The sequence below is a fragment of the Chiloscyllium punctatum genome, chromosome 21, assembly GCF_047496795.1.
Source record: "Chiloscyllium punctatum isolate Juve2018m chromosome 21, sChiPun1.3, whole genome shotgun sequence".
Classification (NCBI taxonomy): domain Eukaryota; kingdom Metazoa; phylum Chordata; class Chondrichthyes; order Orectolobiformes; family Hemiscylliidae; genus Chiloscyllium; species Chiloscyllium punctatum.
In genome coordinates, this window is record NC_092759.1 from 79,848,784 (window position 1) to 79,992,962 (window position 144,179).

The window sequence follows — 144,179 nt, forward strand, 5'->3', positions numbered from 1 at the left end:
CGAGAGAGAGAGAGACGGAGGGGGCGAGATGGGGCTCTCCCTCCCTTCCCTCTCTCTCTCGCCACAACCCTCTCTCTCTCGCCCCCCGCTCTCCCTCTCTCTCTCTCGCCTCCCGCCCTCTGTCACTCGCCCCCGCTCTCTCTCTCTCGCCCCCCGCCCACTCTCTCTCGCCTCCCTACTGCCCTCTCTCACCCCCTCCCTCTCTCGCTCTCACCCGCTTCCCTCTCTCCTTTGCCCACTTCCCTCTCTCCCTCGCCCGCTTCCCTCTCTCCCTCGCCCTCCCTCCCTCTCTCTCTCGCCCCTCCCTCTCTCTCGCCCCTCCCTCTCTCTCGCCCCCACCCCTCTCTCTCACGCCACCATCCCTCTCTCTCTCACCCCATCCCTCAACCTTTCGCCACTCCCTCTCTCTCTCGCCCGTGCCCTCCCTCTCTCTCGCCACCTCCCCTCTCTCTCTCTCGCCACAACCCTCTCTCTCTCGCCCCCCGCCCTCCCTCTCTCTCTCTCGCCCCCACCCCCTCTCACTCGCCCCCTGCCATCTCTCTCTCTCGACCCCCGCCCACTCTCTCTCGCCCCTCGCTCTCTTTTCTCTCCCGCCCTCTCTCGACCCCCTGCCCTCTCTCTCTCGACCGTCTCTCTCTCTCTCTCTCTCGACGCCTCCCTCTCTCTCTTGCTCCCCACCCTCTCTTTCGCCCCCTCCCTCTCTCTCTCTCTTTCTTGTCCCCTCCCTCCCTCTCTCGCCCCCTCATTCCCTCTCTCGCCCCTCCCTCTCTCCCTCGCCCGCCCTCCCTCTCTCTCTCGCCACCTACTTCTCTCTCTCGACCCCTACTTCTCTCTCTATTCCCATCCCTCTCTCTCTCTCTCTCCCCCCCACCCTCTCTCTCTCTCTCGCCCCCACCCTCTCTCTCTCTCTCTCTCCCCCTCTCTTTCCATCTCTCTCTTGCCCCCCTCCCTCTCTCGCCCCCTCCGTCTCTCTCTCTCTCCCGCCACCACTCTCTCTCTCGCGGCCCTCCTGCCCTCTCTCGCCCCCTCCCTCTCTCGCTCTCGCCCGCTTCCCTCTTTCTCTCGCCCGCTTCCCTCTCTCTCTCCACCCCATCCCTCTCTCGCCCCATCCCTCTCTCTATCACCTGTGCCTTCCTCTCCCTCTCCCTCTCATCCCCCTCCCTCTCTCTCTCGTCCCCTCCCTCTCTCTCGCTCCCCTCCCTCTCTCTCTCACCCCCTCACTCTCTCTCTCCCCGCCATCCCTCTCTCTCTCGCCCCTCCCTCCCTCTCTTGCCCCATGGCTCTCTCTCTCAAGCCCCTCCCTCTCCCTCTCGCCCACTCCCTCTCACTCTCTCGGCCCCTCTCTCTCGCCACCTCTCTCTCTCTTAACCCCTCCTTCTCTATCTCACCCCCTCCTCTCACACGCCCTCCTCTCACTCCTCCCCCCTCTCTCATCCCCTCCCCCTCTCTCTCTTGCCCCATCCCTCTCTCTCTCTCTCTCTCGCCCCATCCCCCCTCTCTCTCAGCCCTATCCCTCTCTCTCTTACCCCTTCCCTCTCTCTCTCGCCCCCATCCGTCTATCTCTCGCCCCGACCTCTCTCTCTCGCCCACCCGCCCTCTCTCTCTAGACCACCTCACTCTCTCTCTCGCTCCCGTCCCTCTCTCTCTCTCTCCCTCTCCCTCTCTCTCTTTCGCCCCCTCCCTCTCTCTCCCTAACGCCCCCTCCCTCTCTCTCTCGCCCCCTCCCTCTCTCTCACTCACCCCCGCCCTCTCTCTCTCACCACCTTCCCTATCTCTCTCTGTTGCTCCCCTCCCTCTCTCTTTCTCCCCATTCATCTCTCTCTCTGTCACTCCTCCCTCTTGCTCTCTCTCGCCCCTCCCTCTCTCACTCTCGCCCCCATCCCCCTCTCTCTCTCGCCCCCTCCCTCTCTCTCTCTCCCCCTCCCTCTCTCTCTCTCACCCCATCCCTCTCTCTCTCACCCCTTCTCTCTCTCTCTCTCTCTCTCGCCCCCTCCCTCTCTCTCTCGCCCCCTCCATCTCTCTCTAACCCCCCCGCCCTCTCTCTCTCGCCCCCCCGCCCTCTCTCTCTAGACCGGCTCCCCCTCTTTCTCTCTCGCTCCCCTCCCTCTCTCTCTCGCCCTCTCCCTCTCTCTCTCGCCCCCTCCCTCTCTCTCCCTCTCGCACATTCCCTCTCTCTCTATCTCGCCCCCCTCCCTCTCTCTCTCTCGCTCTCTCCCTCTCTCTCTCACCCCTCCCTCTCTCTCTCTCGCCCACCGCCCTCTCTCTCTCGAGACCACCGCCCTCTCTCTCTCTCGCTCCCCTCATTCCCTTTCTTGCCCTCTCCCTCTCTCACTCTCACCCCCCCATCACCCCCATCCCTCTCTCTATCTCCCCCCTCCCACTCTGTCTCTCTCGCCAACTCCCTCTCACTCTCACCCCATCCCTCTTCCTCTCGCCCCCTCACTCTCCCTCTCACTTGCTCCCTCTCTCTCTCGCCCCCTCTCTGTCACACCCTCTCTCTCTCTCTCGCCCCCTCCCTCTCTCTCTCTTTCCCCTCCCTCCCTCTCTCTCACCCCATTCCTCCCTCTCTCACCCCTTCTCTCTCTCTCTCTCTCGCCCCCTCCCTCTCTCACTCGCCCCCTCCCTCTCTCTCTCGCCCACCCGCCCTCTCTCTCTCGCCCCCCGCCCTCCTCTCTCTAGACCGCCTCCCCCTCTCTCTCTCTCGCTCCCCTCCCTCTCTCTCTCGCCCTCTCCCTCTCTCTCTCTCGCCTCCTCCCTCTCTCTCCCTGTCGCACGCTCCCTGTCTCTCTCTCGCCCCCTCCCTCTCTCTCTCTCGCTCCCTCCCTCTCTCTCTCACCCCTCCCTCTCTCTCTCTCGCCCACCGCCCTCTCTCTCTAGACCACCTCCCTCTCTCTCTCTCGCTCCCCTCATTCTCTTTCTTGCCCCCCCTCTCTCTCTCTCTCTCCCTCCCTCTCTCTATCACCCCCATCCCTCTCTCTCACCCCATCCCTCTCTCTCTTACCCCCATCCCTCTCTCTATCTCCCCCTCCCACTCTCTCTCTCTCGCCAACTCCCTCTCACTCTCACCCCATCCCTCTTCCTCTCGCCCCCTCACTCTCCCTCTCACTCGCTCCCTCTCTATCTCTCTCGCCCCCTCTTTGTCACACCCTCCCTCTCTCCATCTCGCCTCCCTCCCTCTCTTGCCCCCTTCATCTCCATCTCACTCCATCCCACTCTCTCTCGTCCCCTCCCTCTCGCTTTCCCTCCCTTGCCTCTCTCTCTCTTGCTCCCCTCCCTCTCTCTCTCTTCCCCTCCATCTCTCTCTCTCTCTCGCTCCCTCCCTCCCTGCCTCACTCTCTCGTCACCCCTCTCTCTCTCTCGAACCCCCTCCCTCGCCCACCATCCCTCTCTCTCTCGTCCGCTCCCCCCGCTCTCTCGCCCCCTCCCCATCTCTCTCGCCCCTGACCCCTCTCTCTCGCCCCTACAACTCTCTCTCTCTCGTCCCCGACCCTACTCTCTCTCGCCCCCGACCCCACTCTCTCTCGCCCCCTACCCCTCTCTCTCGCCCCTACCCCTCTCTCTCTCTCGCCCCCGACCCCACTCTCTCTCGCCCCCGACTCCACTCTCTCTCGCCCCCGACCCCTCTCTCTCTCGCCCCCGCGCCCTCTCTCTCTCGCCCCCACCCCCCCTCTCTCTCTCCCCTCACCCTCTTTATCTCGCCCCCTGCCCTCTCACTCTTGCCTCGCGCACTCTCTCTCTGGACCCCTCCCTCTCTCTCGACCCCGCCCTCTCTCTCGACCCCCGCCCTCTCTCTTTCGCCCCTTCGTCTCTCTCTCTCTCTCTCTCTCTCTCACCCCTCCATCTCTTTCTCTCTCTCGCCCCCTCCGTCTCTCTCTGTCGCCCCCTCCGTCTCTCTCTCTCTCTCTCTCCCCCTCTCGCCCCATCCCTCTCTCTCTCTCTCGTCCCCTCCGTCTCTCTCTCTCTCTCTCTCGCCCCCTCCCTCTCTCTCTCTCGCCCCCTCCGTCTCTCTCTCTCTCTCTCTTTCTCTCGCACCCTCCATCTCTCTCTCTCTCTCATCCCCTCCGTCTCTCTTTCGCCCCATCCGTCTCTCTTTCTATCTCTCTCTTACCTCCCTCCCTCTCTCGCCCCCTCCGTCTCTCTCTCTCGCCCCCCTCTCTCTCTCTGTCGCCCCCTCCCTCTCTCACTCGCCCCATCCCTCTCTCTCTCTCCCCTCCCTCTCTCTCCCCCTTCCCTCTCTCTCTAGCCGCCCTCCCTCTCTCTCTCGCCGCCCTCATGCTCTCTCTCAATCCCCCTCTCTCGCTCGCCCGCTTCCCTCTCTCTCTCGCCCGCTTCCCTCTCGCTCTCGCCCGCTTCCCTCTCTCTCTCTCCACCCCATCCTCTCTCTCTCGCCCCATCCCTCTGTCTCTCATCCTACTCCCACTCCCTCTCGCCCCCTCCGTCTCCCTCTCACTCCCTCCTTTTCTCTCTCTCTCGGCCCTTCTCTCTCTCTCGCCCCCCTCGCTCGGCCGCCTCTCTCTCGCCCTCCTCTCTCTCGCAATCACCTCACTCTCCCTCCCCTCGCTCGCACTCACCCGTCTCGCTCTCCCATCACTCGCCTTCCCCACTCTCGTCCTCCCCTGGGTCAATCCCTCCACTCTTGCCATCTCACTCCCTTTTGCCCTCCCCTCCTTCTCTCCCCTCTCTCGCCCTCCCCTCGGTGAATCTCACCTCTCTTGCCATCTCACTCCCAATCGCCCTCCCCTCCCTCTCTCCACTCTCTCTCTCCTCTCTCTTCTCACCCACTCATCCTACTCTCCCTCCCCTCTCTTGCCTTCCCCTCTCTCGCACTCCCCTCGCTCGCAGTCCCCTTGCTCACCAACCCCTCACTCGCCCTCCCCTCACTCGCCCTCCCCTCTCTCGCCCTCCCCTCTCTCGCCCTTCCCTCTCTCGCCCTCCCCTCTCTCGCCCTCCCCTCTCTCACCCTACACTCTCTCGCCCTCCATTCTCTCGCCCCCCTCACACTGCCCGCCTCTCTCTCGCCCTCCTCTCTCTCGCAATCACCTCGCTCTCCCTCCCCTCTCTCGCACTCACCTGTCTCACCCTCCCCTCACTCGCCTTCCCCACTCTCGCCCTCCCCTCGGTCAATCCCCCCACTCTTGCCATCTCACTCCCTTTCGCCCTCCCCTCCTTCTCTCCCCTCTATCGTGCTCTCCTCTCTCTCGCCCTCCCCTCTCTCACCCTACCATCTTTCGCATTCCTGTCTCTCTCCCTCCACTCTCTCGCTCTCCGCTCTCTCACACTCCTCTCTCTCACCTTCCCATCTCTTCCACTCACCCCTCTTGCCCTCCACTCGGTCGCTCTCCACTCTCTTGCCATCTCACACCCAATCGCCCTTCCCTCCCTCTCTCCCCTCTCTCGCGCTCTCACCTCTCTTGCCCTCCCCTCGCTCGCCCTCCCCTCTCTCGCCCTCCCCTCGCTCGCCCTCCCCTTGCTCGCCCTCCCCTCTACTACCCCTCCTCGCTCGCCCACCCCCCTCTCGACCTCCCTTCCCTCACACTCTGTCTCGCCCTCCCTTCTCTCCCACTCACCCCTCTCTCACACTCACCCCTCGCTCGCCCACCCCTCTCTCGTCCTCCCCTCTCTCACACTCACCCCTCTCTCGCCGTGCCCCGCCTCCTTTCTCTCACTCTCCTCTCTCGCCCTCCCCTCCCTCCCTCCCCCTCTCGCCCTCCCATCCTTCACTCCCCTCTCTCACACTCACTCCTCTCTCACCCTCAGTGCGTCTCCCTTCTCTCGCCATCCTCTCTCCCCCTCCCCTTCCTCCATTCCCCTCTCTCCCTCCCATCCCTCCTGCCCCCCTCACACTCAATCCTCTTCCCCTCCCCTCTCTCGCCCTGCCCTCTCTTGCCCTTCCCTCTCTCGTCCTCTGCCTCTTTTGCCCTCCCCTCCATGCCTCCACTCTCTCGACCTCCTCTCACGCCCTCCCCTCCCTGCCTCTTCACTCTCACCCTCCTCCCTCGCCCTCCTCTCTCTTGACCTCCCCATCTTTCGCCCTTCCCTCTCTTTCGCCTTCCCCTCTCTCCCGTCACCTATCTCTTGCCTTCCACTCTCTCGGCCTCCAGTCTCTCTCCCCCCTTTCGCCCTGCACTCCCTCCCTCCTCTGTCTCGCCCTCTCCTCTCCCGCCATTCCCTCCCTCCATTCCCTCTCTCGTCCTCCCCTCTCTCATCCTCCCCTCTCACCCTCACCCCTCTTCTGCAGTGCCATACCTCCCTCCCCACTCTCGCCGTCCCCTCCCGCCCTCTACTCACTTTCCCTCCTCTCTTGCCCTCCCTCCCTCCCTCCCTTCTCTCGCCTTGTCCCTCCCTCTCGCCCTCCCCTCCGTCCCTCCCCTCTTACGCCCTCCCCTCCCTCTTGCCCTCCTCCTCTCTCGCCCTCCCCTCTCTCGCCCTCTTCCTCACTCTCGCCTTCACCTCTCTCTCACTCCACACTCTCGCCCTCCCCTCTCTCGCTCCCACTCTTTCGCACGATCCATCCATCTCGCCCTCCCCTCCCTCCTTCCCCTCTCTCGCCCTTCCTCTCTAGCCCTCCCCTCTCTTGCGCTCTCCCTTCCTTTCGCCCACCCCTCCCTCCCTCCACTCTCTCACTCTCCCCTCCCTCTCTCCCTGCTCTCACCCTCCCCTCCCTCTCGTCCTCTACCACCCTATCCCCCTCCCCTCCCTCTTTACGCTCTCTCACTGTCTCCCCTCTCGTTCACTCCCCCCTCCATCCCCTCTCCCGCCCTCCCGTCTCCCGCCCTCCCCTCTCTCACACTCCCCTCTCTCTTGCCCTCCCCGATTTCTCGCACTCCCCTCTCTCTCGCCCTCCCCTCTCTCTCGCCCTCGCCTCTCTCACCCTCCACTCTCACACTCACCCCTCTCGCCCTCGACTCGCTCGCCCTCCCCTCTCTCACACTCCCCTCCCTGCCTCCATTCTCTCATCCTCCTCTCTCGCCCTCCCCTCCCTCCGCTCTCTCCCTCCAGTCCCACCCACCCTCTTACACCCTTCCCTCTCTCGCCCTCCCCTCCCTGCCTCCATTCTCTCGCCCACCTCTCTCCCCCTCCCCTCCCTCCCTCCCCTCTCTCCCTCCCACCCCTTCCTCCCTCTCACGCCCTCCGCTCTCTCGCCCTCCCCTCTCTCGCCCTCACCCTCTCTCGCCCTCCCCTCCCTGCCTCCCCTCTCTCGACCTCCTCTCTCGCCCTCCCCTCCCTACCTCCCCTTCTTCCTCCCCTCTCACGCCCTCCCCTCCCACACTCTCCCCTCTCTCGCCCTTCCCCCTCTATTGCCCTTCCCCCACTCTCACCCTCCCCTCTCTCACCCTCTCCCTCTCTCTCGCCCTCCCCCCTCTCGCGCTCCCATCTATCACTCTCACCCTCTCTCGCCCTTCCCCCTCTCTTGCCCTTCCCCCACTCTCACCCTCCCCTCTCTCACCCTCTCCCTCTCTCTCGCCCTCCCCCCTCTCGCGCTCCCATCTATCACTCTCACCCTCTCTCGCTCTCCCCTCCCTTCCTCCCCTCTCTCGTTCTCCCCTCATGTATCCTCCCACTCACCCTCATCCCTCTCACGCACTCCCATCCATCCCTCTTCTCTCTTGCCCTCCTCTCTCGCCCTGTTCCTCCCGCTTTCTCGCCTCTCTCCCTCCCGTCTCATGCCCTCTCTTCTCTCTTGCCCTCCCCACTCTCTCACCGTCCCCTCTCTCATCCTCTTCCTCCCTTTCTCCCTCACATCCCTCACTCCCCTCTCTCACCATCCCCTCTCTCACATTCTCCCCTCTCTCTCCCTCCCCTTCCTCCTTCCCCTCTCTCGCCCAACCCTCTCTCGCCCTCCCCTCCCTCCCCTGTCTCCCTCCCATCCCTCCCTCCCCTCTCATTCCCGCCCCTGTCTCGCCCTCCCTTCTCTCGCCCTCCTCTCTCACCCTACCTTCTGTCCCTCCCATCCTTCCATCCCCTCTCATGCCCTCCCCTCCCACGCCCTCCTCTCTCTCGCCCTTCCCACTCCCTCACACTCCCCTCACTCACACTCTCTCACACTCCCCTCTCTCTTGCCCTCCCCGCTCTCGCCGTCCCCTCTCTTGCACTCACCCCTCTCGTCCTCCTCTCACTCGCCCTCCCCTCTCTCTCGCCCTCCCTTCTCTCTCACTCACCCCTCTTGCCCTCCTCTCACTCGACCTCCACTCTCTCGCAATCCCACCTCTCTCAACCTCCACTCTCTCGTACTCCCCCTCTCAGACTCACCCACTCTCGCACAACCTTCCCTGCCTCCCAAGTCTCGGTCTCCTCTCTCGCCCTCCCCTCCCTCCCCTCTCTCCCTCCCATCCCTCTCGTCCCATCCCCTCTCTCGCCCTCCCACTCTCTCACCCACTCCTCTCTCACCCTCATCCCTCTCTTACTCTCCCCTCTCTCACCCTCACCCCTCCCTCACCCTCGTCTCTCACCCTCCACTTCCTTCCTCCCCTCTCTCGCCCTACCATTTCTTGCCCTCCCCTCCCTCGCCAACCCCTCTCTTACTCTACCGTCTTTCGCCCTCCCCTCTGCCACCCTCCACTCTCTCGCCCTCCACTCTCTCATACTCCCCTCTCTCTCGTCCTTCCCTCTCTCACCATCCCCACTCTCGCACTCACCCCTCTCACCCTCCCCTCGCTCATTTTCTCCTCTCTCGCACACCTCTCTCTCTGGCCCTCCCCTCTCTCAACCTCCCCAAACTCAAACTCACCCCTTTCACCCTCCCCTCTCTCATCCTCCCCTTCTCTTGTCCTCCCCTCTCTCACACTCACCCCTCTCTCGCCCACCCCTCCCTGCCTCCCCACTTTCACTCTCCTCTCTTGCCCTCCACTCCCACCCTCTCCCTCTCCCTCCCATCCCTCCCTCCCCTCACAGCCTCCCCTCTCTCGTCCTCCCCTCTCTCTCCCTCCTCTCTCTTGCCCTCCCCTCTCTCAAAATCACCCCTCTCGCCCTCCCGTCTCTCATCGTCCCCTTTCTTGTCCTCCCCTCTCTCACACTCACCCCTCTCTCCTCCACCCCTCCCTGCCTCCCCCTCTCCCTCTCTTCTTTTGCTCTCCACTCCCTCCCTCCCATCTCTCCCTCCCATCCCTCCCTCCCTCCTCCTCACAGCGACCCCTCTCTCACCCTCCCCTCTCTCGCACTCCCCTCCCTCCCTCCCCTCTCTTGTCCTCCCCCTCTCTCGCCCTCCCCTCTCTCTCACCCTCACCTCTCTTCTTTTGCTCTCCACTCCCTCCTCCTCACAGCGTCCCCTCTCTCACCCTCCCCTCTCTGGGCCTTACCTCTCTGGCCCTACCCATCTCTCGCCCTCCACTCCCTCCCTCCCCTCTCTTGCACTCTCTCTCCATCTCGCCCTTCCCTCACTCATTCCCCTCTCTCGCCCTCCAATTTCTCTCCCTCCCCTCACCACTCTCTCCCTCTCCTCTCTCTACCTCCCACTCTCACCCTCCTCTCTCTCTCCCTCCCCTCTCTCTCCCCCACACTCTCCCCTCACTCGCCCTCCACTCTCTCACACTCACCCCTCGCTCACCCACCCCTCCCTGCCTCCCCTCTCTCGCCCTCTCCTCGCTCGCCCTCTCCCTCCCTCTCACCCTCACCTGCCTTCCACCCCTCTCTAGCCATCCCCTCTCTCACCCTCCCCTCTCTCGCCCTCTACATCCTTCTCGCCCTCCCCTCACTCGCCTTCTTCCTTCCTCTCGCCCCCCACCCCCTCCCTCCCCTCTCATGCCCTCTGCTATCACGCCCTACCCTTTCACTTGCCTCCTCCTCTCTTGCCCTCCCCTCTCTCGCCCTCCCCTATCTCGCCCTCCACTCTCTCGCCCGGCCCCTTCCTCTCGCCCTCCCCTCCCTCCCTCCCCTGTCTCTCCCTCCCCTCCCTCCTCTATCTTGATCTCTCCCTTTCTCTCTCCCTCCCATCTGTCCCTATCCTCTCCCAACCTCCCCTCTCTCGCCCTCTCCCCCCCCTCGCACTCACCTCCCTCACCTCTCTCGCCCTTCCCTTTCTCACCCTCGCCCCTCACTCACCCTCCCCTCCCTCCTTCCCATCTCTCGCCTTCCGCTCCCTCCTCTCTCGCCCTCTCCCTTCCTCTCGGCCTCCCCTCCCCCTCTCCCCTCCCTGTCCAACACCGCCCCCTCCCCAACCCAGTCCGTCACCACCCCCCACCCCGTCCAACAGCTCCTCCTCTCCAACCCAGTCCAACCCCAACCCCTCTCCAGCCACGTCCAACAACACTCCCCTGCCCCAACCCTGTCCAACACCGGCCCCCAACCCCATCCATCACCGCCCCCTCCTCAGACCCCGTAGAACACCTCCCCTCTGCAACCCCTTTTTCACGAACCCTGTTTGGCCCCCCTCTCTCTGTCTGTCTCTCTGGACCTAGCCCCCCACTCTTGCTCACTCGCTCTCTCTCGAGTCACTGTCACGTCATCTCCCTCTCTCTTACCTCCCTCTCTCTCTCGTTCTCTCTCTCTCTCTCTCTCTATTGGCTCCATCTCCCTCCCTCTCTTGCCCGCCTCTCTCGACCCCATCCCTCTCTCTTCTCTCTCTTTCGCTCAGCTCCTCTCTTTCTCTCGCTCAGCCTCTCTCTCTCTCTTGCTCGCCCTCTGTCTCTCTCTCTCTCCTCGCCTGTCTCTCTCACTATCTCGCTCTCTCACCCCCTCTCTCTCGCCCACTCTTTCGCCCACTTGCTCTCAGCCTCTCTCTCTCCTTCCGTCCCCTTCGTCCTCTCTTTCTCTTACTGTCTCGCTCGACAACCCTCTCACGCACCCTTCTCTCCTTCTCACCCTTCCTCTCTCTCTTTCCTCTCCTCTTCACCATCTCTCCATCTCTCTCTCTCTCACTCGCCCTGCCTCTTTCCTTGTCTCTCTCTTTCACACACACGCGCCCCCCTCTCCCTCTCTCTCGGCCCTTTCTCTCGCCCCCCTCTCACTCTCTCACGCTCCTCCCTCTCTCGCCCCTCGCTCTCTCGTCTCTCTCTCCTGCCCCTCTCTCTCTCTCTTTTCCTGTCTCTCTCTCACCCTGTCTCTCTCTCTCTCGCCCATCTCTCTCTCCCTGCTCCTTCACTCTCCTTCCACATGCTGTCTCTCTCACCCATTCTCGCTCTGTCGCTCTCTCCCCACTATCTTGCCTCTCTGTATGTGTCTGTCTCTCCCTCTCTCTCTCTCGACCCAGCCCCCCCATCTTGCTCGCTCACTCTCTCTCGAATCACTGTCGTCTCAACCCCTCTATCTTTCCTCCCTCTCTCTTCCCTCCCCCTCTCGTTCTCGCCCCTCCCTCCCTCTCTTTTACCCTCTCTCGACCCCCTCCCCCCTCTCTGTTTTGCTCAGCTCCTCTCTTTCTCTCGCTCAGCCTCTCTCTCTCTTGCTCGCCCTCTGTCTCTCTCTCTCCTCGCCTGTCTCTCTCAATATCTCCCTCTCTCGCCCCTCTCTCTCGCCCCACTCTTTCGCTCCCTTGTTCTCATCCTCTCTCTCCAGCCTTCCCCTTCGTCCCCACTCTCTCTCTCTGTTCTGTCTCTCTCAACAACCCTCTCACGCACCCTTCTCTCCTTCTCACCCTGCCTCTCTCTCTTTCCTCTCTCTTTCACCATCTCTCCATCTCTCTCTCTCTCACTTGCCTTACCTCTCTCCTTGACTCTCTCTCTCTCACACACACACACGCGCACCTCCCTTTCTACATATCTTTCTCTCTGTCCATCTTGCTCTCGCCAAATCTCTCCTATCCCCTTATTCTCTCTCTCCCTCGTTTCCTTTCTCCCTCCCTCCCTATCACTTTCTCTCTGGTTTTCTCACTCTCTCTCTCTCTCTCTCTCGCCCTTTCTTGCCCCTGCGCTCTTGCTGTCACCCCCTCTCTCTCCTGCCCCTTCTCTATCAAACCCCCTCTCACGAAGCCCTCTCTCCTTCTTGCCCTTCTTCTCTCTCTCTCGTCTCTCTCACCTTCTGTCTCTCTCTCTCCGCCCATCACACTCTCTCTTTCATGCCCTCGCTCTCTCTCATCCCCTTTCTCTCTCCCTCGCCCTCTTTCTTTCGACCCCTCTGTCAAACCCTCTATCTCTCTTTTGCCTTCTGCTCTCTGTCGAACCCTTTTCTCTCTCTCTTGCTCCTTCTGTCTCTTTTGCTCCCTCTCCCTCTCACCCGTCCTCAATCTCTCTTGCCCATCTCTCTTTCTCACTCTTTGACCCCCCTCTCTCGCTTCTTCTGTCTCTCAACCCCCCTCTCCTTGCCCCTCTTTTTCACTCTCTTGCCCTCCTCTCTCACTGCCTCTCTCTCTCTCTCACACCCTCTTTCTCACTCGCCCTCTCACTCACTCTCTCACTCACTCTCACCCTCTCCCTTGCCCCCCTCTCTCTCTCTCTCTTTCTTTCATCCCTCCCTCTCTCTCTCTGTTTCATCCCTCTCTCTCGCACTTTCTCTCTCGACCCTCTCTCTCTTGACTTCTCTATCTCTCTCTTGCCATCCTGCTCTTATTTGCCACTCCCTCTATTTCTCACTCCTGTCTCTCTCGCCCCTTCACTCTTTCACCCCCTCATTCTCTCTCTCTCTGTTCCCTCTCTCCTCTTCTCTCTCTCTCGCCTCCCCATCTCTCTTGTTCCCTTTCTCCTTGCCCCTGTCTCTCTCTCAGATTTGCCCCTTTTCTCTCTCGCCCCCTCCCTCGCATCTCTCATGTCTCTGTCTCTCATTGTCTCTCTCCTTCCCTACCCTGACTCTCTCTTGTTCCCCTCTTTCTCTCCCCGCTCCTTCTCTCTCTCCACCTTCTCTCACTCTCGTGCCCTCTCCCTCGGTATCTCTCTCTCTCTCTCTCCCCACCTACCTCCGCTTCTCTTTGACTGAATACCTCTCCCTCCTCTACCACCCTCAATCACTCTCTTACAATATGTCTCCCTGGTCCTTCCCCCTCCCTCTGACCCAGATACTGGGGTGGGTGGTGGTGTGGCTGCATGTGGGGATGTGGTGGGGGTGAGAAGATAGAGATGTGGGAGGTAGGAGGAGGGGAATATGGGGTAGAGACGGAATTGCGGGAGGGAGACAGATGCGCCAGAGTGAAGGGGAGGGGAGAGTGAAGAGTGGAGGCAAGTGGAGAAGTGGGGTTTGGGGGAGTGCGAGAGAGAGAGGGAGGGAAAGGGAGAGGTTCTGAGAAACAGTGAGTTTGCAGCAAGAGAGAGAGAGGGAGACAAGTGATGAGAAAGAGTAGGGGAGAGGAAATGTTGAGGCCAGGTTGCAGTGGGGGGACAGAGGGAGATAGACCCAGCTCCTGAGCTCAGGGCGCGATGCCCTCCCGTTCCGTCAGGACCAGGACTTGGGGCTGAGTCTGTCTCTCTCCAGCTCAGCTTCTCCAACACAAACACACACAACAAAACCGGTCACTCTGCTGCTCGGCACGCTTTAATCAACATTTTTATTGTTTACAAATGGAAGTGATGGATACAGTCAATGGGATGGTGCCTTTTGTCACCGGCAGCTGAGTTGTGAGAAACATTGAAATGTGTCACTGTAACCCCCTGTGGGATAAGGATGGACAAACCAGCGCTACCCTCAGTCTGTTACCATAGCAACAGGCTGCTCCATCGCTGAAACACTGAACTGAAATGAGAAAATCCCGGATGGATTGATTAATGAGGGAATTTGATGGATGGATGGATTTGGGTGAAGGGATATTTCAGCACATTCTTCAGCTGCTGCCTGAACTTAATCTGGGTCACGGCATAAATTGCGGTGTTTGTGCAGCAACTGAGGAGCTGCAGCATGAAGCCCAATTCCTGCACAAAGAGATGTAGAAACACAGACCGATATCCAAAATCATACATCCGTCTCCATATAGAATACAGCATGAATGTTGACCATAACAGGATGAAATTGGCCGAGATCACAAACAGTAATATGATGGATTTTTTTCGGTTTCTCATTTCAGTGTCAGATTGAGCGTCCCCATTGGTGTGAGCGCGGAGTCTTCTGCGGGCTCTGCTGGTCACTAAAATGTGTCTGACGGTGAGAACATTGAGCAGCAGAATCAGGAGAAATGGGACACACGGGGTTAGAATGTGGTGGAGGAACTCGATTGTGGCCCAGACACTGGAGATTAGAACAGTGACTGTAACATAACAAAACCAGGGGGTGTTCCCCAGTGAATACCGAGCCGTGAGCATAAAATACCAGGAAATGTTCTTTGAACAGCTCAGCACAGTCACTGCTCCCAGAACCACAGCCGCCGTTTTCTCACTGCAATATTTACTTTTCAGCTTCTGGCAGCAAATGGCCACAAACCGATCAAAGGTGAAAGTGACGGTGAACCAGACAGAGCAGTCAGTGGCTGCATAAAGCAGGACGGCGTGGATATTACACACGGGGACGGAGAACACCAGGAAATAAAACTGTTCCCAATAAACAATGGGAATGTGTCTCAGGATCAGGTCGAGGATAATGACCAGGAGATCCGCTGCTGCCATGGCCCCCAGGTAACGTCTGACACATGGAGACAATCCACAATCTTTATAAAGCAGGACGTAGATGGTCACTACGTTAACTGTAAGGAAGGTAAACAAATCCATTATCCATCAGCCTGGAGGCAAAGGGACCCGTTTGATTGGGGACTCAGTGAGATTTTCGAATGTGTCCCTGTATTCAGGGATTTATTCAAATAATTGGAGTTGGAATAACAAATGGGAAGGTCTGAATTGCTGACAAAAATGTCAGTTATAGAATGGTGGAGACAGAAGGTTCCAAAATCTCCTTGACCGCTCCATCACCATTCCCCTCTATCCACCCCACCAACATGATGTACTGTGCAGAGGCTACATATCGCTCCAGCACTGGGAGCTGTGCAGACCGCAGCAGGGTACTAATGTGTGAACCTGAAACAAATATCCATCCAGCATAAGGGGCTACACAAACCATATCATTGCATTATCTATAAACCTCAACCAGATAGTCTGACCAGCACAGCGACCTGTGCACTGATAACTGGTAATTAATCTGTAAACCAGGAGCAGTTACCCTCCCAGCATTTATGGGTTGTGTACACCACCCCAGTACATTGATCTGTAAACCAGGAGCAGTTACCCTCCCAGCATGGAGGACTGTGTACAACACCCCAGTGCATTGATCTGTAACCCAGGAGCAGTTACCGTTCCAGCATGTAGGACTGTGTACCCTACCCCATTGCATTGATCTGTAAACCAGGAGCAGTTACCCTCCCAGTATGTAGGACTGTGTACACCACTACAGTGCATTGATGTGTACACCAGGAGCAGTTACCCTCCCAGTATGTAGGACTGTGTGCCCTACCCCATTGCATTGATCTGTAAACCAGGAGCAGTTACCCTCCCAGCATGTAGGAATTTGTACAACAACCCCAGTTCATTGATCTGTAAACCAGGAGCAGTTACCCTCCCAGCATGTAGGGCTGTGTACACCACTCCAGTGCATTGTTCTTTAAACCAGGAGCAGTTACCCTCCTAGCATGTAGGATTGTTTTCATCACCCCAGTGCATTGATCTGTAAACCAGGAGCAGTTACCCTGCCAGCGTGGAGAGCTCTGTACACCAACCCACTGCATTCCTCAGTAACACCGTGTTAGATCCCTGCCCAGTGTGGGGAAACTTGCATCCCATGCTGGAAGTGGCAGGATGTGCAGCTCCCACCCATTTACAGCTCCATATCTCCATTTTACCATGACAAGGGCGTGCTGTAGGTATGAACATCACTGCCAGAGAGAGAGATGATGTGGAAATCAGTTTAAGTATCACCACATGGGAGGGGTTTGGGGTACAGACAGAGAGGGGGAGACTGAGAGACATTGTCATGGAAGGATGTGTTCCCAGGTTTCAGAATGCTGATATGTGCACACTTGGATAACATACTTTAACATGAACCTGTCTTCCCAGGAAAGATGGGAAAAAAAGGATATTGGTGTGAGGCCACATGAGCATTTGTTCTGCATCTTTGTTACTGTAATTGCTTTCAACCTATGCCTCTATGACTCATTGGGCAGATTCTAGCAATAATTTATCTTTGTTTGATTTTCCTTGAGTGTGACAGAGCCTTCACGAGGCTTTTCTAGTTTTCTGGTGCTATCGTATCGGACTCACCTCATTAACTACCCAGCCCAGCCCATGATGTCCCTCTCATTCAACACAAGCCCGATTCTCCCACCCATCATGGCTGGAGGTACTCACCATCGCCCGGATGCCCCTGGATATTCCGTGAACCCTGTCACTGGTGCCACCTTTAAAAGCCCAATGTGCACACGGTTAAGCTTTCTCAGTTCGGAGCTGCCCTGCACAGTTTACCTCGAGCATGGCAGATCATGGGCAATTACACCGTGGTTTGTCGACAGGAGCACGGAGGTGCTGGTGGATGGGCTAGTACAGAATGACACCATTCTCTTTCCAGAGCACCAGACGCACCAAGCATTGTCTGAGCTCACCACCTACCTCAGTGCAGTCTCTGCGGTCTGAAGAAATGCCCAGCAATACAAGACAAGCTTCAATAACCTTCCCCGCTCTTTCAAGAGAAGGCTCACCATATTCTCTCTGCTCCCTCGCACTCACTGTATGTCTGTTTTAGCACTGACCCCGAACAAGGCTCGTGCTCCACCACTCTCATTGCTGCATGCAGCACCTTCGCACCTCCCCCCCTACTTTACCCCACTCCCCTACACGAATAATACTGCATGCATACAACACTGAGGACTGACTCCCTCCAGACACCTCACCATGACAATGTCCCCCACCCACACCAGCACTAAAAGCAGGGCCACCCACTTCCACCGTCCCTCACTCCCTCCCTTTCTCCTGGAATAAGACAGAAAGGGCCAAGCTGGGTGGTGGAGTGCCCGATATCCGTTCCCTCACCCCTCCTACACCTCCCCCTGTAAACAGCTCAGATACTGAACGTAATCTGTGATAGTTACTGCTCTCCTCACTTGTCCTGACATCTTCAACAATCTATGCTCATATACACCCAGGCCTCTCTGCTCCTGCACCCCTATTTAACGGTACGGACTGTTTTAAATTGTCTTTCATTGTCTTTCCTACCAAAGTGCATCACCTCACACTGCTCTGCATTGATCCCCAGTTGCCATGCACCTTAACACTACACCAATGTGTGATTGTACTTTTAGCATTCCACACTGTCCTCCATAGACTTTACAATTCTTCCAAGTTTGGTGCCATCTACAAACATTGAGATTGTTATAGCGTCACAGTTCCCATGCAACAACTGAAATTCTGTGACACTCAGTAGTGTGAGCAAGTGAAATACCACTATATTTCCACGGACAGAGTCGAATAATGACATGCTGTCAATGGAGCAACAAAACTCCTGATACAAAGCAGACGGAGTGAATGAAATATTGACAAACCATAGAGAAGAGAATTCCAGATTGGCTCCAAGTTTCTGTATTGACATCAGGGTATTAATATCATGAAGTCGAAAGTGAGTATGTACCTTTAAGAGAGAGGGAAAGCTGGTCTGAACTGAGAGCTTCCAAACACCTGTGATATGAGAGGATGGCAGACCCAGAGTGTGAAGGACAATTGGAAATATGTCATATTTGGCTGTGAAATAGATCCCTGAGATGGTTGCTCCTTCGACAACAATTCGAATTTTACTAATCAGTTTAAATTATGCCACAAGATACTAAAACCAAATCAAGTTTGAATGTATTGGTTTTCGGAAGTTGATGATCCGAATGAGATGATCCGACGTTGTGCATATTAAAAATGCAGGCATTTTGAAAATTGCAGACAGAGTAAATGCCATCAACACACATCCAAGAGATTAGGAAACACTCTCTATCAAAGGTACCTTTTCATATGGACCATATTCGCATTAAAAAGACAGAAGATGACCCAGGGAGAAAAAAGGCCACAAGAAGACACACAAACAGCTGCTGTGTGATTTTGAAATTGAATGAGTGCAATTTTAATAAGTGTCTTATTGAAACAGTATATCATTATAGAGTTGGAGTGGGGTAGTAAGCAGTTAAGAGAAAGAGGGTCTCAGAATTCAGAATGCTTGATGTAAAATGTTCACTTTCAGATTGAAAATATAAATTGATGTTATTATGTAAACAGTGAAATTTGGGTGTTCTCTGTCCCTCATATTTTAACAGTTTATGAGGCAAATTGAGCATTTCTTTATGTTTAGCTTAAATTACCAGTTGAGCTTCACGCCGCGGTCTGACAATTGCCATGTGTGTATATCTGTGTGTCTCTGTGTGGGGCAGGTCTGGCAGTCTTTGTGGTGCTTAAAGTAATGCAATGCCACCATCTGCTGGCCGCCACACGACACTGCACGGACATTGGCAGAGGGTGAAAACCAACTGAGATTCATTCAGAGAGGGGGAGGGAGAGGGCAGCTGCTCACAGCACCATCCAAACTGATGTCTTATCCATGTACTGATCTAAATGTCCTTCAAACATTGTAACTGTCCGTGCTTTCACCACTTGCTCTGGGAGTTCATTCCACACATAAGCCAGATTATGACTAAAATATTTACCTCTCATGACTTCTGTGAATCTTTTTCCTCACACCTGAAAATATCCCTCAGTTTTGAATCCCCAACTGTAGGGAAAAGACATCAGCCCTTCAGTTTATCTGTACCCCTCATTATTTTATAAACCTCTGTAAAGTTACCCCTTAATCTCATACTCTCCAGTGAGAAACGTCCCAGCCTAACCAGCCTCTCCTTATAGCTCACTTCCTCCATAACCAACAACATCCAGGTTAATGTCTGCTCAATCCTCTCCAGCTTAATAATATCAAGGTCAGTAATATCAAAGTGAATAATCAAGGTATTTTCTATAGGTGGGGAGACCAAAACTAGACAGTACCGGTTTAAGGTGAGAGGGGAACACTTAAAAGTGCCCTAAGGGGCAGCTTTTTCACCCAGAGGGTGGTGTGCCTATGGAGTGAGCGGGCAGGATGACCAGACAGGACACAGTATTGCAGAAGAAACCTCACCAATATCCTGTACAACCTCAACATATCGTCCCAATTCCAATGCTCAAAGGTCTGACCAATGAAGACAAGTTTGTTAAACACCTCCTTAACCATGCTATCTATCGGAAATGCAAATTTTAAAGAATTATACCTGACGGCCTAGGTCTCTGTTCTCCAACACTGCCAAAGGCCCTGCTTTTTATTGTATAGGTCCTGCTCTTGTTTGATTTACCAAATCCAATACCTCGCATTAATCCAAACTAAACTCCATCTGACACCCCTCAGTCCGGTGTGTGATATTACCACCCCCCAATTTCCCCCTTTAAAATATCCTCCGCGTTTCCAGGATGCCTGCATACTCCAGCCTTGAGTTTCACAAAAACCCTGAGCTTGGGTTGTCTTGTGTGGTTAGGGGGAGGAGGGACAGATTGCAGACACAGTCAGTGTGGAGGAGAGGCTGGACAGTAATCAGTGGTCTAGTGTCATTTCGTGGTTTTAGGAAGAGGGCAGTCGCACGTTAGAGGTGGGTAATATTGCTCGGTGTTTTGGGACCAGAAATTATGCTTTTTTGTTGTCTGTGGTGTTCAGTGATAAAATCTATTTGAGACCCTTCATTGGGCAGACTGTGACTGCAGGATTTCTTTCCTTAATATTGTGGATTACAGATAACAGCGATTGAAGACGTTCATAGTTAATTTCGATGGCACAGCACATGCACTCAATATCCTACAGTTGAGACAATTATCTTGCTTTTGTTTAACAATATAATGTGTTTTGTTTAGCTCAGTAATGGTAACCTGATTATAATAAATCCACACTGAGCTGTAAGCTGGAAAAATAAAATATGACCCAAGTCTGGGTATGGTAGTGTAGTGGATAGTGCCCCTGGCTCTGAACCAGAACTCTGGATTTGATTCCATTTTCTGAACCTGTGTGGTAGTGTTCCTAAATCTGGACTAGTAGGACTGGATTCAAGTCCTGCCTGCTGCAGAGGTATGTCACTGCATGTCAGAACAGGCTGATGAACAAACACACAGGAGAAAAATGTTACAGATTTATGGGTATTGCTGAGTGGTGCTAGTGTCCCTACCTCCGGGCAAAAAGGTCTCGGTGTAAATCCCACAGAAGTGTCTCATGATACATCTGAACAAACTGATTAAACTGGTTGTAGAATTGTGACCTGATAGAGAAAGAAGTGTCAGAATTGAATTTCAGAATTCAAGCCTGGAATGACTTAAAGTACAGCTATTCGTTTGATTGGTGTCACATCTTGAAGCAGTAGAGGTTTATAAAATCAGAATGGTCATGGATAGGGTGAGTAGTCAGGGTTTTCCCCCAGGTTAGGGGCGTTCAAAACTAGAGAGCATTGGATGAAAGTGAGAGAGGAAAGATTTTGAAGAGACCTAAGAGGAACCTTTTCACGCAGAGGGAGGTGTGCGTATGGACTGAGCTGCCAGAGGAAGTGGTGGAGGTTGGTACAACTGCAGCATGTAAAAGGCATCTGGGTACTGACAGGCCTGCCGAGCTTTACCAGCAACTTCTATATTTCTTTAAAAAATGCTTTCATTTTAACACAGGTATTCCAAATACATTGAATATTTTATTTTTTAATGAGGCAGGGTCATATAAACATATTTTCAAATTGACCAAGACCATTTGCTGCTAAGGGTATGGCTCTGTGCGAGATGGCAACAATGATGCAACAATGACATGGAACAGGGAATGTGATGGAGACATAGTTTGGACATTATACAAGGAGAACTCACATGGTCCAGTTTGGGAGAGGATTACATTATTGTGGATTCAACTCAGAGAGAGAGACAATGTAATCATCCTGAGAAGGAATGGCCTATTACACTCTCTCTCTCCCTCATTTTTCCTCATCGCAGCAATATGTGTGAGCTAAAAATAAACACCTACGGTCATCGTTACCATCCTCATTTTAAAGCATTCATGCAGTGTGGAAAAAGGCCCTCCGGCCCAACAAGTCCATACTAAACTTCCAAACAGTAACCTTGCCAGGCCCGTTCCCTGAGATTTACTTCTGATTAATGCAGCTAACGTAGAAATCCCTGAATACGACAGACAACTTAGCATGACCACTCCACCTAATGTACACAGTTTGAGTTGTGGGAGGGAACTCTTGCACTTAATAGAAGCTCACGCAGTAAAGAGAGAATGTACAAATCCCACACAAATAGTCGCCCGAAGCTGGAATTGAACCCCTGCTCCTCATACTGTGAGGTAGCAGTGCTAACCACTGAGCCACTGTGGTACCCTTTAGGTGACTACTGACCAGAATTCATTGGAATTTTCTCACTGCCTAATGCAATCGGAATTCAGCCAAATCCAACTGTCGCAGGATGAAATCCCATTGCTAGCAGCTTGTGTGAGTAGAATATCTTCAGAAGCCGAATCACAATTTGGACAATCTCTCAATTTTTCCTTTTGTCATAAGTTACACTAATATTTGGACAAAGTTCTTTCAACTTCAAGTTGCAGAGCTTGGGTGTGTGTGTGTGTCAGCATTTTAAACAGGGAAATATTGATTATATATTTACAATACCCAAACAGTTTGCCATTCATCTTTCCATCATAGTTTGAGTAACATTGCTCTCGATCATAAACGTGCTATTTGAGCAGATTAAAGAAACTAGCCTGACCTGTTCCTAAAACTGACCCTGACCCAGTCTGAGACCTTTATCATCGGTCACATCACCAACCTGGTCACATTTAACATTTGTTGTGAGCAGTGGAGGAGTGGGATGAGAAAAGGAAACAGTGACCCAAAGAATCGGGGAACTATAGACGGGTGAGCCTGATGTCTGTGGTGGGTAAGTTGTTGGAGGGGATTCTGAGGGATAGCGTTTACATACATTTGGGAAGGCAAGGGCTGATCGGGGTAGACAACGTCCCTGCATGGGAAATCATCGCTCATTAATTTGGTTGAGTTTTATGAAGAGGTAAAAAAGAAGATTAATGAATGGAATTCGGTAGATATTGTCTATATGGACTTCAGCAAGATTTTCATAACATTTCAATTGGTAGACAGATTAAAGGTTCGGTCACATGGGACACAGAAGAGGATAGTTACAATTGGCTTGAAAGAAGAGGGATATTTTTCAGACTGGAGGCTTGTGAGCAGCAGTGTGCTGCGAGAATCAGTGCTCAGTTCACTGCATTTCATCATTTATGTAAAGAACTTAGATGTGGATATCGGGGACATAGTTAGTAAGTTTACATATGACATCAGAAATGTGGTGTAGTAGATTATCTCAGAGTACAACGAGACCACAATTAGATGGGACAAAGAGACAAGGAGTGACAGATGAAGTTTATTTAGACAAATATAAGGTTTTGCCTTTTAGGAAGAAGGTATACACTTAATGGCAAGGTGCTGGGGAATGTTATTGAAAACAGGAACCTAGGGCTGCAGGTACATTGTTCCTTGAAAGTGGAGTCACAGGTAGACAGAGTGGTGCTGAACATATTTGGCACATTTGCCTTAGTCAGTCATAGCATTGAGTATAGGGTTTGTGGTGGCATGTTGCATCTTACACAGTTTTGCAGACAACGCGGTTGTCTGCAGAAATGATTTACACAGATGTCCCAGGGAGAGGTTGATAAGGTTGAGGTGTTTCTCCCTGGAGGGTCAGAGGCTAAAGGGTGACATTATAGATATTTAGAAAATCATCAGGGGAATGGATATTGTGAACAGCCATGTTCTGCTCCCCAGGTTAGGGGAGACCAGATTCAGAGGCATAGGTTGAAGGGGAGAGGGCGAATGATTTAGAAGGGACCTGAAGATAAATGTTTCACACAGAGAGTGGTGTGTGTACAGAAGGTGCAGTCAGAGGAAGTGTTAAAGGCGGTAACAATCACACATTTAAAAAGTATCTGAAAGAGGAGGGATATTCTCCAAATGCTGGCAAATGGGACTGGATCAGATTTGATTTTGATCGGAGTGAACAGATTGGATTAACGGGTCTGTTTCTGTTCTGTATGAGTCTCTGATTCCATCAGAAGGATGACGAAAAATTCTAAAATGACTTTTCAAGTGGGATTTCTCTTCACTGGAAGTTTATCGTGTCTCTATGTTCACATTGATTGAATACTAAATTACTAAATATTTGACAGGGAAGTAAGTCACGGATATTGGGATACAGACAGGAAAGTGGGGCTGAGCCCACAACCTGATCAGCCACAATCGCAGTTCCTGGTGGAGAAGGCTCAAAGTATCTAATGACCCACTCCTGCTCCTCAGTCCCATGTTTCTGTGTTCCATTCAGCCCCTCATACCTGCTAGACAGGGACATTTGGAGGCCACTTACTCCTTTAATCTGGTGCACAGAAACAGAGGAGACCATTCAGCCTCTCAAGTTGTCACACACGCTTTTTAAGTGATTTGGGAAATGTAATTGGAAAATCCAGGCATGGGTATGAAAGAGGCCCCTCATCTCTCTCCACAGAGCTTCCCCTCTCTGCAACTTGTGCTTCATTTGTTGGTCATGCTGTAGACACAGATTGACTGAATGCAGCCCATATACTCACCAGAGATGGCTCACTAACTCATCTAGTCTCCCTGACTGCAATATTCACTAATTGTACATTGATGAAAATAACACACACTAACTTTCCAATAAGAGAATGTGAGAACATCAGAAACAGGGACAGGTCGTTCACTCCCCAAGCCTGCCTTGCCCTTCACTAAGATCATGACTGATCTGCTCTTGGTCTCAAATCCTCTTTCATACCCAATTCTTCATCGTCCTCAACTCTCTGTCAGGTCAATATCCATCTACCTCTTCTTCAAATACTTTCAATCATCTTGCTCCCTAACATTCTTGAGAAGAGAAGCTCTGACATTCAATACCATTTGTCTGAAAAAAACACGTGTTGTTCCTATACCATGGCCTATTGATATTGACAAAAGCTCAAGGGTCCAAGTAAAAATGACTGGCCCTGATATCAAGGCAGTGGTTGGCTTTGTTGACATCAAGGAGCTAAACAAAACTGGACTAATGGGAATCAGACTAAACTGTCCAGTGTTTGGAGTCAAACATGGCACAAAGGAAGATGTTCACCATCTCAGTCCTGGGTCACCTCTGTGGGAGATCCTCAGGGTAGTTTTCTGTTCACAAACATCTTCAGCTGCTTCATCAATGTCTCCCCGCCCCCACCCTCCGCAACATAAGATCAGAAGTGGGGATCGTCACTGAAGATTCCACAATGTTCAGAACATTTGTCGCCTGTTAGCTCCTGAACCGGTCTCTGTCCATGTGCAGCAAGACCCAGACACCAGTCAGGTTTGTGCTGTTAAATGGTCTGTAACATTCATGTAACAGCACTGCCTGGCACTGCACATTGCCACAGTGAAATAGAGTTCATTCAGCAGCTCCCGCTGGTTTCACAGGAATGTGAGGAAGTCATTCAGCCCATTGACAGTATTAGAGTAGGACAGGGACAGCTCATTCAGTGCCTCCAGCCTATTACTCAGGAAGGGAAGGAGTCTAGTGTGATGGGCCACACCAGAGCCCCTCGAAAATATTTGAAGGCAGTAGCCTTGACTCTAATGTTTTTGTATTTTAAAGGAAATGTAAACTGTCTGTTCCAGATGCAATGCGACAGGTCAAACTCCTCGGTGTGAAGCAAACACCATTCAATTAAATACCGAAGATAAAATGAAACCAAAGAAAGGAATTTAGAATAACCTAATTCTATTGGACAAGTTAACAGAATACTAGATCGTGGAGCGATTATTAAAGAACTGTTCAAATATAGGAAAATCGAATCAACACAGCCCTTGGCAAAAAGGAATATTCCAACACAGAATGTCACAAATATTTCTCCAGTCCAGGAATTAAAAACAGCAGCAAGAGAAAATTCAGAGTGAGTAGCAGCCAGGAGACATTCCCTGAAGCTTCCAACTCTGTGTAGACCCCAATAGTTTCTGATGTTGCTGAGAAACCAAAACCCAGAGATCCTAATCTGTGAGAGTTGGCCACACCCATTCAGGCTGCATTAAAATAAACCCAAGGCCTCCCTCTGTTTACCCAGTGGTCTTAACTCGCCAGCTCGTTCAATCTCTCTCTTAACAGAAATAACCTCTTAAAGTTGCATCATCATCACACTTGTCAGCCCATCGATCTGTCAAACAGGAACCAGGGGCAACCCAATCCGGCCCTTGGCCATGTCCAACCGGACAAAGAAGAAGTCATTCAGTCCTTTGAGTCAATTACACAGAGGCAGAATGAGGCGATTCAGACGGTTGAGCCACTTATACAGGAATAGGAGGAGGCTCTTCCGTCAGTTGAGCCACTTATATCAGAACAGTAGGAGGCCATTCCCACCTTACACGGGCAGCATAGGGTAATTGATCCTGATCCTGATGAATGGCTTATGCCCAAAACGGCGACTCTCCTGCTGTGCTTTTCCAGCAAACCACTGTCCACTCTGATCTCCAGCATGGGCAGTCCTCACTGTCTCCTAATTGATGCTCTAACATGATGAACAATTTGAGCAGACTGCTCCACGTTGTTCCTCCTGGCTCCGTTGCTCATTCTACACACGTGGGACTTTAACGTGGTTTACTTGCGGAGAGGAGGGAAGCCTATGTCTTATGTGAAGTCTCAAGAAGGCATGTTCCATCTCCGAGGTGACAGCCTGGTGTTCTCTATGTAGGGCGGAAGCTGGTGGGAATGGCTACCTGTTTCAGATGGAAGGTAGTGTGGCTGCTGTTGGGGATTGTGAGCAACATAACGTTCAGTACAGGGTTCACACGCCGATTGGATTAGATTACTTACACTGTGGAAACAGGCCCTTCGGCGCAACAACTCCACACTGACCCACCGAAGCACAACCCACACAGACCGATTCCCCTACATTTACCCCTTCACCTACCACTACGATAGTGGTAGGTGAAGGTCAAGCGGCAATTTCTGATAAACGAACTTCAGCTGGCATCTGTGACTGTACTTTCTATTCAGCAAAACCCGTTCTGTCTTAAAATGACCAGACATGATTTTGGCTTCATAACACCTCCCCCCTTCAGGAAAACAAAACATGAAACAGCAGAATGAAAAGGTGGCTCCATTTCTTTTCCTCTAATTATTAATCCCATTATTATGAATTACAAAGGTCTTAATCTCAGCTATACCATACATATTAATTCTGCACACATAACTAACATTGCAATAAGTCAAATCTTATCGAAACTTTTTCCTTTAAACCTGCGATAACACATCTGTTATCACATTTTAGGACCCACGGCATGCACATTTTGTAAGTTTAAAGTCGGTAAGATAAGACTCCAATGAAATAGTCTCATATTCTGTTCTTTAAATATTCAAAAAAATGCGAGAGGTTTGTCGTTGTCCACGATTATCTCTGACAATTTGTTTATCATATGAACATTAAAATATTGTCATTCCAGAGCGAAACTTAATCATTCTTTTTCAATAATGGAGATGTTGCATTTTTATTCTGGTGGATATTGAGGTTTTTCATTTAGTGTCTAATTGGCCATTCAATTCTATCATCATCTTTCTGTATCAATACATCTCCGAACCCTATATCCCAAACATCAAATCCAATTTTCAAAAGTTTTCAAAATATTTGGTTCAGCTAAAACTGGTGCGGTGATTAATTCTGCTTTAAAATTCTCAAATGCCTCCTGGCATTGTTCTGTCCACCACAATTCTGTGTTCTTCTTTAATAAATCCAGCAGTGGTGCCAATACGCTGCTGATGTTTGCAACCAATTTCCGATAAAATCCACTCAGTTTCAAAAATCGAAGCATCTCTTTCTTCGAGGATGGTCGTGGAAATTCCTCAAAGCCCTTCGTCTTTGTGTTCCATGGGGTCAACCTTCCATGTCCAAGGTAATGTCCCAAGAACGTCACCTCTGTCTTCGTGAATTCTGTTTTCTTTAAGTTTGTTACCAAGTTTGCTTCTTGTAATCATTCCACATGGTCTACCAACTGTAATATGTGAGCTTTCAATCACTTGCTAAAGAACACTACATCATACTGATAAACTACACAATTTGTACATCTGGCCACAACTCTGTTCCTGAATCTTAAATGTGGCTGGAGCATTATTCATTCACATGGCGTACTTTAACTTTTTTTGTCATCTCCACTAACTTTACCAGATAGTTGAACTGACTCAACACTTTTTTAATTTGAAAGGGGCCACTAAACCTAGCTTTGAAGGGATTTCCTACCACTGGTAGCAATACTAACACGTCATCCCCACGGGAAATCTTCAAAGTTTCAGAGTTTTTATCTGCCACCTGCTTCATTCCATGCTGTGTCCTCTTCAGGTGCTGTTTAGCTCACTCGCCTGCTCCATCTAATTTCTCCCTCACCTCAAACACATAATCCAAATGTGAGATCTCCGATTTCGGTCCTGTGAATTTATATTTAATTAATTTCAAAGGACCTCTCACTTCATGTACGAATATTAACTCAAAGGAAGTAAAGTGAGTAGATTTATTTGGGGCATCTCTAATGGCAAACAATATAATGAGACACCTTTATTCCAATCATTCGGGTAATTCTGACAGTACGCTGTTAATATTGTCTTCAGCATCTGATGCCAACTTTCCACGATTCCCTGTGATTCGGGATGTGATGCACTTGATTTAAACTGCTGTGTGCCTAAGCTATCCAAGGTGTCCTTAAACAGCTGATTGGTAACATGAGACCCTTGGTCTGACTGAATCACACTGCGTAACCCACAGCGAGTAAAGAAAGCTACCAACTCCTCCACCTCCCCTTTTGCCTAAAACTCCTTAATGGAATTGCCTCTGGAAATCTGGTGGACACATCCATTATGATCAGCAGATATTGGTTCCACTTTAATTTGGAAAGAGGAGCTACACAACTAATCATAACCCATGAGAAAGGTTCTTCGAATATAGGAATTGGCAACAACGGTGCTGATTTTATTATTGCCTGTGACCTACCTACCATTTGGAATATATGACATGTACAACAAAAATTAAGCACGTCCTTGTGCATTCCAGCCACTAGAAATGCTTTATCCTGAGTCTTCCGTGCATCAACTCCTTTGTTATTTTTCTTTCAGTTTTCCTTCCTGTTGTAACTTATGACAGTGGGATCTTGTTACTACACTTTCTGGAAAAAATCACTGGGTATTTTTCTTTTAATTCCCCTGATCCCTGGTGTTACTTTAGCTTCACCACCACAAGGGGTGCCTCTCCTACCTTGGATCCTGCTAAATCATTCCCAGAACAAACTGCATTCCTGGAACTAACACCCTGTCACCCAATCTCACTGTTACTTCCCCAACCTTTACTTGGCACTCCAACCTAATGTTAATCAGGGAATGCTTAATTTCTGTCCTCATTCCACAAATTACAAGGCTGTTAAGTAACATGTCAGAAAGAGTGAAAATACTTCCATCTATTACTATTGAAGGCCGAGAAAAAGGGGGGACTGCAGATGCTGGCGGTCAGAGTTGAAAAGTGTAGGGCTGGAAAAGTACAGCAGGTCGGCAGCATGCGAGGGGCAGGAGAGTTGACGTTTCAGGCATAAGTCCTGCATCAGGAAAGTGGGGGGTAAGGGAGGGGGAAGGGGGTTGAGAAATAAATAGGAGGGTGGGGATGGAGCTGGGTGGGAGGTAGCTTGGAAGGCAACAGGAAGATGCAGGTAGGGGTGATGGTGAAGGTCAGAGACGAGGGTGAAGTGGATAGATGGTAGGACATTTAGACCCCTCAAACTATACAGCATCAACGTTGACCTCACCAATTTCCAAATCTCCCCTCCCCCAACCTCTCCCAGATCCAACCGTTCAACTTAGCACTGCCCTTTTGAACTGTTCTAACTGACCATCTTCCTTCCCATCTATCCACTCCACCTTCCCCTCCGACATATCACTGGCACTCCCACCTACATTTTCCTATCGCCCTCCCAGTGACCCTCCAGCCAGCCCACCTCCTACCCTCATATTTACCTTTCAGCCCACTTGTCCCCCCGCCACATTCCTGACGATGGGTTAATGCCTGATAGGTCGATTGTCCTGCTCTTCGGATGCTGCCTGATCTGTTGTGCCTTTCTGGCTCCTTGCTTCTCAACTATTAGATATTGAACAGATCCCGTATCTTGCAAAATTATCACTTCTTGTCGTTCCCCTACACCCCATTTTTTTCTTAGTGAGGTTTATCTGCGGAGGCAAATTCTTTATCGAGATCAGGCACTGACTACATACACAGCCCGTGCCTAGGCTGTGCACTCTCCTGCAGCTCCTCAGCTCGACTTTGGGTCTCCTTTACCAGGTTCACTATACCACTGGCTTAAACTCTTTTACCACATCTTTTCCCAAAGTATCTTCCTTCAACCCCAGCTATGTGTCTCCCAGCTTACTGCAGTGAAAACACCTTTTCCCAGTGCCCTTCTTAAACCATCAGCACTGTAATTTTATGTGTTCCGCTCCATTATAGTGAGAACACCTGAGGCCTTTCACCACCTCTCAACCTACTTGGACTTCTTTTTCACCGGTGGTAAACTAGTGCCAGTGTGCTCTCCTCGATGTTTTGTAGTGTAGGATCTCCCCTTCTCCCAATTTCTATCCCTCAACAGGATGAAAATCCTCCCAGAAGCTAAATTTCATCTCATGCACCAATGCAAACTTAACTGCCATTTCTGCTGCGCTTCTCACTTCTTGATCTTCCTGTGCATTCACATGAATTCTTACCGTCTCTGGACGTGAGTCTTTAAACTCGTCCAGCAGAATAATCTCCCATCGGGCCTCACAGGTCTTATCCATGTTTAAGGCCTGCACACATTTATCAAAATGACTGTGGTTATTTCTTTCAAACTCAACATAACTCTGACCTGGTTCAGTCTCTATATTTCTGAACCGCTGCCTATATTCTTCTAGTACCAATTCATAAGCACTCAAAATACCCCGTTTGACATCTGCATAATCTGTTGCTCCCACATGTGACAGCACTGCACATACCTCTCAAGATGTGCCAACCATCTTACTCTGAACTAGCATTACCCACATGTTCACTGGACACGCCAGCTGCCGAACCAATTTTGCAAATGAAATAAAAAAGGTTTTGGCATTTTTCTCAACGAAATATTGCAATGTATTAACACAGTTGTATACATCCCTACGTTCTCCCTCCATCTTCATTCTGCTAATTTAACTTTCTTATCTAATTCCAAACTTCTGAATTTCAAATTCTCCCCGTCTTCCTTTTTCCTCACTTTCTCTTTTACTATCTCCTCTCTCTCTTTCTGTCTCTCTCTTTATCTTCTAACTCCAATTGCTCCACTTGCAATTTAAGATTTTTCTAACTCGACTGCAGTTGCCTGCTTCTCTGATGCACCAAAGTGCTTGACCAACTCCATTATGATGATAGCTTTCCTTTTGTCCCTGGTGAAACCCAATCCTAATTTACATGTTAATTCTAAAAGTATGCCCTTCCTTTGTCTTTCTAAACTTTGTCTGCAAATTTGTGAATCATCTTCAAACCTCAGAACCTGTTTAGTAATGTTAAAAGCCATTTCTTTTAATTTAACCAACCACAAGGAAACAAAATTAAATGAATTTTGTCACCTGTTTTATTGGAAGATCTAGGTCACAAACTGCCAAGTGATGGAATCTACTGGGACCTTTTGCACCAAATCCTGAATGCAAGCCCTCAAACCGTTATGATGTCGATATCGAACTCCCCTGTTAATTAAACCACACACCCACAAAAGCTCACCCTTCCTCGTACTCTGTTAAAACATGAGTGACAGAGAAGTCCCAAATTCGACTATTAAGAGAAAAATAACCATTTATAAGTATGCAAGTTAGCTCGCTGAGCTTGAAGGTTTGTTTTCAGATGCTTCATCACCATGACTAGGTAACATCATCAGTGAGAGTCTCTGGTGACGCACTGGTGGTATGTCTCGTCTTTCCATTTATAGATCTTGGGTTCTTAAGGTGCGTGATGTCATTTCCAGCTTAGGTACATTTAGGTACATAGGATCTAAATTGATGTGTTTATTGATGCACCTCTGGCGAGAATGTCATTCTTCTCAGAACTTGCGTGCGTAGCTTTCTCCTAGGAAGTGTGTGTTGTCACAGTCATGTGGTGTCCTTCATTGTCTATATGTATGGAAAATAGTGATAGTGTTTCATGTCTTTTGGTGGCCAGATAATGTTCATATATCCTGCTAGCACGACAACAAAACAGTTCAGCTGAATGCGAGTATGAAAATGGAAGTATTTTCACATCAGAAACCAGGTTATGTCACTGAGTGCAGGGCTGATGTTTGAATGGATCTCAGTGAGAATTGGGGAACAGACAGCAGAATTGCATTGCAGGTATTGCAGCTCAAAACTGCGTATTCATGTAGTGCTGTAGACGACAGCATCAGGAGAGGCAGACATGCATTAAACTATAACCTGTAACTTTTTGCCAGGGTAACACCTCAGTCTGTCATTACCATCATCACCATCTATGGCTCAGTGACGAGTGTGGGTGAACATGTCAGAGTCAGAATCACATGACCTTTAACCTGTTGCTAACTCATTAAAGCTACCGGACTTGACCAACAGATCTGAACGAAGCCCTGCAGTTCTGCCACATTCAGTCATAAATGGGAATGGAAGATCAAACAAATGACAAAGGAAAGGGCTCCACAAATATCCCCATCCTAAATAATGGAACAATCCTGCACATCAGGGAAATAGAGAAGGACGTTTTGTCTGCACCATCCTCTGCCAAAAGTGTTGAGTCGATGATACACCTCACCCTCATAATGATGCCCACAAAATCACAGATGCCAGTCTTTAACAGATTCGATTCACTGCCCGTGACATGAAGAAGCAGCTGAACACAGTAGATACGACAAAGGCAATGGGCTCTGACCCCATTCCTGCAATGGGACTGAAGACTTGAGCTGCAAAACAGCCCTGTTCCTGGGGAAGCTGTTTCATTCCAGCTCCAACTCTGACATCTCCCTGGCAATGTGGAAAATTACTCAGTTATGTCCCATTCCCAAAGAAGGGAATAATTACAATCTGACAAATTACTACACCCGCAGTCCCATCACGACAGTCACATTGGTGGGAGTTCTTTTTGACAGAGCTGTCAAGCAGCACAGAAATAACCTGTTCAGTGTGGTTTCAGATATGTCCCCTTGTAGAGATGGTGCTGCTGTGGAAATGTCACTGGATCACTAATCCAGACCAGGCTAATGCTGTGGCAAGTGGTGGAAGTTAAAAACAATTAATAAAATATCGAGATCTAAAATCTGGAATCAGTAACAGTGACCTTGAAGCCAATATCGATTGTAAACAGAATTTCCTTCTCCAATGTACTTTTAGGAAGTGAATCTCCCATGATTTCCTGGGTTGGCCTAAAACTGACTCCAAAGACCCTGAAATGTGATAAACATTTCAATGGTCTCTGAAACGGTCAATCAAGGCACTCATTTGTATCAAACTTCTCCGAGATCTGAAAGGATGAAACCGGACAGAACATCAGGCCTCAGCATCAGTATCGGAAAAGGGAATGGGTACAAAGTCCTGCCGACCCTGCAAAGACTCCTTTCCTAACATCTGAGAGCTTGCGACAACATTTACAGAGCTTTCCCACAGACTGCACAGAAACAGCGGGAAAGGATTGGGTCATACAATACATTGAGTTTACCCGATTCTAGTTCATGGAACAAAAATCTCCTCAATGTTCTTACCCCACACGATATACATATCCGTTAATGTGAGTAAGCTTGGATAACTATAATATAGGAAGCGCAGTAGTACGTTTGGTCTATTGAGTTTGCTACCCAACTCAATGTCATGATGGTTGGCCCTTCATTTCCACACCGTACTCCTGCTCTCCCACCATCTCTTTACTGTCTCTAAATCCTTATTTATAATCAGTGTCTTGGTTTCCAGGTGCGACAGAATTCCCCAGGTTCGTCAGTCAGTGAGTGCAGACATTTATTCTCATCTCAATGCAGAGTTTATGCCTGTACCGAATACTGGAGCTCCTGGTTTTAGACGTCCCAGCCTGGGGAATTATCATCCCTGCTTCCAAACTGTCTCACCCTCTCAGAGTTTTATATATTCACTGAGATCTCCACTCATTTTCCTAAACCCCATGGAATACTGGCCCAGTCACCCCAAAGTCTGCTCCCACAACAAGCCAGGCATTCTAGTTATCAGTCTGGTCATCCTTCACTGCTCTCTCTCAATGTCAGGTTTGCCCTTTATTAGGTACAGAGATTAAAACTGCCCACAATACTTCACAATGTTTGAGATGATGTCTCACCAAGGTCCTGTACAGCTACAGTAAGACACCCTTTTTCCTGGAGTCAAATCCCCTGAAATGAAGGTCAGCACACCATTTATCTTCTGAACTGCTTTCTGTTTCTGCAATATTAGTTTCAGCGACTGGAGTACAAGGAGATGCAGATCCTTTTCAGTGTTGCAGCTCCCCACTTGGTGGGTCTGTGTCCACTGGGGAGCGTGCCAATGCCATGCCCAGTATTGACTTCTGGTTACAGAACTCACTGCGCTGCATGGGCCTCAGAAGTTTATGTAGAAGGAAACAACAAAAAGGAGCATACGTCCCTTTGTAGATCAACATGTTTCAATCAATCCTTTCCAAATGGTAGGCTGCCAATTTATCGTTTCCACCAAAGGGCCCACCGTCACCTCTATCCACATTGTTCTCTATCTGTCACGTATTTACCCATTCACTCCACTTGTCTTAGTCTTCTCGGTGCTTTTTTACATCCTCCTCACCCACTCACAATCCCACATCCGTTAGTGCTGTCAGCAGGCTGGGATATATTGTATCTGATTCCAGTAACCAAATGTTTAAAGGGCATTGTGAACAGCTGGGCCCTAAGCACCGATCCCTGTAACACCTCAGCAACCGTCCTCTGTTAATTCCTATTTATTTATTTCGTGAACCTGGGTGTCACTGGCTGGGCCAGCAGTTATTGCCTGTCCCTAGTTGCACTTGAGAAGATGGTGGTGAGCTGCCTTGTTGAACGCTGCAGTCCACCTGCTGTGGTTGACCTCCAATGCAATTAGGAAGGGAATCCCAGGGTTCTGACCCAGTGACTGTGAAGGAGTGGTGATAAATTTCCAAGTCAGGATGGTGAATGGCTTGGAGGGGAACCTAAAGATGATGGTATTTCCATAGATCTGCAGCCCTTGTCCTTCTAGATAAACATGGTGGTGAGTTGGGAAAGTGGACTCAGAGGATCTTTGGTGAATCATTTCATTGCAGCATATAGATAGTAAAACACTGTTGCTGCTGCTGAGCGTTGATGGTGGAGCATTGTGGATGAAGGGACAGTCAAACTGGCTGCTTTGTCCTGGATGGTATTAAGCTTCTTGTGTGTTGTTGAGGCTGCACTCATCCAGGCAAATTGGGAGTCTTCCATCGCACTTCTGACTTACAGACGTTTGGAAGTCAGGATGTGAGTTACTCGCTGCAGTATTCCTAGCTTTAGTCCTGCTCTTATAGTTATTGTGTTTATGTGGCGAGACCAGTGAGTGTCTGAGCAATGATTACCCACCAGGAGTCTGATACTGGGGGATTCAGTGAGAGTAACACCAGTGAATGCCAAGGGGCAGGTTAGATTATATTTTATTGGTGATGGTCACGATCTGGAATTTGTGTGGCCTGAATATTACTTGTCATTTGCCAGCCTGGATACTGTCCAGATTTTGTCGCATTTGAACATTGACTGTTTCAGTATCTGAGGAGCCACAAATGTTGCAGAATATTGTACAATCATTGACGAAAATCCCCATTTCTGTTTTTAAAACGGAGTGAAGGTCATTGATGAAGCAGCCCTGAATTTTTTTTTCGGTCACTGCTTGAGGGACTCCTACAGACGTGGATTTGAGTTGTCTGACCTTCATCACCCATGACCAGCGGGGAGTTTGCCTCTGATACCCATTGATTCCAGTGTTGCTAAAGCCCCTTTATACCACATTTGGTTGAAGGCAGCCTTGATTTAAAGGGCTATTGCTCTCACTCCATCTCTGTAATTCAGCTCTTTTGTCCATGTTTAAACTGCGGTAATGAGGTCAGGAGCTGAGTGGACCTGGTGGAGTCCAAACTGGGCGTCATTGACCAGGGTATTGCTGAAGAAGTGTTGCTTAAAAGTACTGAGACCTTCCACCACTTTACTGATGCTCGAGAGTAGACTGATGGAGTGGGAATACCATCATCTTTAGGTTCCCCTCCAAGCCATTCACCATCCTGACTTGGAAATATATTTGCTTTTTATAAGCAGGAGATACTTGGGGTAATTTTCCACATAATCGGGGAAAGCCATTGTTGTAACTGTATTGAAACAGTTTGGCTAGGGAAGTGGCAAGTTATGGAGCACAAGTTTTCAGTACTATTTTCAGAATGTTGTCAGATTATGGACCCTATGGAGTATCCAGTATCTCCAACCGTTTCTGGATATCACGTGGACTGAATCAAATTGGTTGATGACTGGTAACTGAATTGCTGAGGACAACTGGAGGAGGCTGAAATGGATCATCCACTCAGCATTTCTGACTGAAGGTTGTTGCGAATGAATCAGCCTTATCTTATACACTGAAGTGCTGGGCTCTTCCATCATGGAGGAAGGGGTTATTTGTGGAATCTCGTCCTCCAGTGAGTTGTTTAATTGTCCCCAACGTTTCTCGACAAGGTGTGGAAGGACTGTGGAGCTTCGATCTGATCCTTTGCTTGTGGGATCACTTAGCTCTGTTCATCACTTACTGCTTATGCTGTTTGGTGCACAAGTTGTCCTGTTTGGAGGCTTCAACTGGCTGACACCTCATTGTCAGCTATACCTGGTGCTCCTGCCATCCTGCACACTCAATTGAAACAATGTCGATCCTCTGGATTGATGGTAATTGTTGTTAGGTGGATATGCCAGGTCATGAGGTTGTGTGGGTGTACAATTCTGCTCCTATAGATGAACCACAGCACCTTATGGACACCCAGACTTCAGCTGCAAGATCTGTTCGAAGTCTGTCCTATTTTGCACCGTGATAGTACCACCCAACATGGTGGAGGTGATTCTCAATGTGCAGGTGTGACTTTGTCTCCACAATGACCATGCGGTGGCAACTCTTACTGATACTGTCATGGACAGATACTTCTGCAACTGGCAGATTAGTAAGGCTGTGGTCAGTATGTATTTTCCTGTTGTTAGTTCCTTCACCACCTGCCGCAGAAGCAGTCTAGCAGTTATATCCTTTAGTACCCGGCCATCTCGATCAGTAATGCTGCAGCTGAGATAATCTTGGAGGTGGACATTGAAATCCTCCACCCTGAGTACATCTTGCGTCCGTGCGACCCTCAATGTTTCCTCCAAGTGTTGTTCAGCATGGAGGAGTACTGACTCATCAGTTGAGAGAGGCTGGTACGTGGTAATCAGCAGGAGGTTTCCTTTCCCATGTGTAAACTAATGCCATTAGACTTCATGGGATATGGAGTCACTGTTGAGGACTCCAAGAGCAATTCCTTTCCAACTGTATCCCAATGTGCTGTCACTTCTGCTGTGTCCATCCTGCTGATGAGACAGGAGATATCCGGGAAAGATGATGCGGAATCTGGGACATAGTCTGAAATGATTTATCCACTCAGCACTTCTGACTGAGGAATGTTGAGAATGAAACAGCCTTATCTTATACACTAAAGTGCTTGGCTCTTCCATCATGGAGGAAGGGGTTATTTGTGGAATATCTTCCTTCAGTGAATTGTTAAATTGACCCCAAAGTTTCTTGCCTAGATGTGGAAGGACTTATATCTTACAGAATCATACCTTACAGACAATGTCAGGCTGTTGCTTGACGAGTCTGTTTATTTCTATTCACTGTTTCCTGCCAGCTGTCCCATTCTAGAAACATTCCCATACATTAGCTCCAGTCCACTAAGATTTGATAATGCAAACTGGGCTTGGAGCTGTACCAAAATTTTTGGAAAAATCAAAATGTTTAACATATATTGCTTCTCTTTCATTTGTCTCCCAGTCTGTTTCTCAAACATAATTCCCATTTCATAAATCTATATTAGTGTTGTCTATGACCATTACTTTCAACCCCAATAATTTCTCCTAAACCATTTTCTTACTATGTTCTATGTTCATGTACTCTATCATTTTCCTACACAATACTCGGTTTTCCTGGTATTGTTTGAAAGTTCTGTGAAGACAGAACTGAAGTAGTGGCTTCATAGTTCTGCCATTTCCCTGTTTCCCATGCTCTGTTCTCTGGTTTCAAACTGCAAGGAAACTGCACCTGTTTTCTCATATTTTTCACATTGACATGATTTATCAAGTTATCACAGTTCACTCTTATAACCCTTGCGAATATACTCTTCAGAAATTCATCAATCCCTGCCTTAAACTGCTCAATAATTGACCTTCCACACCATACACTCATAAGAGCATAGACTCTGTGCCAACCGAAATACAGCACGATCTATATTAGTCCCACTTTCCTACAGCAGGCCCATCATCTGGAATGTTATGACAATTCCAAGTGCTCGTCCAAGTACTTTTTTAATGATTGTGAGGTTACTCGTGATAATTCCCCTCTCAGGAAGTAATCCCAGAACACAATACCCTCGAGGTGAAAAAAAGTTTAAATCCTATCTGAACCTCAAACGCTTCACTTTAAAATTGTGCTCCTTTGTTCTTGACCCTCTGACTAAAAGGAACAGCTGATGTCTATCCACCCTGTCCGTGTCGCTTATAATCTTATCCGTCTGTATCATGGACCCCTCAGCTTTCTCTGTTCTTTATTCTGTTCGAGTTGTCCGTGTAGAATATCGTAGGATTCTCCTTGACCTCGCCTCCTTGTACTTCTCCTTGTCCTTCTGTTATTCAGTCCGCTCTATGTTTCTAAGTTTCACTGCAATCACCTCTCATATTTTGAAACTCGAGATCACAGGCTGAGTTTCTACATCAGACAATCTTGCCATTTTAGGGATTAATCTGGATAATACCTTTTGCAGTTCCTCTGTAGTCAGTACATTCTTTCTTAGATTGGGACTCCGAACGAATCACAATACTCTAAGTGTAGTCTCATGAACACTCGATGCAACTGGTGCACGACATCCTCTATATTTCAATTACATTCACATGAATGTAAACCTAATTTTTACTTTCTCATTTGCATATATTCTTCCCAATACCTCTCGCTTTAACTTTTCTTATGAGCTTACTGTGTGAGTTCTTTGAAAAAAAAGCTCATGAATATCCAACTATACGTTATACATTGGTTCTTCATTGCCAATGTTCACAAGAATCATCTTCAAACCATTCCAAAAATTTTTTGCCACTTCTGGTTTTCTTTTCATCGGTACATTCTCACACTCCCCAGTTATGTTATTACCTTCTATATATCTAGTAGCATGTTCTTTGTAATGGAGTCCAACAGATACCTGACTGTGGATGACAAGATAACTGGTCTGTAGTGCACCATTCTCCAAATGCATCCTTTCTTAAACTGTTGGATAATATTTATAACCTTTGCCTTATCCAGATTGGCTAACTGCCTTTCGGGAATGTGTCGGAAAATAAAGTGAAAATCCATGATGCACTGAACATGTCTATTGCTGCTTCCTCTGAAATTCTTGTATGAAGTACATCTGGTCTGCTAGATTTAGAAATACTCATTTCAGCTTTCTTTTCAAAGATAACCCCAACACTGATAAGAATAATGTTCGACTTTACTTAGACAAGTCCCATGGTCACTTGGTATTTCTGGAAGAATTTCTGGACATTCTTCCATGAAGATAGACACCAAAGAAACTGTATCTTTTACCGCAATTTCTCTGTTCTCTGCAATAAATTATCCTGAACGCACACCAACTGCTCCACATTTGACCTTAATTTTGTTTTTTTTTCATACATTGATAGTCGCATTTTAGCTGTCTTTATATTTTTCTTTAGTTTGCACGCTTTATCTCTTTTTGATTTTATTCTCAGTTTCTTTGTCATCCTTTGCTAGGTTCGACATTTCTCTGAATCCACTGGCTCACTGCAACACTTGGCATTTATCTAATCTGCCTCCTTTCATCTAATAGGTAGGTGAAGGTGGGGTTGAAAGTGATAGTTGGAGAGGAGGGTGGACCAGATTGATAGGAAGGAAGGTAGACACGTAGGAACATTCAAAAAGGGCGGTGCTGACTTGAAAGGTTGGAGTGGGATAAGGTGGGATAAGTGAGATAAGGAATGGGAATTTCCCCATTCCCATAAGGGGAATGGGGAAATGGGGAAATCAACTATGATCCGCTGTGGTTGGAGGGTCCCAAGGCAGAAGAGGAGGCTTTCTTCCTCCAGGCTTCTGGTGGCTCGGGTTTGGCGATGGAACAGGTCTGGGACCCTCATGTCCTTGGCAGAGTGGGAAGGGGAGTTAAAGTGCTCAGCCACAAGGCGATGGAGTTGTTCAATGTGGCTGTCCCAGAGATGTTCCCTGAAATGATCTACAAGTTGACCTCCTGTCTCGCCAATGTAGAGAAGACCACATTGGGTTTAATGGATGCAGTAGATGAGGCATTCTGTCTCCCTTCATCACCTATCAATTTCAACCCCACTTTCGTCTACCTATCGCAATGCCAGCTACCTGCCCCCCCCCCCTCCCCCGCCGCACCCTCTTCCTATTTATCTGTCAGCGCCTTGGCCCAGCAGCTTCATTCCTGATGAAGGGCTTATGCCCAAAACATCGACTAATCTAATCTACTCTTAGAATGCTGCCTGACTGTGCTTTTCCAGCACCACACTCTTCGACTCTGATCTCCAGCATCTGTCGTCCCCACTTTCTCCTCAAACCTTCATGGATTGCATGACTCAGATTTATAACGGTTACTTCGCATACAACAAAAACTGTTGTGTACTCAAACAGCATAAAAGAAAACCAATGCATTGTGGTCACTGTTCCCAAAATGTCCTTCCCGGCAAAATTTTCAATTAGCTCTTCTGATCACTCAACACCAATTCCTAAATAACCTGATCTCGACCTCGGTGCTCAACATAATGTTCATGTAAACCATCTCACACCTGGGCATGAAATCCATTAAACCAGCATTAGCATTCAATTGGGTTAACACAGTTTAGATTTAATTTAAATAGTATATTATTACTGCAGTACCCACAAATGTGTATATCTCATTTCCTGTTTTATTATATGTCCAGCATTTGTATTTCAGCTTTAACTTTGATATAGAACTCCCATCAACGTTTGCTCCACCTTTCTAGATTCTGTGGAATCTGAGCGATGTGGGCTCTGGAGAGATTAATGGAAGAGATCATTTTGCCACATCATTTATGATCTTCTCAAACTTTAATTTCTCCAGATCTCCCGTTATGCTGTAGTGTAGAGAAAGACAATGATCTCTCAACAATGCTCTGTATTCCCACAGAGAGCTGAGACAGCTTTAACCTGGGTGGGAACCTTACAGCAGGCTGGTAAAGTGTTGCTGCTGCTGTACAGGGTCTTAGTAAGATCACATCTGGAGTAGTGTGTACAGATTTAATCTCTTCAATGAAGAAAGGATGTTGTTATATTGGAAGCAGTTCAGAGATGGTTCCCTCCACTGATTCCTGCAATGAAGGTGCTAGCTTATAACGAAAGGGTGATCAGGTTGACCAAGTAGCCATTGGAGTTTACAAAAAATAAGGATGATCTTATTTCAACTACAGAACTGGTCTGTAGTGCAGGGTATTCAGGCCTTCGACCCTGTTACACCAGAATAGGACGAGGCTATTCAGCCCCTGGAGCCTGATATACATTTACAGAAGGAGGTCAATGAGCCACTCGAGCCTATAACAGTCGGCCATGCTGCACCAGTATCCTGTTCAACAGCAACAGGATCAGTCCATTCAGCGTCCTCAAGTCTGTAACATAGGAACTGGAAGAGGTCACACAGTGTCTGGAGATTGTTACACTGGGATAACAGGAGGCCATTCAGACCCACCGAGCCTATTGCAAGAGAATTGGATAAGGATAAAAACTATCTGAGACTTCTTTCATGAGAAAGGAAGATGTAATTTAGACACATGTCTGTTGTATGGGAACAAGAGAAGACTAATCAATCCCTCGGTCCCATCTCCGGGATACTTGAGGAGAACGTTCAGTATATCCACCTGTTGTGAGAAGTATGAGAAGACCCATCAGCCCCTCAAAATATTAGACAGCAACAGGAAGATTCCATAATCTCCCAATCCTCTAAAGCATCAATAGGAGGAGGTCATTATGGCCTTGGAGACGACAACATGGGAACACCAGGAAGACGTCAGTCCATCGAGTTTGTACACCAGCAGGATGATGAGTCCATTCAGCCACACGTGACTCTTGCACCGCAACAGGAGCAGATCTCTTAAAAACGTGTGCCAGTTAAACAGGAATTCAAAGAAAACGTAAAGGCTTTCGAAAGGGATGAACTTATAATAATGGTATACATTAGGGACTAAAGTGTAACAATAAACTATTATAATTTAAGGCTAATTGTTAGAGTCCATTGTTCAGGACATTTGCAAAGTTAAACTACAATCCGTCAGAGTCAACATGGTTTTACAAAGGACAATCAGGTTTGAAGTGTTTGCTTGAGTTATTTGAAGATGTCACAAACAAGGTGGATCATGGGAATCCTGGAGATGGAACATATCTGGTCTTCCTGAAGGCATCGGATATGTCACTTCTCCAAAGAGTAAATGGTAAGATCAGAAAACATGGGTTTAGGGATAATTTATTCGCTTGGATGGAGGATCAACCAACAAAATGCAATCAGATAGATTATTATTGTTCTTATTCAACCTTTTATGTGTTGCACAGGAATGGGAAAGGACTGGGTATCAGGCAGGAGCAGGCACTCAGCATAAATCAGTCTCAATCAGTTAGGCAGAACGTAACCAGTGGAGTCACAGTGACAAGCGCTGGGTTCTCAATCATTTACAATCTATATTAATGATCAGGAGGACGGAACAGACATACAGATGCTGTTTGGTGATGTGGCTGTGATAAGCAAGAGATTAAATTATCAAGAGAGGGTGGAGAGTCTGCAAATAGATTCAGAGAGATAAAGGCAATAGATAATAGTTTGGCAGGTGGAATTTAACGTGATATAACCTGTCATTTCATTTACAGAAATAATGGAAAACAGTATGTTGCTAAAATGGAGTGGGATTACAGGACTTAATGATACTCTGTACGGGGGGGGGTTCACTCAGACCCGTTCAGACCTGGGAGGTTTTGCTCCATCCTTGATTGTCAGCTCCCAGACACTCAAAGTTGACCCTATTGCTCTCCGTACACATGGAATACTTTGATGTGGTTGATTGGTGGTAGGGATGGTGTTTTGACACGTGTATCAAGGGGATGGCCTTTATCCAAGATATATTCATTTCTTTCTACGTGGAGACCCGATGAGGATGGGAATGGCTGACTGCTTCTGAATGAAGAGGCCGTGACTGCCACCAGGACAGTGAGTATTCACCAACATAATGTACTGTGATGGGCACACTGTAACATTAATAGAGAGAGAGAGAGCTTCTTCAGTTCATCTACCTCTCCCCATTGACATGGCGACTCTGCAGATGCCATGTGCACCATCGGGAATCCCACTATACTGGATACACCCGGCAGCACCCTGCTGTGGGAGAAACAATATATTTACCTCATCCAACACATATATCCTCCATCACCGAATGGTGACATTGATGTTGAGATACTGGAAAATGATGGATATGTCACCTCGTCCTGCCTGGAAAGTTCTCGATCATAGAAGCTGAATGAAACAGTGACCCTAACAGCCACCGGCAGCACCATCCTCCCCCTGGTGTGACGCTACAGGTCATGTTGAAGGAGGTGACACCGCTCTATGATCAGCTCCTTGTTCAGTCAGGGTCCCCTCACACTCTGCTCCTGGGTCAAGTGGAGTTTGGGAAGCTGTTCCTGGAAAACCCCGGTTGGATACAGCAGATCCCTTTCCCCAGACACACTAACTCCTTGGTTTCAGAGCTTCCCCTCTCTGCAGCCTCTGCTCCATTTGTTGTTCATGTTGCAGGCTCAGATGCTGTAATTACAGTCCCCATGTTCCATCCAGAGTTGGGTCACCAAATCCTCAGGTCTCCCTGAATGTCTGAAGCAACTTACTGCACAACCTCCAGCAAAACATCCCCTGCCACTACACAAAATTTTCAATTGCAGAAGCCAGTCAGAAGCCCCTCACTACAAGTGTTTTGGACCAGACCAGATCCCCCCAAAATATTTCCAGATGTCCGTTTAGACCCAAACCTTTCCTTATTTTGAATATAGATGTGAAGTGTGCCTTACAGACATGTTGTGACTGGTCAAACCACTCGACATTAAGCAAAATGTAATCTATTCAAATGTTTTAGTTAAAATACAATCAAAGAAAAGAACAGTTTGGAATAGCTTATATGTTGGATCATTTACAAAAACAATAGATACTGTACCTTCTTGGTTTACACCGCTTGGCACAAAGATATGTTCAAATATAGATCCTTACAGCAGTTTTCCAATCCAGGGGGAAATAACATCAACAGAGATCTCAGAGAGAAATGCAGCTGGGGATCATGTATTGAAACTTCCAACTCTTTTGGGACCCCGAGCAGCTTCTGAATGCTGCAGCTAAAAACTAAACGAGAAAACCTGATCTGGGAGAGCTGGCCACTACCCTTACATTGTTACCAGCGTTTTATGGAAACCTAAAATCTCTGTTATTTACTTAAACTGTTTTCACGCAGCAGTTCTGCACTTCTGCCTTTAACATCTCTCTTTAAAAAAAACCAAGAGAAAATAACCTTTTTACAGTGATAGTATCCTCACAACTCCATCTTCAATAAAATAATCCATCAATACACAAAGGTGGATTCATTTTAGACATCCTAATCTTCCTCTATTAGCAGACTGAAATGCTTAAATATTACATTGATTCTGAGCATACAAATATACCCATCTATTTCGATTTCAGTCATTTTACTCCTGCCACAGAATGCCTTTGTCTTTCTTCATCCAAGTCTCCACAAAGTGTCAAAACTTAGGTTTTCTCGCCCTGTCACCTGTATAATTTCAAACTGAATGGCAGCAATAATAAGCTCAATCGAAACAGACTGTTATTTTTCTAACTAAACTTCTCCAATAACTTTAAGGGGTCCTGATCAGTGATAAAGATTTGTCTCATGTATGTTATTGGCAATTTAAATGCTGAAATGTTGTAACGCCAACACCAAGCTCAAGGCCTCCTTCCCCATTGTGGAATAAATCTGTTGAAGTTTCCACTGGACACTCCAACCACACGTTACATAATGGAGCACTTCTCATGTCTCCAATAGTCCTTTTGAATGACATAGCACCTCATGACTCAGCATAAAAGAATTACATACTTCTGTACCTCTCAATGCTCTAACCTCTTTACCTGCTCCTCCAGGCCTATGCCAGTAAACCTTAACAAGACCTCGCACATTCTTTTCCATCTCTCACAGAAATCAAACTTTGATTTCTGAACTCAATCATCATCATCATCAGCTATTTCAGCCTCTAATCTTGCCGTTTTAACTCTCTGCTTTTCCACACGAGTTTTCACGACTGCATTAAGTGAATTGTTGAACTTCTCCAAAATAAGAATCTCTCAAACAGTGTCATAGGTTTGTTCTGTTTTTAATACCCTTACCCACCTTTCAAAATTACTTTGTTTGATCCTTTCAAACTCAATGTGCGTTTAACCAGGGACCCTCTTTAATATTCCTGTAACGCTGTCTGTCAGTTTCTGGCACAAGCTCATATGCACTTCAGATGGCTTTCTTCACCACTCCATACTGGCCAGATACCTCATCTGATAGGGATGCAAATGCCTATCAGCTTTGGATCAACTAAATCCACATGGTCACTGGTGTCTGCATTTGTCTAGCCACTTTCTCAAATGAAATTGAAAAGGCTTCCCCATCCTTCCCATCAAATTTAGAGAATGCCTGGATGCATTTAAATTGAACCCCGTTAGGCCATTGGTTACAATAGGGTTGCTCAACCTCACTGTCCTCCTCGTCCCACCGACCTTCTCCCTTCATCTCCGCCTTCTCTGTCAACGTTCCTCTCCAATTGCTAACTTGTTAAGTTGAAACTCTGTGCTTTTGTTCTGTCCTTTTCTCCCTTTCTTCTTCACTTCCCTTTCTTTTATTTCTTCTTTTCATCATAATTCAAACTCTTTCAATTTCTTCTCATGTTCAAAGAGCATCATTCGAAATTGAAGTCCCGCCATTTCCAAAGAGTCTGATGGTGGTTCCACTAAACGTAATTGGCGAACTATAGCTGTAATTATCTCCCATTTTCTCACAGATAGTCGCAACCCCAACTCCAGGTTGTCTGTCAATTCCTACAGCTTTGCCATCATTACCTTTTGTAAAATTCCAACTTCACTTGTCTACACCCAAAGAACTCTTAGTGACTGAATCTTTATACACAAAATACTGTTTAAACCAACCGAATTCAACATCCAGAAAAAAGACACTATCAACTACCATACGCGACCTTTGAACCCAATAGCCTCCTGGTCCATACTCTCCAGTGCCTATATGAGCTTATTCTGGATGATTTGGTTTCCTCCCACAATCCAAAGATGTGCATGTCAGGTGTATTGGCCATGATAAATTGTTCATAGTTTTCAGGGATGTGTGGGTTAGTTGCCTTCATCGGTGCAAATGTGTAATAACAGGGTAGAGGAATGGGTCTGGGCAGGTTACTCCTCGGAGGGTCAGTGTGGACTTGTTGGGGGAGAATGGCATGTTTGCAAATTCTAAACCCAATTGTGTATTATCGATTCAGAACCGGACAAGAGTCCCCAGTTTGCTATAGTTGAACCAGACTGCCTCAAACTATTTTAAGAACGTAGGTTGGATGTCAACCTTTTCTTATTTTAAAGGTAGATGTGAGTTGGGTGTTCCAGATGTCAAACTATTCAAACCACTCACCATTAAGCAAAACACAATATATTTAAACACTCTCATGAAAATGCATAAAAAATGAAGAGAATTTAGAATAATTTAACTATTGGAAATCTTAACCGAATAATGGATGCAGTACCTTCTACTAATGAACTGTTCCAATTTATCAACATTCCATAAACACAGCCCTTGGCAAAAATGAACATTCAGGCATGCATTCTTGCATGCAGTTCTCCAATTCAGGCGGAAACAGCATCAAGTGAGGTTCCAGAGAGAATAGCAGCTATGGATAATTTACAGAAACTTACAAACATTCTGGGACCCCAAGCACCTGGTGATTGTTATAGCTACAATTAAAAAAAACTAGAAATCCTGGTCTGTGCCAGCTGGCCACTGTTACTGCTATTTATTTAAAAACCCTAAAAGCCCCATAATTTATTTACTTGAGCCGTTTTCAGTGGGAAGTTTTGCCTTTAAGACCTCTTACTAAATAAAGGGAGAAAATAACCTTTTATTGAAAAAGTGACAGAATTGTCAGGCAATTTATATGCCTGGTCCTTTACTCAGTGGGCTTCCTCGTGTTATTGATCGCAAAGTCACCTGAGACCGACAGCCACAGGTACAGACCAAGTTACAAGGATGTTTCTCATAACTTCTGAAACACACCTGTCCATGGACCATCACATGGGACATACCAGGAAGTGAACAACAGCTTGACACACCCCATTTCATTATTTCTGAGCTACACAAAGCCAGCACTAGATACACTAGGGAGGCCAAAACCCAATGCCAGGGAAAGATACAAAGGGACAGAGAGATTCACATTAAAGACAGAGACAGACAGTTAATTAACTGAAAAGATATTGTGGAAAAATGTGGAAAACGTCAGGGCAGTGGGACGAACTGGAGAAGTGAATTCTTCGAGAGTAAAATGCCAAGAATGAGAACATTGAATTAAGACATTGTCAGATCAGCTGGAATGGTTTGTTCCATCAAATTCTGAATCTGCTTCACAGAACAGTACATGGAGATAAAAGTGTAGATGGGACCACAATGAGATGAGCCACGACCTTATTTACTGGTAGTAAAAAAGCAAATTACTGTGGATGCTGGAATCTGAAATCAAAAGAGAAAATGCTGGAAAATCTGAGCAAATCTAGAAGCATCTGTAAGGAGAGAAAACAGCTGACGTTTCGAGTTTAACTGACCCTTTGTCAAAGCTAAAAAAAAGGGGAGTCATAGGGAGGTATTTATACGAGGAAAAATACCTCCACATTTCTGCCTTACAGCCGTGCTATACAAGGGCAAATCGAGGTCACTCCGACGGTTAGGTGTAGTTTTGGAAAGGTATTTGAAAAATGCAGGCTGCGTCGGGAAGCAACCCCACCCCCAATCCCTGTTTCCAGATGTGTGTCATGTCACAGACCCAGATACGCTGGGGATACGGCCCACATACCCCACCCGGGGGTAACTTAAACAAATCTTCTGCTGTCCCTGAATACAACATTGCAAAACACAACTTCCAGGAAAACAACCAGTTACTTTCCAAAAGCATAACATGTGAAATGAATACATAGAAACAAGAGTAGGCTATTCGGCCCCTCAGGTTTGCCCTGTCATTTAATACGAACATGGCGGATCTACTCCAGGGCTCAATTCCACTTTCTTGCCGACTCCGTGTATCCCTCTATACCTCTCTCGGTTATGGAATTCTGGACATTTACTACCTTCTGAGAGAAGACATCACTCTGTGTCTCAGATTGAAATCGATGTTCCATATTCGGTATCTATATTCTCGAGTTTGAGACACCACCCAGGAGTGGAAACAACTTGCCAATACCTACCTTCTCAAGCCCCTTCTGTGTCTTGTATTTCACAGGGATATCACTCCTCATTCATTTAAACCCCAATGAATAATCGCCTCACCATTTTAGAGATTCTGGCCCAGGAAGCCACCTAATGCTGCACCAACATGCTGACTTTATGTTTTATACATAGGAACACTCCTTTTCAGAAAGTCCCCTCCATTAAATAACAGCCTGCCTTTTGATTCTCAGAGTCATCCACAACCTCGAATGTGTATTGCACTTAGCTCCCGCCGTCAGGCTTCAGTATAGAATGGAAATAACTGATGCCATTCGACTGATATTTGTGGTACTCCAACAGATAGACCTTGATCATGAAGATCCATTAATCCTGACTCTCCGATTTCTATGTGTTAACTAATCATCATCCCAAGTTACCACATTAGCCGTCATCCTACGAACTTCAGTCTTGTGTAAGAACTTTTATTTTGTAATACTTTGTAGAAAAGCTCTGGAAAGCCTGGTTTCTCCCAGATCCCCTTTATCAAGTCCGCTTGTTACATTCTCAGGCATCTCCAGAAGTACTTTGCATGATTTTACAGGGCAAAGTATAATTTCCCTCTCACAAAACTACACTGACCCTGTGTGAAGCTTTTCTGAATGTCCATGCTGGCCAGGTTTTCCAAATTAAGCTCGTCCCATCTGCTTTAATTTGGTCCATATGCCTCTAACTGTTTCCCATTCATATGTTTGTCCAAATGCGTTTTAAATGTTGCAGCTGTACATGCATCTACCACACTTCCTCTGGCAGCTCATTCCATACCCACACCACCCACTGTGTAAAACTGTTGCTCCTTCTTTCCTTTTAAACCTTCCGTCTTTCACCTTAAAACTATGCCTTCATTGTTTGAACTCCCCCATCCAGTCGTAAAGACTGTGGCTATTTACCCTATCCATACTTCTCATGATTTTATAGACTTCTACAAAGTCAACCCTCAACCTTCTACACTCCAATGCTAACTTCAAGAACAAACATTTAAAGATAAGCTCTGCAAATTTGACACTATATTAAACATGGCAGTAAAACAATACTCAGCCCAATCTCCATGTTGTAATTTGTTTTTCTCCATATTACAATATACTAACACAGCAAGAAACGTTTACTAGTGTCAATAAGAAGTAAAACACCTGAATTCCTTTGTCTAAAAGGGATGATGATCTCGACAGTGAAAACGTAATTATGGCCAGATCTATATAATGTCACATCGTCAACATTCTCCCTCCTGGCCTCCCTATGACCTTGTGTGATTGTGTCTTCTTTATCTTGCACTCAGTAGAGAGAATCCCTTTCCCCCAGACATTTCTTAATTTCAAGCCATTCTTTATCATCTTCTTGTTCACCACTGTTAAAAGCCTGTTTATCTTTGTCACACCCTCTTTTCCCTGTCACCCATCCCCCACCTCTGGCAAGCGATTAAAAATCCCAGTTTCCAATCCTTTTCGGTTCTGAAGAAATGTCACACTGGGCTTGAAACTATAACTCTGTTTCTCTGTCTCTGCAGGTGCAGACAGTCCTGCTGAGTTTCTCCAGAAATGAATGGGCTCAGAACAAATTTTCAATTTAATAAATAACTATGAATTCTACAAATAAAATTACAAAAATTGCTGGAGAAACTGGGAGCTTGTCGAGGGTTACTGGACCTGAAAGTTTCACTCTGCATTCACTCCAGAAGATGCTACAACATTGTCTGCAGTTTCTTCAGCAATTTCTGTTTTTGAACAATTTCCAAACAAGTATGTCAAAGATGCTCAATCATCCCATCCAACCTGGAGCACCTTCCACTGGGAACTGAACGATAATGCATGGTGACAAGTTCCTTGATTCTGAAACTGCATAAGACTGGCATCATCGACACTACAGACCACTTAATCATGGTCAGGGGGAAAAACAGAGGGAAACATATTCACATCGAACACAGAAGATGGCATCGCGGATGAAACATTGTTGAGTGGATGAATCACCTCACCTTCGCCATGGCGCCCACAGAATCACAGATGCCAGTTTTCAAGCAATTCGATTCGAAGCACGTGACGTGAAGAAACAGCTGAACACAGTAGATACGACAAAGGCAATGGACCCTGACACCATTCCTGCAATAGGACTGAAGAATTGTGCTGCACAACAAGCCGTGTCCCTGGGGAAGCTGTTTTATTCCAGCTCCAACTCTGACATCTCCCTGGCAATCTGGAACATTACTCAACTATGACCAATCCTCTAAGAGGGGAATAACTGCAATCTGACCATTTACCACCCCTTCAGTCTTTCTCGACAGTCAAATTAGTGGGAATTATTTTTGACAGAGCTTTCAAGCAGCACAAAACTAACCAGGCCAGTGTGGTTTCCGATAGGTCCCCATGTGGAGATGGTGCTGTTGTGGAAATGTCAATAGATTACTAATCCAGACCAGGCCAACGGTTTGGCACACGGTAGAAGTTAAAAGTAATTAATAAAATATCGAAACCTAAAATCTGGTGTCAGTAATAGTGATCTTGTGTCCAATGTGATTGTAAACATTGATCTTCTTCAGCAATATACTTTCAGGGGGTGAATCTCCCATGCTTTCCTGGTCTGGCCTAAAAGTGACTCCAGCCACACAGAGACATGTGATAAACTCTTCAATGGTCTCTGAATCGGCCAAGGAAGACACACTACTATATCAAAATGCTCCAAGGTCTTAAAGGATATAATCGGACAGAACACCCGGCCCCAGCCTCACTGTCGGAAAAAGGAACGCGAAACACAGTCTTGTTGATACTGCAGAGGCCTCTTTCCTAAAATCTGAGAGCTTGTGACAACATTTACAAAGCTTTCCCACAGACTGCACAGAAACGTCCGGAAAGGAGGAGGTCATTCAACATATTCAGCTTTCCCCAAGCTAATTCATGGCCAAAAGTCTCCTCAATGCAGTTTTCCCCATACAGTGTTCATTTCACTGAATATGTTTAAACCTCTGAATATGTTGTGAAATATAAACTCGGAACTGCTGTAATCCCTTCGGTCCATCAATTTTGTGACACCATTCAATACACTGGCAGTTCTCCGATAACATGCATTTATTAAATACGATATGGCTGTGGCCCCTTGTTTTAGGCATGCTAGCCCGGGGAACTATCATCCCTGCTTGCAATCTGTCTCGCCCTGTCAGAGTTTTATATATCTCACTGAGATCTCCACTCATTTTCCTAAAGCCCATGGAATACAGGCACAGTTTCCCTAAACTCTGTTCCTACAACAAGCCTGTCATCCCAGAGATCAATCAGGTCATCCTTCACTGCACTCCCTCGATGTCAGTTTTGTCCTTTATTAGGTAAGGAGACCAATACTGCACACAATATTGCACAATGTTCGAGATGAGATCTCACCAAGTCCCTGTCCAGCTGCAGTAAATGACCATTACTCCTGCATTCAAATCTCCCTGAAATGAATGTAAATGCACTATTTTTTTCCTAACTGCTTACTGCTCCTGCAAAATTGCTTTCAGTGGCTGGTCTACAGGGAAATCAAGATTATTGTGAATGTTACAGCTCCCCACTTGCTGGGTCTAAATGCACTGCTCAGCGTGCCAATGCCATTCACAGTATTGACTTCCGTGTTCAAAACTCACTGTCCTACATGGACTCAGAGGGCTACACAGAAAAAAATTAAAATGCAACTGAAGTTCCTTTTCAGAGCAACATTTTCAACCAATCTCTTTTCAAATGATAGGCTGCCATTCTATTTCCACATCAACGTACACAACATCGCATCTCTCCCATTGATCTCCATCTGCCAGGTATTTGCCCAGTCACTCCACTTGTGTGAATTACCTTGGAGCTTTTTCTTTACATCCTCCTCACCCACTCACAAGCTGACATCGTTTAGTGCTGTCAGCGGGCTTGGGAATATTGCATTTGAGCCCCTCAATCAAATATATGATGTGTACTGTGAATAGCTAGATCCCAAATCCTGATCCTTGTTATATCATCCAAGCCTTCCGTTCAAAAATCATGGTTTTATTCCTACTCAGTGTTTCCTGCCAGCTCTCCCATTCTAAAAGGATGACCATATTAGCCACAGTCCCACAGGAGTCGAATTTGCACGAAAGGCATGGGCTTTAAAAAAAGTCTTTCTGAGATTTCAGTCGTGTTGCATTGATACCTTCTCCATAATTTTGCAAATGCCACTTTCTCAAATATGATTCCCATTTCATAAATCTCTGTTCACTTTGTCTATGCCCATTACTTTCAATCCAATACTTTCTCTAAAACTATTAGTTGCTAATTTCATTCTATTCCCTTTTTCTCATCAGACTAAAGTTCCATAGTATTGCTAGGAAGTTTTTTTTTTGTTTTGCTTTCTTCTGTGAAGGCATAACTGAAGTATTTGTTCCATAGTTCTGCTATTTCCCTGTCCTCAATTATCCGCTAACAGACTGTAAGAAAGCTGCACCTTTTTCTGTTAATTTTGCCAATGATATATTTTCAGAAGATATTAGAACTTCACTGACATAACTGTTGATAAGATATTCTTCAGTAACCCATCAATTCCTATCTTAAGCTACTCAATGATTGACCTTCCACAACCACACAATCACAGAAGCACAGACTCTGTACCATCAGAAATACAGCACGGTCTACATTAGCCCTACTTAACGACACAAGGCGTGTAGCCGTGAATCTTATGGCATTTCAAGTGCACAACCGTGTATTTTCTAGTGGTTGTGAGGTTGACATAACAACTCCCGTCTCAAGAAGCGCATTCCAGACCCCAACAACTCTGTGTGAAAAACAGTCACCAACCACACGAAACCTCAAACGCATCACTTTAAAATTGTGGGCCTTTGACGAAAAGGAACAGCTGCTGTCTATCCACCCTGTCCATGTTCCTCGTAACGTTATGCTTCTGAATCCCGGCCCCCTCAGCCTTCTTTCCTCCAAACTGAACAATCCGAGCTTATCCAGCCTCTCTCTATAGCTGATATGTTCCATCCCAGGGAACATCCTGTTGAGTCCCCTCTGCACCCCCTCAAGTGCAATCACATCCTTCCCGTAGTGTGGTTCCCAGAACTACACACAGTATTCCGTCTTGGCCAAGCCAAAGTTCCACATAGCTCTGATAATCTCTGCTTCGATGAATAAAGGCTGTGTTATTGGTCCATTATGTTTTCTCAAATTGTGTATTAACTTGTCCGGTCACATTCAGGGATCTGTGGAGAAGCACCCTCTGACCTTCCTAGTGTGCTGCCATTCATTGAGTCCTCCCTGTCTGGTTCCTTCTTCCAAAGTATATCACCTCATGTTTATCAGGGTTACATTCCATCTACCATTGATCCACCCATCTAACCATTCCATCTGTATCGTCCTGAAACATAAGACTTTCCTTCTCACTGCCAACCACCCGGACAATCATTGTATCAAACACAAACTTACTTATCACCCCGCCCCACCCCTCGTCCATATTCACAGCTGCATCATTTATGATTACCACAAGTAATAAGGTTAAAAATCACACAACATCGGCTCATTGTCTAACATTTTTATTCAGAGGCACGAGCTTTCGAAGCGCTGTTTCTTCATCAGGTGGTTGTGAATTTTGATGAAGAAGCAACGCTTCGAATGCTCGTGCCTCTGAATAAACCTGTTAGACTGTAAGCTGTTGTTATGCGATGTTTAGCATTGTCCACTCCAGTCCAACACCAACACCTCCGAATCACAAATAATAAGGGGCACAGCACTGATCCCCGAGGTACACCATTGGACACTGGCCTTCAGTCACACAAACAGCCTTCTATCTCTACCTCCTGTCTCCTCCCACTGAAGTTGATTTGGATGCAACTTGGCAAGTCCTAACGAGTCCTAACTGTTCCATCGATATTCTGTTTCGCTTGACACACTTGCAGATTATCTGGGGATACTCCCTAATCTTGCCCTGCCAGCAGGTTTCCATTCCCCTGTGATTGGTAGTTCTTTCCAAGTGAAGAATTTCCTCCTTATTGCAGTCTTAACTGGTCTGTCCCAGATCATTGCATTATTTGCCTTGAATGTGGATTAGACAGCCAGGGAAGCATTCTGTTAATTTCCAACTTGTCATATGTTTTGTGAATGTTCTAAATTTCACTGTCAACCACCTCTCATTATTTGAAGCGCTAGAGAAAATAGGTCGAGTTTCCTCATCAGGCAATCTCGCTATCTGATGGATTAATCTGGAAAATGCCCATTGCACATCCTCTGTTAATATATTCTTTCTGAGATTCGTTCAACAAAACTGTGCACAATACTCCAGTTACTGTCCCTGTGAAACTGCTTCAACATGTCTTTTCATCAATGTTCTGACTCTCTTAAATGAAGGCGAACCAAACTTTAACTTTCCACTTACATATATTCCTCCAAATACCCTTCACATTATTTGCATTTACGAACTCATTATTTGAGGTCTTATAGAAATCCTTCCGAAAATCCAACATATGCCACTTCTAGTGGGTCCCCATTATCTATGCTGTAAGAAACAAAATCAAACAATTCCGAAGATTATCCAGTATGATATCTCTATCAGAAATGCATGCTGTTTCTCTCTATTGTTGCTGTTAATTTCTTAACATCAAAAATCTCATCCTGTGTAATAGATTTCAAAAGTTTACTTTAGATGTCAAGTTAATTGGTCTGCAGTTCTCCACGCAATGTCGTTTTTCCCTTTGCAGCTCTTTGGATCCCTTCCATTCATCTATAGTGCTTGGATCACGTTTACTATCTTCCATTTATCGACAATAGTTTCTGCCCTCTGCAGAATGTACTGGAAAATAAAACACAGTCATCGACAGGGCAATTAATACTTCTATTGCTGATTTATTTCCGACATATTGATAGGAAGTACATCTAACTTAGCAATGCTCAATCCAGCTGCACTACCTTGTTACTGATTTGAATTGACTTTATGTCTTTAGCTCCAGGAGTCCGATATGATCACTTGGTATTACTGGGGGATTTTCTGGATATTCCTCCATGAAGACAGATCCAAAGTAACTCGTTATTTTCTTGGCTATTTCCCTGTTCTCCACAATGACCTCTCCTCTCCCGATTACACATTTCCACATTTGACCTTGCTTTTATTTTGTTTCCTAAAACTTTAGATCGCAGATTGATGCAGTCTTTGTATTCCTGTTTGTTAGCATGTATGTTCGGTTTTTGATTTCCTTTTCAGTTTCATGGCCTTCCTTTTTTGGATCGTTAATTTCTGAGAATTCTCAGGTTTCCACAATATCTGGAATTCTTCTGAAGTCACTTCCTACGATTAACATATTTTGTAATTTGTTATGTTAATCATCATTGAGTCACTTTCTCACTCTTTGGTGTTTGTACCTGAAATAAATAGATGTATTTTTCAGACTTTGCAGTATTTCTAAAAACACTTGGTCCTGACCAGACGTATTCAGGAACACCGCAGGAGTATAGGAGGATAGAGAAGAAATTGTGGGAGCACTGCTTGGCTCTTTTCTATCATCATTGGCCAACGAGTGAGGGCCTGGACGACTGGAGGGTAGCGAATGCTGAGCCGTATTCAAGAAAGGCTACAAAGATAAACCTGGGAACTAAAGACCAGTAAACCGAAAATCTAGTGGGTAGGTTACTTGACAAGATTCGGAGAGATTGGATATATATGCATTTGGAAAGACAGGGTGTTGTTCGGAGTAAGATTAGAATTATGCTGGAAAAGCAGAGCAGGTCAGGCAGCATCCGAGGAGCAGGAAAATCGATGTTTTGGGCTAAATCCCTTCATCCAATTCAGCACGGGAGTTTGTGCAAGGGAGATCATGGCTCACAATTTTGTTGGAGTTCTTTGATGAAATGACCAGCAACATTGAGGAGGTCTGGGAGGTATACATAGTCTAGATGGATTCCAATAAGGTCTTCAATAAGGTTCCACTTGGTCCGCCACTCTGGAAGGTTAGATCGCATGGAATTGAAGGGGAGCTGGCAAATTAGGTACAAAATTGCCTTGATGGTAGGTAGCAGAGGGTAATATTGGAAAAATGCTGGTCAGACTGGAGGCCTGTGACCAGTAGAATGTCTCAGAGTTTGGTGCTGGGTCCACTTCATATTGCATATATCTATGATTTAGATGAAAATATACAGGCATGATTTGTCAGTTTGAAGACGGCACTAAAACAGGCGGCATCATGGAGAGTGCGGAGGTTATCAGAAATTTTTAGAAATTACAGAAGTGCCTTGATCAGCTGTCTAAATGGGCTGAGAAATGGTAAATGGATTTTAATATAGATCAGTGTAAGTTCCTGCATTTTAGAAAGTCAAATCAAGGTTGGAGTTTCATGGTGAATACTTGGGTCCTAAGGAGTGTAGTGGAACAGAGGGACCTTGGAATTCAGGTGCATGGTTCTCTGAAAGTTGATTCAGAGGTAGACACGACAATGATGAAAGCTTTTGAAACACTGGCCTTAATCAGTGTATATCACTGAGTATCAAAATCAGGGAATTACGTTGCAGTTAATAGGAAGTTGGTGAGGCCATACTGGTAGCGTAATGTTCAGCTTTTTTTTCAATTTGCTATTGGAAGGGTGTTATTAAATTGGAAAGACTGCTGAAGAAATTTACAAGGATGTTACCGTCTCAATGGTCTGATTTATAGGGAGAGGTTGGACAAGCTGGGATATTTTACTTTAGCCTGTATGAGGTTGAGGGGGATCTGACAGAAGCGTATAATATCATGACAGGCATGGACCGAGTGAATGTACTCAGTCTTTTTCCACAGAGTTGGGCAATCACAGACTGGAGGGCATTAGTTTAAGGACAGAGGGGAAAGAATAAAAGAGAGCCTGAGGAACAACTGTTTCACACACAGGCTGGTACACATATGGAATGAGCTGTCAACGGAAGTGGTTGAGGTGGGAACATGAACAACATTTAAAAGGCATTTGGACAAACCACAGATAGGGAAGAATTAGAAGAATAAGGAGCAATGGCAGGGAAATAGAGTTAGCGTGGATGGACACTTTGGTCAGAATAGACTAGTTTGAGCCGAAGAGCCAGTCTCCGTGCTGTAGGACTCTATGACTCTAACAATCATTTCTTGTCTCCCACTGAATATTATGTTGTATTTTCCCAATTCACTGAAGCTAACTTGACCCTCTAGCCTCCAGTCTTCCATGATGTTTAACCAGAATGTATATTGTATACAGGCACCGTGTAAAGTGCACCTTATTAATGCCATTATTCCTTAAAACCTGCTTCAGAGCAAATTTATAAATTAGCCCGCCTGACCACACAACTCAAAATCCAAAATAATCTGCTGTCTAATTTGCTTCACAACATACTCTTAAATCCACCTCATATACACTTACAGAATTTATTTTTCACAACATGAGCAGTCACTGAGTTAATGCAGTTTTGGTGCAACTTGAATCCATCCAATAAGACTGCAGTATCCACAATCCTTGCGTATCTAATTTCCAGAGTATATGATATTCAGATTTTTCACAACTGTTTTGGTTTAGATATATAACGCATCAATATTTGCTTCTCCTTGCTATTTGTAAGCTCTACCTGAACTGATTCTGTGGAATCTGAGGAACCGGGTCTGTAGCGTTATTAGTGATAGACTTGAACAAGACATTCGGGGAGGCTCACCTCGACTCTGAGACAATCTGAAGAAACGTCCATCAATTCAGGACAAGCAACAATATCCTCCCCGCTCTGTCTGGACAAATGTAACCATATTCTATTTGCTCCCTCACACTCACTGTACATCAGATATAGCAGCTACCCCCGAACAAGGTTCATACTCTATCTCCAAATAACGTTCAGGCACGACCACTCACTCTCACTCAACTTTCTTCCTCTCTTTCTCTGTTAACTACTCTATAGCCCCACACTAATAATACTATATTGGTTCAAACTGCCGACTGACAACTTCCAGACACCTCACAATTCCCCCCACCTACACCGGCACTCAGAGAAGGTTCACCCACTGCCACTCTCCCTCCCCACTCCCTCTTTTTCTCCCACCGCAGGAGAAGCAGCCTGGAATAGGATAGAAGGGCTAATACAGTGATATACCGTTGTCCCTACCCCATGTGTTATTCTCTCAATACCCCCTGGAGGCTGTTACAGTGATATACTGCTGCCCCTCCCTCGTGTGTTGCTGCCTCAATCCAAATCTAGAGGCTGTTACAGAGATATATTGCTGCCCCTGCCCAGAGTGTTGCTCTCTCAATCCACACCACGAAGCTGATACAGGGTTATACGACTCCCCCACCCCATGTTTCGCTCTCTGAATCCAACCCTCGAGGCTGTTACAGTGATATACTGCTGCCCCTACCCCAAGTGTGTTCTCTCAATCCAACCCTCGATGCCGTTACAGGGTAGGGGACCATCCAATTCTGTCAAACAGAATCGTTACATTGAAACAGGAGGAGACCATTCTGCCCTTCGAAGGATCTACACAGGAATATGGAATGAAGTAATTCAGCTCGTTGAGTACATTACACAGCCCAGGAGGAGGCCATTCAACCTGCCTGAACTGCTACATAGGAACAGGGAAGCTGTTGTTAATAGGAAATAGAGTAGAAATAAATGTTTATTTTCAGGTTGCAAAGCTGTAAAAGGTTAGTGAGCTAACCTGCAGCGCCAAGAACATTGGGTGAATTGTCTATTTTGGCATGAAGGATAAAACAATGGTAAACAATTTAAATGGAGAGATATTGCAGAACTCTGTGATTCAGGCGGTTTCCATGTTCCTGGAACATGAATCACATGAAGTCAGTCTGCAGATGCTGCAATTGATTTGGGAGTAACTGCAATGATGCTGTTATTAACAAAGGTATCAGGTTTAATATCAGAAATGCTGTAGTGCAACTATACAGGGTATTGCTGAGACCACATCTGAGACACTGCGTGCGTGCGTTTTTGATACCAGAAACTAAAAACAGGATATAATTCTTTTCGAAGATTTTCAAAGAGGTTTACCTTTACTCATTCTTGGAATAAGGGCCTTTTATTATGGGGGAATTATCAGTTTCGAACTCACCTGGGAAATATTATTGAACCATCCATGACTTTCTGAAAAGTGCATCAGCCTGACGCATATTTTCTCTTGTCAGGGAGATTAAAGCTAGAGATTACATTTTAAGAAAAATATGTATTGATATGAACATATGTACTATGAAGACATCTACCAATATTCCCAAATTCCACAGATACATGAAAGCATGTAAATAATTCATAAAGTGGGATCATTTTTGGGATTGAAAGCCACTGTGTGCAACAAAAGCAATGACGCACCTGCATATGTTCCATCATCAGGTTTTCCAAAGAATGTTCCAGGAGAGCACACGTGGTCCAGTTTGATGTTCAGTTGACGTTATTGTATGTTCCAACACGGAGATGGAGAAAACTATTCCCTGCCTGAGAAGCAGCTGCCGATTGACCCCTCTCTCGTACTTTGTTCCACCCAATAGCAATGTGTGCGACCATAAAATCCCTGAATTATCTTTACCATTTGTGAAGGATTCCTGGAAAGGATTCATGGGAATCTCTCCACTGCCTGAAACAAACGGAATTCAGCCAAATCCAACTGTTCCAGAAAGAAATCCCATTACCAACATCTTGTGTGAGCAAAATAACTTCAAAGGCAGAATAACGTTTGGGGCACTCTGTCAATTTACCATTTGCTATGAGTTCAAATTTCTGTGTCTCACTTTTTTTTTTCTAGAAAATGAGCTACTCTGATGCCCAGGTCATTGGCCACCTCACTAAACTGGTTGCATTTAAAATTTATTGTAATCAGTGGAGGAGTGGGACTGGAAAACGAAACAATGACCCTCCAACCTTGGTTGGAACATAAATGAGAAAATCTCAAAGGATTGTTCAAGTGGAAATTCCCTTCCCCAGGTGTTTATGGTGCCTGGATAATTACATTTTTTCAAAGTTGTGTTGTATTCAAACACTTGACAGACATATGAAAGTAGAAAAATGGTGTACAGACAGAAAACTGCTGCTTACACCATAATCACATCACTTTGTGAGTGGTGGAGCGGTGACAAATTGTCTAATAGCCCACACCTGCTGCTCAGTCCTATGTTCCTATGTTCCAGTCAGCTCCTCATAGCTCTTGAAATTAGCAGATGGAGGCCGCCTGCTCCAAATACCTAGTCCACAGTAATACAGCATATCATTCAATCACTCAAGACTGTCACAAACGGTTTGGTGTGGGTTGGAAAATGTTATTTGGAAAACTGGGTTGATTTCGAAGGATACCTCTGGTCTCTTTACAAAGTGTCTCCTCTCTGCAACTTGTGCTTCATTTGTTGGTCATGTTGGAGACCCAGATTCACTGTGAATACAGCCCCCATACCTCACCCAGAGATGATTCACAAAATACTTTACTCTCTCTGACTGCAACATTCACTAACAGAACGTTCAGGAAAATTACAATCATTTACTTTGTAATTACAGAACATGAGAACATAAGACGCAGGATTAGGTAACTCGGACGATCAAGCCATTATATACCACCATGGCTGATCTACTGTTGGCATTAACTCATCTTTAATACCCAATTCTTCACACCCCTTAGCTCTCTGACAGGTCAAACATTCATATAACACCTCTTTGAATACTTTCAGTGATGTAACGCATCTCAATCTCTAGCTCAGATAATTCCTGGCATTGATTACCCTCTATGAGAGGAAAACACTCCCCACACAAACACTATCATCTACTGATATGAACAAGAGGAGAACACAGAAGCTCAGGAAAGAGGGAATGTCCTTGATAACAAGGCAGTATTTGAATGAGGAAGGCATCAGGACCACCTACTTATTTGAGCTTAATGGAAATCAGGTGTAGACCCTTCCCCTCCCCACCCCCCTACCCCCTCCCCACTGGTTGAGGTCTTTCAGAGCACAAAGGAAGATGTTTTTGGTCAGTGACCGACAATCCTCTCAGTCCGAGGACATCTCTGCAGTAGATCCTCAGGGTAGCTGCCTGAAAACAAACGTCTTCAGCTGCTTCATCACTGTCTTTCCTCATCATAAGATCAGAAATGGGGATGGTCACTGAAGATCACCCAATGTTCAGAACAATGTGCCACACCTCAGCTCTTGAACCAGTCAGTGCCTATGCACAGTAAGACCCGGATAGCATTCAGGCTTGCGCGTTAAAGTATCTGTAACATTCATGTAACCGCAAGGCCAGACACTTTACATTTCCACAGTTAAATGAAAAGCTCATTCAGCATCTCAACCACGTTAGAAACGGATATGTGGCAGCCATTCAGCCCATAGAAACTATTGAACAAAGATAGGGAAAGCCCATTCAAACCACCTGCCTGTTCCACAGAAAGAAGAGAAGTCTGGTTACCGCATCAATCTGTTAAACAGGAACAGGCAGGGTCAAGTCAGACACATGAACCTGTTCCATGGGACCTGGAGGAGGCCATTCAGCACCACGAGACACAGGAGGGTGTTATTGATGCTCCAACCTGACAAATCAATGAAGCAGGTAATGCACGCAGAGACGGCTCCATGATGTTCCTCGTGGCTCCATTGCATGTGGGACACATGACACTTTAACGTGGTTTAACGCTGGCAGTGAGGAAGGAAGCCAGATGTTTTGTGCCAAGTCTCAGAGAGGCATCTTCCATCTCTGAGAAGACAGACCCATGTTCTCCATGAACGTCAGAAGCTGGTGGGAATAGTTATCTGTTTTAGAATGAAGGTATTGTGGCTGTTGTCGGGATTGTGGTTAACATGACGTTCAGTGCAGGATCACACACGAAATGAACTGTATTAATGTGGGGAGAGTTTATTCAATGACTGACCCTCTGTCTCTCTCAATCAACATGAGGAGTGGGGGTGGGATGAGGTGGACGTCCTCAGAGGTTCTTTACCTATTGAGAAGCATGTAATCCGAGTAAAATAAAATCAAAGCCATGGAAGTTATCACCGTATCAGTGCCTGGTTAGAACATCATGAGTGACTGTCCATCCCCCTTAAGGTTCAATGCAATCACCTCTTATTCTCTCACTGAGCTTCACTCTCTGCTCATGGTGCTATCATCTCAGGGATTAGTCTGGTGAAACTTGAGAGAAAGTCTATCCACTGTACCCCAAATACTGCCTCAACACACTCTGAGGGATGATCACAATAACCCTATTCTCTCACTCTGACATCGCAGTTTCTTTCCTGTGGCACAAAAAGCCATTCCTTCTCTATGCACTGACATGGAATTTATAACTCCCTTACATCTGTACGTTAGCATCAATAAAGCCATAACCAGAGATGTGTATGAAGACGTGCATCACTCGCGGGGAGAATTTCAATGAGATTGAATTCACCTAAAATAGGGGATGATCACCTACCTGAATAGAACAGCGCTGTAGGAATTCGGGAAACAGACAGAGGAAGGGAGCTATCTTTACTTCTGTTCTTGTCTCACAGGATGTATGCAGCCCTGGTTAGGGCAGCAAGTTATGCCGACCTTGAACTGACTGTTTGGTTCAGCTGTTCCACAGGACAGCAAAGAGTAAAACACATTCCTGTGGAGTTGTAGTGTTACAACATAGGATGAATTCTCCTGCTTAATTTAAAACCAGCAACAGAGAAAAGGTTTATCCATTGCATATTCTGCGACAATTCTAGAGTCCAAAACTATTTACTGTAAAAGTTAACAACTTTATTTCTTAAAGTATAAAGGGAACAATAGACGAACGTCTATTTACAACTTCTTCCTCTAACCTATATTTTACCATCCCCCACCCCCACCCCACCACTCCCCCCCCCCCCCCGCCCCACGACACTCGTCCGGTTATATTCCTAATTAAGACCTACAAAACAAAATTTCTAATCTCTAAACGAAGAAACTTTCAGTTCTTCTCCATATTCCTATATTCTTTTCTTCTTTGGGATTCAGATTTACCAGTTACTAATCAATAATGGTACCGAGAGGAGAGCTATTTTTCAGGCAATCTTTGCATGCCGATAACTTGGCAGTTCTCCTCTCAACTGTTCAATTTCCCACGGTTGTGTACCCCCGAACAATTGGATCGTGTCATTGGCTTTTAAGATTAACAATATACTAAAATCAAACTTGATTGGAGGTGGGTATTTTGAGGTGTAGTTCAAACTGTTTGGCTGAATTTATTTTTGTCTTGAGACAAGTTGTTCAACCAAATGTCACACTAAATCTATTTTTCAGAACACTTGGTGCTGTCCGGTAGTTATTTCTGACATTGAATTCTTTTAAAGGCCAAATACACCCACATGTTCATCACAGAAGTCACACTGAAACCTGACTAGGGAAGAATGACACATTGACTTCCCTAATGGACTTGGGGCAAGCAGATGGACTTTTCGAGCAAATGAAAATAGTTACTTTTAAATTCCACCAATTTCCCTCATGGGATATCAACAGAGTATTATTCTGTGGCTCTAGAGTATGAGTCAATGACTTGACCACCATAAACTGCTGTCCCATTTGTGCAGAGAACAAGTTAAACATCCACAAGAGCAATTATTTAGTGACGGACATGTGGGTAGAATGAACTTGAAACTGTTGCATCGGAATTAAACAATGGCACAAATTATGGTTTATTCAAAAGTTGCACTGAGACTGAGAACGAGACAGGGATATCCTGAGGGTTGTATTGGACAGGATTGGTGAGGGGGGAGGAGCTGGAGATGTAAATCTGTGTAGGACAAAATGGATTATGGAGTTTGAGAACATTCTGGTTCCTTCTCGCATGTCAGTGAGTAATTTATAAATCGTAGTTTGTTATTTATAATTTATAAGGAAAGGAGTTTTTGTTTGGAACTTAAGATATTGTCTTTTACTTGCCAAAATTTATATATCATGAGCAGAAATTCAGTCCAACTCGGTTTAGTAGATAAATATAATGACTTACCAGGAACACCAACTGTAGCGAGGATGGGATAGTAACCACCTTGCATAATCCAAAGGATATTCTGGATCCGTGATGCTAATGATATCTAAGGCTGAGAAAGATAGTAAAGACCCAAGGATAAATTCCTCTCTGTTATTGCAATGTTCCAGTCTAATGATCTCTGATTCTGATACTTTGTTGAACCATTCCAGTCTAATGATCTCAGATTCTGATTCATTCTTGGAACATTCCAGTCGAATGATCTCAGATTCTGATACACTGTTGTACCATTCCAATTTACTGACCTTAGATTCTGATCCATTGTTGGAACATTCCAATCCAAGGTCCTTACATTCTGAAACATTATTGTAACGTTCCAGTCTAATGTTCTCAGATCCTGATCACTTGCCCCCTTTCTCTGGAACAGTTGATCCCTGTTAGTGCTGTCAGCGATGCTCCTACTCATACTATGGGATAACACATTGACACAGCCCATTTATCATTCAACGATAGAAACACTCCACCGGGATAATCAGGATCCACGGAGATTGACATTAATCACAGTCACTGAACAAATATCTCCAGTTAACCCCTTTCAATTCAATATTGGGTTTATTAAAATTAGAAAGAACGTTAAAATATACATATTTGTTATGGACTATATGGGAGTTACTGAGCGAAGGACTATTGGAGATGGTAGATTGAATGCATGTAATCATTCAATCTGCCTTGGATATGAAGGTAATGTCAAAGGATTGTCAGAACATAAACAAGTTTCTCCGTTTATAAATTGAAACATACAGTCTGTAACTACTGATCAGTGATCATAATGTCAGTAAAGTATGGAGAGAACCTTTCTAGTCCATAATCTGACAGGGAAATGGACCTACGACAGCATGATTGATAACACACAAATGGCATGGATAACAGAAAATATGCGGGCAGGTGAGGGTCATGCTGTTTATGTTATCGATGTCAATCAACTGTGATTAAGTACCATTCACTGGATTCCAATTGCAGTGTGATTATGATATTGGGGACATGGCTGCTGAGACTGGAGGGAGGGAACATGATATTTCCCAGTCATCAGTACTGAAATGTTACTCTTTATAAATCATTTGAAGATCAAATTCCAGGAGAAAACATCAATGAGGAATAAGGACAGCCAATATTAATCATACAACCAGAAGACATTGGAGTAGAAATTTGGCTATGAGACCCATTGAGGCTGCTCCACCATTCAATGATGGCTGCGAAGCTTCTCAACCGCATTCTCGCGCTTTCTATCTGCAACCCTTGATCCCCTTTACTGTCAAGCACCTAACTGTCTCACTCTTACATATACTCAATGACCTGGACTCGACAGACTTCTGTGGCAGTGAATTCCATAGATTCACCACTCTCTGGCTGAAGAGGTTTCTCCTTATCTCTGTTCGAAAAGGTTTCACTTTACACTGTCCCCTCGGGTACGAGTCTCTCCTATCATTGCATATATCTTCCCAACATCCACTCTTTCCCAGGTCATTTAGTATTCTGTAAGTTTCAATTAGAAGTCCTAACATTCTTCTGAACTCTGTCAAGTACAGACCTAGAGCACTCAAATATTCTTCATATGCATGCCAGCTTTGCATTCTTGGTACCATTCTCGTGGATCTCGTCTGAAAACACTCCAGGACCAATACATCCTTCCTGAGATATGGGACCCAAAATTACGCACAATAATCCAAATGTTACATGACTAAAGCCTTGTAGATCCTTAGAAGTAAATCCCTGCTTTTATACTTAAGGCCTCTTGAAATAAGTGGCATCATTGTCTTTGCCTTCCTAACTACTGATAACCTGCAAGTTTACCTTTCAAGAGACCTGGACTAGAACTCCGCAGTCTTTTTGCTCGCTTTTAGTCAAATAGTCCATGCCTCTATTCATCCTGGCAAAATGCTTTCCCACACTTTTCCACATTGTACTCCATCTGCCACTTCTTTGCTCACTCTCCAAACCTGTGCAAATCCTTCAGAAATGAAAGTGAGGACCGCAGATGCTGGAGAACAGAGTCAATAAGTGTGCTCATAGAAAACCACAGCCTGTCAGGCAGCATCCGAGGAGCAGGACATTCGACGTTTCAGCCATAAAGCCTTCATCTGGAATGTGGCGTGGGCAGGGAGGAGCAGAGAGATAAATGGGAGGGGCTGGGGCTGGGAAGAAGGTAGCTTGAAAGGCGATTGCTAGATGTAGATGAGTGGTGATAGCGATAGGTCAGAGTGGAAGGTGGAGTGGATAGATGTGAAGGAAGATGGACAGGTAGGACAGTTGGAGGGTTTGATCTGGGATAAGGTGGAGGGAGTGGAGATGAGGAAACTAGTGAAATTGTCCTTGATATCGTGTGTCTGGAGGGTCCTAAGGCAGAAGATGATGCGTTCTTCCTTCAGACGTCAGGTGGCTATAATCTGGTAGTGGAGGAGGCCAAAAACTTGCAAGGCCTTGGTGGAGTGGGAGGGGGAATTTGTAGTATTCAGCCACAGGGCAGTGGTGTTGTTGGGTTTATGTGTCCTAGAGTGTTCCCTGAACCGTTCTGCAAGTTGACGTCCTGTCTCGCCAATGTAGAGGAGACCAGGAGCAATGGGCAGACGAGATGAGATATTTGGATGCAAAGGATGTTCTCTGCCTTATGTGGAAGGAAGCTTTGGGTCCTTGGGTGGAGGTTGTAGTGGCAAGGGAAGGTGTTGGGAGTGGATTTTGGCTTGGCGGGGTTGCGTGGACCTAACGAGGGTGTTTGTGAGGGTTTGGTCTCAGCAGTATGATGATAGGGGTAGGGAGGGAGGTATATTTTTGGTGGTGAGGACTGACTGTTGGTGGCAGAAATGGCGGAGGATGATGCGTTGTAGCCTGAGGTTGGTGGGATGGAAGGCAAGCACCAGAGAGGTTCTAACTTGTTGTAGTTGGAAGGGTGGATTTCAAGGGTGGAGGTGTGGGAAGTTGAGGAGATGCGCTCGAGCACCCTCCTGCAGCTGAACCACCTCTTCAATGCTACCTGTCCCTCTATCTATCCTTACACTGTTTGAAAGCTTAGCCAGAATGCCCTCAGTTCCTTCATATTAATAATAAATAATGGGAGTTTCTAAATAAAATTTATCCTCATGCTGTTTTCTGATTTAACTGCACACTCGTCTGACACCCCTTGCTCTCACTCACTCTGTCGCTCCGTTTTCTATCCATTCCTTTTATCTCCCTTCACTTCATTTTTCTCTGTTAATTTTTCTCACACACACACACACTGTTCTCTCTGTTTTCAAATTGTGATGTTGGAGAGCTCATCGTTGTACAATGTGCTAAACGGCCTCGTTCAGTGCTCTTGTTAATTCTGAAGCTCTCTGACCCACAATAAAGAATTTAGGTGCCCTGAGAGACAAACTGGTCCTGCGAAGGACACAGTGCAGAATCATCCTTTATCTCTTCCTGTTATCTGATATGCAGCGGCCTAGAAATACTTGTTCAAACAAAATAGATTGAAATTCGAGCAGTTGGGAGGACGTCAACCAGATGATTTTGCTGTCAGGATTTAACTAGCAGTTCCCACATACACAATGTGGATTTCCCTGATAGCAACTCCTCCCAATTGACACGTCCTAGATCTGCCTGATACTGACGTAATTTGCATACCACCAATTCAGTAGCTTCACACAAGATCCTGAATTATCCGTGTTCGTAGCTATCTTAAATCTGATAGAGCTGTAATCACTCTTTCTATAACTACATCCCACTGAGAGGTCAGTCACCAGGCCAGGATCATTAGCCAAAATGTTGTCCAGTATGGCTCTTCCTCTCGTTTGACTATCCACATACTGTTGCAGTTAATAAATTCTGTCACATCTAAGCCTCTTGCTCCAAGGGACTCCCAGTCATTATTGGGGATATTAAAGTCACTCACTATGACCAATCTCTTTTTAATACACCTTTCCTTAATCGACGGACATACTCGTTCCTCCGTCACTCCGTGGCTGTTGGGGGGATTATAATACCGCAGTGCTTGCAGCCATCTTATTTTTGAGCTTTACCCAGATTGATGCAGTGGGTGATCCCTCCTGTATGTACTCTTCAAGTGCAGATGTAGTATTCTCCCTGATTAATAAAACACTTCGTCCACCTTTTTTACCTTTCTCTCCATCTCGCCTAAAACAATGAAATCCTGGAATGTTGAACGGCCAGTCCTTTCCCTCTCTCAACCAAGTCACTGTAAACCCGCAACATCATAGTCCCATGTACGGTTTCAGGCTCTCAGTTCATCGGTCTTAACCATAATAATTCTTGCATTGAAATATATACACTTCAGTCAAACTCCATAAGATCCTGTCCTGATATTTGGTTTGAGTTTCCCTGATGTAAATTCTCCTCGACTATTCTCTGGTAACAGGAGATTACAATGACTGTCAGTAAAGCAGAAAATATTGTAAACAGACAATTTATGCTTCCTCCCTTGTACTTCAATCTGTACATTGCATCACACTCTGCCCAATTCCAACAAACTGCTGGATGATTATTTTGCTTCAAACAATAGTCTCCAGCCTCTCACTGCACATAATTCAACTCTCTCTGGACCCATTGGATTGACTGCTTTCTGATCCCTCTCTCAACCAAATCTCTGTAATAATTATATCATTAGTTATATATACTCATTCAAACTCCAAGCTCCAAGCTCATCTGTCTTGCCTGCCATACTGTGCACATTAAAATCAGCACACTTCAGACAGCCAGTCCCATTGTGTTCACTCCCCTCTTACAGTTTGATGTTGGTCTTAGCTGTACTGGGATTAGTCTCCAACTGCTCTTCAGTCACTGTGCTTGTGGACATACTGCTCTGGCTCCCCCCACTTCCCGCCACCGCCACACTAGGTTAAACCCTCTTGAGCGACAATAGCAAAACTGCCTGCCAGAAGATTGCTGCTAGTTCACGTCAATCCATTCCACCTTGTGTATTTCATACTGACCGAGGAATCCCAATGACCCACATATCGGAGATTGCTGCCAGTTCAGATGCATCCCGTCCTTCTTGTGTATATCCTACCGACCCGGGAAGCACAATGATCCACATATTGCAAGTGCTGCCTACCCGACCAGCTCTTTGGCCATGTTTTTATCTGTACTGCCTTCCTATTCCTAACCTCACTGGCACGTCGCATAATCTAGTCTCTTCAACATTCAAATATACTTTCAGCACAACTCAGGCAAGACATTTACTTTAAAATGGAGAGACCTGACAATAAAAACTTCAGTGTGATCTCATTAACCAGGAACATGGATCCCAACGAATCAGTCGTAATGACCATAGAATCTGATATCCATCACCTTCACCAAACCTGTGTGACAAGGTATACATATACAGCATCTATTTGTAGATGGACGAGGATAAACAGAAGTTAGTCCAAAAGACCAGAGAATGTCAGAACAGATGGGTGTCATTCAACCTGTTTACTCTGCTTTGTTGTTCAATTGGATTTTAGCTATTCTGTTCTTTTCAATGGCAGAGTCTTTGCCCCGCTTCCCGAGCGGGTCAGAAAGTGGCCAGTGTCTTTAGGCGCTCCATGCGTAGCGAGCATCCAGTAGCAGGCGGTGGAGTATGAGGAATCCCGGGGTGACTCGATGAAAGGCTGCATGCAGTGACGGATGGACACAGAGATTGAGAGAGACAGAGTAGGTAATAAGGGACATGGACTCACATAAGTAGCTGGGCAAGATTCCCAAGCACTCGGGGAGCCCTAGCATCAGGGACACTTTTACAATAATCGCGTCATATTTGCAGCAATTCACCATGAAACACAAGCAAATATACTGTAGATGGCAGAAACCTGAAACAAACACAGAAACATACGGTGCGGAGAGAAAGTAGTTAATCCTCCCAATGCAGACACGGGGAGATTGTAAAAACCCCACAAAGAAAGGGTCCAGAGATTGGAATTGAACCGGAGTCCCTGACCCTGTGAGGCAGCAGTGTTGTGCCACCATGCTACCCAATGAAGGGCAATAGGATTAGTTTCATTAGCATATTTTCGACAGTCAGTTAACAGGAATGTTCTCACTCAGCCTGTCTATGATTGGGAAGTCTTTATATAGCAGCAGAGGACAATTTGAGAAGCAATAAAGTGGCGAACTCAAAACATGTAAGCTTGCTTGCTTTAGAAAAGGAGATTGCAGGAGTTTGTTAAGATATATAAAAGGGCAGAGTCAACATTGGACAACCAGAAATTGAGGCTGACTGCACAGAAATGGAGAACAAAGCATTGGAGAATGACCTGAATAGGTACTTTCCGTCAATCCTGACAATGGTAGAGACTAGGGACATTCCAGAACTTCAAGCAAATCAAGGGTGAGGGATGGATGTAATGATCGGCGCGGAGTAGAAGTTACTGGGGAAACTGCAATGTTTGAAAATGGATAAATCACACAGACTGGAAGGATAACAACCAATGTTCTGAAGGAATTAGCGGAGGAGATTGTGAAACCATTGGTCGTGACTGTTAAGGAATAACTATCATCAGACCGAGTCCCAGAGAACTGGAAAATGGATAATGTAAAATCTCTGTGTAAGAAGGTAGAAAGGCAAAATACAGTAAATAATAGGACAGTTTAGCCTGGCATCGGTCGTTAATCGGGATTTAGAGTGCATTGCTAGCAATGAGATTGCAGAGCACCTGGAGGTGCATGGAAAAATAGGGCTGAGTCCGCATGGCTTTATCAAGGAGTGGTCCCGCTGACAAGTCTGTCAGAATTCTATCAGAAGATAATGAACAGGTATGACAAAGGGAGACTGTGATCTGATTTGCTGATAGGGAGTGGGTTAAATTTGAATCTGTGTTAAATTGAATCATGTTAATTTATTGGTTACAACTTGCATAAGCAGATGAACAAACACAACTAAAAATTGTAACGAACAGTTCAATAGTAGTTAAATAAAATAAGGATGGAGGGTCGGGTGATGTGTTGTTTCTCTATGATGTCAGAGTGGTGGACCCCACTGTGGATACCAGTGACCATGTCTAGAGTAATCGTTGCAAGCTGGAACAACTCTGGCTCTGAGTCGATGAGCTGGAGTCTGAGCTTCAAACAATGGGAGGCATCAAGGAGGGGGAGAGTTCCCGGGATGCTGTGATTCAGGAGACAGTTACACTCCTTAGATCAACTAACTCATATTCAGCCAGTGGTTAGAAAACGGAGGGTTTGGCTGTGAGTGAGGCAGGTAGAGGGATCCAGGAGGTAGAGTTGCAGGAGCCTCAGCCCATGTCCGTGTCTAACAGGGTCAAGAGTTTTCTTCCCTGTGTGGATGGAAATGGGGACTGCAGGGAGGATGAGCATATTGGCCATAGCACCGAGTTGAGGGAAGCTTTCAAGTGGGGCAGGAGAAGAGAAATGCTATTGCAATTGTGGATAGTGTAGTTAGCGGCATAGACATTGTTCTCTATGATCGGGATTGAGAGTCCTGAAATTTGTGTTACATACTGGTTTTTGGGTAAGTGATATCTCATCTGGGCTGCAGGGGAACTTGGAGTGAGAGAGTAAAGATCCATTGGTCGTGGTCAGTGTAGGTACCAACGATAGAGATAAAACTATGGCAGAGGTTATGCTAAGGGATACGATTGAGCTCACAACTAAATTAGAAAACAGAAGCAAAAAGGAAATAATATCTGGATTACGGCCTGAGCCATGACCGAATCAGCAGGAATAATTGAAGGGCTTTTGCCCGAAACGTCGATTTCGAAGCTACTTGGATGCTGCCTGAACTGCTGTGCTCTTCCAGCACCACTAATCCAGGACATAGATTAGGCCACTGTTGGAATATTGCGTGCAATTCTGGTCTCCTTCCTGTCGGAAAGATGTGGTGAAACCTGAAAGGGATGAGAAAAGATTGACAAGGATGTTGCCTTGGTTGGAGGGTTTGAGCTACACGGAGAGGCTGAACAGGCTGTCGCTGCTGTCCTTGCAGCATCGGAGGCTGACGAGTAACCTTATAGAGGTTTACAAAATTATGAGGGGCATGGATAAGACAAATAGATAAAATCTTTTTCCCTGGTGTCAGGGAGTCCAGAACTAGAGGGCATAGTTTTAGGGTGAGAAAGGGAAAGAAATAAAAGAGATCTAAGGGGCAACTTTTTCACGCAGAGTGTGGTACGTGTATGGAATGAGCTGCCAGAGGAAGTGGTGGACGCTGTTACAATTGCATCATTTAAGAGACATATGTATGGGTATATGAATAGGAAGTGTTTGGAGGGATATGGGCCAGGTGCTGGCAGGTGGAACTAGATTAGGTTGAGATATCTGGTCGGCATGGACGGGTTGGACCGAAGAGTCTTTTTCCATGCTGTAAATCTCTATGACTCTATGACCCTAAGTTAATCAAATCGCCAACAAAGACGCAAGAGCATGGAAAATATTAGTAATCAAACTTCAAACACACAGGACAAACAAATGACAATGAGAAGAGGAAAGGCTAATACAGGGCTAAACTGTTCTATCGGAATGCATGCAGTATAAGGAATAAGGTAAATAAGCTTGTGACTCATACTCAAATTGGCAGGTCACCATCACGGAGACGTCGCTGCAAGAGGATCAGGAGTGGGAGCAGAATATTCAAGGATATGCATCCTATCAAAAAGATAGGCAGTTGGATAGAGGGGATGGGTTTGTCTTATTAGTAAGAAATGTAATTAAATGAATAATATGCAATGAAGTAAGGTCAAATGATGTAGAATTTGTGTCGGTAGAATTGAAAAATCACACATGGTTGAAAAAAAGTAGTTAGAGTTCTGTTCAGGCCTCCAAACAGTAGTCAGGAGCTGGGGTGCAAGATACACCAGGAGCTAGAAAGATGTGTACGAAATACAAAGTTACAGTAATCCTGTGGGATTTCATTACGGAAGTGGCTGGGAATTCAGATTGATGGTGGTTTGCAAGAAAAGGAATTTGTAGAATGTCTATGAGATGGCTTTTTGGAGCAGCTTGTGTAGGCAGACTAGATAAGGGAGCTTAAGTTGAAGGAAATCAGAGGAGGCAGTGATCATAATATGATTGAATTTACTCTACAATTTTAGATGGCAAAGTTAGAATCAAAGGTAACGGTTTTAAAGCTGAATAAAGGCAATTACAGAGGCATGAGAGAGGAGCTGGATATAATTGACTGGTAGAAGGGCCCAGCAGAAAAGACAGTGAAGCATCAATGGCAGGAGAGTTTTGCTGTAACTCAGGATGCAGCAGAGATTTATCCCGAGTAAAAAGAGGCATGGTACATGGAGAATGAGGTAACCAGGACTGACAAGGGAAGTCATGTATAGCATAAAAGCAAAAGAGAAAAGATATAATGTGGCAAAGTTCAGTGGGAAACCAAAGGGTTGGAAAACTTACAAAGACAAAATAGAGGGTAAACAAAATAAAATAAGGAGGGAGATTATTAAATATAGTGGTAAGCTAGCCAGTAATATAAAGGTAGCATGTAAGAGTTTCTTTCGATATATAAAGTATAAAAGAAAGGCAAAAGAGGGCATTGGATTTCTAGAAAATGACACTGGAGAGATAGTAGTGGGGACCAAGAAAATGGCCGAGGAATTGAATAATTACTTTGCATCAATTTCATGGTGTAAAACAAGAATAATATCTCAAACATTCAGGAGGGGTTAGAGCTTAGGATGGTGGCCACCACCATGTAGAGCATGCTAGGAAAAAGCTGAATGGCGTAAAGTTGGTTAAATAACCTGAACCAGAGGGATTAAATCCCTGTGTTATAAGGGAGACAGCTCAAGAGTTAGTTGATGTGATGGTGGTGATTTTTCAGGAATCGCTCGAGAAAGGAACGATCCCAGAGCATTGGAAACCCACTAACGTGACATCTGTTTTTACCCAGGGAGTAAGGAAGAAAAGATTAAGTAAAACGCTTAAACTTTGTCGTGGGTAAGATCGTGGAATCCTTTGTGAAGTATGAGATTTCTGAATACTTGGAAGTGTTTGGTAAAATAGGACAAAGTCAGCATGGTTCCATCAAGGGAAGGTCATGCCTGACAAATTTGTTTGAAATGTTTGAAGAAGAAATGAGCAGGCTCAATCAAGTACAGCCAATGGATGTTATCCACCTGGACATCAAGAAGTCCTTTGGCAAGGTGTCACACAGGCGATTATTGAGTATGATAAGGGTCCGTGGTGTTAGATGCAAGGTAGAGGCATGAACAGAAGCTTGTCTGTCCGACAGAAAGCAGAAAGTGGGGATAAAATGGTCGTTCTCAGGATGGCAGCAGGTGACAAGTGGTGGTCCGCAATGCACAGTGTGGGGACCATAACTCTTTACCTTATACGTTAACAATCTAGATGATGGAACTGACGGCACTCTGGCTAAGTTTGCAGACGAAAGAAAGATAGGTTGAGAGTCAGGTCAGAGAGAGGAGGCGGGGAAGCTGAAGAAGGTATTTGTCAGGTAAAGGGGTTGGCAGATGCATTCCAACGTCGGAAAGTGTGAGTTTTTGCACTTTGGCACGAAGAATAGTGGCATGGTCTATTTCCTAAATGGGGACAAAATTCAGAAACCTGAAGTGCAAAGGGATTTGGGGGTTCTAGTGCAGGGTTCTCTTCAAGTAAGCTGGAAGGTTAAGGTGGTAGCTCGGAGGGCAATTGCAGTTATTATTGATGGCATTTATTACGAGAGAAATTGAATATAAGAGCAGGCTGTACAGCTTTGGTTGTGCACACCGTTGAGCCCCATATCTCAGGGAGGATGTACTGTCCCTGCAGCGTGTTCAGAAGATTTTCACGGGAATAGTCATAGGAGTGAAATGTTTATTGTATGAGGAATGTTTGAGTCTTTGGGTCTATACTTGATAAAGTTTAGAAGGAAGAGAGGAAATGTAATTGAAACATAGAGAATACTGAATGACCTGAACAGAGTGGATGTTCATAAGAGGTTTCCATTGGTAGGAGAGAGTAGGAACCAAGAACGCAGCCTTAGCTTAAAGCGAATACCTTCTAGAACGTTGATAAAGAGACTTCTTTAACCAGGGAATGGTGAATCTTTGCAATTCATTGTCAGAGAAGGCTGTGGGGCCATGTCATTGTGTATATTTGAGACGGTGATAGTGTTTTGATTATCTAGGGGATCAAGGGTTACGTGGAGAACGTCGGAGAATGGGCTTGAGAAACTTATCAGTGATGATTGAATGCCGGCGTAGATTAGATGGGCAAACTGGCCTAATTTCTGCTCCTATGTCTTATAGTCTTACGGTCTAAACCTTAAGGGGCAACTTGCATCTCTGGGAATATAGATTCATGTTCTTCATGAATGTCAGTAGCTGGTGGGAATAGTTAACTATTTTAGAATGAAGGTATTGTGGCTGCTGTCGGGGTGTTGGATTATATGACATCCAGTGCAGGATCACACACCAACTGCACTGTATTAATGTGGGGAGAGTTTATTCAAAACCTGGACCTCTCTCTCTCTCTCTCAATCACCTTGGGGAGTGGGGGTTGGGTTGGGTAGGAGTAACGTCCTCAGAGGCAGTTAAAACTATCCAGAATCATGCATCCAGAGTGAAACAAAAGTCATGGAATTTTTCACCCTCTCATTATCTGTTTAGAATATAAGGAGTGATGGCCGATCCCCCTCAAGGTTCAATGCAATCACCTCTTATTCTCTCACAGCGCGACAGACCAACCTTCACTCACTCCACATGTTGCCATCATCCCAGGGATTAATCCGGTGGAACTCCTGTTTATTCTTTCTGTGATAAGGAGATCACTCCTTATAAAGGAGATAAAATCGGTCCACAATACCACAAACACTGCCTCAAAAACACTGTCAGAGTTGAACACAATAATTCCTTTCCCTTACTGATCTGGCTCCATTTCCTTCATGTGACACAGGAAACCATTCGTTTCCGATGCACTGTCACTGATTTGGAATTTAAAACATTCTTACATCTGTAGGTCAACATCAATAAAGCCAGCACCAGAGGTGCCTATAGAGATGGACATCACTCTTGGGGAGAGACTTAATCACAAAAAAAATCTAGAATAGTGAATGGCCACCTACCTGAATGGAATTCACCTGCAGGAATGTGGGATACAGGCAGAGGAAGGGAGTTATCTTCTCTTTTGATCTGCCCTCATGGGATATGTGCAGCCCTGGTCAGGCCAGCATGTTACGCCGACCTTGAACTGAGTGGCTGGTTCAGCTGTTCCACAGGACAGGAAAGATTAAAATACAGTGCTCTGGGTTTGCAGTTATACAGAGACCTGAACGGGGAAGAATGACCCATTGCCATCTCTAATGGGCATGAAGCAAGCCGATATCAACAGATTATAATTTTGTGGCTCTAGATAATGAGCCAATGACGTAACCACCATACACTGTCTTCCAATCTTTCTAATTCTGTGCAGAGAACAATGTAAATATCTCAAGTACAATTATTTTGCAATGGACACGTGGTAAAAATGGACTCGAAACAGCTACATACGGAGATGAACAAAGGCACAAACGATGGTTTATCCAGCAGTTGTACTCAGGCTGAGGAGAAGACTGGGATGTCATTATGGTGGTACTGGACAGGATTGGTGAGTGGGTGGATATGGAAATGTAAACTTGTGCAGGAGAAAATGAATCACAGAGAACAGTCTGTTTCATCCTCGCATATTGGTGTGTAATTTTTAAATAACCATCTGCTAGTTACAATTTGTAAAGAATGGAATCTTTGATTGGAACTGAAAACATTGACTTGCACCTTTCCAAAATTTACATATCATGACCATCAAGTCAGTTCAGACCGTTTCACTAGACAGATTGAGTGACTTACCAGGAACACCAACTGTAGCAAGGATAGGATAGTAACCAGCTTGAATAACCATCAGTACATCTTCAATCCGCGATGTTAATGATATCCAAGGCTGGAAAAATACTCCAGGATAAACTTCTGTTCATTGCTGTAAATTTCCATTCGAATGTTTTCAGATCCTCATCCATTGTTGGAATATTCCAGTCTAAAGTAGCCAGATTCTGCTCTCTCCTCCTTCTCTCGCTGAAGCTGCTGATCCCTGTTACTGGTGTGGGTGATGCTCCCGCTTATACTATGGGATAACACATTGAACGCATTCCCTTATTAATAGAAGAGTGAAATTGTCTATCCGGCCCCTAGGATCCATGCAGACTCTAATAATCACAACCGCTGAACAAATAGCTCCAGCTAACCCTTTTCAATTTGATACTGTTTTATTAAAATTTAAAATAACTTTGAACATTTATGCATTCAGGATGTGACATGTGATTGTGACTGAAGGAAGGAATGTTGGAGGTAGCAGATTGATTGTGTGCAATCTTTCAGTCTGCCTTGGATATAGATGTAAATCCAGAGGTTTAACTGAACATAAACATGTTTCTCTGCTTATAAATGGAGAAATAAATCCTATACTTATTGATCAGTCATTGTAAAATCAGTAAAACATTGAGAGAAAAATTTTCATCCATGATCTGATGGCAACATGTGCCGAAGAAAATGTGAGTTTATAACAATCAAACGGCATGAATATGTTAACAGATAATTGTTCGTGATAAGCACAAGTCAGATTTTTCCAGAATCAGAGAGGGTAAGGGTGGGTGTTGATGTTACCAATGTTAAGGAACTGTGATGAAGTATCATTTACTGACTTCAATTACATTGTGATTATGACATTGGGGAAAAGACAGAAGATGGAGACGACTGGAGGACATGGCTGTTCAAACTGGGAGCAGGGACCTTGTTGTTCCCCAGTTATCAGTATTGGAACGTTACTCTTTATAACTCACATGAAGAAAAGATTCAAGGATACATTTACAATGAGAAATTAGCAGAGACAATATTAATGAAATGTATTTATGCAATACAAAATACAGGGACAAAATGCCTTTCCATACAGACCAAAATATGCAAAGTACAAAAGGAAAGGTTGTTAAAATGCACTCCTGGTATTGAGGTATATAAATTGAAATGTGGATTAGAAAACTCGGAAAGTGGTGTGCAAACTGTATCAATCATTATTTGATCCACTGCGGAGCTGCTGATTTCCCCTCTGTCAGTGATACCCCTCACTGAGATTCTCTCGTCCAGTGTCTCACACAGTATCTGGACGTGGAGTGGGATTGTTGGGTGCGGTTGTCATTTCCTGCTGCTCATGGCACAGTTTATTTTTAAAAATCCAACTACGCCATGGAAGTAATCTACTGGACCATTGGGTTCTATTTAGCTTTCAGTAAACCCAGCTCTGTGATATTATTGGAAAGAAATGAGTTGGGATGACAATCAGTATCAACAGAGTGGTCACAGGGTATGTGACCCAGATAAAGGGCTTGCAGATCAGAGGAATTTCTGAATAAAACTTCCAACTTCTGTCCGTCCGTATTTATCTACCCTCATGCTGTATTCTGATCTATCTGACTTTACCGTCATCTAACACCTCTTCCTCTCCCACTCAGTCAGTCGGTCCCCTTTCTATCCTCTCTCAGTTTATCTCCCTTCACTTTCTTTTTCTCTGTTTATTTCTCTCTCACACCATCTATCTCCACACACTCTCTCTATCTCCAATTGTGCAGTTGAAGAGCTTGTGACCCCACAATATGTTGACTGACCTCCATCGATGTTTCAATAATTCAGTTGTTCTTTGACCCACAATAAATACTTCAGGTGCCTGGACAGATAAGCTGGCCCGGTGACAGGTACAGTGCACAATCACCCATTATCTATTCCTGTTCTTCTCTGATGCACAGCTGCCTTGCAATTTTGTGCAAATAAAATAGACAGAATGAAATTCGAGCAGTCCAGAAGACGTTCATGACGGTGTATTTCAATTAGGATTTAATGAAGGATGAGATTCCAGAATAACATAAGCAATGAAAGAAAAACAGGGCAACACAAGAAATAGCAGCTGAGTGCAACATATGGTTCCAAGTAGGCCTCATGATACTATCACTAGATTATCAATCCAGAAAATCAGCTCTTCTTCTGTGGACCCAGGTTCGAATCCAGCCACTGCAGATGGTGGAAATTCAATTCAATAATTTAAAAAAGCTGGAATTAAGAATCTATTGATGAGAATGAAATCATTGCCGATTGTCAGAAAAGAAAACCCATTTGGTTCACTAATATCCTCCAATGAAGTAATCTTCCACCCTCACTCCAGATCCAAAGCATTGTGATGACTTTCATTCGCCCTCTGAAATGGTCTAGCGTGTCATTCAGTTATACCAATCGCTAAAAAATCTCAAAGATCTGAGCAGGGTGGACCAACCGGTATCGATCTGACCACCCAAAATGTCAGTTGCAAACATCACTGTTGAAACTGCAAAGTCCTCCTTATTATCATCTGAGGGCTCGTGCCAATATTGGGACAACTGCCTCACATACTAGTCAAATAACAGCCTGACAAAGTCATGCTCACAAAATTATACCTTACAGAAATACCCCAGACACCACCGTCTCCATCATTGGATATGTCCCGGCCCAAGGCCAGGACCGATCCAGCAGAGGGGGCAGCTCAGTACGATGCATTCTGGAGGTAGTTTCTCTGCGAGTCCCCAAAATTAACTCCGGACCCAATGAAGTCCCATGGCTTTAGACTAAACGTGGGAAAAGTCGCCTTACTCATTACCATGTAACGTCATTCCTCAGCGGGATCAGAACTCCTGCATGTTGAACAACACTTGGAGAAAGCACTGACTGTGAAAAGAGCACAAAGTGTATTCTGGCTGAGGAATTTCAAAGTCAACCACCAAGATGGTTTAGCAGCAGTACTGCTGATCACGCTCGTCGGGTCCGAATGGACATATCTACTAAATTGGGTCTGCAGAAGGTCGTGAGTTAATGAACGAGGGGGAAAAAATACCTGACCTCATCCTTACCAATCTTCCAAATGCAGATGCATCTGTGCATGACAGCATCGGTAAAACTGACCACCGCACTGTCGTTGAGGAGACAAAGTCTCACAGTCACATTGAGAATAAACTCTATTGTGTTGTGTGACACTTGCACCACGCTAAATGGCACAGACTTCCAACAGATCGAGCAACTCAAGACTGAGCTTCCATAGACGCTGTGGTCCATCAATAGCAGAAGAACTATACTCCAGCACATTCCGTAATGTCATGGCCCAGCATATAAACCGCTCAACCCATACCATCAAGCCAGAGTATTAACTCTAGTGCAATAGAGAGTGCAACAATGGGAGAAAAAAAAATGCTCAATTATGTTCTGTACATAAAATGCAGGACAAATTCAACCCAGCCAAATACCGCCTCATCAGTCTACTGTCCATCACCAATAAAGTGATGGAAGGGCTCATCAACAGTGTTATCAAGCAGCACCTGCTCAGCAATAACCTGCTCAGTGACGCCCAGTTTGTCTTCCACCGGTGCCACTCAACTCCTGACCTCATCACAGCCTTTCTTGAAACATAGAAAAAGGAACTGAATTACAGCTCTTGAAATAAAGGCTGCGTTCTTTCAAATGTGGCATCAAGGAAACGAAGTAAAAAGGATATTGCGAGCAAGTACTTCATTATTGGAGTCATACCTGACAGATAGGAAAACGGACATTGTTGTTGGAGGTCAGTCATCTCAGTTCCAAAACATGTTCACCATCTACAAGGCACAAGTCAGGAGTGAGATGGAATACTCCCCAATTGCCTGAATGAGTGCAGCCACAACGACACTGAAGAAGCTTGACACTATCCAGGACAAAACAGCCCAATTGATTGGCACCACATCCACAAGCATTCACTCCATTCACCACCAACGCACAGTAGCAGCAGTGTGTACTATCTAGAAAAGAGCACCTTCCAATCCTACGAGCACTTCCGTCTAGAATGACAAGGGCAGCAGGCATTTGCGAACACCACCACCTTCAAACTCCCTTCCAAAACAGTCAACAACCTGAGTTGGAAATATATTATCATTCTTTCACTGTTGCTGGGTCAAACCTCTGGAATTCCCTCCCTCATAGCATTGTGGATCAACGCACAGCCCGTGGATTGCAGCAGTACAAGAAGGCAGCTCAACACCACCTTCTCAAGAGGGCTACTGGGGACGGACAAGAAATCGTGGGCCCATCCAGCGATTCCCATAACCAAAAAATGTGTTCAAAATGTTCCAAGATGAACACTTCGACGGGACAGGTTTTCTGATTTGAACATGAAAGAAAAGCAGTGTTTCTGATACTGAACATTTTAGACCTTTCTGTTATTAGAAAGGTGTTCAGTGTTCCATGACATTTTGTTGGTGAGTGCTGTGATAAATTGCACCTATTTTGTTAAATGCAACAATATTAGTGTAACAGGATCGATACATCAAAAATACCAGACTGAAACTGGCAATTATCGTTGAGACAATGTACTCCCGCCAGATGAGACTCACAGATAGCAGCTTATATTCAACATCTTACTGCGCTACTGCTTAACACGGAATCCTTCCACCATCCATATTACAGGGGTTACCATTGACCAGAAGGTGAAGTCAAATCCACGTACAGATACAACGGTTACAAGAGCAGGTCTGAGATTTGCAATTATGCACTGAATAATAGACTATATGATAATACGGGCAATTGATATTGCAATGGATTTCGGCCATTCAGCCTATCTCTTCACTCTGAAACTGTGCCATTTTGTCATAGTCTCTAAGACTAGTGGAAATATCTTCTATACTCTAACTGCATCAATCTTTGCAGTAATCAATCAGTTTCAATCAGATGCGCCCCCCGATTCTTCTTAATTCTATTGAGAACAGACATAGACCACTCAACTGCCGCTCAAATGACAAGGATAGATATTCCCAGGATGGGTCATGTCCAACACCCGTAGATCCTTCCCCAGAACAGCTCACAATAATCCAAATGCCGTCTGACCATAGCCCATTACATTCTCAGGAGTATGTCTCTGCTCTTGTATTCTCACTCTCTTGAAATGAACGATAGCATTACATTTGCTTTCCTAATTGCCAACTGAACCTACACATCAACCATAAGAGAGGACGAGGACTCCAAACTCCTTCTGTGCTTCAGATTTCATGAAGCCTTTTAGAACATAGTGTCTGCCTGTATTCCGCCTACTGAAGTGCATAATCTCACATGTTCCCATATTGTCTTCCATCAGCCATGTGTTTTTCCAGTGTACTAAACTGTCCAAGTCTTTCTGCAGCCTCCCCACTTCCTCAATATCACCTGCCCATCCAATCATCATTGTATCAGCTGCAAACATAGCAAAACTGCCACCAGGTCAGATGGTTCGCGGAAATGACACTTCCTGACTAGCTAAAGACTGTCCACCATTGAAAAGGCACAATGCTGAAGATGCTTGACTCCATTTAGGTTTAAGCAGTGGCTTGACTGGAATTACAACTGCAAAGTCTTCACTCCTTGCACCACTGGCACTGACACCTTGTACATCAATTTATTATGAATTTACCCGATTATGGTGACACAGAACTTGATGGCGCATGATCCCAGTCTATTAATGGCAATTTGTCTCAATGTTGACTGTGTGGTGCTCAAAACAACCAATGTCATTGTGTGTCGATGACGACAGAGGGAGGTGGGGGGAGGGGATGTCGATCATAAATGACTGTGTGACTGTCACTGAGGGCTGACACCGGCTGCGAAAGCCCCAGATGTACCTGTGTCTGTTGTCACCGCTCCAGGCATGGTCAGTCTTTCAGTGAGTCAAATGAAAGAAAGTGATTGGCCTGGAGAGTGTTGCCGACTCAGATCCTGTTTATACCAACTAGGAGAGGTATTCACATACAACTTCAGCCTCTCCGTCTAGAAGCGAAAGTCCCAACCTGATTCAAGAAGTTCATCATCATCCTCGTAAGTGAGAAAGCACATGGAACGTGCCCTTATGGATTTCCACCCACTGGCTCCGACCTCAATAATCATGAAGTGCTTTGAGAGGCTGGTTATGGCCTACACAAACTCCAGTCTCCCAGCCTGACCTGCTGCCCTATATTTTGTCGACTGATGTAACGGGTTCACAATGGATGCCATATCCGAGCCGTGCACACTTTCCAGGATCATCTGAACAATGAGCAGGAGTTTGATACCCCAGACTCCTGCTCATTGACTAAAGCTCCATCTTCAAAATCGTGATCCCTTACAGGCTAATCACAAAACTCCGCGACTTTGGTCTCAGTTCGAACCTCCGCAAGTGGATCCTCAGGCTTCTGACCCACAGACCACAGTAGTGAAGATCGGTAAAATCACCTCCTCCACAATAGCACTCAACAATAAAGCTGCTGAAGGACGTGTTCTCAACACCCGACAATACTCCTTGTACACCCACGGATGTTTCCTCAGCTCCTTACTGTCCTCCCTGTACACCCACGGCTGTGCCCTCAGCCCCTTACGGCACTCCTTGTTCACCCACGGATGTGCCCTAAACCCCTGCTGTATTTCCTGTACACCCACGGCTGTATCCTCAACACCTTACTGTACTCCATGTCCACCTATGTCTGTGCCCTCAGCACATTACTGTACTCCAGGTGCACCCACGGTTGTGTCGGCAGGCCCCCACTGTCCTCCCTGTGCACCCACAGATGTGCCCTCAATCCCCTACTGTATTCCCTGTACACACACAGCTGTGTCCTCAGCCCCCTACTGTACTCCAGGTACACCCACGGTTATTTCATCAGCCCCCTAATGTCCTCCCTGTACACCCACGGCTGTATCATCCGCCCCCCGCTCACGTACTCCCTGTACACCCACGGCTGTATCCTCCGCCCCCCCCCACGTACTCCCTTACAGCCACGGCTGTATCCTCCCCCCCCCCCCCCCCCGTACTCCCTGTACAGCTACGGTTGAGTTTCCAAATTCCAAACAACATCAGCTGCAAGTTCGCTGATGACATCACTACAGCAGTACGGATATTAAACAACAACGCGTCAGAATGTAGAAAGGAGATAGAGAGCTTGATGGCATGGTGCATTGAGAATGACCACTCTCTCTAATCCGGAAAACGTAAAGGACGGATCATTGACCTTAGGAAGAAAGGAGGGAGCACACCCCATCTGTATCAACCGTTTGAGGGAGTGCAGAGCATCAGCTCCCTTGGAGTGATGATAACTGACAATCTATCCTGAACTTCTCACGAAGGTCCAACGGTCGGGAAGGTTCAACAAAGCCTCTCCTTCCTCAGGTGGTTCAGGAAATTCAGCATGCGCTACTTCTACAGATGCACCATTGATAGCATACAGTCCCGGTGCATAACAGCCTGTTACCGCAACTGCTCTACACAGGACCGTAAGAAACTACAGAAGGTTGGGTGCACAGCTCTGACCAACACGGACTCTAACATCCCAACCATTGATTCCATTTACATGGCTCGTTGCCGCAGAAAGGCTGCCCATATCTACCCCAGATTACTGAGGGTAGGGAGAAAGAAAATAGCTGAGGTATGAACGGATATCTTTGTAGCATCCCTGAACATGGCTAAGGTCCCGGAGGGCTGGAGAATTGTTAATCCCCTTGTTTAAGAAAAGTAGTAGGGAAAATCCAGTCAATTATAGACCGGTGAGACTGATGTCAGGGGTAGGGAACCTGCTAGAGAAAATACTGAGGGCTAGGATCTATTCTTATTTAAATGAAAATAGTCTAATCAGCGATAGGCAACAAGGTTTTGTGCAGAGGAGGTCATGTTTTACCAAATCAATAGAATTATTTGAGGAAGAGACAAAGTTGATTGATGAGAGAGGGACTGTTCATGTCATGTGCATGGACTTCAGGAAGGCATTTGGTATCTTTCCCCATTGTCGGGTTATGGAGAAAGTGAAGTCACATGGTGCACCAGCGAAGTGGATAAAGAACTGGCTGGGCAACAGGAAGCAGCGAATAGTAGGGGAATGGAGTTTCTCAGAATGGAGAACTGTGATGAGTGTTTTCATTTAAGATGTTCTGGAAAGATACATGAATGGGCAAGGAACAAATAGATACAGATCCTTAGAAAATAGGTGACAGTTTAGATCGAGGATTTAGATCAGCGCAGGGTTGTACAACCGAATGGCCTGTTTCTGTGGTGGAATGATCTTTGTTCTAACATTATCAAAGACCCATCATACCCCAGTAAAAGTCTCCTCCAAACTATTCTATCAGGCTAAAAGGTACAGAAGCTTGGAAACACAGAGCAGCTGGTTCAGGAACAGCTTCTTCCTGGCTGTTATTAGACTGATGAATGTACTGTCTAATCTCAGATAATGCTGATCTTGTTCATGTTGATCGCGCCTCGTGCACGACCTGTGTAGCATAACCTGCATGCCTCTCAGACATGTTTTTCAGCCATTGTTCTGTATAAGCTTGCTTACTATGCTTTGCCTGTACATCTCGGCCCAGGTCAAAGTAAATCCTCACCTCCCTCCTTCCAGCTCCCACCAGTGCTCACACCGAGCTCTCTCCGGTCCTCATCCCCAGCACCTCCCATTACCTATCCCCAGTTCACTGTGGCCCTATCCCCAGATCCCTGCGTGCTTTGTATCTCACTATTTCTCTCACACTGTCTGTTTCCCTGTCTTTTCCTTATCTCTGTCTTCTGTTTACTTCCCTGAACTTACTATCTCCACTTCTCCCTGTCCATGTGACTGTTTGTTTCTTGCTTTGTTTCCTTTCTCTGTTTAACTGACTGTCCTTCTGTTTCCCTCGCTGTGTTTTCTCTCTCTCCTTAGACGTGTCAGTCTCTTTCTCTCTCCTTGTGATGGTGATGGCTTCTCTATTCTTTTGAAGCATGTGAAGGCTCTTTGGTTGGATGTTGGCTATACAATAAAGTCAATTGTGTTTTGGTATCTTGGACATAATTTAAATTTATTGGTTAATTTTCAATTGTTGTCAAAACAGCAACCAGAACTTGGATATCCATTTCACAGCCAATTAATTCTAAATATTTTGGAACTGCCTTTTCTCAGTGCTTTACATTCTGGCAACTAAAAGCATTCTGTTCACTTGCATAATAGTGTGGTAGCAACTGCTCTTCCCAGGACCATAAGAATCTGCAGACGGTTGGATGCACAGCCCAGACTATCATGGAATCATCCATTTAGACTTCTCATTGTCAGTGAAAGGCTGGCAACATCAAATATCTCTCCTAAACCAATAATGATCTTCTACAATCTCTTCTAAAAGGGAGGAGGTACAGAGGCTTGAAAACATGGAACAGCATACTCAGGAACACTTGCTTCCCCACCATAATTATATTGGCGAATTGACATCTCTAAATTTTCAAATAATATTAATCTTGCTAACGTCAATTATGCTTTGCACAGCTCCTTTGCAGCTGTCACATTGCATGCCTCACTCTGTCCACGTGCCCTGTGAGGCTCAAGGTCATCTCAAGGGCAATCAAAAAAGTGAACTAATGCTGGCCCAGCCAGCGATACCTATATCCCATAAAAGAAGATGATGACACTCATGGAAGACAGACAGTTGGGATCAAATTGCTTGAAACATGATCTTAGATATATTTGGTTTCCCTCGGTAACTGAAAGTAGAGTGTTTCTACAAAACCTTTCGTAAGCTGATATGGCGTAAAGCAAAGTAGCATTAATTTATTTTGGGAAAAAAAAAACACCTTTCTTGGCAAAAGTGAAAATTCTCTTCAGATTTCTTTTGGGTTGCAAAAACAGGACCTAACGGAGATTTTTCAGAAAGGGAAGTGGCAAAAAGCACAAGTTTAAAAAGCGGGTGATACATGTGCCGACATGGGCATGATATTCAGGAAGATGGGAAAAGTTAAAAATAAATGAGGTGAATCTCACATTTTATTTCCATCCCAGTTGATCATCATTCCTGTTGTTTGCTCTTTTTCTTCTATCTCTCTCTTTCTCTATCGATTCAACTCACTCCTCCTCCTCTTCAAAACAGACTTCCCTGTCACCAGCATTGTTCACACTATTTTCCAGCTGCATTCTGTTCAGAAAAGCTCCCCACAACTTTCTGTTCTTTTCTTGGAATTTTTAATGGAAATTCAGATCTCCAGTATCTTTCTTTATTTGGTTGAACCTTCAAATTTTTTCTTCCATGGCAAGTCGGCATCTCTGCCAAGGGCAGCATTTGTTAGTCAACACTAATTGCCCTTGACTGTGAGGTCATTCCACAAGCCAATATAAAATCAAGCACATTGATCTGAAGTCACACTTAGACCAGACCGAGTGTAACATTAGATTTCTTTACCTAAGGTCATCAGTGAAACAGGAAGATTTTCAGTCAAAAGATGGGTTTATGGTTGTTTTTCGTGAAATTCACTTTTATTCCAATTATTATTATTCTTACTTAAGTTCTGCCATCAGCTGTGGTAGGACTTGAAACAAATTGCTTGAAACAATGTCTTTCGTTTAATTAGCTTTGCTCCTGAATTACATCCAGCGACATTCCTACTCTGATACATTGTCCTAATCATGAAGTAACATCCGAGACAAGAACAATTTTATGACTGAAATACTTGTAACTGCAAAGGTTGGCAGAAGAGAGCTTGAAACATAAAGCCTGAATTTTACCAACGTGCAGACAATGGATTGTTCAGTCACATCATTGACGCAGAGATGGAGATTGGGATATTATAAGCTGGTAGTGGAGAGGGTTGGTGACAGTGAGAACATGAGACATAAATCAGTTCAGGGCAAAAAGGGATCCCGATGTTGTCCGCAGTTTTGTTCTCAGATGTTTGTAAGGGAGTGGTCTGCAATTCAGATGAATAGAGACTGCAATTTAAATTGAAGATAATAGTTTCTTTCTTCGACAAATATAGATAACAGAAATTGCAATGAAGTTCAAAATTGTTTATGGGATTAACGAATTTACAGAAGTAGAGAACACCGACAATAGCGAGAATAGATTAGTAACACACCCTCCACCCCTCCCAAAATAATTATCAGCACCGCTAATATCCGATATGGTAGAAATTTCCAGGAGAGGGAAATCTTGAAAAGACCCAAGGAAAGCCTCCTCTCCATTGGTGTAATTATCGAATCCATTATTCTCACATTCAGATTTGTCCTCTCCACGTCTGTGCAGCTGCTGATCTCTGTTACTGTTGGAGCTGATGCATCTGCTCCTAAACTGAGATAGCGCCCTGAGTGAAACCCTTCACCAATAGGAGAGGGAAACCCTCCTATGACACAGTTACAATGCATGGAGACTGACATCAATCACAGTCCCTGAGCAAATAGATCCAGCTTTCAATACAGCACATTCAGTTCACAATATAACTCGCCTGGACTGAGTGCTGACATCGCTGGCTATGGGTCACATCTCCCATCACCAATTCTTCCAGTGAAGTGAGTTGTGGGGGACAATGATGGATGTTTTCTTATCGCAGGCAAGATGACTCTGCTCTGTTGTACGTTTGCAATGCTATAACCATCTTTCCTCGAATCTCCATCACTCCAATATAAGGAAACACAATCAGGATGATGTTACTGTGCTGATCTCTCCTCCCCGGAACAAACGCCACCAAACAGACTGTCACTGGGCACAGTTGCCCTGAACAAAGACAGGAAGTGTGGACTTCTCTGAATGTTCCTCTCCCTGCTATTTATGGAACCGTTGGCACTCCCATGCAGAATATGCTTCAGTAATTTATTTATACAAATTGACAAACAGCCTAATGCAGTTTTAATTTGCTGTAAAGCAATATTTTTTACGCTTTTTCCCCTCAGTCCAAAAACAAAAGTAATAAGTACAATGGACTTATTGATTAAGAATTATGAATTAATGAGTCAGGTTCGAATGAATATAACGTTGTCTGGGAGATAGGGCGGAATGGGGGCAGTAGCTGTGGAGACTACATGGGGAGTACAATGATATTCCCAGTCATCATCACTCTTTCTGACATAGACAATTAAATATAATGCCCAACAAGGAACTAGCCAACGTTGGGAGATTCAATGCTGAATGACAATGTGATCTGAACAGGATAATTTTAAATGTGATAAACTGAACTATATTTTATATGCACACAATGTAATCATTTGGAATACAGATTGAGCACCTGAAACATTAACTTTGATTTCTCTTCACAGACACTACTCGATCTGCTGAGCTTTCCCTCCAATGTCTGTTTTTATTTGAGATTTATCATACTGTTCATATCTGGCTGGAAACTTACAATTAAAAGCAGATACGTGTAACAAAATGTGCCAGGCTATGGGGACAATGATAGTAGTGACATTAGATCACTTACAGTGTGGAAACAGGCACTTTGGGCCAATAAGCGCACACACATTCCCCTACATCTAACATTACAGGCAATTTAGCATAGCCAATTCATCTAACCTGCACGGTTTTGCGACTGTGGGAGGAAACTAGAGCACCTGGCAGCAACTCACGCAGACACCAGGGGAATGTGCACATTCCACAGAGACAATCGCCTGAGGCGGGAATGGAACCTAGGTCTCCAGCGCTGGGAAGCAGCAGTGATAACCACGGTGCCACCGTGCTATAACGTACTGCACAATGTGGAAGGTACAATATGCTGAGTTTTCACCACCTTTGCTGTAATAGTTTTTTGTTACGCATTTAAAGCTTTTGGAGAGAGAGGAGACAAGCTTGTTCAGTGAAGGATACAGAGTGTTCCACCATCAATAATGTATCCCTATTATTTAATGCAGTTCAGCTGCCTCTAAAATGTATTTTCATACAAAATAGATTTCCTGAGATTTACGGGATGTTCAGAATTTTTTTAACTTTGTATCTTCAAGAAGAAACAGATTTCGGCCGTAATTCAGGTGTCACATACACACCAACTGTAATAGGAATAGGAAATGACCACATTGTCCAAGTATAAAAAAGTGCAATATTTAGTCCTGTCAAGCAACATGAAATATAGAGATAATGGAAACATGAAATACAAACAGAAAATGCTGGAGGAACGAAAAAGATGAGGAAGCATTTGCAGAGAGCAACAGAATTAACATATGTCATATGACGTGACACTGTTCCGAAAAGTCATATTAGAATCAAAGGTTAATTTTTTGCATCTCTGCTTCAGATGTTGCCAGATCTACTGAGTTTCACTCCAGCTCTTTTGATTTCTTTCTTCTTTCTGAACTGTGACAAAGTGGCTGATCTGAAATATAACAGCAAAGTTGTTATCTCAGTTTAATCACAATTAATTTGCTATGAACATTAAATGAGAAATTTCGAAGTTCCTATGTTTAACAGGCTCTAAATATCGATGACGTATTGCATTGTGAGACCTTGCCATGAATATGTTGAAACAGAACAGACGTTGCTGCAAATGTTCAGCAGGACTGGCAACATCTGTGCAGAGACATCAGAGTCCAATGTCCCTTCCTCAGAACTGATGGTAACACGGAAAATGTTGGTTTATATGCAGAAGAGATGAATATCTCTTAATGGAGACTGTTAGCAGCTAACAATAGGATGTGAGTAATGGAAGGCTATGTGAGAACTAGGCCTAATGTATGGGTAGGGGCCTAGGACATTGGGGAGCTCAGGCCCGAAAATTATTGAACTTGATTTTGAATCTAAAGTGCTGCAGCGTCCGCACATGGAAAATGAGGTGTTGTTCTTCCAGCTTGTGCTGAACTTGCCTGGAACACTGCAGCAAGCCTGACACAGAGATCTTGGCCAGGGAAAAGGATGGGCTTTTAAACTGGCAGGCAACTGAAAGCTCATAGTCATTTGCAGGGTTACAAATTGGATGTTCTGTGAAGAGGTCACCCAGTCTACCCTTCATTTCCCCAATGCAAAGGAGACCACATTGTGAGCAGTGCATGTAGTAGACTGGATTGTGAGAAATGTTGGTAAGGTGCTGCTTCACCTGCAAGGTATAGTTGGGCCCTTGGATACTGATGAGGAGGGAGGTAAATGGGAAAATGTCACACTTCCGGCAGGGGAAAGTGAAGTGAACCTGGAGTGGGAGTGAATAAAGAGTAGACCATTCTGTCCAGGAGGGAATGATTCCTTCAGAATGTGTACAAGGGAGGAGAGGTGAATCTGTGCAGGTGGGGCATCTCGCTGGAGGTGGGGGAAATGCGGGATGATGATCCTCTGCATGTGAATGCTGGTGGGAGAGAAGGTAAAGACAAGGTAAACTCTGTTGTGAGAGGGAAGGAAAGGGGAGCCTAGAAGAGCAGGAGATGGATCAGACTCGGTTTAGGACCCTGTTGACAACAATGATGGGGAATCCCTTGATTGCGGATCAAGGTGGACATTTCAAAGACTTCCTTGTTGAATTTAGTATCATCAGAAGCAATGCAGTGGAGACGGAGGAACTGTGGGGATGGAATTGAGTCTATGCAGGAAACCAGGTCTGAGGACATATACTCCAGGAAATGGTGGGCGTCGGCAGGTTAATACTGGATATCAGTGGCCTGCCTATCCGCAGAAATGGAAGCTGAGATGCTGCGGAAAGGAAGGAAGACGTCAGAGGTAGACAAGATGAAAGTGATGGAGGGGTTCAAATTCCAAGTGAAATCGATTAACTTTTCCAATTCTGGACAAGAGAGAGAAGCAGCCGCGATGATATCATCTATGAATGGGACAAAGCGTTGTAGATGGGTGCTGGAATAGAACTGGAACAGGGAATGGTCGACGTAACCCAAGAAGAAACAGGCATACCTGGGGCACACGTTTATCCACGCACTTCCTCTGTGTGGCAGGTGCAGGCTAAAACAAGGGGTCGACCCAGGCAGTTGTGTTTGTGAATTTTTTAGGGGAGATAAAAGCAAGCTCTGCTATCAGAGGACCATCACCTCGGTGGGCAGTTGGGAGGAGGGGGCGAGGGGAGCAGGAAGCTCCAGATGAAATGTTGTCAGTTATCGTAGTTGATAGAATGGTCTGATGTGCCACGGTAGGGTCATGGTACAGGGGGAGATTAGAGGAGTTATCTGAGAGTGGGCGTTCAACCTGTGCAATGTCGAAATCAGTCCACCAGACTATAGCAGCACCACCCTTATCGGCACAGGCTGAATAACACAGTCAGGGTTTGGTCTAAGCACAGGGAATGCAGGCTGTTCGGACAGTGATAGGTTGGATTTGGTGAGGGGTGTGCAGAGAAATTCAAAGAACCAATGTCATGTTGAGATTTCTCAATAAACCGATTTAGTTCAGGTAAAGGCTAGAGGGAGGGGTCCAGGTGGACGAAGAGTGTTCCAGCTGGTTCTATGGGGCAGGGAGAGAAATCTTGCCGAAAGAAGTGGGCACTAAGTCGAAGACAGTGGAAGCGCTCAAGTTAATTTCATGCCTAAAATTCATTAAAGTGGGGGCACAGAGAGGTAAAGTTCAGATATTTGCTAAGTACAGAACATTCAGCATCAAATAGTGTAAGTTCAGGAGGGATGGTGAATAAACGACAGGAGGTAGAGTTTGGGGAGGGCATGGAGTCAGAGGGCAGAGTACGGGAGGGGAGGAAGGTTCCAGATTGTCAAGGACATCTCCACGTTGTTGCAAATTGTGTGCACAGTACATCTGGTTAGCAGGATTAATGAGCTGGTGAATAAATTAGATTTGTGGAGTGGTGCAGCCTTGAGCCAATGTGATGCGATGCTGCTGGACAGGGAAAACGTTGATCTCAGTGGTACTGACATCGCACGATCAATCCTCAGAAAGTAACTGATTGAAAATAATTGGGAAGTTAATCTTATTGTAACTTCCTGATATCAATGGAGTGACACTCAAGCAGCAAGGTATTACTTTTCGGAGACTTTAGACCAAACTGTGAAAACATTATATGTCTTGATGTTATTAATAGGGCAAATTTATCCATGTATTTGGAAGGCCCTAGCAAGGGCAGAGTTTATTTGTCATTGCCAATAGCTCTGGGGAAAGTGTCATTGTTCAGTGAGGAAATAACCAGCGCAGAATTTCCTGTGTTTCTCATTGAACACAGTTTACTCAGGATCCCTGATATCACATGAGTCAAATACTACTTTGATGCAACCCCAGTTACTCTGACCTCACCTCAACTGACATTGGAAAATCAGTTAAATGAATAAACAACAAAAGGACGGTACACAGTCTGTTTAAACAATGTGCTCACTCTGTTTAACAATGTTTAAGGGAAAACTGATGCATGGATTTCTGACTGTGAGGAGAGGTTTGTCCTATTTGTGATGAGGCTGTTTCGTTAAGTGCTGTGACAGAGAGACAGAAAGACATTCCACTCTGTACCACGAGGAACAAAACCAGCCTGTTCACGGTGCATCAGACAGTGACAGAAACACAGTGTTGTCTGCTCCTATTGGACATTGATCATGTCAATCTTATCATTTACTGATGACAAATAGCAGCACAGGAGCCAGCGGCTCCCATTGTCCCAGTTGGAAAGCAAAAAGGGGAAGGGATGGCCAGAGAAAGTGGGAGTAACTGGGGAATTGGTGTAACTTATTGTGGGAGTGGCAGAAGAGTGTGATGGGAGATCATCAGTGGAAGAGTATGTAGCAGCAGAAGGGGCAGTGCAAGGGAAGTAGGAGTGTAAGAAAAGAGGAGTACGGAGGAGGAAGAAAGGCAGATGAGGTTTTAGTGACAGGGAAAAGCTTGTTTTTGAGAAAGTGAGATTGGATGAGCAAACATCACTGTTCAAGAAAATCGGGATCTGGATTCCATTCAAAATTAGAAAGGGTTTCTTGTACTTTCTCTTCTATCACTTGATTCTTGTTCAGTTTGTACATGTACTGTATATTTCTATATCTCCATCAAGTGCAGGCGACATATTTTTTTTCTCCCCTACTGTGGTGTTTCAATATTTTTGATTTTTTTTTTAACATTGCTTCCAATTCAAGGTGGATATGAGAATATGACTTGATCTTCTGCAGTTTTCCCATAACATCGAACTTAATTGTATATTTATCCTCATCACACTTTCTGATTAAAACAAACAATGAATGAGTCCATGTCCATCCTGCAGATGAAAAATTTCGTCAGCTCTGCCTATTGCAGGGAATGTTACAAAGAATAGTGCCAAACAAAATGCTAATGTTCCACGGCAAGGTGCCAAACCGTAGTTTATCCTAAATTATTTACAAGATATACAAATAAAACATGCAAAGAGGCAGAGTGTAAAAGGTGAATTCAACTCTGTGTCGAAAATGCTATTTGTTGCTCCCTCATAAAATGTGTTAACTACATCACGCATAAATTCACCAAAACATGAAAAGCAAGAGACTGGAATTGTCAAATCATCCTCTGAACGACATTTGGAGAACAGGAAGGAAATTACGGCTTTTTTGCGATATTCAGAAATGACGATTGTGAGAATGTGGAAGTTGGGGAGCAGTGGAATGATGACCTAATTTGTGGATGACACAAAAATGAGCTTGGCGGATCACAGTCTGGAGGAATGTGTTAGGCGACAGGAGGATATAAACAGATTATTCAGATAGCCAGATCAATGGCCGATGAAATTTGACAACGATAAATTGGGAAGATAAAAGTTAGAAGTAACAAGACAAGTGAGTAATCAAAAATTAGTATGAAAGAGGAGGGCTAAATTTGATCGTTTTTTCTTTGCAGAAGGGAAGGTTGAGGAGGGAACCTGGTGCAGGTGTACAAGAGCATAAGGGGCATGGAGCGAATGAACAGACAGTAGCAGTTTTTCTCAATCAAAGGATCAAAAACAAAGGGACACACGTTTAAAGTGAAAGGCAGGGGATTGTGAGAGGATTTGTGGAATGATTTTCGAACTGAGAGGGTAGCCTGAATCTGGAATGCATTGTCTTGGAAGGTGGTTGAGGCAGGTAACCTCACAATCGTTTAAAAAGCCTTCGGATGTGCACTTGCTGGCACAGACGTGATAGGTCTGGTTTTCATTGCATGATTGTGTGCAGTGGCAGCTATGAACACTCTGATATATTCTGAAGCAATAACCAATAGCAGTTGCTGCTTTGTTCCTTTGACTGGTCTCGGTAAGTGGCTACATCACAAAACAACATCGTCTCATGGAGCTTCAACACTTACTCAACCAAAGGTAGCCCAGCCATCTCTGGGAACATCCAGGATAATTCATATGCTCAGTGCATGCATTGTTCAACAACAGCACTGACATTATTCTAGCTGTTTTCCCACATTCTTATAGATACAAACATAACATGAACACAGCTTTTCCTTCATTATAACACAGACCTCGAGCAATAAGGCTGCTATTTCTCTGAAGCATAATAAATTCTTTCCCAGGTATTCAGTTTGACAAACAGCAAGTTTTCCTGTCTTTTGCTGCAAGTTGTATATCACAGAATTCCCCACCCAACCTCTTTCCCCTTTAACATTTTCTTGTGCAGTGTCTCCCTGATCACACACACCTCACTCCCTCACATCCTCCACACTCTCCATCCTTATTTATTAATGCCTGAAAAAACCTGCGCCTCACCTCGATCATTTATTCCATCTCCCAACTCACATTTTGGACTAATTTGTTTGGTTCTCTCAGCATGGTCATCAGACTGGCAGTCCCTGATGTCCGATTCACCTCGACCTTCAGCTCTGTTCCTGATCCGCTGCTTTGGTTCTCACCCTCCTGGTGTACTCAAATCCATCTGACTTGCACTAGCAAATCTCTCATCAAGGATGCTGGTGCTCGTCCAGTTAAGACACAACCTGTCATTTTTTTACAGGTCCCACCTGTCCGGGAAGAGATCTCAATGATCCAAAAATCTGAAACCATCTACACTGAACTAGCTTTTTAACAAAATGTTAAGCTATACTGTCTTCCTTATCCTTCCGTCTTTTCCACATGGCACGGTGAGTAATCCAGAGATTACAGATGATTGCTCTCTCTCTCTCTCTCACTCTCGCTGTCTCTCACACACACATTGTCACACAAACAGACAGACAGAAACCACATTACTTTGCAAAAGAATACAAATAACCTTAAAATAATCGGAATGATAACTGGAATGAAGGATTTAGTTAAAGGGAGGATGACAGAAATTGCGCTACTTCTGGATGTCAGTTTGCTCGCTGAGCTGGAGAGTTCATTTTCAGATGGTTCATCACTGTACAAGGGAACATTATCAGTGAGCCTCTGGTGAAGTACTGGTGTTATGTCCCACTTGCTATTGAAGTGTTTAGGTTTCCTTGAGTCAGTGATGTAATTTCCAGTATTGGTGATTTTATTTCCGGTTCTTTTTGTCAGAGAGTGTTGGATGGAATCAAAATCAATGTTTTTGTTGATTGAGTTCCGTTTGGAATTCTATGCTTCTAGGAATTCTCGTGCGTGTTTCTGTTTGGTTTGTCCTAGATGGTTGTGTAGACCCAGTCGAAATTGTGTACTTCCTCATCTGTATTTAAGGTTACTAGTGATAGTGGCTCATGTCTTCTTTTCTGGATAGCTGTTGCTCATATATCCAGGTGGCTAGTTTTCTGCCTGTTTTTCCGATGTAGTGTTTGTTACAGTTCTTGCAAGGCTTAATCTTCCGGGAAGAACAGACAAAGATGTGATCTTATTTCAGTGCTCAAAAGTATGATAAAAAGTTGAAGAGTAAAACAGGACTATGCTGTTTCCGTTAGTTGGCATTACAGTATCAAGGAGTTCTAATTTCAAGATTGTCAGCAAAAAGCAGGAGTGAGATAAGGAAACACTTCTTTATTGAGAGAGTCGTTTGGATTTAGAATGCACTGCCTGGGAGACTTTTGGATGAAGATTAAAAAGAGAAATGGTTATGTATTTGGAAATATGAATTTAACAGGTTGCAGAGACAGGGCTGACAAATGGGAGGGGCTTTGGAGACATTCCTGGAGCTGATGCACACACAGTGGCCAATGGCCTCCTCCTGTACTTTAAAGTTTTGCACTCTGTCATGTGTTTGATGTGAATACAAGTCATTATCCGATTATTTCCCATTGTAAATGCTCGCAAATATCTGATAATTTAGTGGAGCATAATCATTTAAAATGCAAATATTGCAATGCCAGCTTCATTTTGTTATCTAATTATTGCTCAGAACATGAATATTTTAAATGTTGTATTCCAAGTATTAAAACAAATCTGTCATTGCTTTGTCTTTTAAAAGGTCTGACTTTTCACTCACACGATAATATGTTCATCATTTTTGTTTACTGTCTACATTTTATATTAAATAACATTCTTTCCATAAATTAAAAGTTTTCAAATTATTGTACACTAAAATTTGATAGCACAAGTCATGAATTTAGGTTAATATTCACACTGCATGTTGAATTATAGCCGTTTCTAATTCGCTAGCAAATAGCTGAAGCTTGTACATTTCAGTGAGAAATTAAACTGATTGATTATGTATAAATGCATAAAAACGCTAATTCTATTTGATTGTTCCATCGTTTGCTCACCCTGAACATGTAATCATTCAGAAGCCAACCGCTTTCAAAATGTTAGAGTGACAATACATTATTTTGAATCCTGACATTGTGTGTAATTCTGATCGCCAAAAGAGTGAGATCCATATTGTTTGTGCGATACAAAATAAATTGTACATTCTTTATTTCTGTGTTAGGAAATCTTGACAGGAGTTTATATTTTCGTTCCATAAATATAGAATCAACCTATTTTTTTTCGGAGATTATAGTTCAGTCGAACAATCATAGTTAACATCTTATTTTTGCCCAATTCACGAAACATAGCAAACATCTGATTAATACATGGGTCACCCAACAGATTACCCTGAAGAAAACAGCAGCAAATGACAAGTCAAGAATCACGTTAATAACTGAACTTGGCGGAGCCTGCGTGGTGTAGGACACCACACATATTGTACTGACATTCAGGTGAATGTAACAATGAACAACATAACTGGAACATTTGGGCTAACGCCCCTCCCCAGCTTCCTAATCACACACAGATCACTCCCTCACACATTCAACAATTGATAAGAATCCACAGGCTGGATGAAACATAAAACACAGAACAGTACATCACAGTACAGACACTTTGACCCTTGACGTCCTTGAACCTTTACCCTACTCTAATATTAGACTAGCTGACATACCCTGCATGTGCCTATCCAATAGTCACGTAAATATCCCTAATGCAGCTGACTCTACTAACGCTGCTTAAATATCCCTAATACAGCTAACTCTACTAAACACCCACCACTCTCTGTGTTAAGAACCTACCTCTGACATCTCCTCAAAACTTCTTCCAATCACCTTAAAATTATGCCCGCTCGAGATAGCCGTTTCCACACTGCAAGAAAGTCTCTGGCTACCCATTCTACCAATGCGTCTTATCATCTTATACACCTCTATCAAGTCACCTCCTATTCTTCATTGCTCCAAGGAGAAAAGCCCGAGCCCCCTTAACTTTTCTTTGAAAGACATGCCCTCCAGTCCAGGCAGCATCCTGATAAATCTCCCCGGCACCCTCTCCAAAGACTAAACATTTTTGCAGTAATGAGGCAACTAGAACTGGACACAATATTCTAACTGTAGTCTCTCCAGAGTTTTTCGGCGCTGGCGGCTCTTAAACTCAATCCCTGGCTAATGAAAACACCATACATCTTAATAACCTTATCAACTTGGGTGACAACTTTGAGCGTCCTATTGTATGGAACACAAGATCCCTATAGTCCTCTACACTGCCAATAATCCTGCCTTTAAAACTGTATTCTGCATGCAAATTCGACCTTCTAAAATGAATCACTTCACACTTAGCTGAAAATGCGTTGCTGGAAAAACGCAGCTGGTCAGGCAGCATCCAAGGAGCAGGAGAACCGACGTTAAAGTCATGAACCCTTCTTCAGAAATGCATTCCTGAAGAAGGGCTCATGCCCGAAAAGTCGATTCTCCTGCTCCTTGGATGCTGCCCGACCTGCTGCGCTTTTCCAGCAACACATTTTCAGCTCTGATCTCCAGCATCTATAGTCCTCACTTTTTCCCTCAATTCACACTTATCCAGGTTGAACTCCATCAGTCATTTACCATCCCAGTTCTGCATCCTGTAAATGTCCAATTACAACCTACAACAGCCCTCCACACTCTCCATAACTCCATCTTTGTTACATCGTGAAACTTACCAAACTTTATCATCCAAGTCATTTGCAAAAATCACAAAGAACAGCAGTCCCAGAACCAATTCCTGAGGAACGCCACTGGTCACCTAGCTCCAGGCTGTCTACTTTCCATGTTCTACCACCATCGGTTTTCTACAGGCCAGACAATTTTGTATCCACACAGACAGATTTCCCTGTTTCCCTGTATCCCATGCCTCCTTATTTTACAAATGAGCCAACCTTACGGTAACTTATCACCATCTTGCTAAGATCTATGTACATCACATCCACTGCTCTACCTTCATGAATGTGTTTGATCTCATCCTGAAAGAATTCAATATGTTGTGTGAGGCATGAGTTGCCCCTCAAAAAGTCATGCTGACTATCTCTAATCAAACTATGATTTTCCAAGTAATCATAAATTCTGTCTCTCAGAATCCGTTTCAATACTTTGCCCAATACAGAAGTATGACTGACTGGCCTGTATTTCGCAGGATTATCCCTATTGCCTTTCCTGAACAAGGGAATAACTTTTGCCACCATCCGACCATCAGACAGTACTTCAGTGGACAGTGGGGACACAAAGATCATCGCCAAAGGTGCAGAAATCTCTTCCCTCAATTCCTCTGGTAACCTTGGGTTCTTCCTGTCTGGTCCTTCCTTATCTATCCTTATGTTTGTACTTAAATCAGTCTGTACTTCACCTCACTTTATCTGCTCCCTGTCCAACCAACAGATTGACAGCTTTCCATTTCAGGGCTATATACAGTGCTGCCCTCCTGAGCAAGTGCAATTCCAAATATTCCATGAATCATGGAATGAGAAAAAACGTGAACATGCCAATGCCTTCCTGATGAAGCGCTTATGCCCAAAGCTTTCATTCTCCTGAGCCTCTGATGCTGCTTGACTCGCTGTGCTTTCCCAGCACCACACTTTTCAACTCTGATCTCCAGCATCTGCAGTTCTCACTTTCTCCATTACTGAAGGCTGACCCCTCTGCACACTGAGCATGGAATTAATCAGCAGGAATTCATTGTATTTGAAGCTGACTGTTCAGTTCTGGAACGTTGCATTTGATTAATACATTAATTAAAAAAGAAACTACAATTCAACAATTATTCATTCAGTACGAGAGTTACATTTTTAATTCATGGAAAGGCAGTTTGTTAACAAAAAAGTAAATGACTGAAGAACTACGAGTTTCAGAGTATTCCGGGTGCTACATTCCAGGCTGGATGTCCTTTACCATATTGCTGGGAATATTATCGGACCGATAGATTTGTTAAGGGAACGAGGTGACATGGAGAAGTGGACATTTTTGCCATCGCATAGATGTGTTTGAGGGAGATCAGGGCTTACAACTCAATATTCTGTGGTACAAGAACTATAGGCAATATAGGAGAGGGGTAAAAAAGAAGTTGGTGTTGCATTATTAATTATGGAGTTAAAGACTGCAAAAAGGACGGATGATATCTTGGAAGGGCATTCAACTAACGATTTGTGGGTTGAGGTTAGGATCACAACAATGACAGACACACTGTTGTGGATATATTATAGACCCTTAGATAAACGGAACTACAGGAGCAGATATATAACCAATTAACTGAGGTATGTAAATACCATAGGATCATTATATTCTGGCATTTCAATTACAAACATTCATTAGGGCAACAATAATTATTTTTAAGAGGGCAAAGATGTCTTGACATTTATTCCAGCGAGCTCCTTATGTAGCAGATGCAACAATGGGCGGGGCAGTGCTGAGCCTCACTGTGGGAACGAAGCCAGTTAGGTGTTGCAAGCAGGATTGTGAGAGCATTACAGGACCAATGGCCGTGTCAAGCATTTTTAGCTTATTAAGGAAAAGAGCAAAATAGAAAAGGTTCGAAAAATAAAAACAATTTGGATGATGGAGGCAAAGAAAGACAGGATCTGGCCACAGTACAGTTACTTCTGGGTGAAACTGTAGCAGAACAGCGTGGGGGAGGTGGGGATCGCATGCTCAAAATGGAATCGATGAAGGTGTCACCGCAACATGTTACAACAAGGATGAAATTTAGGAAAACAAGACCAGAGAGTTTGGGAAGTCTACAAATACTCAGAATAGAATTAAAAATGAAAGAGGTTCTTAAAGGAGTCATAAAGTGAGCAGGTCAATGGAGGTCCCAAAAGAGTAAAGAACGCGTAGGGCTAAACTCAAGAAAGTAAGTAGAAGAGCAAAAAGCGGGGTGATAAAAAAATTTGTGGGCAATATTTTCAAGAATTCAAAGACATTTTATCGGTTTATTAAGGGTAAGAGGGTAACAAGAGAAAGAATAGGGAGGATTAGGGACCGAGGAGGCAAGCTGTGCATCGAGCCGGAGAATATGGCAAACACGTACTACATATGGTCTTCACTTTGGAAAAGCAGTTCCTGGACAGAAGCTGAGGAGGAATTGGAAGTTGATGCAGGATAAAAAGTGGGCAAATCTCTAGATCTGGATGAACTGTGTCTTAGAGTGATGTGAGAGATGAGGGAGGAGATTACAGTCTCTTAAATTTTATGTTGTATTTTGTTTTGCCTCTGGCCACAGAGGTGGTGTGATCGAACAGGACAACATCTAATGTAGGTTCAACTACCACACAAAGTGCTAGAAAAAAAGCCATGGGATTAAAGACCACGAAGTCTCACATCAGTGGGAGGGAAACAATTGTCGAAAGTTGTGAAGGCTGTTGAGGAATGATTTCAATTATCTTCAAGACTGACATGGACAGATTTTTAAACAAAGGTTATGGGGAAAACGCAGGAAAATGGAATGGAATGTTCTCAGGATTAATGTATCCAAGTTGAAAGTAAAAGCAGGGTCAGCGAGGGAATGGGCATACTGTTCCTCATATGTCTAATGGTAAACCTTTTCTAATAGCCTGTATTCACTGGAACATCAACAACTCTCCCTCCGGAGTGAGACACAGTTTCGAATACAATCAATAGATACAAGGAATTCATACATGCAGTAGACAGAAAAGACCAGAGGACTGCGACAACGCGGATGGGCTGTCAGGGTGAATATTTGCATAAGTGCAGTCACCACGAACAGAAGGAAGACCTCAGCAAGACACCCCCAAGTCCAAGTATGGGCCTGGTGTCGAGTGCTTAAAGCCCAAACATTACATCACTGTAGTGTCTCCCTCCTGCCCTAACCAAAACTAAATGTGGAGTGTTCTGTTAACGTGCTGTTAATGGCAGAGTAGGTAATAATACTCTCGTTCCAGAGATATTGGTGAGCAGCAGTTCAGTAAAAGGTACAGGTAAGCTCAGGTAAGCTCTTTTTAACGCTCGACTGAAAGCAGTGGAGATGGCAGTTTGCGCAGTTGCATGTTCCTCCTGCGGTTTGTAGAAGCTCAGGGAGATTTACACTGTCCCTCATGACTATACGTGTGGGCAGTGCACCCTGCTGCAGCTCCTGGGAGACCGTGTTCTGGAGCTGGACCTGGTAGCACTTCGGATCATCCGAGATACTTAGCACTTCATAGATAAAAGCTTTAGTGAGGTGATCACACTCAAGTGCCTCCCTTAGACATGTTTCTGTAAGGACTATAATATTCCAGTCTCGCGTAAAGATCCACTCCCTGAGTTCATCTGCCTGACCTGTCAGCCCTGTTGCATTTAATTAACAGCAATTTAATCCAACAGGCGTTCCTTGCTTCCTGCCGTGTTCCAAGCAGAGAGTAGCTGGGCGACCACCAGGAATGGCGAAGGGAGTAGGCAGAAAATGCAGGAATCCGCTTTAGCCATTCCTGTCGAAACCAAGTATTCCATTCTGGATAATGATTTTGTGTATGTTGGGAGAAGGGCGATGAGTATCAGGAAATGGCTGTTCAGGGGAAAGCAGCAGTAGCCAAGATGGTTGCACTGGATCTGGGGAGCAGTAGGAAAGGATAAAGGTAAACAGGGTCTGTGGGATAGGAGATTTGATTGTTCGGAGGACATATCGGAGATTCTGTAGCCTCAACCGGGAAACTAGGATGGTGTGTTGCCTGTCAGGTGTCAGGGTCCAGGATGTTTCGAAGTGGCTGCTGAAAGTTCTCAAGGGGGACGGTGAGCAGTCAGAAGTCATTGTGCACGATAATACAAATGACACGGTTAGATATAGGAATGTGTTTCTATAGAATGATTAACTGGGAGCTAGGAGAAAAGTTAAAAACCAGGACCTCGACAGTGACAATCTCCAGATTACTTCCAGTGTCATGAGCTAGTGAACGTAAGAATAGAAGGATATAAAGATAAATATGTGACTAAAGAATTGTTGCAGTGGGAGGGATTCATATTTTTAGACGATTGGGGCTTTTCTGTGACAGAGTTGACCTGTTCAAGAGGGACTGGTGGCACATCCACTGGAGGGGGGAACCAATATCTTCACAACCAGTTTTGCTGGTGCAACAGGGGATTGTTTAAAAGAGATTGGCAGGCGGTGGTATCCTCAAGAGCAGGGAGGCAAGTGAGAGGCTGGAAGGAGATACAGTAATCGAAAATAGTATATTGAGGAGACATATCAGGCTGGAACACGATAGGGAGCGAGAAATGCCTGTGTATTAAATTGCGTTTAATTCAGTGCAAAAGGGCTGACAGGTAAGGCTGATGAATTCAGGGTGTGGATAGGTTATTGGCACTGGATAGTCTAGCTATTGCAGAACATGGCTGACGGAAAGATAGGGCTGACAGTTTATTGTATCAGGGTTAAATGCATTAGGAGGGAGAGAGATCGTGGAACGAGAGGAGGTGAGTCACATTTCTGAATAAAGGGTGTATCGCAGCAGCGATCAGAAATAAAATAACTAATGGATCATCCAATTAGGAGTTGTGGGTGGATCTAAGAAATAAGAAGGGGTTTTACTATCGGCCCCCAAAAGTCAACAGAAATTGCAGGAACAAAAATATGTAGAGAGATTGCGGAGACTTTCGGGAACATTTGGGTTGTCATAATAGGGACTTTAATATTTTTTATAATAGACAAGAACTGCCAGATCATTAAGTGATTTGATGGGATGGAATCAATTAGGTGCGTCAGGAAAGTTTCCTCAAGCAGAATGTAGAGGGTCCTAATCGGAAAGGAACAAAATTTGACCTACTCTTAAGAAGTATGTCAGGACAGGTGAGTGAAGTGACAGTAGATGTGCACTGTGGGGCCAGTGAGCATGGATGTATTGATTTGAAAATAGTTATGCAGAGGGAAAATTTGGTCCACAGCTTCAAGTTCTAAATTGGGGCAAGTTTAATTTCGATGGACTTAGACAGCAGTTTGCAGGGGATGATTGGATTAGTCTGTTTGCAAGCTAAGGGACCTCCGGCAAGTGGGAGTTTAAGATCTGTATGTTCCTGTGAGGGTGAAAGGAAAGTTGACCGGAATGAGGTACCGTGGATGACAAGAGATGTTTAAGCTTTTACCAAAAACAATGTGGAGGCGTGGTTCAGCTAGAGGCAGCTCGGATCAAGTGAATCCCTGGAGGTGTAAAGGGGATACAGGAGTTTACTCAAGAAGGAAATCAGGATGGCGAATAGGGGTTATGAGATAACCTCGTCTGAGAAAATCAGAGTGAATCCAAAGAGGTGCCTTAACTATATTAAAGGAAAAGCATTAACTAGAGAGAGAATAGGATCCCTCAAAGACCAAAATGGATATGTTTCTGTGGAACCATAAGAGATGGGCAATGTCCTCAACAAATATTTCTCCACTGTGTTTAACGTAGAGAAAAACATGAGTACTTGGGAAATTGGGGAAATTAATGGTGATAACTTAGGGACAGTCCATATCACAGTGGAGGAGGTATTGGATATATTAGAATGTTTGAAGTTCGATAAATCTCACGGTCCTTTCCAGATATATCCAAAAACAGTGCAAGGGGCTAGAGAAGAATTTGCGGGGGCCCTGGCCGATAATTTTGATCATCAGTTACCACAGGTGAGATCCCAGAAGACTGGAGGAAAGCAGATGTTGTTCCATCTTTCATGAAGGACTGAAAAATAAAGTTTGGGAAATACAGACCAGTAAGCTTAAAATCTGTGGTAGGTAAATGACTTGAGAAGATTCTAAGGGATCAGATGTACATGCATTGGGGAAACAGGGTTTTATTAGTAATAGTAAGAATGGCTTTGTGAGTGGAAGTTCACGCCTGACGAATTTGTTAAAGTTCTTTGATGACGTGACCAGGAAGGTCGAGTAGGGCGGGCTAATAGCATCCAAACATATAGTGCTGGAAAAGCACAGTAGGTCATGCAGCATTTGAAGGGCAGGAGAATCGAAGTTTTGGGCACAAGCCTATCATCAGGAATGTCCAAGACATCGATACTCCTGCTTCTCGGATGCTGGCTGACCAGCTGGTGCTTTTCTAGTGCCATACTTTTCAATTCTGATCACCAGCATCTGCATTCCTAACATTCTCCAAGGGTGGTCGATCTGGTCTATAAGGATTTCATTTACACCAGAACAGAATGAGACTTTTCAGCCCCTGGACCATGATATACATTTACAAGAGGAGACTATTCAGCCCCACCAGTCGATAGAACTAGACCCAGTTTAGATAATGCAGCAACAGCATCAGCCTATTCAGCGACTTGAAGCCAGTACACAGGAAATGGAAGAGGCAACAAAGTGACTGGACGATGGGGTTTATTGTCATAATACCAGGCTATATAGCCTGACCTTCAGTAAGATCAAAGCTGATCTCTCTTGGCCGCAATTTCTCTTTCATGCCCAATTCTTTGTCGCCCTCAACTCCCTGATGTGTCAAAATCCATTAACACCACCCTGTTCCTACAAACATTCAGAGATTTGGTGTCTGGGATAGAGAGGCCCCAACAGTCACTACCTTCTGAGAGAAGGAAACAGTCCCCATATATTTACCTTGGCCTTTGACGTGAATGAGATATAGGAACACAGCGTCAGAGTGACTGGGCCTGTCGTAACAGCAAGACGTGACTGAACAAAGTGTCAAAGAGGCGGAATAAAATCGAACCTAATGGGAATCATTGTAAACTCCCAAGCGGTAATGCCATTCAGGACACAATGTGGCTGGTGGAGATCAATCCTCTCAGACCCTGGATATCTCTGTGGGCGATCCTCAGGGTAGCTTCCTCGGAACAAACATCTTCTGCTGCTTCAGCAATGTCTTACCCTACGTCATTCGATCAGTATTGAGAATGCTCAGAAAATAATGCTTAAAGCATCAAAACCTGGGCAACATTCAAGCTCATGTTGTTAACGTGTAGGTAACATTCATGTAACAGCACTGCTGGATTCAGAACATTTCCACAGGACTAAAAACGAGGAGCTCATTCAGCATCTGAAGGTAGTTTCACCGGAATGTGAGAACGCCATTCAGCCCATCGAAGCTTTTGGATAAGAAAGGCACGGCCCGTTCACTCTCTCTTATCTATTACACAAGAAGAGATTTTTAAAAATCTACAAACGTGTTGGAATGTAGGTGGCTGAAGAACACAACAAGCCAGGGAGCATCAGGAGAAGAAGTCCACACGTTGGGTATAAGCTTGCTTCTTGAGTGGGGTGGGGGTAAGGGTGTGTACAGATAAAGAGGCGAGGTGGGGGAGTAGGAGGAGGTGGCGTGGTGAGGTGGGGAATACAGGTAGAGGGTACCACCGGGTTGGTCAATGGGAGGAATGAATCCATTTGACAGCTGTAAGGTGGGTTGAACAGAGAATTGGAAGGAGAAGGGGCTGGGGAGGGAGTCAGGGGATTGGAAAGAAGGTTACTAGAAATTGGAGAACTCAATATTGAGTCCCCCCGGGCAGTAGACTACACTGGTGGAATATGAAATGTTGTTCCTCCAATTTGTGCTTTGTTTCGTTGTGGCAATGGAGAAGGTCAAGGATAGTCATGTCAGAATGGGAGTGGGTGGGGGAATTCAAATAGGCTGTGACTGAGGATCAGATCAGCCTTTACAGTCCCGGCTGAGATGCTGAGCAAAACATTCCCCTCAGTTTACATTTAGTCTCTCTGATATAGAGAAGATAACATCAGGAGTGCCAGATACAGTAAACTGGGTTGGATCCCATCACCTGGCACATCTTCCACAAGGACCAATCCCTTCGCTAATTTTGGTTAGTGCCACACTCCCCATCAAACCCGCCATTCCCCACTGGCAACTGACCGTGAAGCTGAAATAAATGTATCACCTGCTGGCACACCACCTCCCTCACCTCATCCAAGGCTTCAAACCGTCCTTCCAGGTGAAACAGAGGTCACCTGCTTCTCCTTTAACCTCGTTTACTGCATCAGGTGTTCCTGATGTGGTCTTCTCTACATCGGGAAGAGCAGCTTAAACGAAGTGCACATTTCACCGAGCATCACAGCCAGGCCCAAAGGGACCGACCTGAGCTCCCAGTCACCAACCATTTCATTTCCCCTTCACAATCCCTTTCCAACATGACCATCCTTGGCCTCCTCTGTTGCCACAGTGAGTCAGACAGCAAATTGAAGGAACAACATGATACCTTCTGCTTGGGTAGCCTGCAGCCTGGAGGACGCAACATTGAATTCTCCAAATTGAAATAAACTTCTCAGCAATGGCCCTACTCCCTTTCCACCCCCGCCTCCACCCTTCCAGTCCACCAAATGACCCCGCCTTCTAGCTCCCAACCGGATTCATCCTTCCCATCAACCAACCGGCTTGCAATCACCACTTGTGTCCACCTATCCCCTACTTCACCATCGTGCTGCTTTCCCGATCCCAACCACTCCCTCCCCTCTTTATCTGCAGCTCCCCCTACCCACACCTGCAGTCCTGAAGAATGGTTATACTTGAAATGTTGACATCTCCACCTCCTGATGCTGCCTGGCTTGCTGTTTTTTCCAGCCTCCTGTTTGTCTATTATTACACAGGAAGATAAGGAATCTAGTCAGCACAACACGCAGGTATGCAGCTATCACGGGTCACCCAATAATGAAGCGCTTCCCTGGAACGAGGAAGAGGGCGTTCAGGCCCCCGAGACACTGACACACGAACAGAAGAGGCCATTCAGCCCCTCCAAACTGTTACACTGAAATAGTAGTATGTCATTGATACTGCAACACGACAAACTAATGAAGCAGAGGCTGCACAGACAGACTGCTCCATGTTGTGTCTCCTGGCTCTTTTGCTAATGTTTCTCTCGTGTTACATTAACGTGGTTTGCTGATGGTAAGGACGCACAGCGGATGGTTTGTGCCACTACTCAAGGAGGCGTCTTCCATCTCCGAGAAAACAGTCTAGTCTTCTGCATGGAGGTCAGAAGCTTTTGAGAATGGCCAATCTGTCAGAGTGTGGCTGCCGACAGGATTGTGAAAAAGATGATGCTTAGTGCAGGGTCTCACTCCAACTCAGACGTGAGAGTTTGTTCGGAACCTGGAGCTCTCCCTCGACTAACATGGTTGCTCTACAGAGATATGTAAACCGTCACATAGCCATAGAGTTCAACAGGCCCTTTAGCCGAAACTGGTCCATTCCGACTAAAATGTCCATCCATGCTTACTCCATTTCCCTGCACTTGGCCTATATCCTTCTAAACCTTTCCTACCATATATGTGTCCAAATGTGAAAATATATACTGTGCAAAACACGTAATATTTCACGATATCGATGTTCCATTTTAAAAATATTGAACGTTGGTCTATAATGCTCAAGTTTTCTTGCAATCTTTTTTTATTCTTTTGTCTATTTCAAATTAAACACTCATTTCCTTCACACTCTCCTCATGGTAAATTCACTGGCGTGATTAGTCTCGTGTAACACCTTTACTCTGTCTCAATGTGGCAAGGAGATCATTTCTCATAAATGAGAGAAAATCTGTTCAAAGCGCCCCAAGTTCTGTCTCAAAATCATTCTATAACTTCAGTAAGGTGTCTTCACTCTTATACTTTCATTATTTTGCAATGAAGGACACTATGCATTTCCAGCGCTGATGACTTATTGTTCCGTATGAATTCTGTTGGTGACTCATGACCAAGGACATCCAGCTCGTTTTCACCAAGAGCACTTCCCATCATCTCGCCTTCTCATAAATACAAACTGAGGATGGTAAATTTTGCCAGATTATTTTGTTGCCTTGCAAAACGCTGTGCTTTAATCACAGCCGCGCCAACAGCAGCACCACTGTTGGTTGGAAATGCTGAGGAGGTGATGGCCGAGCTGTATTATCTCTGGAATTGTTAACACAGGGACCCAGGTGATAACTGAGAACATAAGCTCGAATCCCACCATGGCAAATGTTAGAATTTGCATTCACTAAAATATCAGGAATTGAAAATCAAATGAAACCGTAAAACCATTTTGGTTGTCCTACCTGGCACAATCATGCCCTTCAGGGAGTGAAAACTACCATCTTCACTTGGTTGACCTTGCTTATAACTCCAGATCCACAGCACTGTGATTAACACACAGTTGCAGTTTGAAATGGCCAAGTCAGTTATACTACTCACTACAAATTCTCAAAGAAATGAAACCTCAGCACTGACTACGTACAGCCCACGGACTATAGTGGGCGAGGAAGGCAGCTCACCAACACATTTTCAAGGACAATGAGGAAAGCGAATTAAATACTGGGCCAGCATCCCATTAATGATTTTTTAAAAAAGATGATCACACTCAACAACGAGAGACAAAGGGACATAACTCACTTCAAACCAGAACTTTGATGTACACCTTACATGGGCATGAATTTCAGCAATATGGGAACAGGAGAAACATAAATAAGATTAATCTGAATTTTTATTTCCATTCCAGCTGATCATCAACAATTCCTCTTTTTGTTTCTTTCTCTCTATCTCTCTATTTCTTTATCTATTCAACTCACTCCTTCTCCCCATCACAATAGACATCCCTGTCACCAACATCAAACACTCTATTTCCCAGCTGCGTTCAGTTCTGATCTATGGCGATTGGACTCGAAATGTCACATCTATTTTTCTCCCGACCTGAGGCTGCCAAATCTGTTCAGTTTCTTTGGCACTTCCTCTTTCTTTTTGTTTCTGATCTCTAGCATCATTCTTTGTTTTTTTTTTTAACATTTTATGTTGTTATTTCATGGGATGTCTGCATCACTGGCAAGGGCAGCATTTGTTGACCTCACTAAATGCCTTTTACTGTGACGTCATTTCTTAAGGCAGTGGGTCTGACGTCAGTCTTAATCCAGACCAGGTAATAATGCTAGATTTCTTTCTCAACGGACAACAGTGAAAAAAATAAACTTTTTGGCAAAGTGCTGGTGGGATTTAATTAGTGAAATTCGTTCTTATTTCCAGTTCCTGTCATTTGAATTTAAATTCTGTCATCATCTGAGATAAGATTTCAAACAGTGTCTCTAGTGTAGTAACCTGGGCTCCTGAATTACGTGTCCTAGGTATAGATATTGGTTTACTTAGCACCCGCACTGAGGTCTAGATGGGGACTGGGGACAACATGGAGTTGGTAGTGGGTAGCTTTGGTGATGGAGAGAATACCAATCAATTCAGGGCAAATAGGTACTTCGGGATTGTGAACAGTCTTGTTCTTACATGTTTGTGAGGGCGGGGGTGTGGGCCGTTCTGAAATTTGTGGAGAATAAATGGATTTGCATTTGAAACTGAGGACAATATTTTCTGTCTTTACTAAATATAGATAACAGAAATAGCACTGAAGTTCACCATGGCTTATGAGATTAATAAGTCGATAGTGATGGGGAGACTTACCAGGAACACCAACAATAGCGAGCATGGGATAGTAACCAGCCTGAATGATCAGCAGTACACCTAATATCCGATCTGGTAATATGTGCCAATACCTGGAAAGATACAAAAGACCCCAGGATAAACTCCTGTCCATTGTTGCAACATTCCAGTATACTTTTCTTAGATTCTGAACGGTTGGTGCGATATTCCAGTCAAATGCTCTCAGATTCTGATCCATTGTTGGAACATTCCAGTCTACTCTTTTCAGATTCTGGTCATTTGTTGGAACACTCCTGTCTTTGGTTCTCACACTCTGATCTTTCCTCTCCTGTCTCTGCAACAGTTGATCCCTGTTAGTGTTGGAGGTAATACACCTGCAGCTATAATGGGATAAATCATTGCAAGAAGCCATTTACAAATAAAAAAAGAAAACCATCCAGTGACATAATTAGGATCCATGGAGACTGATATCAGTCACAGTCACTGAACAAACAGATCCAGTTAACTCCTTTCAGTCTGCTACTTCAGTTCACAATAACGTTGAAATCGCTGGCTAATGGCCACATCTCCCATCAATAATTAGTGTCGTGAAGAAAGTTGTGAGAGACAACGATGGATGTTTCCTTATCGCAGGCTAGATGGTTCTGCTGTGTTGTTGATTTGCAATACTATAACCATCTGAACGCTCCACCATGAGCACCCACAAAAAATCAATCCGTGATATTGTTACCATTCTGATTTCTCCTCGACTAGAACAGGTGCCAAGCAATAGATTCTCAGTGGGCATATTTGCCCTGACCATACACAGGAAGTGCGGATCTGTCTGGACACTCCTCTCGTTGCTCTAGTAAGACAATGTTGAATCTTCAATACATAATACCATTGAATACTCTCACAAACACCTTAATACACTTTATTGGCTTCAAAGCAGTATGTCTTACATTTTTGAAATTCATTCCAGCATTTAGATAGCGAGTGGCAGGTGTTCGTGTCTCTTATTTGGTATGTTGATTTGATGAGTAAATTGATCTTCAGATGCGAATGGTTCTTGCAGAAATCAAGCTTGTTTTGGAGGTAGATAAAGTGACCTAGGGGGTTTTACAAAATGCACATAAGTCCAAGCAGCGAGAATTAGTCGACGAAGGGAGTTGAAGCTACCTCATAATGTGAGGAAAGATAATAAGATTGCAGCAGTAGCTCAGCATTCTAATTTTTTGGAAACTCTATCATGATCTGTGGAGATGAATAAGCTTCAAGCGCAAATGAAGCAGCTTGAGTTAGAAGCAGAAATGAAGCAGTTTGAGCTACGACTAAAATCAGACGAGGAAGAAAGAGAACAAATAGGTTTAACAGAGGAAAGAGAAAAATAACAAATAGCTTTAGCAGGAGAGAAAGGAAAAGGGAGAGCATTTGAGCTTCAGAGATGGACACTTCGATAAAGTGGCTAAACAATTTCAGTGGCCAGTGACCATGTGGGTTTTGTTGACCCAAACAAAACTTGTAGGTAGAGCTAATGATGTATTCGCAATACTGTCAGAGGAGGGATCCAGGGAGTATGAGGAAGGGACATGTGCATATGGAGTTTCTGGCAGAAGCCTCCAGAAAAAGTTTCTAAAGTCTAAGGAGGGATCCTGGTCGAACTTATAGTGAGTTTGAAATTATCAAACAAAGTAATTTTTATCGATGGATAAGAGCTTTAAAAAGAGAGCAAACCTACGATGCTCTTCGAGAAACAATTAATTTGGAGGACTTCAAAAATTCACTGCCTGACATCGTGCCAACTCATTTGGAAGAGCAGAGAGTTAAAACGGTAAGGCTGGCAGCTGAAGTGGCTCATGATTATGACTAGTGGTTAATGATTATAAAACTTGTTTTGGCTTGCAGAATCAATTTCAGTCCATAATCTCGGTGAAGATCTTAATGATAACTTTCCACAGGGCAGAAAGGAAATACTTGAAGGAGACAAATAAGTTTAAAAAGCTCTGGTGTTTTCATTGCAACAAATTAGGACACATGAAAGCACCGTGTTGGTGGGTTCAGAAAAAAAAAACACAGACGCAGGAAAACGTGATAAGTCTGGGAGTTTTTTTTGGAGTGGTAATGGAAAGCACAGTGGAAGCGAGAAAGCTGCATTAAAGTGTACAAAATGATCAGAAATTTGTTAAGGAGGAAGTGCCAGATCTGCTTAGAAAATACACTTGCAAAGGGAAAGTTTATTCACATAGGACAGGTAAAGAGGATGCAATTTTAAGGGACACAGTATCCTCTCAGACTGTGATGCTGAAAGATGAGGAGATATGTACTCCTGAAGAACTATTTCCAGAAAAGATACTGCTAAAGGGAATTCATATTAAGACAAAAAATGCTACGTTTTGTAAAGCGAGGATAACGTGTCCAGAAAAGTGTGGAGGAATTGTGGTAGGGGCGTTGGACAAGCTCTCAGCTCCAGCAATACAATTTGTCCTTACGCAAAAAAAAAGCTGATTCACTGATAGGAGTACTGCCAATTCTGGTTGAAAAGCCAGTGGAGACGCAGGCAACTGAAGCAATGCAGGAGTATTATCCTGGAAAATTTCCTGATTGTGGGGTAACAAGGTCCCAGTATCACCAGTTGAAACAGGCAATATCAGAAATGTAAAGATAAGGAAGCTTAAGTGGCATTAACAGAGACTTTGTTCGTTAATATTGTTGAGAAAAAAACAGGAGCAAGTAGATGATCATGCAACTATTTTTAGTTCAGCTAAACTAATTGAGTTACAGCAGAAAGATAAAAGTTTAAATCAGTTGGATCAAAAAAGCATTTATGTTCGGAATTTTAAATGCATCCCTCAGTGTCATTACCTTTAAAATGATGTCCAGATAAGGATATGGAGACTATCACATACTCAAGGAGATGAGAAATGGGGAGAGATTCATCAAATCGTTTTGCCAATGGGGTATAGAAAGGACGTGATGCGAATCGTGCATGAGCTACCAACTAGAAGTAATTTAGGAGTGAGGAAACATAGGCTGAAATACAGAGACATTTCACTGTCCTGGACTGCAAAAGGATGTAGTTTAATTTTACCAGACGTGTCATACATGTCAGGTAATTGGAAAAACACAAGCGATAATAAAAAATGCACATTTTTTCAACTATTTTGGTATTTGAGGAACCTTTTGCAAGAGTCTTAATTCATTGTCTAGGTTGCCAACCTCACAAAAAACAGTGGGCACCAGTATTTGTTAACAATAATGGATGCATCGACTAGATTTCCAGAGGCTACCTCAAGCTGCTAAAAGAATTGCAAAGGAATTAATCTTTTTTTCTAAATAGATATAGACCACTAATACAGCTACAGTGGGATCAAGGTTCAAGCTTCACATTTAAATTATTCACTCCAACGTGTTAGGAATAAAGAAATTCTAATCTACTGCGTACCATCCAAAATTGCTCGGAGAGCTAGAAAGGTGATATTAAACATTAAAGACCATGTTGAGGGCTTATGATCAGGATTATCCAGATAATTAGGTTAAGGAAAATCCACTTGCACTTTTTGTGATCAGGGATGTACCAAATTAACGGAGCAAATTCAATCCATTTGAATTAGTTTTTGGGCCATTACAATTGATTAAGGAGAAAGTAGTAAATCAGAATTCAAAAGTCACATTTTTGGACTATGTCCCAACTTTCAGGAACGATTAATACCGCTGGGGAGTTGACTAGACAGCATTTAAATGCATTGGAGCATGCAATAAAACAGGAATTGGACAGGAAATTAAAAATTTGCAATTTTGCTATCCGAGATAAGTTATTACTGTTACTTCCAGTGATAGGTGAACCTTGAAAAGCAAGGTTTAGTGGACCTTATAAATAGAAAGAGTGGGTGTTACTGCTTGATAAGGACTCCAGACAGAAATACATTTCACAATTTATGTCATGTGAATATGCTCAAAAGATATTTTCACAGGGAAGTAAAGCAAGAGGAGAAGGTGTTAATGATTCTGGCATTCCTTAAATAAAAGAATGGGCGGCACGGTGGCACAGTGGTTAGCACTGCTGCCTCACAGCGCCGGAGACCCGGGTTCAATTCCCGCCTCAGGCGACTGACTGTGTGGAGTTTGCACGTTCGCCCCGTGTCTGCGTGGGTTTTCTCCGAGTGCTCCGGTTTCCTCCCACAGTCCAAAGATGTGCAGGTTAGGTGATTTGGCCATGCTAAATTGCCCGTAGTGTTAGGTAAGGGGTCGATGTAGATGTAGGGGTATGGGTGGGTACGCTTCGGTGGGGCGGTGTGGACTTGTTGGGCCGAAGGGCCTGTTTCCACACTGTAAGTAATCTAATCTAATCTAAAGTGGACAATGAGGTAGTTTTCTAAAATTGGGATAAATGATTGAGTTACCTTTTTGAGAAACATTTAAATGACCAGAAAAATGTATTACTGTCACATGGGGAGATAAGCAGAAATTAACCTGGAATTACTCGCCAAATTGTGCATAATGTAGCTATAGGAGATGTTGTTATAGAACATAGAACATAGAACAATACAGCACAGAACAGGCCCTTCGGCCCACGATGTTGTGCCGAACTTCTATCCTAGATTAAGCACCCATCCATGTACCTATCCAAATGCCGCTTAAAGGTCGCCAATGAATCTGACTCTACCACTCCCACGGGCAGCGCATTCCATGCCCCCACCACTCTCTGGGTGAAGAACCCACCCCTGACATCTCCCCTATACCTTCCACCCTTCACCTTAAATTTATGTCCCCTTGTAACACTCTGTTGTACCCGGGGAAAAAGTTTCTGACTGTCTACTCTATCTATTCCTCTGATCATCTTATAAACCTCTATCAAGTCACCCCTCATCCTTCGCCGTTCCAACGAGAAAAGGCCGAGAACTCTCAACCTATCCTCGTATGACCTACTCTCCATTCCAGGCAACATCCTGGTAAATCTTCTCTGCACCCTCTCCAAAGCTTCCACATCTTTCCTAAAGTGAGGCGACCAGAACTGCACACAGTACTCCAAATGTGGCCTAACCAAAGTCCTGTACAGCTGCAACATCACCTCACGACTCTTGAATTCAATCCCTCTGCTAATGAACGATAATACTCCATAGGCCTTCTTACAAACTCTATCCACCTGAGTGGCAACCTTCAAAGATCTATGTACATAGACCCCAAGATCCCTCTGTTCCTCCACCTGACCAAGAACCCTACCATTAACCCTGTATTCCGCATTCTTATTTGTTCTTCCAAAATGGACAACTTCACACTTGGCAGGGTTGAACTCCATCTGCCACTCCTCAGCCCAGCTCTGCATCATATCTAAGTCCCTCTGCAGCCGACAACAGCCCTCCTCACTGTCCACAACTCCACCTATCTTTGTATCATCTGCAAATTTACTGACCCACCCTTCGACTCCCTCATCTAAGTCATTAATAAAAATTACAAACAGCAGAGGACCCAGAACTGATCCCTGCGGAACTCCACTTGTAACTGGACTCCATGCTGAATATTTACCATCTACCACCACTCTCTGACTTCGACCGGTTAGCCAGTTTTCTATCCAATTGGCCAAATTTCCCTCTATCCCATGCCTCCTGACTTTCCGCATAAGCCTACCATGGGGAACCTTATCAAATGCCTTACTAAAATCCATGTACACTACATCCACTGCTCTACCCTCATCCACATGCTTGGTCACCTCCTCGAAGAATTCAATAAGACTTGTAAGGCAAGACCTACCCTTCACAAATCCGTGCTGGCTGTCCCTAATCAAGCAGTGCCGTTCCAGATACTCGTAAATCCTATCCCTCAGTACCCTTTCCATTACTTTGCCTACCACAGAAGTAAGACTAACTGGCCTGTAATTCCCGGGGTTATCCCTATTCCCTTTTTTGAACAGGGGCACAACATTCGCTACTCTCCAGTCCCCTGGTACCACCCCCGTTGCCAGTGAAGACGAGAAGATCATTGCCAACGGTACTGCAATTTCCTCTCTTGCTTCCCACATAATCCTAGGATATATCCCGTCAGGCCCGGGGGACTTGTCTATCCTCAAGTTGTTCAAAATGTCCAACACATCTTCCTTCCTAACAGATATCTCTTCTAGCTTATCAGTCCGTTTCACACTCTCCTCTTCAACAATACAGTCCCTCTCGTTCGTAAATACTGAAGAGAAGTACTTGTTCAAGACCTCTCCTATCTCTTCCGACTCAATACACAGTCTCCCACCACTGTCCTTGATCGGACCTACCCTCGTTCTCGTTATGAGTGAGCAACATCCTTACAGCCATAATTATCTAAGGCTGACACAAGTTCAGAAGGGGATTGAATGCATGCTGTAAGATGACATAGTCAACCTGCTTTACAGTGATTGGTACTCATCCATAGTCGTGGTGCCAAAGCCAAATGCTACCCAATGGTTACGTGTGGAGACTATCGTAAAGTCAATGTAGTTAAAATAATTGATTTGTGCCCAGTTACACGGTGGGAAGACTGTGTTGAAAATGTGGGACAAGCAACTTACATTTGATATGAAAAACTTGCTGGCCACATTTCAGGGGTATCCAATAAATTACCGGATTATCAAATGTGTGGTGCACATTGATAACCTGGTGATGTTTTGTCAGTCATGGAAGGAACTTTTACAGCATTTATTGGATTTGTTCGATTAACTTCGGAAGGAAGGCTTGTTGATAAAACGAGCAAAAAGTGAAATTGGCAAAGCAAAAATCACCTTCCTGGGCCATGCTATTGGACATAGATAAACGGTGTCATGGGAGGTAAAAGTGAAGGTATTTGGGGAATTTCCCATACTGTTGACAAAAGGAGCAGTACTATGGTTCTTGGAATTGTGTAGATTTTATCGACGTTTTCTGCCTCATTTTCGCAATGTGATTGCTCCACTCACAGACTTGTTAAAGAAAGGCAAGACGTTTCAGTGGACAGAGGACTGTCAAAAGGCATTGAACGGCATGAAATATGTATTAACCACTGCCCCACTATCAGCCACACCTGATTATGCAAAATCATTCAAGGTGGCTTTAAATGCAAGTGATGTGGGTGTCAGTGCTGGGCACCTGCAGGAAAGTGACGAGAAGACAGAAAGACCTATTCGGTATTTCTCCAAGAAGTTGAATGTTCAATGGTTAAAATATTCAACAGTTGAGAAAGTCACTGTGAGCTTTGTGTTGGCACTACAACATTTCAGTGTTTAAATTACCAGCAACACATCGGAGATAATCATGTACGCTGATCATAACCCAGTGACGTTTTTGGAGAAATTTAAGGACAAAAACGCGAGACTGTTTAGCTGGAGCCTGTTCTAACAACCATTCAACTTGAAAATTGTGCATGTGGCAGGTCTTTAAAACACGATTGTTGATGCATTGTCCAAACTTGAATGACAGATTGAGGCAGTAATTGAAAGGAATACCACACACTGAAACCGGATGTAGTTGTGCAGGTTTGCATGTTTATAGTAAATGAATGTACATGCGTATTTTCGTGTACTAACCACTTTTTTTTTTGGGGGGGTGGGAGTTGAAACCTGAAGGCATCTTTTGATTTTGATGATTGTTTATATCGGGGAGTTGTCACAAAGGTGGTCTCTTTACAAGGTTATGTTGTTCTTGAGTTGTTTTCAGAGAGGTTCTAACCAACCCAAAGTTCCAACATGTCTCAATTTTGAATGCTGCATTGGGGGCTTTGTTTTTTACCTAACAGATAATGCGTCGGACAGAAGGGATTTACGTCTCTAACAAAAAGAAAACTGATGAAGTCAAGGGGATGTGGCCAGCTCTCCAGCTGCTCAGGTCAGTTCAGTTCGAGGGTTAGTTGAGTCAGGTTCACTGTTGAAATTGGATGCTCTCCCCCTCCGTCAGACCTCTGACTCTGTAACGTGTAATTTTATTATTTAATTTTACTTTTTTGTGCTCAGGTGCTTCTTTATTGGAATTGTTGTAAGTAATTTGGATCAGCATCGTTAATTCGAGGTAGCCTGTCAGGTTCAGATAGGATGGATTATTCAGGTAAGGTATTTTCGGTTCGTTGTGTTTCATTCCTTATTTTTGCAAATACATTCTATTTGTTTAAAAGTCGGCAGTCGGACCAGCTAATTATCTCTGGGAATATCCACGATACACTTTTCTTCAACAAATTACAACATTACAGTCTGAGCTATGTGCTTCAAAATGTTTTCAGGGATCGGGCCTGATCCATAACAAGGTACAAAAACCTTGTTCATTAAAAGTCATGAATTAATGAGTATGGGATGGAATGAATATGATAATGTCTATGAGGCAGAAAGGACTGTGGCCAGTGGCTGAGGAGACCTGAGGGGAGTGCAGCAATTTCTCCCAGTCACGAGTATTCAACAATTACTCTTTCTGACAAATGAAATGAAATGAAATGCAGAGCAAGATAACGGATGACCTTTGTAGATGGAATGTTGAACGATAATGTGAACAGAATAGGACAACTTTAAATGTGATGTACACAATTATATTTTATACAGAGACTGTTTTATCACAGGTTATACAGGTTGTCGAGATTGTTTCCATCTGGATGGGATATGCAGAAATAAAAACAGACACAGATAACAAAATGTATTGAGTTACAGTGAGTTACAGCAGAGTCAGAGTGAGTATACAGCTCATACCGAGCTGGTACAGATATGATGAATTACATGACAACCATATTTGCTGAAATTATTCAGAGAAATATATTGAAAATATTCAGGGACTGGGAAGAAAAGTTTAGTCATAGAACGCACAGACCATGTCATAATTAATAAACTATTCCTGTTTTTTCATCGAGAGCAGCTGTCCCTAAAAGGCTTTTAAAATGAAAATCACTGATGAGATCCACGCATTTATTTGCAGAACTTAAAGGGGAAACAGAGTCGACTGTAATACATGCATCACTGGCACACGTGATGGGAACAGGAATGGAAAATATGGTGCAAATATAATAGAGTCCAGCATCTAGACCAATCAAAGAAAAAGATAAATATTCGAGCTAGTGAAAATCTGAAATACAAATGAAATATGATGGATAAATGCAATAGATGATGCAGGATCTGGGCAGAGAAATAGAGTTAACATATCGAATCTTATATGAACCTGTTCTGTACAGGTCATATTGGACTCAAATACTGCCAGAACTGTAGGGTTTCTCTTCATCAATTTCAATTGGTGCAATGGCAGGAGACAGAGAGTAATGGTGGGCGTATGCTTTTCGGACTGAAGGCTTGTGCCCAGCAGTGTTCCACAGAGTTTGGTTCTGGGTTTTCATTGTTTTCATTTATGTAAATGAATTGTGTGAGACTATGGAAGGCATGGTTAGTAAGTGTGCAAATGACACCAAAACAGGTGGCACAGTGGAAAGTGAGAAAGTTTTTCTAAGATTACAAAAGGATCTTGATCAAATGGGCCAACAGGCTAATAAATAGCTGATAGAGTTCACCCAATTTTGTCTGATTATTGCTGTTTAGTGAACCAGGAATGGGATTTTATTCGCCATTTCCTGGATTCAAAACATGGATAGCCTTCATGACCTTTGACAGCCTTACCATCTGGGTGGTTACCCTCTTGCTGTTACTCTAGTTGCACAATATCTTTGGATTGTCCTTAAACTTTTCTGCCTATGCTATCTCATATCTCCTTTTCGCTTTCCTGATTTCTCTCCAAATAATGCCAAATACTCTTTATATTGATCCAGACATTCAATTTAATAAAGTTGTCTATATCTGAAGTAAGATTTTCTTTGATGCTTGAATAAAACTTCAATAACTGTAGTTGACCATTGTTAACATAATGCCTCTCAACTCTCGTCGTCACACTGCTGAATGCCTCCCACTTTTCAGATATCGTTTTACCTGCTAACAGTCTACTCCAATCAAACTTGGAATGTCCTTGTTCCATGCCATTAAAATTTATGATACTCCAGTTAAAAAAATTGACAGGCTTATTCTTTTCTATAACCGTTATAAGCTAATAGAGCTATATTGTAATACTCAAAATATTCCCTCACATTTACTTCAGTCACCTGCCCTGACTATTGCACAAAAGAAGGCCTAGTTTTGCTCCTTCTCTGTTCGGATCATCTACATATTGATGAAGAAACTTTTCGTGAAAACGTTTGACAAATTCTTCACCATCCAACCCTTTAACGCTGTGGTAGTTGCAATCAATTTTAAGAAAATTAAAACTCCCCATTAGTACAACCTTATTACGCTTACATATATCCGAGATCGCCCTACATGTTTGTTTCTCAATTTCGTTCTTTCTGTTGGAGAGCATTTGGTACAATACCATCGATATGCTCTTTCCTTACTTCTTTTTAATTTCTACCAATATATTTTCATTGGAAGGTTTGTCACAAATGAGCATTTAGTGCAATCTCTTCAAACAGATCTTTACTTTCTTATTTTTAATACTACCCGTATATTTTAACTGGATGATTTTTCAGAAATATCTTTTCCAGTTGAAGCATTAATTTATTCCTTAATCAAAAACGGCAGACCTCCATCTCAAAGCCAACCGCATCATTTTTCTATCCTTTCTATGAAACTTACCACCTGAAACATTGAATTGTCAGTCTTGAACATTTCTCAGGCAAAAGTGAGGACTGCAGATGCTGGAGATTAGAGTCAAGACTGTGGGGCAAAAATTGCACAGCAGGTCAGGCAGCATCTGATAAGGAGGAAAATCGCTTTTTCAGGCAAAAGTCCTTCATCAGCCCATTACTGATGAGGGGCTTTTTGCCAAAACGTCGAATTTTCTGCTTCTTACATTTGCCTGGCTGCTATGCTTTCCCAGCACTACATTCTCGAATTGAACATCTCTCAACCAACTTCCTGTAATAAATACGATTTCCCAGTCCCATGTTCTTAAACATGCTCTGAGTTCATCAGCCTTCCCTGTAAGACCCCTGACATTGGAATAAATGCAATTGAGTGCATCAGAATTACTATATCCCCTTGACTCACTCGTCTTTCTTTTCTAATTGACATGCTCTCCTCACATTAATAAACTTCTTCACCCATCCTACCATTTGTTATGCTACTTGGAATATCCCCCTTGTTGTCTCTGTCAATATAAAGTCTCTCGACATAGAATGAACAAATGTCCCTGTCCAGATATTGGTTGTTTTCCAGTTTAGATTAGACCAATGCTTTCTGAACAACTCTCTTCTATTCTAAAATAGATTCATTTTACTCAAATATCTAAATCCCTCAACAATATAGCAGTTCTTCAGCCATCATTTTTTCTCCTTTAACTTTTTGTTCCTTCCCGGTTGGGGTTGGCATTGGGAGTAAACCAGAAATCACTACTTTTAAGGTTTCATTTTTAATCTTCGACAACCCCTCTTAAATTCATTCTGTACTGCTTTAATCTTTCCCTTAAATATCATTCCTAGCAATATGTAAAATAGTTTCTGGTAACTCAATCTAACAATGTGCTTGAAACGTTTAGAGGCGTTCTTAATCCTAGCACAAGGAAAGCAACAAACCATCATAAATCCATGGCCACTGCCATAGAATCTTCTGTTGTTGCCCCTGACAGAAGCATCCAATGTAGCAATAATTCTTCAAAATCTTCTCAAACTCTGCCAAACATAAGAATCATTCCAACTGTCCAAAAACTGATGGCTCTTCCATTTTCCTCAGAGTGACAATCCCCTTCAGCAGTTATAAAAACTGAAAATCATTTTGATAGAGGGACAGCCACAAGAGAGGGGTGAACCACATTCCTATCTTTCCAGATAGACATCCATCTATCTGACTGATTTGCTGGGTCTTTTTTTTTCCCTAAATCTACCAGCCGTCCTCTCTGACCCCTATATGTGACCTTAAAAGCAAGATTGTTTTACGACACCTTCTGTTTCCTTCCATGACGTACAGACAATGATATTAAAGTGGAAAAATATGGCATTAAATATATATATATATATATATATATATATAAATCAAGCATTTAGCTCATTAAATCAATAAGAATATTCCTCATTAACAGATTCCGAGAAGATAAAAGCCTTCTCCAGATCTGAGAATGTGTAGGACTCTCTGGGATGAAGGGGCAACTCCTTTTTAAAAAAAACTGATTAATTTTTCAAAACAAAAAAAAAGTTTGCAGTGTAACACAAGAAACATTTTAAAACATAAATAGACATTTTTTTGTAAACCAACCTTAAAAAGATCTTTACTAAAATATTCGTTTGAAAGGAAATCATGAGTTGTTTTACTTTTTTGTTTGCTTTTGAATGTTAAGAAAACAAAATAGAAAAAAGTTAAATTAATAAACTATGATAACTATATCAATTGCAAAAAATACTGCCTTAAATATTTAACTGCCTGCAATCCCAGGAGCAACTGTAAGATCCATGCTGCTCTAAGAACATTTTGTGGACCTGTTTTTACAATAGGAAGAGAAGTGGGCGTATGTTTTAATAATTTGTTTCCAATTCTAGGTGACTTGGCGACACAATTTAATCTCCTGCCGTGATTCTATATATAGAATTTAATTGAATCTTTATCATCATCTCTCTCGCTCTTTCAAACAAAATTATGAATCTGTGTCCATCGAACAGACGGAAAGTTCCTTCAGCTCTGACTGTTGCAGGGAACGATACAACGATACCCAGGTACATGTAAGACACAAATCCTGCAGTGAAAACCACCTCAATCTAATCCAATATTAATTACGTACAAGCCTTATGAATAATACATACAAAGGCGCATAGTATAAAAGGGGAATTCAGCTCCATGTCGAAAATAAAATGTGTGGCTCTCTCATAAGGAAAAAATACCTCAACTGCATCACGGTGTAAATTCATTGAAATAGGAAAAAACAAGAGAATGGGTTTCTCAGTTCTTTTCCTGTGAACTACATCCGAAGAACATGAGGAAAATCAAGGATAAATAGCGAACTTCATAAAAGATGATGAGAAGAATAGGAGCGATGGATATTAGGGGGAATGATAAATATTGCTGTGGATGACACAAAGATGAGATGGTGGTCACAGTCAGGAAGAACATGTGAGGGAACAGGAGGGTAAAACCTATGGTTCAGGTGGCCAGATCAATCGCTGATGAAATTTTACACTGATAAATGTGATACATTTCAGAAGTAACAAGACAAGAGAGTACTCAAACTGAAGGGAGGCTCTATTTATTGGATTTTACTTTTAACCAATGAAGAGGTTCCGTGGTGCTCCTGGTGGAGGTGTTTAACAGCATAAGGGATATGGACAGGGTGAACAGAGAGCAGCTTTTCTCCTTACTCAAAGGCTTAATAATAAGGAGACACACTTATAAAGTGAAAGTGTAAACTGTAGAAAAGCTTCCTTTTTCTAAACGCGTTTGGTTTTAAAATATTTCAAGATTTATATTGCCTCCAGAAAAATACACTGTTTTTCCGTTCAACTCGCCAATGTTCACAAACACAGGTACATTTTCCCAACTATGATCCAAACATCAATGTTAACCCATTCCCTTGACATGCCCAGACCTCTTTAATGACTTAGATCCTCTTCATATTTTCCTTTTCTAATCATTTCAATGCTTGTATTCTCCCATGAAACATACAAAATATTTTCACAAGATGTAGATAATGGACATTTTCCAACAATGTTGATAATGTAATATTCTTACTCAATACCTAAACTATAAAGTTGCAACAATGCTAGAGTGTTTTGTTGTCCCGCCACACGCTTCTCAGACTGCAGTTTCAAATAGCCATTAAATCTAAAAAGACTTGCCAAATCTTTACTTCCGATCTAAATGGTAATTTTTCCCTTTATTATGAGATGGATAAATTATGGATTGTCTGTCTGACTGCAACAGTGTGATTTGGTTTATTACGAATAGGGATAGACCACCTGGTTGCCAGGTTTGCTGTGATAATCAACAAGGCCTGACTGCGATATTTTCTCCACATTAATGTCATGTTCCCCACACACACAGAGCAACCAGTATCTCCCTCAACCAAACCCCTCAATTCCTGTTACCCCAGTCATCAACGATGAACAAAATCCAAAGAACTGTTGATGGAGCAACACAAGAACATAGACATTAAGACTGACTGTAGGAAATTCAAGTTTGCACTTATCCAGATTAAACACCATCTTCCAGATACAGCAATCTGCCCCATTTTCCAAGCCTATCGATATTCATCTGTAAACTCTTTACCTCCTCATTACAGTCTGTTTTACCACCTAGTTTTATACCATCTGTGAATTTAGTTACTACACTCGGTCTCTCCTTCCTGGTCATTTGGGCAGATTGCAAACAATTGAGGTCCGAATACTGAACACTGCAGCACCTCACTAGTTTCCCTTCGCCAGAGAAAGACGATTTACCCCAATGCTTTGCTTTCTGTTAGTCAACCAATTCTCTGTCCAATTCAATACCCTACACTTAACCCCTGGGATATAATCTTCTTGATCAGTCCTTTATGCACCATCTTGTCAAATGCCTTCTGAAGTTTAGTTGTAAAGCAGTTACTCCATCCCAATTATCCACATTGTTGGTTACATTCTTAAAGAACTCCAACAGGTTCGCCAAGCACAACATGTCAATCATGAAGCCTTGCTGACACTGGTGAATTGATTTTTGTTTTTCCAAGTGTTCAGTTATTTCCTACTTTAAAATTGTTGAATAAACTTCCCCACGGCAGAGGTTAAACTGATTTGTCTATACTTTGTGATTTATTTGCCTATCTCCTGTTTTGAATGCTGATGCCATATTATTAATTTTCCAATAGTTCTGCACTGTTCTAGAATCCAGGGATGTTTTGAGTATCGTTACTAACGCATCCAGTACCTCTGCTGTTACCTCCTTTAATATGATAGAGTGCAGGCCGACGGCCTGACCTGTCTTTAATCCCATCAATGTATTTAATATCTTCTTCCTCAACATCGTACTTCCATCAAGATCCTTTGCAATTATCGTACATTTTGGGAAGAAACTGTGAAAATAGGTAATATTGGTTTTGCCTCTGCCACTTCTGAGTTTCCCATTATTACCTTGCCGTTTTCATCCTCGAAAAGACCAACATTTCGGATAAGCATTCTTTTCCTTTTTTGTCTGATCGGAGAAGTGTTCTTTATCAATTATTATGATATCTGCTCGTTTTCCTTCGTAGCCATTTTGATTTTGTTTTTAGCAACCATTTGCTGACAATGTAAGCGTTTTTCTTTAATTCGTTCACAGGATGATGGCGTCACTAGGTTGCACAGCACTCAGTGTCCGTCCCTAATTGCCCAGAAGACAGTTAAGCGTCAACCAAATTTGTATGGGTTTGAAGTCACATGTAGGTCAGATCAGGTAAGGATGGTGGTTTCTGTCCCGAAAGGAGAGTCATGAAATAGATGGGTGTATCCAACAGTGAGCAGTGGTTTCATTACCATTAGTAGTCTCTTAATTCCAGTTTTACGTCGAATTTATCTTCCACCATCAACCATGGTGGCATTTGAAGCCGTGTCCCCGGAACATTATCTGCATTATTGGTCAGCGATAATACGACCAGGCAATCACCTTCATGTTATTATTGATTTCCTTGTTAAAACATGGATCACTTTTCACCTTTTTACAATTCCTGTTCCACTCAGGATTACACTTTAATTGAGGGGTTCTGATTATCTCCCTAAGTAGTTGCCACTGTTCTTCAACTGTCCTGCCCTTTAATGTTTTGCCAAGTTCGCTCGGGCCAATCCCTTCCTCAGGCCAGTAAAATTATCATTGTCCAACACTAAACCTCTCATATGTAACTCTGTTTTTCCTGTTTCAATCTGAATGTGAAACTGCAGCATGCTGTGATCATTCTTTCTAAAATAATCCAGTACTACAATATGATTTATCACGCCTTCCTCATTATGTAATACCAAACCCAGTTCTCTGTTTGGATAGATCTCATGATACTTGAAGAAATAATCCTTCATACATTTCGTGAATCGTTCTCTGAGGCTCCCCTTGCCAAATTGATTAATCCAGTAAATGTGAATGTTCAAATTACTCATAATCATTGTGGTGCCCTTGTCTCAAGTCATCAATATTCTCTGCTTCATGCTATTTGCTACATTGAAAGTAATTTTCCGGAGTGGGAGCTTGTGGGCTGGAAATGTTCCTACCAATGGTTTTCTTTCCATGTGTATTATTTCGAACCAGATTGATTAATAATTTTCTTCCCACGTGGTAATATCACTTCTTTATACAGCATTGACATTATCCTTAACCAATACAGACAATCCACCTGCTGTTCCTTCTTGTCTGAATAGAGTCCCCTTGACATTTAACACACCAGTCTTGACCTTCCTGCAACCATGTTTCAGGAATCCCCACAAGGCCATACCTATTTATCACTGTTTGAGCTGTCAGCTCATTCATTTTACTCCAAATGCTGCACACATTTAGTTGAAAAGTTTTCAACATATTCAAATCGACTATCTTTCTCTTCTTGTCTCACTTCCAGGTGGCACAAGGAGCAATCCCAACATTACAATCCTGGAGAGCGTGCTTTTAAACTCACTCCGAGCTCCCTGAGCATTCTTTGCAGGATCTCTCACTCTACTTACCTCTGTCATTGGTACCAATGTGTCCCACGACCACTGGCCGTTCACCCTCCCCTTCAGGGTGCCCTGAACATGCTCTGAGACATCTTGATCCTGGCACCAACCACCATTGATTTGTTTTTCTCTTTTAATATTTTTGTGTTCAGGCAGTCCATCTTTATTTATTGATCGCCAACAATAGTGAGTCTATTATTTACTCCAACTTTCGATTCACATTTTTAAATTGTTATGTTTCCTTCCTTCAGCATGATCATTAAACTGGCTCTGCCTGTTTATTCGACTAAACTCTACTTTCTGCTCAGTTTCTGACCTGCTGCTGTGGTTCCCAGCCTCCTATATTATTAACTTAAATCTACTCTAGTTACACATTCACACCTCCCTTGCAGGATGATGGGGCCCCTCCATTTAAGGTGAACCCTGTACTTTTCGTACTGTTCCTACCTGCCCTGGAAGCTATCCGAATCATGCAAAAATCAGAAAGCCTCCTCCCAGACCAGGTCTTTAGCCACATATTCAACTTGACTATCTTCCTCTTCCTTCTCTCACTTCCAGGTGGCACAGGGAGCAATCCCAAGATTATCATCCTGGAGATCTTGCTTTTAAACTCACTCCGAGCTCACTGAGCTTTTTTTTGCAGGACCTTTCACTCTTCTTACATCTGTCATTGGTACCAATGTGTACCACGACCACTGGTTGTTCACCCTTCCCCTTCAGTGTGCCCTGAACATACTCTGAGACATTCTTGATCCTAGCACTAACCACCATTTGCATGAATAAATCATGGAATCACAGAATCTCTGCGGTGGGGAAGCAAGCCGTTTCATCCAGCATGTATACGCTGACCCTCCAAAAAGCTACATAACCAGACCCATCCCCCTTCTCTGTTACTCTGCATTTACCCTTGACTAATGCATCTAACCGGCACATTGCTGAACACTAATGGAGAAAAGTAAACATCCCAGACCTATTCCGCTACCCTGTGTTGAATCTGCTTTCTCTCAACAGATACTGCCGAGCTACTGAGCATTTCCAGCAATTACTGCTTTTTCACTGATGACGATTGCGTATTGATAAAAACATGTGCAACTCAGACTTGAAAAATACTGAATTTAAACTCTCAGGAGAAAACTAAATATTTGGTCGTTCAATAATCCCAGTAAATGTTCATTAAATTATTTCTGTTCTGTACATGAACGTCATGTGCTCACTTTCCAATCCTGAATAAAGGAGATTTTTGCACCTTTTTTTAATATCAGAAAGCTCGGAAACGTTGCACATTTATTTCTTCATATGGGAATGTGATTGCATCTCATTCTTTCATGTCAGTTTAATTACAGAGGATTAATCACAACACACACACACACACACACACACACACACACACACACACACACACACACACACAATGCAGTACTTTGTTGAAGAATACCAGTAACATTGTTAGTAATTGCAATCATAACTGGAAAGAAGGATTTAGATCAAGGAAGGATGATATTAAACGTGTCTTTTCATGGAACAGAATATGCTATTATGTGAACTTACTAAGATCATCAAATTTACAGAAAACAAAAGATATTGTTATGAAGGTGTAGGGATGTACATTATTCTGAAAGAAGTTAAAATATAAAATTTGACTGCGAAATCAACAGTGATAATGAATTGCCATGAAACAAAAACAAATTAAAATTGGGCCAGTCAGTTTAAATTATGGCCAAATACACTGAAAGCCAATCGAGTTTGAAATATAATGTATTCTATGACTTCAAAATCAATGAAATGAACCAATGTTTTGAGGTATAAAACTGCTCATTTTGAACATTTTGGAGGAGAACTGCCCAGGACAGCCACAAAGATGGACTGCTACCTGAAGAGCTTTCTAAAAGGTACCTGTCTATAAGAGGTTTCTACAGCAGAACATCTTAGCCGACCGAGAGAAAAAAAACCTACAGAGCAAAATCTACAAAGGAGAATTGAAAAAGCTGACTGGTTTTGGAATGCATTTATATTTGTTGTAAATCTTAATCGTGCTGTTTTGTTTTATCGGATCAGTATTGTAGTGTGGGAGGTAAAAGATAGGTTAAACGAAAGGAATTCTAAATAGTTGTTCGTTTTAATATTCTCTGCTGGACTTAACTAACAAAATTGTTAGTTTTACTTTAAATAGTGACCTCTGTAAATAGATCTTTGCCTCTCGAGGTTTAACAGTTTCCAGCATGAGGTGAACATTTTCTCTGTGTCTGGTTTAAATTAGGAGAAAGGTTTACCCTGTGTTAAACAGTGTGCGGGTTTTCCTTTGCGATTTGAACAGGCTTAGACAGATCCTGTCTGAGATTTGGACAGAGTTAACTCACAGTAGATTTAGTTATTTGCACATTATTGTCTGAGAGCTTTAAATAAAACATCGGTGAGACAGTTTGTTTAATTTCAGTGACTTGTAGTTGGTTAAATTTAAAGTGCGAGAAATGGATCTTAAAAATTGTTAAAGATTTTCTGGGGTTTGAAGATGTTTCTCACATTTGCCGAGGGCGTTTAGAAGGAAAGATAAAGGCCAAACGTTTAGAATTAGCAAAGAATTTAGATTTGGGTCTAACCAATAACAAGAGTAAAGCAGAAGTTGACAGGAAATTACTCGAACACTAAGGTGCGTCAGAGAAACAGACAAGTGCAGGAGATTTAGAAAAAAAACTAAAATTACAATTGAAGAAAATGCAGTTTAAAGATAAACAAAGAGACAGAGTAAGAGAGAGAAGAAAGAGAGGAGGATGTTCTTAGCTGATCAAAGAGAGAAGACAGAGGGAGAAAAAGAGAAGAAAAATTCTTAGCTGAGCAAAAAAGAGAGAGAATTTGAACTTTAGAAAGTGCGATTTAGTCAGCAAAGTCAAGTTAACAAGATGGAGATTGAAAAGGGCGTCAGTAATATATACAACTGTTTCAAAAGGTCTGCCACGTGTTGATGAGAAAGGTGTTGAAGCCTTCTTTATTTCATTTGATAATTTGGCTAGGCAGGTGGAGTTGTCCAAGGATCAATGGGTAATGCTAGTTCGGACTAAGCTGGTAGGCAGGGCTAGTGAGGTATTTGCAGCGTTGTCAGATGAGGGTTCAGGAGATTATGAAGACGTCAAACAAGCTATTTAAAGTGTTTGCGAATTGGTACTAGAAGCATATAGATAGCAGTTCAGAAAGTTAAGGAAGGATCCAGGTCAGCCTTATGTTGAGTTCAAAAGAATTAAACATATGCATTTTGATTGATGGGTGCGGTGTTTAAAGATAGCTGAGACCTATGATCTCTAAGGGAGGTTATTCTGCTGGAGGAGTTTAGAAGCTCACTTCCAGAGATGATAAGAATTCACTTGGAGGAACAGAAAGTTCAGGAATTGAGAAGGGCAGGGGAATTAGTAGATAAATACATGGTCCTGCATAAGACAAGCTTCCAGCCAAAATTTCGACCTATGAGGGATAGAATTTGGGAGAAGGGGAGATGCTACACTAAAAAGAAAGAGTAGAGAATAAGAGTTTACCACAGGTTAAAGTAGATGCCCAAGAGAGTGGAAAGGAGGTGAAAGGTCTCAGGTGTTTTCACTGTAATGTATTGGGACACAGAAAATTACAGTGTCGGTGGTTTAAGAAGTGCACTAGGAAACCCACTAGGAAATGGGTGGCACGGTGGTTAGCACTGCTGCCTCACAGCGCCAGAGAGCTGGGTTCAATTCCTACCTCAGGCGACTGACTGTGTGGAGTTTGCACATTCTCCCCGTGTCTGCGTGGGTTTCCTCCGGGTGCTCCGGTTTCCTCCCACACTCCAAAGATGTGCAGGTCAGGTGAATTGGCCATGCTAAATTGCCCGTAGTGTTCGGTTAGGGCTATGGGTGGGTTGCGCTTCGGCGGGGCGGTGTGGACTTGTTGGGCCGAAGGGCCTGTTTCCACACTGTAAGTAATCTAATCTAATCTAAAAATTATGTTTTCACTACCATAAGGAGGGATACGTATGGTCACAGTGCTAGTCGTTAAGAAAGGCACTGTGGGAAAATATGTCATCAAAGAAGGTAAGCCAGTGGCATTAGTAAAAGTTGTAAATAAAACCCCAACACGAGCCGAGGAGATGCAGAAAAGTGCACAGCCAAGGCAGGGCTGCGTATGGAGGTTGTGCCTAATCTCTACAAAGAATTCACCTCTGTGAGTAAAGTTTACTCAGAAATAACAGGGGTAGAAGGGCAAGAAGTTATAATTTTGAGAGATACAGGGTCTAACCAGTCTCTAAAAGTAAGAGATGAGCAAATTTTCAATCTTTCTGATATGTTAAAGGAGACTGTGGTGATTTGTGGAATAGATGGACAGAAATGTAGCATTCTTCTATGGAAGATCAGGTTGGAGTGCCTAGCCAAGACTGGGGACTTTACAGTAGGAATGATTGACAGAGAGTCAGTTCCTGGAATCCAATTTGTTCTTGAGAATGATTTAGCAGGGTCCAAGTTCTGAGTGACAATCCTTGTTGTGGAGAAGCGCAAGGCAGACTAAGAAACTGAGGAGTTAAATCAGAAATATCCTGGTATTTTCCCAGGCTGTACAGTAACCAGATCCCACAATCATAAGTCAGAGCACAAAGCACAGCTGAAGACAAAGATGAAGGAGTTGACTTTCAGTTACCGGACACCCTGTTTGCCGTAATGATGCAGGTAAAACCTGAACAGGCAGTGAGTCAGGCAGAGGGGTTTTGTCCTGAAAGACTTAAGGGACTTGCAACAGGCAGACAAGTTGATAAAAGTTTTATATGTGGATGTGTATTCTGAAAAGGAGGCAGAGGATATTCGTGAGGGTTATTATCTGAAAGATAGAATTTTAAGTCTGAAATGGAGACCACGTCAAGTTAGTGCAGAGGAGAAATGTGCCAAAGTGCACCAGATTGTGTTGCCGATAGCATACAGACAGGAAGTGTTATGGGTAGCACATGAACTACCTGGACGAAAGACTCAGGCTAACGGGCAAAAATATTTTTATTGACCTGAAATGCACAAGTACTTGGTTAACTTTTGACATATGAGTCATTCATGCCAAATGGTAGGTAGGCCACAGGCAGTAATGAAACTAACACCTCTGTTGCCAATTCCCGCATTCTAAGACCCCCTTATGTTGGTTATAAATGAGTGTACGTCCCCTCCTAAAAAATAGAGGAGAGATAGAATTGGAGAAACAGGTGTCAGATACTTCCCCGCACAGCGAGAAACCAAATCCAAATCTTGTGGATTTTGATGTGCTCAAAATATGTTAAAAATGTAGAAGTCCATGAGCAATGGGATAGGTTCGTAAGCTGTCTGTCTCAGGAGCATAGAACAAAGTTGAAAGGTTTGTTATTGCAGTATGAGGACATATGTAAGAATCATATGTGGAGAACAACTGCTATTGTACATGAAGTAGACTTAAGGAATACTGTTCCAATAAAACAGCATCCATATTGGCTTAATCCTCTCAAAGCCAGATAGGTCCAGAAGGAGGTGGAGGCCATGTTCAATGAGGACATCATCAAAACAAGCCAGAGTGAGTGGAGCTAGCCAATCGTCCCAAACCTGACAGGAATCAATATTTTTTCTGGAAGGTCAACACTGTTACAAATTCAGAAATATCCAATACCAACATAGGAGGACTATATCGAGAAAGTTGGACAAGTCAGCTACATCACCAAGTTGGATTTAATGCGTGGATACTGGCAGGCACCTTTATCATACACGGGGAAAGAAATCTCTGATTAGTAACACCAAATCAGCTGTATCAATTAAAACTTTGAAATTAAGGACGCACCCAACATATTCCAAACACTCAAGAACAGATGTGTGGCTAGATTAACAACCTGTTCAGTCCATTTGGACGATGTAGTGATCTTTAGTAAGTCCTGGAAAGATCACTTGATACTGTTGGCAGAGCTCTTTGAACGAATACAAGCAGCAAAAGTAGTGGTAAAATTAAAGAAAACTGAATTTGTGAAAGCAGACGTGATGTTCTTGGGACATGCTCTTGACTCCATGGAATGCAAAGACAAAAGCTACCGAGGAATTTCCACGACCAACCTCAAAGAAAAAAAAATGCTTCATTTCTTCGGTCGCAGCGGATTCATTCAGAGGTTTGTTCCAAACGTCAGCAGTGCAGTGGCACCGTTAACCGATTTGCTGAAAAAGAACACAAAGTTTTGATGTACAGAACAATGCCAGGACATCGTCGTCCATTAAAAAGAAATATTGACCACCAACCCAGTTTTAGATGCACCAAACTTTACGAAACCTTTCAAAGCTGCAATCGATGCAAGTGACTTAGGAGATGGAGTTGTATTGCTACAGGACGATGAGATGGAATTGTACTTTCGAAAGAAACTCAACAGCCACGAGAGGAAACATTCCATGATTGAGACAGAACTATTGAGTTTGGTACTAGCCTAATGGCATTTTAATGTGTATGTCACGAATAATGCATTGGAGACAATTGTGTACACGGATCCCAATCTGCTTACATCATTAGAACGCTTTAAAGAATATTCCTTTGGAGACTATGTTACATACTTTTAATTTTAAAATTGTACATGCAGCGTGTCATAAAAATGTAATTGCAGAGGCGTCCTCACGGATTTAACTGATAAAGTTGAGATGACATTTGTATTTATCCAATGTTAAATACGGGAAAAAGTTTAGGTGAACTTAGATTTAAGTTATCAGTATGTTATAGTCATCTGTTTAACGAATACAAAAAGAAATAAGACGGTGTTTACATTATGATGGCTCTTTTTTGAGAGGGAAGGTGTTATGAACGTGTAAAGGGTATTGTATCTTTAAGAGAGTTGAAGGATTTACTAACATTTGGTCCAGAAACTGGTAGTACCTGGATAACTATGAGACCAAAATAAAATGAAATTCGATCTATCAGTTTACATTGTGCCCCAAGATTCTAAACTCCAATCGAATTTGAATTTTGCATTTTGACAATGTTAAAAACAAATGAAATGACCCGATGCTTTAGGATATAAAACCAAAAAAAAATGAACAGTTGGGGGAGAATTACCAAGCCACCAACATCTGCAGACTGCCTTCCCGGAGCACAGCTATCCTACATGTACCTTTATTTGTCAATACCCTGGGAAACAAAAACCCGAAAGAAAATGAAACATGACAGAGCAAAATACAAAGAGAAGATGTAAAAGCGGTCTGGTTCTGAAATTTGAATGTTTTAGCAAATCTTAATTGAGTATTTATGTACCAGACCAGTAGTGTAGAAGGGAAAATAAAAGATAGGTCAGAGAAAGGAGTTGCAATTAATTGTTAGTTAATTATTCTCTGTTATACCTTTATTTTTAAAAAAAGAGTTGTTAATTTTTACTTTAAATACTGACCTTGAGGATTGTTCTTGGCCTCCCGAATTTTAACAGGTTACAGCACGGGTTAATCATTTTCTGTGTTGCAGGTTTAAATTAGCGGGGTTGGGGGGGGGGGGGGGAGGGGGGAGGGGGAGGGGGAATTTACCCCTTATTGTAACACATTAAGTCTGAATTCTCTACACAGATGCTGCCAGACCTGTTGAGCTTTGTTTCTGGCTTACGAAATCTGAAATTCTCTTGACTTTCTTATTTGTATCATTGACAGCCACGGTTGAGGTGCTGGAAGACAGGAAGACAGCTAATGTCATTATTTGTAACAAGGCTGAAAGGAAAAGCCAGGGAACTGCAGACCAGTGTATTTGATGTCAAGCGTGGGTAAGTCTTTGTAGGAGGTTCTGAGAGGCAGGATTTACATGCATTTGGAAAGGCAAGGACTGATTAGGGATATTCAGCACGACTTTGTGTCTGGGAATCCACGTCTCACAAACTAGATTGCAGTTTTGAAGAGTTGACAAAGAAAATACTTGAAGGTAAAGCAGCATACGTTGTCTAAGTGGAAATAGTGAGGACCAACATGTTCCACATGGTAGCCTGCTTAATAAGGTTACATCACAGGGGATCAGGGAGAGCTATCAAATTAGATACAAAATTGGCTTGACAGTAGGAGGTCGATGGTGCTGGGAGAAATTTGTTATTACAATTTGAGGCCTGCGACCAGTGGATGCCACAAGGACCAGGCTGCTGCTGTTCATTATTTTTGTAAATGATTTGGAACATAATATAGGAACCATGGATCGTAAGTTCGTAGATGAAACCCCAAAGGTAATGTTAATAGTGGACAGTGAAGAAGGTTATCTTGGAGAACAATAAGATCTTGACCAACTTGGAAAGTGGGCTGATGATTGGCAGATAGAGCTTCATGCAGATAAATGTGAGGTGTTGCATTTTGTTAGACAAGCCAGGACAGGATTCATGCAGTTAACGGTAGGGCATTGGGGAGTGCTGTCAAACAGAGAGATCCAGGGTGCAGGTACATAGTTCCTTGCAAGTGGAGTCACAGGTCGACATGGTGGTGGAGAAGGCGTTAGGCACGGTTACCTTCATTGGTCAGAGCATTGATTATCGGAATTGGTATAGCATGTTGTGCCTGTACAAGAGAATGTTTAGGCCACGTTTGGGTACTGAGTACAATTCTTGTCGCCGTGCTAAAGGAAGGATGCTATAAAATGGAAAGGGGACAAAATATTTTAAATGGTGTGAGGGAGATTGGAGGTTTTGTGGTATATGGATAGGCTGCGATTTTGTTGCTTTTGCGTAGGAGGCTGAGGGGTGACTTTATTGAGCTTTATAAAATCATGAGGAGCATGGATAGGATGAATAGCCAAAGTCTTTTCCCCAGGGTGGAGGTGCCCAAATTCTGAGAGGAGCGGTTTAAGGTGAGAGGGAAGAGATTTAATTGAAATCTAATGGCAGCTGTTTCTCACAGCGAGTGGTGCGTACATGTAGCGAGCTGTCAGAGGAAGTGGTATTAGTGAGTGCAACAATTGAAAGGCAATTTGATGTATATATGAATAGGAAAGTTTTGGAGGGGTAAGTGCCAAAAAAACAGCAAAACAGAACTCGTTCAGTTTAGGAAACCTGGTGAGCATGGATGAGTTGGGTCAAAGGGTCTGTTTTCATATCGTATGAGGGTCAGAGTCTATTAATTCTTCATTGCCCTCAATTCATTTCCAAGTCAAACATCCTCTGTAAATACTTTCAAAGATATAAATCTCTGAACTTTCTTCAATACAGAATTCCTGACATTGATGTGGTGCTGTAGATCACAGCAGCAACATCAGCAGAAGCAGCATTAAATTCAAGCACAATCTCTAACTTTTTGAATGGGATAATCCCTCAGTCCAGCACTACCACCAAGCTGACAACTCTGACATCAATTCCCAAAGAGAGGAATAGTTGCAATCTGACCAATTACCACACCCTCAGTGCCATCACAAAAGGCAAATTAGTAGTTGTTTTTCTGATAGAGCTATCAAGCACAGAAATAACCTGCTCAGTGTGGTATCCAATCGGTTGCTTGTGGAGACGGTGCTGGTGTGGAAATGGCGCTGCATTACTAATCCAGACCAGGCTAATGCTTGGGCAGCTGGTGAAAGTAAATAACAATTTTTAAAATATCGAGCTGTAAAATCTGCTGCCAGTAATATTCACATTGAAGTTAATATTGATTGTACACACCAATTTTCTTCCCCAATATACTTTCGGGAAGTGAATCTCCCGTGTTTTCCTGGTCTGTCCTAAAAGTGACTCCAGACACACAGAGATGTGTTAAACTCTTCAATGGTCTCGGGAACGGTCAAGCAAGGCATCAAATATATCAAATTGCTCCGAGGTTTGAAACGATAAAACCGACAGAAAACTCGATATTGGAAAAGGGAACGGGAAACACAGTTCTGTTGACATTGCAGAGATCTCTTTCCTAACATCTGAGAGCATGTAACAGCTGTACTCAGGCTGTCTCCTGATCTCTTTAGTGTCCGGAAATCCTTTTTTATATTTAGAGTCCTGGCATGCACAGGACATTGTCCTTTATATGGGAAAGAACTCTGCAGGTTCACCAGTCTCGGTGTACAGACATTTATTCTCATCTTAATGCAGAGTGAACTGTCCATACCTAATACTGTGGTCCATTGTTTTAGACGTCCCAGCCAGGGGAAGTATCATCCCTGCTTCCAATCTGTCTCACTCTGTCAGAGTTTTATATATCTCACTTAGATCTTCACTCATTTTCCTCAAGCCCATAGAATACATGTTCAATTACTCCAAACTCTGCTCCCGCAACAAGCCTGTCATCCCCGAGATCAGTCTGGTCATCCTTCACTGTACTTCCTCAATGTCAGGTTTCTCTTTTATTAAGTAAGGAAATATAAAATGCACACAATACTGCACGATGTTCAGGATGGGATCTCACCAAGGCCCTATACAGTAAGATACCCTTACTCCTGTACTCAAAATTCCCTGAAATAACGTTCAATACATAATTTATCTTCCTAACTGCTTACTGCTCCTACAATATTGCTTTCGGTGACTGGTATACAAGGAGATCCAAATCCTTTTCAATGTTACAGCTCCCCACTTGGTGGGTCTGTGTAGAGTGGGCAGCGTACCAATACCATTCCCAGTATTGGCTTCTAGGTTCAGAACTCACTGCCCTGCATGGATATTGGAGGTCTGCAGAGAAGAAACAAAGAAGTAACATAAATCACTTTAAAGATCAACATGTTTCAACTAATCTCTTTTCAAATGAGAGGTTGCTGTTCTACTCTTCCCACAAAAGTACATACCATCACACCCATCCCATTGGTCTCCATGTGGCACGTATTTGCCCATTCACCCCACTTGTCTCAACCACCTTGGAGCTTTTTTTACATCCTCCTCACCCACTCACAAGCCCACCTCATTTAGTGCTGTCAGCAGGTTGCGAAATATTACATTTGAGTCCCTTAACTAAACGTTTGACATGCAATAGGAATCGCTGGGTAATTATCCTTGTACTTCAAAACTGAATGTTTTATTCCTGTTAATTGTTTCCTGTCAGCTCTCCTATTCTAAAACCATGTTCATATTTTAACCCCAATCCTGTAACAATTGACTTTGCACACTAGGTCAGAGTCTTTATCAAGATCTTTCTGAAAATCCAAATGCATTGCATCCATTGCTTCTCCGTATGTATCAACTAGTCAGTTTCTTAAATATGATTTCCATTTCATGTTGAACCATTACATAAGAACTAGGAGCATCAATAAGATCATGGCTGATCATTCCATGGCCCCAGCTCCACTTACCCGCCCGTTCACCATAACCCTTTGTTCCTTTACTACTCAAATAAAATCTATCTGACATTTAAAAACAATCAATGATAAAGCCTCAACTATTTCTCTGGGCAGGGAATTTCACAGATTCACAACCTTCTTGGTCAAGAAGTTCCTTCTCAATTCAGTCCCAAATCTGCTCCAACTAATTTTGAGATTTTGTCCTCTTGTCCTACTTTCATCTTGCTACTGGAAAAATCCTCTTTATTTTTATCTTATCTATTCCCTTCATAATTATACCTGTTTCTCCCAGATTCTCCCTCATTCTTTCAAATTCCAATCAACATATTGTTCGAGTCTACTTAGTCTCTCCTCATAAGCCAACCACCACAACTCCAGAACCAACCTAGCGACCCTCCTCTGCATCCACTATAGTGCCAGGACGAACCTTCTCAAGTAGGGAGACCAACACTGCACACAGTATTGCAGGAGTGACCTCCCCAGCACCCTATACAGCAGCAACATAACCTCCCTGTGTTTAAAGTCAATCCTTTTCACAATGACGAAAACAATTCCATTTACCTTATTAATTACCTGCTGCACCTGCAGACCAACATCTGTAATTCATGCACAAGGACACCCAGCTCCCTCTGCACAGACGCATGCTGCTTTTTTGCCATGCAAATAATCGTCTTTTGTACTGTTATTCCGTCCAAAATGGATGAAATCACATTTATTGTAATTGTACTCCTTCTGCCAGACCTTTGCCCACTCACTTATTTTTTGTCGCTTTGAAAAGTTTATCCGTCGTCTGCAGATTTGCTCTGCCACTCATTTCCTTATCATCTACAATCTTTGAAATATTACACGTGGTCACCAACTCCAAATCTTCCATGTAAGCTGTGAATTATTGCGGTTCCAGCACTGATCCCAGAGGCACACCACTAGTCACTGATCAGTAACCAAATAAAAACCACTCATTTATTCCCACTTTTTGCTTCCTGTTAGTTAACCAAACCTCTACTTATGTGAATACATTACCCGTAACGCCACACATCTTTACCTTATTCAGCAGCTTATTTGACAGTTCTGTATCGAATGACTTTTGTAAATGTACACCACATCTACTGGGTCCACGTGGTCATAATGTCTTCTTAGCTTTCCAGTAAATTAGTTAACCACGACCTGCCTTTTATGAACTGATGTTGTATCTGTCCAACGGAACAATTTCTATCTAGATGCATTGCTATTTTTTCTTTGATTACAGCTTGAAGTATTTTCCCCACTACACGTGAGGCTAACTTGACTATATTTCCCACTTTTTGATATACTTTTTTTAAACAGTGGTGTCTGATTTCCTGTTTTCTCCCCTGCTGGAACTGTACCAGAATCCAGTAAATTTACAAAACAAATGCATTTGTTATTTCTACCACCACCTCTGTTAGTACCCTGGGATGCATTCCATCACGTCCAGGAGGCTTATCTAACTTTAGATCCATGAACCTGCCTGACACTATCTCTCTCATGGCTGTTTCCAGGTCCTCACCTACCTTCCTCTCTTTCACAATTCTGGCATCTTATTAGTGGCCTTTCAATTCCTCTGCCATTTCCTGACTAAATCCCCTTCTCACCCTCTACAGGACCAATACCGTAGCCATTCTTTTCATTTTATATATTTTTAGTATCTTTTGATTTCTGTCTTTATATTCTGAGGTAGTTTGCTCTTATAATCTATCTATCTTATCTTTCTTGACAGGTTTTTTGTTGCTTTCTTTTAACCTTTATAGCTTTCCCAATCTTCTACTTTTCCACTGATCTTTGCCATTATTTATACCATTTATTTTATTTTGATAGCCCCCCTTATTTCATGAGACATCCATGTCTGATCACCCTTTTCGTACAGTCCTTCCATTTCACTGTTACATGCTGTTGCTGACCATTTGCAAAAACACTGTTTTGAAAGCCAGCCACTGTTCATCAATGGTTCCACCTTAAAGTCTTTGCTTCCAGCCAACCTTAGCCAACTCCTCCCTCATCCTGTTGTTGTCTCCTTTATTTTTTGCTCAGAACCCTGGTACTGGACTTTATCTTCTCACCTTCCATCTGTATTCTAAATTCAACCATACATTCAGTCACAATAATTTCTCCCAAAGCATTCATTTATTAATTTCATTCTTTTTTTCTCTCGAGACTGGCACTTTCCAGTCTTGCTGGGAAGATTTAATTTATTTGGTTTGTTTCCTTCTGTGAAGACAGAACTGAAGTAGTTGCGTCATAGTTTTGCTATTGCCCCGTACTCTATTCTCCTTCTTCTGGGTTCAGATTGTAAATAAGCTGCACTTCTTTTCTCTAACCTTTTCCATTGACAGTTCACCCTTATAATTCTTGTTAATATTCTCTTCAGGAACCCATCAATTCATGTCCATATCATACAATCTTCGAGCATTGTCTTTGTACCGTCAGACATACAGAATGGTCGACACACGTCCCACTCTCCTACATGAGGCCTGTAGCCGGGAATATTATGGAACTACAAGAGCTCGTTCAAGTCCTATTTAGCTGTTATGTGGTTACCGTCACAGCTCCCCTCTCATGAAGTATATTCCAGAACACAACACCCTCTGGGTGAAAAACAATCCTCAAATCATTAAATCCTTCACTTGAAAAGTGTGTTTCCCTGGTTTTGCCCCTTTGACTAAAAGGAACAGCTGCTGTCGATCCACCCTGTCCATGACCCTCGTAATCTTATCCTTCTGAATCACACCCCCCTCAGTCTTCTCTGCTCCGAAGTAAACAAACCAAGCTTTTCCAGGTTCTCTCCACAGGTAACATGCTCCAACCCTGGGAACATCCTGGTGAATCTCCTCTGCACTCACTCCAGTGGAACCACATCCTCCCTGTAATGTGGCTCCCAGAACTCCAAACAGTATTCTACCTTGGCCGAAGTAAAGTCCTGTATAGTTCTCATAATCGATGTTCCAATGAGTAAAAGCTATTTACAATTCCCAATGTCTTCTTAACTCAACTATTACCCTGTCCAATCACATTCAGGGAGGTGTGTAGAAGCACCCTTTGAGCTTCCTTGTGTGCTGACAATCGTTGAGTACTCCCCTATCTGATTCCTTCTCCCAAAACGCATCACCTCATATTTATCAGGGTTACATTCCGTCTGCCATTGATCTGCCCATCTGACCATTGCATCTATATCTTTCTGTAACATAAGGCCTTCCACCTCACTGCCAACTACCCGGCCAATCTTTGTGTGAAAGATACACTGATTTATCACACACACCCCACCCCTTCCACATTCATATCTGCATCATTTTGAATAACACAAATAATAAGGGTTACAGCACTGATCCCTGGGGTACATCAGGGGTCACTGGTCTCCAGTCACACAAACAGCCTTCTCCCACGACCCTATTTCTCCTGCCTCTAAGACGATTTGAATGGCATTTACCTAGTTCCCTTGATACTATGATGTTGTACATTCTTTATCAATTTTCCATGTGAGGCTTTGTCAAAGGCGTTCCTCATAAAGAAAACATATAAACGACCTCCTCGAAAAATTTTAATAAAATTCGTTCAACATGAACACCCTCTCTTAACTTCATGTTGACGATCCCTGATCAAACATTGCCTCTCTCAATGAAGATCAATTGTCTCCTTCCCTGTTTTCCCAATATTTTCCCTGACACTGATCTGATACTCACTGATCTATAGTTCCCTGGTCTACCTGCACCAACCCTTCCTGTAAAAGGTGATCTCTATTACTCTGGCAACTCCCCTGTAACGAGATTCTACTTAAACATTCGAGTCAGGTCATTTCCTTCCTTGTCTCCCACTGCAGCTTGTGATACAATTCTTCCAGACCTGGGGACTTGTCCAATTTTATACCAGCCAATACCATCATTTCCTGCTCGCATCTTATATCAATCTGGTGAAAAGCTTCCCAGTCCGTTCTTCTTGAAATATGTACCTGCCTCCTTCTTCTCCCAAGTTAAATGGATGTGAAGCTCTCGTGTCACAATCTAGCAACCTTCTCCAGCTTCACACACAGATTGCTCCCTCGGTGTATAATAGGCCCTAATTATTTCCTGGTTATTCTGCTCTGCTTGATGTCCTTGTGGAGTATCCTGGGATTCTCGCTAGTAGTGCTCTCACTTGTCAATGCCCATGTTCGTCACTCCACTCTGTGTGAACTTTTTAAGTTTCATTTCGATCACTTCTCCTTCTCTGAAGCTCTCTGGAACAGAGGCAATGTTCTCTGATCAGACAATCTTGCCATCTGAGGCATTAATCTCGAGAATGTCCTTACAAACCTGACAGTGTTTGTATAAGTAAAGTCATTGCCTGTCTTTCATTAAATCATTTTAATGTACATTTCAAATGCACTGAAGCCAACTTTATCCTGGCATCTTAACGGCGTGCATGACACAACCATTAATGTAAGAAAAAAAAACTGCTTTGTATTCAGATGTCATTTAAATTCAAAATATTAAGGTCACTATTCCCAAAAGCTCCTTTACATCGAAGTCTTCTATTAGCTGTTCTGATCACACATCATCCCTTCCAGAACAACCTGATCTCTAGCTCGGTGTTCAACATATTGTTAAAGCAACCCACCTCACAGACTATCGTGAAATCCATTTTCCCAGCATCAACATTCACTTGGGTGAACACTTTCGATGTAATTGAAGCTGCCCATTATTATTGCAGTACCCATAAAGTTGCATGTCTACTTTCCTGTTTTGGAACTTAACCAACATTTGTATCACAATTTTGACTTTGATATTTAACTCCCATTAATATTTGCTTCTCCTTGCTCTTTCTGAGATCCCCTCACCAGATTCTGTGGAATCTGCGTGACATGGACCATGGCGAGTTTCTTGGTAGATTCAGGCGAGATGTTTGGTGAGGCATATCTCAACATTTTTATCATCTCACCACACCTTACCTGTTCATCTCAAGTGTCATTGTGACGTTATCACCAGATCTACCGTTATGCTGCTGGAGTAGAGAAGGACAATGAACTTTAAACAATGCTGTGTACTTCCCAGAGAGCTGAGACTGCTCTAACCTTCGTGGGAACCTTACACCACTTTAGTGTTGCTGCTGCTGTACAGTGTCTTAGTGAGATCACATCTGGAGTAGTGCACACAGATTTAATCCCCTCACTGAGGAAAGGATATTGGAATGAATTCAAAGATTGTTCCCAACACTGATTTCTGCAACAAAAGTGTTAATCATAAAATCCCTGCAGTGTGGAAGCAGGCTATTTGGCCCATCGACTCCACACTGATCCTCCCAAGATCATCCCATCCAATCCTCACCATCTCCCCCACTACATCTTTATAACCTGGCATTTTCCAAGACTGATGCCCCTAGCCTCCACATCCCCGGACATTATGGGTAATTTAGCTTGGCCAATCTACCTTACCTGCACATCTTGGGACTGTGGCAGGAAACTGGAGACTGAAATTGAACTGGGATCTCTGGTGTAATGAGGCAACAGTGCTAACCACTGAGCTACCCAGTGTGGGCAACACAACTTGCCAGTCCATGAACAGTTACATTTGAACAGGGAGATTCCATAAGACCCCAGACCTGTCATTGAGCAAGAGGAGGTGTACATTCAGATCTTGAGCGCTTGGTCAGAGACAGGAATAGAACATGCAACTCCATTGAGACTATAATATAGGAATGCCAGGAGTATATTGAGCCCAGCAAGTGTGTAAAGCAGGAACAGAAACAACTAGTCATGTCTCTTACACAGCAATTGGAGCAGATCTTTTGCAGCCTTGTGCCTGTTACACAGGAATTGTGAAAGGGAACATAAAGGTCATAGAAAGGGAAGAACTTCGAATAACCAGCTTCACTCGGGAATGAGAAGTAGTGAGAAAACTATTTTGGGATTGAAAACAAGTTTTTAGAATCCGTTAAGTAGGAATTAATAACAGGAAATTTCCAAAGTCAAGCCACAACCCAGCACAGTCAACATAGTTTTATGAAGGATACATCATGTTTGAATGATTTGACTAACTTTCTTTTTTAAAAAAGCCGTTACAAGCAAGGTGGATAATGGGGATCCTATAGATATCTGGACTTCCAGACATCAGTGCATAAGGTGCCTTGCAAAATATTAATATGGAAGACAAGGACACATGGGGTTAGGAACAATTTACTTGCC